The sequence below is a fragment of the Aythya marila genome (assembly GCF_965140915.1).
Source record: "Aythya marila genome assembly, chromosome: Z".
NCBI classification, from domain to species: Eukaryota; Metazoa; Chordata; class Aves; order Anseriformes; family Anatidae; genus Aythya; species Aythya marila.
Window position 1 is genome coordinate 27,459,859 of NC_139080.1, and position 144,179 is coordinate 27,604,037.

At 38.5% G+C, this 144,179-nt stretch overlaps 1 protein-coding gene across 2 annotated transcripts; it reads right to left on the reverse strand.

The window, feature by feature from the left end:
- Positions 1-821: 821 nt before the first annotated feature.
- Positions 822-61,361, reverse strand: TNPO1 (transportin 1). Of its 2 annotated transcripts, XM_082783238.1 has the most exons (25): positions 61,233-61,361; positions 60,849-60,963; positions 57,452-57,527; positions 42,917-43,066; positions 38,338-38,444; positions 37,168-37,301; positions 35,609-35,690; positions 34,806-34,928; positions 28,883-29,001; positions 27,406-27,466; positions 27,106-27,274; positions 24,032-24,184; positions 22,792-23,017; positions 20,152-20,323; positions 18,596-18,682; positions 17,750-17,857; positions 17,372-17,530; positions 17,190-17,277; positions 16,265-16,363; positions 15,963-16,058; positions 13,054-13,129; positions 12,152-12,251; positions 10,611-10,685; positions 7,805-7,947; positions 822-6,255 (listed from the first exon to the last, which is right to left on the reverse strand). In XM_082783238.1, exons 2-24 carry the CDS (start codon positions 60,951-60,953, stop codon positions 7,840-7,842), a joined length of 2,673 nt encoding a protein of 890 aa, XP_082639364.1. In that variant the 5' UTR covers positions 60,954-60,963; positions 61,233-61,361; the 3' UTR covers positions 822-6,255; positions 7,805-7,839. The 2 variants fall into 2 exon arrangements, with proteins under 2 accessions (XP_082639364.1, XP_082639363.1); XM_082783237.1 differs by lacking the exons at positions 822-6,255; positions 7,805-7,947; positions 10,611-10,685; positions 13,054-13,129; positions 61,233-61,361 and adding an exon at positions 12,905-12,977 and having other exon boundaries at positions 12,187-12,251; positions 60,849-61,087.
- Between the last annotated feature and the right edge of the window lie 82,818 nt (positions 61,362-144,179).

The window sequence follows — 144,179 nt, forward strand, 5'->3', positions numbered from 1 at the left end:
TAGGTTAAGCAGACTTTTATCTGAGTATGCAGCAATGGATTTCTACTGAAGTTTTATTTTGTATTTGCTCATGCATTTTATTGAAATTTACCACTACGCTATAGAAGTTACACCTGTCCAGCACAGGTAACTAAGTTGTCTGTATGTAATTGACCAACTGTTAAATGTTGAACATGAAATGTTCAAATTGATCCAGATGGATTTTGTCCCATGAGATACCACTCTTAGTATTATGCTTTCATTTTGCAGACTCCTGTATCAGGAAGTTAGAGAAGAGCAGATCTTTACATAGCTTGCATGATCCCAGTCCCATAAAAGCTAGACAAAAATTGGATAAAGACCTCTGCAAGGTCTCCTTTATTTTTCTTTTTCCTTTAAGGCCTTGATTAATTTTCAGTCATTTTTTAGTTTGCTCCTATTTTCCTTCGGATTATTGGTAACACAAGTAGTGAGGTCTGTTTTCTCCTATCTGGTGAGCCTTAGCAAACATCAGCTATTTCAAATGAAAATGAATTCACCATACCATTTCTCAGTAAAGCACTTAACAGTTATGACCCAACAAATACTGATATAAGTTCAGTTAAACCTTATATGTCTACATCAATCTGCCCCCAGGCAGCATGAAGCATTTAAATTGAATTGACCTGAACTAATCCAAAGATCACTTTCTTTGAGATAAATGCAAACCCTCCTTATTCTTGAAAAGACTTCAGAACTTGCATGTGGTAACCAGAAGAGTGCACTAGCGGCTGAGGAAAACCATAAATGAAGCTAGAATCTTTTTTTTTTTTCATTAAAAATTAGAATGCAACATCTATATTTAAACAACTTTATTAACATAGTCAAGCAGTGATTAACATTCACATCTATTATGTCACATCATACAAATGTAAATACAAAATTACTACAGTACAATATATATTCTCTGCATGATCCAAAATATTTGGTGGCCCCAAAAACTCTTTAAAATTCAGCAGCTTATCAAAAATTAAAACCATATTCTATTTAAAATGAAGTTCTGTTAGCACATAGGCAGACTTCAAGAAATAATCACTCAATTTAGTACAGTTTGAGAGGTTGCAGGAGGATATGTTTGAAGGAAACGTTCCAACATTGTGGCAGATACAGAAACATCAGATTTAAAGCTTTCAAGCAAAACTCATACAACCTAAGTTGTCAGCAGAAAGATCTAGTCATCTTTCACTTTAAACTGTTTTATATACTGCATTCAATTTAAAATTTTGGAAATGTTTAGTATTAGCAAGTCAGACAGCATACAACATATCTACCTATCTCTTCCCATGAAAAAAAGATACTACACTACAGACTTAACAGCCAAATAAACCTGCTCGTACTAATCTTTTTAAATAATAACGATCCCCATAAAGTTCATCCAGGCCTTCTCAGTTTTGTTTCTCACCCAAAGTAAGTAAACAGATACCTAAGGTGAAAGTAGCACAAAAGAACTTGCTTATCAAAAAATAATACTATAAGTGCTGAATTCTTAGAGATGTGGATTTGGCTTACTAAGACGTATACTGTTAACACCACACTGGGATACATCTTTTATAGAGCCATTTTAACTTCCCTCACATAAATACATTCAAGTGAGTAAAGTATCCTTATTATTTTAGCAGAATATATACCATAAGGCAAGCAACAAGAGTACTCACCTCAGAGTTTCCCCATTTAAAATAACCTAAAACTGGCTTGCTCCAACCATTAAGTGCAAAGAGCAAGCATCAGTGGCAGACAAAAAAAGAAAAAAGAAAAAAACAGCTTCTATTGGAGAAGAATAGCTAGTAGACTGATGGATGCAAGTCATCTGGAGAATGCATAGGTGAGTGAAATACACAGCTACTGATCAAGCTTCATTTACTCAAGATGAGGTTACTGGAAATTCTTATACTTATGTAATATATAACAAATATGTATGCAAACTACATCAGCATCTATGTGAGATAACTGCAAGTTTTATCTTTTTAACTTACAGCAGTCATTTCACTGTAGAGCTTAACCTTTATCTAAGATAAAAAGTTACTCTTTAGACCCTATATAGAAGCTTTTTGCATCTATCATCCCCATGAAAGTACTGAAGTAATTAGTGTTAAGTTGCAACTTCTTTCCATGACAAAATCTGAAACAGAAGGTTTCCAATACAATGTTGCATTTAAAGCATTTTTCAACAAATAGTTCAGTTGTTTGAATATGGATGCATTCTCCTCAAGGGAAGAATGTTTTTGCACCTTTATCTATTAATACATTCAATATGAATAAAATAGGTGAAGCAAAAGTCATTATTGTCCCACAGTAGAAGGTTAATTTAGATTAAGTTCAAGACAGAGGAGCTGCCTACCATGAAATACATGAACTGATATAATTAAGACACATTTTCATAAGCATGTGTTCTGAACAAAAAGGGTACAAGAGTATTCACCTGAGATAAAGCTAGTATTTGAATATTTCTAAGTAGCAATGAGTTTCACTTGAGGAAAGCCACTCCAAGTTTTAAAATATACATTTTACTATTATACAATATATGCAGTTTAAGTAAGGTTGATGTTAACATAAAAGTCCTAACAAAAAAAAAAATAATAATCACAGTGTGTATCAATATTGTTAGTTACAAAATGTATGCTACCTCATAACCTTTAAAAATTATAATGATTATAAATTTTAAACCCATTCTCCTAAAAGTGATCTTCTGAGTATAAGCATTAAGGAGCAATAAACTAAAGCATAAGAATTAGCTCATTACAATTTAAATATATACATATTCACTGATTTAGAAAATAATCAAGCTTTGGAAAAAAATTACAAAATTGATTATTTTTGCTTGCACTGGTTAAAGTAATGAACTATTATAATTTTTTTTTTCTTTTTCCTAAATGAAAAGAGCTGTTTCCTGAATGTGTAATGAAACATGTTTAGTATTGAACTTCACTTAAGACTAATTTAACAGCAATTTTGAACTGCCAAAAAAGATGCATTTTTAAGGATTTTAAATACACTTTCTGTTACCAACTTAGGTTGATCAGCAGCTTTTGTTCACTCTCAGAATCCTTCAAAAAAGGGAAACTCAAAACAGGAGAAAGGCATATATAAAAACAGTAAACACTGACCTCCTGAGGTTCCTACAACAAAAATATTCAAGTAGAAAATCTACACCATTACTTAGCAGCGGCTATTTCTGTAGTTTAGCACACTAACAGCACTTTATTCAGTGTGTAAGGAGCAAATGAAGTAAGCCGTGCTTTCAGCATGCCAAGAGGCAGAAACACTGGAATGTAACAAAGACAAACTCACAATTCTACCAGTATAAACATTCAGTCAACATTCAAAGACTGTCATGACCACACCACAAGAATCAAGATGCTTTTTTATATATCCCATGATGCAATAATTGAATTGTAACTGTTAATGTTGATTCACAACTTTTCTTACCTCACATTGTACCCTAAATGGCTTCTACAAATTTCTGCACTATATTATGCATTAGGAAAAGGGTTTATTCACTTTAAAATATACAATGAGAGAACTTACTGGTACAAAAAGACTACTTTGTCAGTAATGTTTATGTCTGCCTTATTTTAATTACTTCACTTGCTGTTATACCAGACCAATTCACATCTGTGTAAATACCTATTAAAATATGAATGTACAAAAGTGGCATCCTAAGCTAATCTGTGATGAGGTGGTGTGGTTTTATTTGGTTAAAGGGACTTTCTGAAATTTAAAAAGTCTAACTAAGCTTGGATTCTAGCCATAACGCTATGTTTTATTTAGGTAGGTATTCTATGTTACAAATTTTTTAATGTAATTTCTCTGAAATTCTTACCTAATGTTTGAACACACTCGAAATTAAAGCAAGTTTGGGTCTAAAAAAATATCCTACCTTGCTAAATTTTAATTTTTTGTTCTTTCTCCAGATTAAGTGTTTTTAGTGACTAAAACTAATTCTAATTTAGTTCAGTTATTAGTTCAGAAGGAATTTGTATTTGCTACCAAAGCAATGTAATTTGAAAGCAAGTTATCGCATGCAATTTTGACAAAATCATATAAATACTATGTACTAGCATTGCCGAGTGTACTTCATACAGCACGTCCAAACTATTTTTCAGGCATAATCCATTTAAATTTGCAAAGCCAAATTAAAAAAAGGACAGAGGGGGGAGTCGGGGACAACGTAAAATGTGCATGCTATCATGCATAAAAAAAATTATCTTTGAACATCATTTATAAATTCACACTCACACAGCTCAAACTTCAGTGCAATGGCTAAATCATCCAACACTCAAAGAACAGAACCATGCAAAGAAGAGCAAGTTCTTAAAAACGAACAAACAAAAGAAAAAAAAACAAAAAACAAAAAACTGTTATCCAGTATCCATTCTGCAATGCAAAGGTGAGAAACTAAATCTATAAAAAGGCTGTTATGGCTTAATTTTGTTTTGCGGATTAATTATGCAGCACTTGAAAAATGGAAAGGTGTGGCTTCACCTCTGGCCAGCAGAGTTAAAAATCTCTCCATTTTCCTTTATCATCATGGGATACTCTTTAGGCAATCTAAATTAATAAAGACTTGCCACTTTCAGATGGACACAAGATCAAGTGTACCAGTTAGGATTTCACATTCACAGTACATAAGAAAATACACATGGAAGGAAAAGTAAAGGGTTAACTTAACAAGGATTTATTCACAGGAATACATGTAAGTAGAGAAAAAAACACAACAGAAAAGCTAAACAAATGAAATGAAGAGGATCCAAACCAACTTTCACTCTGTAGCTTTAAACTTGCACCCTTGTGCATTTAACTACATCACAAAGGGCCACCAACATGCGCCGATACAGTGTAGATACCCTGCATTACATCCATTAACTTAAACATCTCTTTAAGATCATGCTTTGAACAAAAAGAAAGCATAGAAGGTAATATGTTGAGTGGGAATAAACACAAATATAGCAATCATGTCATCAACTTCTACAATTGTCTTTACGTGCCAACTAACATTTATGCAGCCTTTAACGGGTCTTACCATGTAACTCATTTTTAGAGATTCTGATAAAATCACTAGTATATAACCATGCAGAAAGCACATCACACTGACAGCACAGAGGCAAGTATTTTGCACAGCTATATCAGCTTTCCACATTGTGCAGGTTACACACAATACAATATCAATCTTATTCTTAACAGATCCTAAAAAGGTATTTCAAGGCCTAATTGTTAACTACAGTACTTTATATCTATATTCTTAATAAAAATAAAATCCACAGAATCTTAGAAAAGGAATTTTAAATGCAGGGCTATACTGAATTGGTAAACTGCAACACAAAACTGGCGCAACATAGGTAAATGTATACCAATTTCACTCTATGTGATGCAAGCATGCTACTTTCCCACTAATTTAAATTACTTCTGATCACTATGAGCCAGAACACATGCCTGAACCTTAAACTGCACGTTAAGAATAATGCCTTACTCTAGAAATTAAATCTAATGAAGTACAATAATCAAATCATATCCACTACTTTAAATTCTTTTTAACGTAAAAATTAGGATGTCAATCTCTACTTTGAATTGTCCCTCCCCTTACCCCAAAAATGAAAGGAGTGACTCATTTGGCAGCTTGCAGGTTGCTTCATTTTGTCCAAGCTATCCTTTATTAATTTATGATGGGGTTTCTGTATCATACACTGCAAGTGTCTGTTTCTAATACAGACACAAGCTGCATTTTAACTGTACTAACTTCATTTGTGTAGTTCTTCATTAACATGCAAATACCTAGGAATCCCATCAAGCAGGATGAAATAATGTAGAAAACCCTTACTTAAAAAAAAATAAAAAAAGAAAGCCTTTTACTGTTTGTGACCCCCATTCTTAGGTTTCCTTTATTGTGCGCAAAATAGTTTTCCTCTTTACGTATCCCCATGGTTCAATTATATGGTTCTTATTTTGGTACAATTCCCCACAATATTCCAGAATGTGCTGTTTTATGAATAGATTCTTTTTTTTCTTCTTCACATCCAGTGCAGAGTTGTAATAGGAGACAGATTTCCACCCACAAAGGCTCCAGATGTTAAAACATTTCCCAACATCGACTTAATACAGTGACGGCAACACCTCCCTCCCGCCCCTCCCAGTAGGGTTGGGATTGTACTGTATTCCCTACTGGTTCACCCTTCCCCCCAGTAAAGGGTAACATTTTCCCTGGGTGCAGAGGCTCCCTCATAGTCTCCCAGACTGAAGGACCTATAAAAGAAGAGATAGAGGTATAGTTAAACCTTACTTTTAAACTGAAGTGACAGACCTGTGCATAAACAGAGCATTTTTTTTTTTTAAAAGCAGTAGGTGCAAGCATAAACTTAAAGAGAATTTGTGCATAGATTTTCCTTTTATAAGTCTGTTTAAGAAAATAGACTATTTATAATAGTGAAGATTAGTATTCATGGCAACAATGTATGCTTTAAAGCTACACTGACAGTTCTATTATTGTAAGCCAAGCTTAGATTTAAGGTGAAAGCAGTCCTGTATATTCTATCAAGATTCTGCCCTTTTAGTACAAAATTATGAGGTAGTTACAGTGTCGAGAAAGATTATTAAACATATCTTTACTAATATAAGAATTTCACTTTTATGTGAATTAAACAAGATCATCATACTGTCTCTTCAACACAAACTAAGAACAATTTAGCTTTTTTTTCCTACTTTGGATTTTTCTTTAGAAGGAAAAAAAAAAAAAAAGACTATGTCTAAACTAAAATGCCCTTATTGATAAATACGTAAATTTTTGAAGCTGGTACATTTTAAATCCATTTTTCAAATGAAACATGCAATTTAAATGAATTATTATGCCACTGACTCTGAAAAACATTAGGCTGACTTTTAAATAGTTGTTAATTCAACAGTAAAACAGAATTGCACAATTCTCACCAGAATTTCAGTATTAAAATTCTCCAGCAAGTTATCAGATTTATATGTCTGATTGAATGAACTTAATCTGCCCTCCCTTCTTTTTTGTGCAGTATAATAAACTCTTGGCAATATCACACTCCTTTATACATGTGTACTTTGCTTTAATACAGTCTTCACAAAGAGCATACAAAGCAGGGTAGTATAACTGTAACTGTCGTAGAATGCACAGTCACTGTTCTTTGATGAAGCTGAGTATTCTGAGACAGAACTCCAACATTTCTGAATTGGTGCATAAAATGGAACATTGGAAAAACAAAACATATGAACTTCCCCCAAAAGTAAAGGTTTACAGACTGTACAGCTGCAGATTAGCATATCCTTAACTCAATGCAAAGACCGTATAGTATGTAGACAGGAATGTATTGGACTTCTCATAACTAAAGTGTCTTGAACTTGCTTTTCTATCTGAGAGAAATGTTCAGCTTAAACTACACCTGCTATCTACTAATTCTTAAACTACATCTGCTATCTACTAATTCATAAGATGCACAGCGAGCCTTATGTCTTTAGTATGATGCCTTTAGAATCACACTCATCACTTTATTAAACCTGAACAGGCACTTAGTTACACCTATGCCTCCAATCTTATCTTGATACACTACTGTGCATATTGTACATTTTCTCTCTGTACAAAATAAAGTGTAGAGTCAGAAAGTTTTTGTAACAGCTACACTACCAGCACTTAGGTACACCATCATTGCCTTTTTTCCCCGTCTTATAGGAAGGAAAACCTTTAATCTAGTCAATTAATCACGTTTCAAATAATGCAGGTATGGATGAAGTCTGCTATACAGCTCTATTTAGCAAGGAAGATTCGTATGCTTACCTCTAATTATGGGACTGCAGCTACAGTGCATGAGGTTAAACTCCATAGTAAGCTGCAAGGCGCTCTTTTAAGGGAAGAGGAAACTGGTCAGAGAAACGCCTCCAATTCTCATCCCCAACTTGATTTTTAAATCCATGAAGAATCTAGAAGTGATGGGGGGGAATTGAAAGTAAAAATAGTCACTAAACAATAGATACACGATTATTATTTATTAGCAATAACCTACAATCTGTTGAACGTTCATCTACCTAAATTCTCCGATTTAAGTGTTAAACAAAGGAAATTAATAAGGCTTTCTTAAAAGGAAAACAAATTCAGTGGAGACATACAGAATATAGCTACCCATAAAGACTGATATTAATATTTAACTATCAAGTAAGATGACTTACAAAGTCTGTCAATTGACAAAATATTTAGTATTCTGAAATGACCTAACTCTAGGTTGTACGTTGTGATTGCTGTATTCATATTTCATTTTTAAATGTGTTACGGGTTCTAGAAGAAAAGTTGAGCCAGCCAGTTTCTAGCACAATTTCAATGCCTGCCAATTTCTAGCACAATTACAAAAGCATCCTATTAAAGCTATGCTTTTTCCTCAGAACCTGTAGACAACTGCTACTAAGAATGAAGTTGTTAAAAGTGTTTTGGGCATTAAAACAACATGGACCCACAGCAGTTAAAAGCGAGCATAAGAATAAAAAAAGCTACTGGTTACAGTCTGGATCTTTCAATATAGTAAGTCAACTGAAAACTAAGTGATACTATCAAAAAGGTCTCTGTATTTTTAATGTGAAAACAGCAGGTTAAAAGGCATATGTAAGAAAAAACAGGATGAAATGGCTCCTCCTCACAAGAAAAATTGCAGAGAGTCTAAATGTTTCTGTTTTTCCTTTTTTTAAACTCAAGAATACTGAATTGCAGAACAGTTGGTCACAAAAATATCCTCATAGAAAAAATGTTAAAGCTCATAGTGCCGAGTTCACCCCCAACAACACATTCTCAGGGAAAGGTGCCCTTAAACAGGATGTAACAATAATTTTATCATAATTAATTTACTGCTTTTCTCTTAGAAAAAGACCTTCACCAAACAGGCTCACCTCTCTTTCCTAATCCAAGCAAGTCAGATCAGCCAGCTAACAAGAAGTGACAACGAAAAAAAAAAAACATCCAAGGATGTTCAGCTATGACACACAAAAAGACCGTGTCTTAGAGTGTTGTCTAAATGGTTCTTAACTCCAGCAGGCTCGGTGCTGTGACCACTGCCCTGGGGAGCTTGTCCCAGTGCCTGACCACTCTCTGGGTGAAGAACCTTTTCCTGATATTCAGTCTGAAAACCACACATTGTACAATCCACTAGCAAAAGACCTCAGGAGGCTACAAGAAAAGCTGTTTTTTTTCCCATTTTTCCTAAAAGATGTAGTAATTTTTTCAGATGGCAAAAGGACATACTCCAATGAGGAACTCATCTGAAAATTTGTATTCCATCACTTGATGAAAACTTGCCTCCTTTCTTGCATGAAAGAAGACAAAAGGATAACACTGAAAAAAAGCAAGTATCTTCTTATGTAAAATAGCCAGGAACTGCTGCATCTAGTTTGGAGGCATTAGATCCCACATGACTATCTTGGAAAGAATCCAGGACAGTTAAGCTTAACCTACTGAAGTGAGTATTCGGTGCTGAAGGAGCAGTGCAGAAACATGCACTGAAACTGCTTTGGACTATCATCACAGACAGCATCCTGGACTTCTTTTAAGCTTTTAAGTATTTGTTGTTTCCTCCTACTGACACTAGAACACTTACAACTATGCATTTCCTGAACCCAAACTTTCTTCAAAGGAGACTAGTTCTCTAGTACAGTAAGATTTCTGTCTTTGCTCCTCAAGATGGGATTCAAAAACTCTAGCTTCTGTTCTGATATTGACACTTAGCATTACTTGAAGAGAAAGTGCCAGTACTGACCCATGATCCTAATACATACTTAGAAATACATTCTATTTTAGCTTTAAAAGGAATATTGTGAACTTATGACACATATCCTTCCTAAAAACAGAGATAACACTTTACAATGTATGAAAAAAGGCTTATTACTGAACAGTAACAGCATATGTTCATGAATCTGAAATAGAAGGGGTTTTCTGTTGCTTTGCTTTTTAACCTAAGACACATAATAAATGTGTCTTTTCCCCCCACTTCTTATTTTATAAAAGGCAGGTAGTTTTTTTGCTTATATTCCTAAGCGAAGTGTCTATAGAATTTATTCTTGGATATCACTGCACATTTCTTGAAGGTTTGCTCATACAAGAAGGCTTCAGCAGAAGGAAGATAAACATATCAGGATAGCAATATAATATTTTCCATTTGCAATCTTCTAGATACTTCTGAAAAGAAAAAAACAGTTGTCCTTTTCATGGCAAAAAAAAAGTCTTGAACCAGACAGATCTCATTTTCTATAACAGAGAGATGACACGTGGGTATAGATAATCCTGTTCTTCAAAATGCAGTCAAATCATAGTAGTGTGGCATTATGAAAACCTCTTTGAGGGTGATTATCCTTTCAACTAAAATCCCAAGTGAACTTCTCAGCACCATTATAAAAAAGTTTGTAATACCCGGAATGCGTCTAAGAAAAAATAGGTCAAAAAACCTTCAGATTGTTTTGACATTTTGTCTGAAATTTATGACTTTGCAAAGAAGCCTCCATGACCACAAACATAGGAAGTGACGACAGTGGAAATAGAAACAAGAAAGAAACAGCAGACCCAAAACAACCATGATTAGGATATACTATTATACTAAGAACATTACCTTACAGAACATGTCTCGGAGATCATCTTTTGGGCTAACCCACGATGCAACAGCATCACAAAAAAAAATAAAGTCCTATAAGATTAAACAATTACATACGTTAGAAACCTCAATTTATAGGTCTGAAAACAATGCTTGATGTTCTTTCTATAAACTATGCAGGGGTCTTTGATCCTAACTCAAGAATTGATTCTGTTTTCGTGTACTTATTTTCCAGTTAATTCCGGTAAATTATTTTATTCCTAAGTGTACAGAAGTAGAAATGGCTGACTATGAAAAGTTTTGTTTCATCAGGTTTTTGATTAAATAAAGCCACAGTAACAAACAACAACAAACACAATTGGCTACTTTGAATTCTTTCAGTTCACATACGAAGTTTAAGAATCAGTCATCTTAAAAAACATGCAACACCAGATCACACACAACTTTCACTCAAATCTTCAAATGGAGAAAAGCTGTTCTATTTCTTTAAGCAGAGCCAGAAATTATTTCTGGGGCACGCAGAATGTTTATCATTCATGTTCAAAACTAAGACACCTCATAATCCCTGCACATAGTTCATCTGCTGTCATGCATTACATCTCTTACTACTGTATTAGAACACCAGTCTTTAATCATTAATTTGACAATGCTCATGTTTTTGGTTAGGAATCAAAGATAACAGCTACAGAGAAGAAGAGATAGGATAATGAGAAAAGTCCTTAATTTCCCCTGCAGTTGTTTGAAAGAACAAATGGACAGCAGAAGAGGGGAATAAGAACAGAATAAGGCGTAAGTGAAATCAACTGAAAAATTCAAATCAAGACAGAGGCTCAATTCTTGTATTTCAAGGAGAAGGATTCCAGGCAGTGGAGAGGAAAATTCACTTTGATTTTCCTCTCACAAAATATTACATTGGTATAGCTTTACTTTGGAGCTGTGGAGACTAAAAAGCAAGTCACTTCTATTCTTGACATGTACCATTTATTTTAAAGAATATCTTCCTTGTCACATTGACTATTTATGAAATATAATCCTAGTTTTGACAGAATCTTCCCTACCCTAGTTTTAAAAATGAAGAGGTGTTTATTATTTTTATTTCTTTCTCTCTTTAACTGTTTAGATTGCATCTGAAAAATAGGTTTTAATGCGTTGGATTTTGTCTTATATTTTCATACAGATCCTCACCACAAAATATATGACAGAAATATCACAATAGTTATTTTTAATCAAAGTGCATTATTTACAAATTAATTTTAGCCAAAAGATGAATTTAACATCTTTGCACTTCAACTCCTTTCCACAGATGATAATTACTGAAGTCCTGAAGTATTATCAGTGCTTATCACTGCAATGTAAACATTTTGGCCTCCATGACTTCAAAATAAAGCCACATCATGCTCTGCAGTGAATCAACATCAAAACTTTTTAATATTCCATATTCAGCTTTCACTAAATTTCACAAGGAAAAAAAAACAAAAAAAAACATAAACCAACCAACCAACCAAACAAACAAACAAAAAAACCCACAACAACAATAAAAATCTATTCATGCATCTTACTTGGACTACTCCACTGGGGTTGACTGAGATCATGGTACATATCCCACGGAATGCTGAATCCTTTTCCTCATTGTCTCTTATGTTTCGCAGAGAGGTGCACCTAGTAAGTTGGAGAGCAAATCTTAGCTAATTTTATTACTCCTTCATTCAGTCAAGTCAGAGCTAGATGACAGTATTTGATGGAATAAGTCACACTGATACAATGACCTAAAACACTGTTTTGAACAGTTAGAAAAATAGTTGCTGCAGTGTTTACTAGCATATTCCCATTATGCATCATATCCATAATTTTTTCTACCGTTTCACTATATACAAAGTATGACTTGTATTCCATTAAATACAAAAGGAACATGTAACTGAAATATTTATAGGAACTATCATTATTAGAAGCAGAACATATAATACCATCACAGTATGAATTATGTCAGATACCACTTACAGAACAGTTATTTAACTTTTACAGCAGCAAGCAAGCTATTTATACATAACAAGTCTATAAACATATATTCCTTACAGCATTTCAAGCCTCAGACTGATTTTTTTTTTTTTTTTTTAATTTTTAAATAAAGTAATGCACGGTTTAAATTTTACAGTATTTGCATGCATTGTATTATCATTCTGGTGGATTTTAAAATGCTCTTTCATAATCAAGCTTTAACACAGCAAGCATGTGACAATCTTATCCCATGCATAAATTAGTCGTTAGCCACAACATAAAAAAATACATGACGGTGCTACTAAAAACTCACAAACCTGATAGGACAAGATTAGTCACATGGTTGGCAATGATTAAGGATTGAGATTTTGTAACCAACTGAAAATATATCTAAAAGTGAGATAGAAAGAAGAAAGAAAGAGAGTGAAGAAAAATGAATTAAAAAAAAAGATTGAATAATACACACCAGGGTCTTATAAACTGCTGTAGCATGGGGGCCACCTCTTGAGGACAAACGTAACCAAGACGACCAATTGTTATTGCTAAGGTAACGCAATCACGGTTATACACCACCAAACGCCAACCAAGACATGAGCAAATGAGGGGGGAGGAGAAAAAATAAAGAAAAAACAACAAATAACTCAGAAACAGAAACCAACAGAATCTGTGTATGATAATAAACATAAGATTTCACCAGTGCTGTTTATTACCACCCCCTAAATAAGAGGCAGCAACATATATGGTATACTCTCCAGGGTAAAAGAAAAATTAAAGAAGTAAATGAGAGAACACCAAAAACACAATTTAAAATCCAAAGGCTTTCTGATGTAAATAATCATTCTGCCCTCTTCCAAGTTCTCTCACACGTTAAATTTACCTACCATGCACTTGAGTTTTTAATCAAATGTGGTATTAAAAATTCCCTTAATCAAAAGGAATCAACCGTTTTCAGTTTTAGTATTAAGTACTCTTAACATTTGTTTTTTCAGTATTTAGAATTCAAGATTTTAATACACCTGTGAGTAATGATGCATTTAGAAGTAAGGTTACATTAAATGTACTGTTGTCTACCTATAAACACTAAGTAGGTGATACAGTTCTTAAAGAGTACCAAATATATATATAATTTTTCTTCATAATCTTGTAGGGAATTTAAAGTGATTGCTAAGTCACAGCAACTAACTTTACAATGTTAATTTTTTAATCCCAATTTCTCTTTTTCACAACAGGCTTCCTCACAAAAGTCATGTAAGAATCTGATTTATGTTACAAAGGCATAGGGACACATGAAAATCAAAATCGCTTCTTGAGATGATTTGGTGGTTTGGTCTTTTTTTGAGGGTCAGACTGAATAAAATATCATTATGCAAATGTGTTTTAGTGGTGTTTGCTCAACTTACAAAAGATTAATCTTTAGAAAAAGAAGAGGGTGGGGAATAATGTATCAGGATTACTTGAAGCAAAATACATGAATAATACTAAAATCCAGCAGATTTATATGAAGCAGAGAAAGGAAACCTGTGTTCAAGGGACATACTATGCAACACTCTAATTAAACAGGCATTTGTGAACAGTTTCATGAAACATGCAATAAAGCAGATGATGCTTTCTCCAATAAAAGTTTGGTGTAGGATATAGTAGTAGTTTGAAATGTACTCATTCCATGAAAGCTGCAGCTCACTTGTTATGTACTATTCTTCCCTGATATTACTCAATTTCAGCATACAATGTCTACAATTTTCAGGAGATATAGCTTCCTAAATTTTATTTGAACTACTCGTTTCAAATGAAAATGTAAGTTTTACCTCTAAGTTCTCACACCTACAGTCTGTACAAGAAATAGCAATTTCTGACAAAGCTCAAGTTTTTCCACATGTACTTATTTTTAATGCTACTACTTTTACTTAATGTAGTCATACATTTCTATAGAAGTGTTCTCATAGATCATTACACAGCAACTTAACACAGAAAACAGTAATATTTTTGCACATACCAGTGGCATGCAGCACAATATCCCACAACAAACTTATAATAAGTACACCACACTCAACATTTATTTGCAGTTACGCATCCACATTTAAAGTAACTATTAAGAGAATAAAGAAAATGTCAGTGTTTGGATGCTTCCAAAAATTCTCTAAGAGTGACAGAAGCAAAAATTTAAGTATTGGATGCCTATCAGTTACAGGTATTACACATCCATCAGTGCAGAGAAAGGGGGACCAGGGGTTGGGTGAGAAGGAATATACTGCTACACTATTCCATGGTCTATTTCAAAACAACTAGGTATATGCTCAAAAATTATTTCAAAATGTTACCTATAATATGCTAGACAACTAGATAGTTTTCTTTCATGTTCACCTTCCATACTAAATTAGGGTTGGTGGGAGGGAGGGAGGGAGGTAAACTGCAGTTTTTACAGTTAGAGAATACTGAAGGAAAATACATTGAGAATCTCTCTCCAATTTACCTCATGCTTCACATCACATGAATTTGCATCATTTTCAATTGTGTCTTGTTATAATGACTAAACAATCATTTTCTTACAGGATAATTAGTTTTCAAACATGAAAAAAGATGAAAAGATTCTCAATTAGTAAATGAGAAACCTATCAAATTGTTAACAAATTTCTACTGAAGTATGGAAGGTGCTCTTCATACCAGAACGTGCCCTCTATAAATGCAAAAGAAACAAGCCTCAGAAATTCTTGTTCAGTTTGGTGACTGTTCCAATTTGGAAGGCAAAGCTGTTGGACAGAACACACGTGCCAATTTTAGTTGTTTTTTTTTTTTAAATTGTGACCAGGTATTAGAAATTGTACAAGATTTCTTTTATGTTGGTGGTAAAAGTGCCATCACAGATCTAGATCTTTGTGATCTCACGATTCAATAAAAGTACTTTTAAAAAAAGTACTTTTTTGAAAATTCTAAAAAATCTTTGTTATACATATGCCAATTGTATTTGTTTTAAACACTAGAGATATATACGCATGTCTTCATATGTATGTACTGTGTGTATATATTTAAATCACAGTAAAGTCTTTAGTGTCACCTATTAAATATGACAAACATACGCAGTAAATAAAATTGGAAGAATATTTCAAAATCAAACAGATGACAAATAAATATAGTAATTCTTAAAGAGGTGAACTTTCCAGAATCTAGATATATGATAGATGGTTTGCTGCAAGGCTGAGACTTGTAAGAGCTTCTGCAAAATAGAGTAAAAGCCAAATACATATCAATATAATCAGTTCTGGTGTGTTTCCTCTATGCAATTTTAAGAACTAAACAAACAAACAAACAAAAAAAAACCAACAAAAAAAAACCAAAACTGTAATTCCCTTCACCACAAATGGTTGAGTTTCTGGGTACCTGTGTTCTCTAACAACGTCTTTGGTGTGTTGGGTCTGTTAATTATTTCTACAAGCTGGTGCAACACCATCGGAATATAAGGCTGCATCTCTATACCTGAAATAGTCAAATACAAACATTCAGAAGAAAATGAACATTAATATATAATCTATATATATTTGACACATTTAATTTACAGTCAAGGACAAGGTTCCCAAAATAAAATTTAAGTTTTAACATGAAAGAATCATTAAAAATAAACAAAACAAAAACAGGCAAACAATGCTACATATGCAAAGATCCAAACTAAAAAAAAATCTTACCCATCTGGATGGAGATTTCCCCAATTGCCCAGGTGGCATTGTTACACACAGAAATGAATTCAGGGTTTAGGTTGGTTCCCAAGATGGGCATGAAATCAGCTAGAAAGAACAACATTTTTAAAGAAATCTCATCACACAACACAATCATCTTGTCCCAGAACTATAATACTACAGAAAAATAACATTCAAAAATAAAATAAAAATAATATGAGCCTACTTAAATACTTGGAAAGTGTAATGCATGAATTAATAAGAGCTGTATTTCTGCTACACATTGGATTAACATGGATTTTGGAACCTAAGTAGATCAATGTAAATCTTTTCAAACTATGATTCTAAAATGCTTCTAATAGGCTTTACATTTTATGCAACTCTGTAAAACTTTTTTCGTCCCTTCCTTTAGCTGGGTAAGAGGGCAGAAGACAAAAACAACCCAACAAGTACTTGTAGTTTAATAACATTGTTGAATAGTCCTTGAATCTCTTGGATAGCTATGCATATAGCTGTGTTAACAAAAAAATGCTTAGAAGTCAATCACATCTATAGAAATTCCCATTTCTATAATTCTAATGTAACTACAGATTCTAATAAAAAATATGAAAGCTACTAATTCAGTGATTTATCAAATATATCAATTGTTCTAATTAAAGTTTATTTATTTTTCTGTATTCTTGCAGAACAAGCAGCTTTTACATTACAAAAAAATCAAGCACCAAAATGAACTTCTACCCTGTCTACAAAAGAACACATCTTTTAAACACATAGTTTGAAGGAGAAAAGACTACAGCCCCTTGCTGATAAAAGGAAAATGAAAACTTACACCACCATAACAAGGCAAGCCACAAAAAAAGGAACTTAATAACAGATAAATGAGTTTCTTATCAGTTTGTAAACAAGCTAACTTTAATATGCAAAAGAAACATACCGATGCAAGGCTTAACATGCTGAAAACATGCCTTTGTCAGATCACCTAACAATGCAAAAGAACTCTGCCGTACCTCAGGCATTTTATCCTAAAGAGGAAAAGAAAAAAAAAGACATTAATTCTAGAAGTGTTTTTGATTCTCTTAAAGAAAATACTTAGATTAAACAGGTTTCTCATCTCACCTGCATGCATTGGTACATTAGTGTCAGGATATTGCTGCGGGCCACTAGCTGTTCAATGTTGCCTCCCAGTCCTTCAGCTAAACCACTAAGTAAATCAAGAGCCACAATCATGAAGTCTTTATCTGGAGCCTCATATTGGTCTGGTTGAGCATTGTGCAACTGCCACAAATAAATATGCATTTTCAGAATGAGTATTACATTTTCTCAAGAGTATGCATAAAAATAAAAGTAAGGTTTATTTAGACATTAATGACTGCAGCTTCATTTAGACATTCTATGGTTAAACTACAGATTTCCCTGCCAGTCAGAACTTTACATAATTCATACGTTGTTTTAATGAGATATTCTGAAAACATTGGAATAGCAACAGAAAAATACCATGGCTTGTGCAAGGGTCTTCTGCACCAGATTTACACAACGCTGGTACACAGGTTCACAGTATGGAAGAAAGCCAGATTGCAAGGCAGTAGCAACTGACGACAGGCACTGAAATGTCAAAAAAAGAGAAAGAAGTTACAAACTTTCCTAACCTCCCCCAAGAGCCTTTTACTTGGGAGAGGTAAATTAACACATTAGTATTTAAAGCATATCCAATGCAACTGATTAAGTAAACACAACCTAGAAAGGCAGTATCTATTAGCTGACCCAAAGCAACTGTCAGCTAACTGCTACACTCTCAAACACAACAGCTGACAGAATTTCTCAGAAGCAGTATCTTCCCTCTTGTTAATTTTTAAGTATATACAAAGACATACAGCACTTACACTAAGCTTCAATATCTTGATTGTGTACAAGCCTTAACACTACCTAACATTATTTCATTTTCTATGAGTGTTTTCCTGCTTCACACCTGGAAAGTAGAGAGAACAGACAACACGGTTTGATTTATACCTTCAGGTTGTCTAAAAGTAATTTTAATGGAGGTATAAAAATAAAGTGAGAAGACAAAAATAAAAAGGGGTATTTTTTTTTTTTTTTAAAAAAAAGAATCCCAAAGAAAACACTCAAGAGTGGCAGAAAATAATCTAAGCTTTGTACTAAATATAATGACATTTCTTCAGTCACAAGATTTTCTTTCTACAATCAGAATATTTTATCTATAATAGAAAATTCCTTATGCCATCAGATTTTGCAGTCTCACTTCCTAGTAGCAGCTTCTTTAAAAACTAAAACACTTTCTTCATAGAAGTAGTTGATAGATGATAGTCAAATTTTAACATTTACCTCTAATAAAGGGAAGAGATCTTTATCTTCATCCTTCAACATGTTCCACTTCTGGATTAATGGAGGCATAAGCATCTGAATATATTCCTGTTCAGGATGAAAATGCATCAGTTGCTGAAGCAGTTCATTGCATACTAATTTATTTCAAGGCCAGAAAAGTGATATATCAAGATCCACTTTATTTTTTTTCAGCAGAAAAAAAAAATGATTTGCTGTAAACCACTCTTTGTTGTAACATGTAGAAGCAGTTTAACATTAGAGTTTATAATTTATATTTTAAGATCATTTCAGTGAAGCATGTAAATACATTTGGAAAGTGAATCTTTTCTTCCAGGGCTGTTTTCAGCATAGCAACTGTCAATAGCTGCTTAGGTTTTTACACATCTATATGATTACCACAGAACCTACGAAATACTTTACTTTTTAAACTAGCAATGCAGTCTGCCACCTGCTTTTCTCAACCAATTGACATTGCCCTCATGTTACAAACCCAATCACCCCATATACCTCAAACTCTTCCTCATGCAGCTAACCATCTATAAATAAAGTTTTTTTTTGTTTTTTTTTTTAAATCTATCTATTAGGACAATCTTGCCCATTCTGAAACAAGCTGCTGCATCTTCACTGCCACTACTCAGTCATAAGGACATTGAGAAGGCATCCCTATTAGTGATGCTGCTCCCAGAAGGTATCCAAAAAGCCAGCTAATGCTGTGTCTAAAACTGCAATATTCTAAGTGACTGAAGAAAGTGTCAGCATCACCAGGAGTTCCCATTTAGCTTCCTCTAGGTGCTGTCAAATGTCAAATTGGCCAAGGCCAGAAGGAGGTTAAAAAAGAGGTCCTTAGATGGTATGGGATTTTGGATTGTAAGTAAAACACAATTACAAGAACCCAAGTTGATTTATTCTACTCTGTCTACGTCATGTGAAGTACTATACAGAAAAACAGAATTTAAATATGCTTAAGAAAATGCATACAACATGTGAAATATGCACATTCTATTAACAAATGTACACTAAACACCCCCTACAGTTTTTGCGTTATCTGTGCTTTGGCTAAAGAATTTGGTGTTTATATATACATGTATATATTGCATGTCTGTTCTACTCTCAAGGAATTTCTAGTGGCAATATACTTCACTACATAGGAAAAAGATGACACACACAGCAGCTTAGCTAAACTGAAAGTAGTTACAAAAAAAGATTGGTCAGAAGAAATCAGCACACATTCCACCAATTCCTCTGAAGTCCCACTTAATATTTATATTGACATGCATGTCTCCCCTAAGCTGAAAAAATCTGAAAATGAAGTACAAAGGCATGACAAGAAGCACATTTCACAAGCCAATACACAGAACCTTTTATTCAAAATCATGAATACCTACATTGTGGTCAAATTACATACACTATGTATTCTACATGTAAATACTCAGTATCACTGAAACCTACACAGAAAATTTAGCATTTCTTTTTCTTAACATGTAAGGCATGCTACAAAAAACAATGAACCAACAATTTTTCAGTAAGTGTGTTTACAGAACATAAGGTATACTCACTGGTTTATTTAGATGATGACCTACAGAATCCGCTAGAGTTCCTATGGCATCATAAAGAATGAGCAGGTTTTTGTGCTGGTATTTACTAAATGCGAAGACCAAAGTGTCAAGTATATACGCAAGATAAGGAACAAGCTCTGTACAAGCCTCCTCTTCTAGAGTAGCAAAGGCACTGAGAAAGAAAACAAACCAAGAAAGCATACAGGTCAGGCCAGAGGTAACCTCAATCTATTTTGATTGAACACATAAGGGTTTAGGTCTCGCATTATGACGAATAAAATTCAAAAATATTCATGTAAAAACTGTTACATACACACAGGAAGCCCCTTCTGCACCCCCCAAGCATTACTGTATAGAAGTTATAATGTATTAACTAAATTGTAGAAACCATAAAATTGTTTATTTCTGCTAAAACCAGCCCATTATATTTAATACATGCTGCAGTTGCACCCAGAAGCCCCAGTGCTGTTGTACCAGTACAACACCAACATCAGCCTGTACTTGCATCAGCTCGCTCACTGCATAGAAAAACAGGTACAGAATGACAAAGAAAACAAAATCAAACATGAGATGAATGACTTTAGCCACCCTCACTCAAAGCACACATCACAGCATCACTGAACCTTCTCAGCTCAAATTGTCAAGTGTGTGTGAACAATGGCATTAAAAAAAGCAGGACATGCTGCTTCAAGAAAACAATAAAAGGGAAAAAAAAAAAAAAGATACTAGCCTAGCTTGTGCCAACAAGATTATTAGCAGCCTGCCCCAGCTCTAAAAGAAGGCATGTATCACATTATGAAGTGAACAATTCCCTACTGGCCTGTTGCCAAATAGAGAAATGCCTTTTCTTAACAGAATACAACTGTGAACAGTTTAAGTGGCTAGCATCATTACTTTTTAAATAAGTTATTACATTATTCTGAAGTATTATTTCAGAAAGGCATAGACTGTGAGCAGGAAAATGTGTTTCAATAAAATCTTTTTGGGCGCCCTCAGCTATAGGAACAGTTTCTTAATATCACAGCAATGGAAATCAGACAGCTGCAATGATGTGTAAGTCAGTGATGAAAACATATAGTATCCTGTGAGCAATTTGAAATATAGCAGACAATGATCTGTGCAGCTCTCCCCTGTATGGGTACGGTTTTTAGCTCCTCTCCAAGAAAAATCATTGTATCGCTATTTGTAAAGCTACTAAGTACATTTTGACCCCTAACAACTCTACATTTTCCTTAAAGTGGAACATCCCGGACTATTTTTAGCTGCAACAATATTTTTATGAGTCATTGCTGTAGAGAGAGCATTTCAAAAGTATGCTACAAATCTGAGTGAACTTAAAAAAAATAAATTAGGTGTTCCATTATTTTTTAGTATTTCCATTTAATCTCTACCAACAGTAGAGATACTTTTCTCTTTTAATAGTTCCACCACCTATTGTGCATACTCCGTAAGCACTCGATGAGGGTTTTCCAACAATCGCAACACAGCTATGTTTAACTGTACGCATATTTCAGCCATGTTTTGGACAAGGAAAGCATGGACAGAAATCAGTTTTGCTGGTTTTGATTATTGTTTTAAACAGAATTTGTAAGCACATAATTCCTTGGATCCGCAAATTTGTGAAGTGAGAACTCAGATCACCATGCTCCTGTTCATTCTGGAAGGAACAGAAAGCTATTACTAAGAAAAGAGGGGCAAACATAAGCAGAAGTTAAAGCTGAAGAAATTTGCTAGCCAATTGTTTGAAAAAGTTTAGAGACAAAAAAGATACAGTGCTTAAATATGCAAAAACAGTGCATTTCATTAAATTACTTGATTCTGATCTTAGGCAAGAACACATTTACCCCTTTAGTGCAAAGCTTAGCACGAGAACTCTGACCTCTGCCTTGAGACACTACTGAAATTTGAAAAGTAACAATTTTTTCAGGCATTAAGTGTGCAATCAGATGCAGATCTAATTCAGCTTTATGAAGAAACCTTCTTGGCAGTCTGCTGTGTCCTGCCCTGTACAAACTGACATGCAAAGCTTTATTTGTTGAACTTCCTGCAAAAGAGGTATACCTATTCCCATTCCATTATCATTCCATCCATTAATGGAAACATTAATTTTATTTTGTTCATAAAATACCAGCAGACAGGTGGGAGAAGGGAATCCTATCTCTCAGGATTTCCTTGCAAGAAAAAAAGGAATATCCATTGCAATAATAATGGTAACCCAAACGTTTTGGTAATACTGGGTTAAGTATAAACAACATTATGATAGGATAGTTTTCTATTTTCATCCGTGTTGACCTTATTCATAATCATATAAAAGCCTGTTAATGAAACTCCAAATGTTTAATTTCAACATGTGTCACAAGATGGTTTCTTTTACTGCAATGTACTATTTAGTTTGATGATTCATATACTCTGATATCAAACTGGACAAGAGAAATACAAATTAACTTTTAAAATCTTATTAGAACTGTGAGTAATTTGTGTTTGTTCCACACAAAGCTGCACCTACTCCAGCCTGAAAGAAATAAAAACAACATCAAGTGCTAAAAATGGAGTCATGCATTCATCAATAAAAGCATTAACATGACTTCCAATGAAAAAGCAGTGTCACAGACAGTGCTTTTTGGTTAAGCTTTGGCTCACCTGCAGGCAGCTTCTTGTACTCTCTTGTTGCTATCCAGGATACGCTTTAGCAACTCAGTCATTAATGGCTTCAAGTATGTGTCTGGGGGTTGACTAACTACCCAGTGTGCATAGCGACTCAGAGTCCAGCATGTAATGGAACGCACAAGAGCCTTTTTGTCGGAGAGGCACTGAATAAGGTGAGGGATCAGCTCAGGAAGATATGGAATCATACCCTGCATGCAGCCTGCAAAATAAAAATATAGCTATTGCAGTACCAGAATTAACAAAGAATCCTATTTCCTAAAAGGGACATCTTTTCATTCTCTATCGCATAATAATACATTTTAATATACAAAGCAAGTCTACTTAGTTTATGTTAAGTCCCAGAAAGAAACATTACCATGAACAATTAAACCTCCCCAGTGAAATTTCTATTTAACTGCACTTCTATTTCAGTGCTTCCCCAATCTCCAGAAATTCTGCTTTGTTAGGTAAAGAAGGAACACACAAATAAAATGAGTTTATGAGGCTTCAAGGTCCTAAATCAGTCTGCTGACAGTGACCAAAGCAACAAGTAGAGAAAGATTTGGCCTTGATAACAGATCATCACATCCTTAAAAAGGATTACTTCAGAATTTCAATTTTCTTCATGTTTTCTCCTAATATCACACAAACACTGACCAGCAATAAAAGCTGATCTTTCAAGTCAGCAAGGGCAGTAATTTACTAAGATTTACCAGAGGTACTACCTTTTACTTTGCTTGACTTGAAATCAAAACCAACAAAAAAAATCCTTAGCAACAAAGAAAAATTATATACACTAGTCACTGTGGGGGAAAAGAAAAAAAAAAAAAAGATAAACCAGGCAGACATGGACCCAAAAGTATTCAATCTGCAAAAAGGACAGAGAAGATGGAAGTCTGGACAAAAGGCTAAGCCTTTAAGTACAAAGAAATGTAAGTTATTTTATTTGTTGTATTTAAACCAGAGAACTATCCAAAAAAAGTAGCTCAAAGAGAGCTAAGGAATGAATAAAAGTAATAATCTAAGTAAGTTAGTCTCCCAAACATGCATTAATTTGAAAATGAAAACTTTAAGAAATAACTACAGCCACCAAATAATAGATGTAGAAATTAATCACTGAAACCAAGATCAGTGGAAGACACATACTTGTTTGCACAGGTAAATATAAATAATCACAGACCTGCTTTAGAATCAGTCAAAAGTTTGGCAACCTGATATGCACTATTTGCCTTACCTTCAGCAATTGCTCCAAGAACAAGGATACCAGATTCTTTAACTACCCATTCAGGATGGAAGAGCAATTCCTTCAAAAGAGGCAAGATGTGTGGCAGAAGTTCATCACGAAATACATTGGCCAGGACATCTAGAGCAGCAGCAGAACATTTTCCTGAAGGAAATTAATAGCGTTAATCCCAGTTGCAGTTAGGCAGTATAATTCTCATTTTAACTTTCAGCTACCAGTGGGGTTTCAGGGCATTAGAAAGGACACCTCTATTTTGTTCCAGTCACTGATCCACTTTGCTCTGGTGTAAAGGTACAGCTCCTAAAAATCCAGTTTTGCAGCTCTTAAATACCAACTACAAATACATGCTCTGCAGATATTAACTAGCTGACAGGAACCATACCATTCTATTGCAACACTCTATACACTACGTAATTCCAGGATGGCGTAACACCAAGGAAGAGAAAAGGTCTGTGATATGAATGTAACATACTTGAGAAACTAAGGAGAAATGGCCTAAAAACAAACAAATAAAAATCAGTGTTTGATTCAAACAAATTCAGCCATGATCCATGTCTCAAAGAAAAATCATTGGCCTACAGACTGAAAAGAATTTCAGGCCCATGCTCTGAATGTATACCACACTCATATTTTTTGATGCACTAAACAGGAACAACTTGAAATTAGTTTGAAAGTTTTAACCCTACATTTGTAGAAATAAAAGCTCATAAAAGAAAAATCAGGAACACCTTCAAAGCACAATTCAGAAATCCTTACTCTATTTTTCTGCTGTAGTGTCGTCATGCCTAGAAAAATAACACTATGGCTGTTTTATGAAGAATGTGTGCATTACAGAACTTATGCTGTACTGTTTTGCTTATTATGATCTCAGTTCCTTCTTAATCTGTCAGAAAGGTTCTAACTGGAATATACTAGACAAGTATTAGGCAAAACATACATACCATATCTAACATGCAAAAATCCTAAGCTAGACCTAAACTGCTACTGGGCCCAGATAGGATACAAGTTTCAGCTGGGAGGTAGCAACTACTGAAACAGATAAAACCTTCTGCTCTGCTCTTAGATGAGGTCAAAATATTAGCATGAAACAAAGAAGAACCTTCAAGTTAGAGAAGATTTCAAGTGAAAATCAATACTAAACAGCACAAACTCCCAAAGATGAGCACTTGCACCTATCAGCTAAGACTGTTTCAGCTTTCTACTAGAGAAAAAAGGACTGCTCCTATGATTAATTAACAGGTATCATTAGTAAGCAATACTGCTAATAGCCAGGTTGCACTGATGATTCCTCTGTTTGAATACAAAGTCAAATATAGAACACTGGTAAGGAATAGGGGACACAATTCTGAACTTCAGATAACCCAAATTCTCTCAAAGTCCAGGTGACATATTTCAGTCACAGTTCCCCAGCTGTTCTGTTCTTCCTCTTTCAGGCCACCACTCCTGGTCAGCTTTAGCTTCCTCACCGTCTTAACTAAACCTCTTACCACAAAGTATTCTGTCAATTTCAGCTACGCTTTTCATAGCTGAAGAATAACAGAAAATATGTATTTAATACTGAAATCTCTACACACAACAGTGACAAGAACACCAGGAGTCTAGAACTATGTATTTTTTAAGATACTTTACAAAAATAAGCCGCTTATGTCAATATTTTCTTCATAATTCTAAAAAATTTGGTTAAGTCTCAATTTTTTATTTTGATCCCTAAGCTTCAAGGTACACTCATCTGTTATGAAAACTCAGGACTTTTTAAGAAAAAATGTTTATGTGGATGTGTCTCAATAATGAAAAAGTGGCTCATTAAGGAAAAAAAAGGTCTAATTTATATATCTCATTATACAGCAAGAAGAACAAAACTGGGAAAGAATAGGTTAGGGTGTATAGCTTGAGAAGTTTTTGAACCCAATCTGAGACAGCCAACAAAATCAGGTATTTTATTCCTATACCTTCTGAGAAGTTGACTGGAGTAGTTCAAAATCATGTTATGAAGTTGTCAAAAAAAAAAATCTACAGTGTGATTTCCTATTTATATAAGTAAATCTATTTGTAGACTGTCCAGATTCAAAAAGAACACATGTTTTAATCAAACCAATCCACGCCAAGAAACATAAGTTTCTAATGGTACCAAGAAATTATACTTCCTCATTTTGTTATCCAACATCTTCTGGATCATAACCGAGAAATCAGCTCTTGGATTCTTCTTCTTGGATTCACCTTTTAAGGTGGTGAGCAGCAGAACCAAGAAAACGACAAGAGTGGCAGCTACAGATTTATCTCATGTGGAAGCAGACAGAAGACAAATCCTTGCCTGTTCCAGAATGAGGCTACTTTTAAAAAGTATATTTAAGCCTCATTTGACAGAATTCTGCTTGCTATGAACGAACTAACAAATTATACACATATACACGCACATGTATATATGTTAAAAAATACGTAATTTGTGGCATTGCCTTTCCTTACCATATGACCAATTGGCTTAAAGATCCTACGACATACACATGCACAGACCACCAGAACAGTCATTTCCTCACAGCTATCTGCTCTCTTTGTAATTCTGGTGCTCTGCTCTGCTCAGAAGCAAGTTTCTCACATGTAAAAAGAAACACTGGTAACAGCTGTCAGTAGTAGCATGTTCAAATGGAGGAGGGAGGGGAGAACCACAAATACCAGTTTTGGAGTGGAGACTGAACTAAAAGAAAGCATTATTAAGCTTCTCCCAGTTATGATATCTACATTTTTTTTAAGCTAAATAGGTGATCCATGATTTGCATTTTGTAGAATTAAAGTCCAAAGCATCTATTAAACTGTACAGGTTTATAGCCCCATGTGCCATATTCACAACTAAAAATAAGCTTACTGATAATCTAAATATCATCTAAAAGAACTACCCCAGGAAAAAAAAAAAATTACAACATCCCTCCTGTCCAAACCACAGGAATTTTTTTTCCTATTCTGAAGTAAAGCCTCTGTATTTCTATACACAAAGTCTTCTTTTTACTGTGGTTCTGGTATTATGCAAGTAACTGTATTTTAAAAACATTTTACACATCACTTTGACGTACTTAAATTCCAGTCAGAAATAGTATCATCATCATCAAGTTCATCATCGTCATCATCATCATCTTCAATACCATCCTCTTCATGTTGCTGAGCCACAGTCCGTGAACGATGAAAACGAGGTCTAATGTCCTGTTCACTATCTGGAATAGCTTCATCTTCTTCAACATCCCCCTGTCATCAAGATGTTTTCATTAGTGCCATTATACTATTCAAGGAATTTAGGAATGTAGTGTGTATCATTCCAATTAACAGCTCAGAAACTAACCAGATATTCCTACAGAATAAAAGAAATTGGTGCTCACCTTCAGCAAAATAATATCTATCTCTGAATATTTCATACCATTCACCAGCACAGGTATCAACCTACAAAGAAGTATTGATACATGTCAAAATAACACATATTAAGAATGAAAAATTTCACTTAGTAAGGCCACAATTTTGTTTGTAATCCTTCCTCCCCAACAAAAAATCCGCAAAAAACAACAGCCTGATAACAAAAGCTAGGACAAATACAATACAAAGACAAATAGCATTTCATGATGCTAATCAGTACTTGTAATCTGAAATAGTGTTATTTTAAAATAACAGTCTTTTTAACTAGCGGTAGCCAGATGGCACAACTGAGTTTTACCTTTCTGTCATAAGATGAAACTTATTCTGAAGCACCTTTCACAAATTAAATCTAAAACTTTTCAGCAAGTACTTGATAAACAAGTACTAAGTTGGCTCTCACCAACAGCACATGAGCATTTATTTACTCGTGTCTGAAGTCCCTACCTCACTATTCCTAGAAGATACAAGTCTAACTGCATTAAGTTCTCCTAACATATGTGAAACCATGTATTACAAGACCAATCAAGCTATTAATGAAATCATCATGGACTGAGCCAGCACTAGTGACAGACTGAATCCATGTAAATTCTACAACTGAGAAGTATTCTTGTTCAGTGTTTTAATCTTATGTCTCTCCAATTGCTTATGAAAGTAAGTTTCACTGAACTTTATATATTTTAATTGCTTCACATCTAAAATGACAATTTCTACTGAAAAGAATGCATGTCTTCTCTCCACATCTTGTCTGGAAAAACAGACAGAACTACCATAGTACTTTCAAAAACTTTCCATGGGTGCATTAAGTGAAGATTTTTTTTTTTTTTTTTTTTTTTAATGTGAACACTAAAGATTTTGTTAATTATCACAGAACACTTTAAAATTAATCAGGAAAAAAGTTACAATCAATGTTATGGACATGTAGACATTTAAGTCTCAGATGTGGATATTCATTCCCTTCCAGCCTAAGTGTAAGTGATGGTGTAATTTTATCAATTTCTTTATAAAGACAATCATTGGCATGACTATACACACAGAAGGATTGCACTGTGACCCCCAGATTAGCAGTTGTCTAGGCTACTTGTTTGTGTATACCATGATACACCAGATATTAGACAATGTCACGTGGAAATGTTTGTTTCAGCTTAAATGCATTAACAGTGCATCTTAGCGTCCATCTGATGTTTAGCAGACAACTTTATAGTGACCACAGTACACAGATGCACCAAAGTGACAGATTGCATCTAAAACTAGCTGCGTCTGAAACATACAATTCTCTTCAATGAACTCTGTGCCACAAACATTTTTACTCCGCACAATAACTAAGCTAGGGAAAAATTCTTCTAAGCATGCTGTAGGATAGGTACAGTCTTTATAAAAGTCAAGGAAGAGTCAATTGAAGTTTCAAGATGACTATTTCAAAAACAAGTTGTAAATACTTATACTTACTTAGTAAGATGCCGACATAAGACATCCTTACAAATGGGTTGTTCAGCCAAAGTCAGCCAAAACTCACAAGCCTCCAAAGCAACATTTTCATCATGGTCCTGGGTCCTTAGAAGCATGTACTTCACCATACAGAAAGAAATTACTTGTATTAGTTCTAAGTGACAAGAAGAAGCTACTAATATTGCAAACTGTGTTCACAAAAACCGAGTATGTCACCACAGTAATATTGTTTCTTTGGGGGGAGGGGAAGAGAGTTAAAAGACTACATAAGGCTAGAGAATTTGAGAATAAACTCAGAATAAAATGAGACTTCTTTCTTAATCCTAGATGATATACACTCTATATTTCTTTATAGCTTAAGAAAGAACATTGAGAGAACAAGTCCTCTGGAGAACAAGTCCTACGAGGAGCAGCTGAGGGAGCTGGGCTTGTTCAGCCTGGAGAAGAGGAGGCTCAGGGGCGACCTTATTGCTCTCTACAGGTACCTTAAAGAAGGCTGTAGCGAGGTGGGGGTTGGCCTATTCTCCCACATGCCTGGTGACAGGACGAGGGGGAATGGGCTAAAGTTGTGCCAGGGGAGTTTTAGGTTAGATGTTAGGAAGAACTTCTTTACTGAAAGGGTTGTGAGGCACTGGAATAGGCTGCCCAGGGAAGTGGTGGAGTCACCATCCCTGGAAGTCTTCAAAAGACGTTTAGATGTAGAGCTTAGGGATATGGTTTAGTGGGGACTGCTAGTGTTAGGTCAGAGGTTGGACTCGATGACCTTGAGGTCTCTTCCAACCTAGAAATTCTGTGATTCTGTGATTATTACCAAGAAACTATGGACAGAGACTAAAGATAATAAAAAACAGTTTCCTTTGATTTTTTTTAACTGACCCCTCTTCACTTTTGAATAGAGTACAACTATACACTTTAAAATAACTTTTAATCCCAGTGCCATAACAAGCTTCCAAAAATTGATTATGAGACAATTTAAATAAGTAGAAGCCCTAATAGGAAAAGAAAAAAAAACAACTCACATTTTTCAAGCCTGAATAGTAATTCATAGATTACCAAATCTGTAAATCTTGCTATGAACCTTTAATCCCCCTTAAATAAAAAATAATCAAATACCTGCATAACTAGAAAATGTAAGTATACCATTGCTGCATCAGCTTCTTACAGACAGCTGCCAGAACAACGAAGGGAAGATGCACGCAACAACCAAAATAGTAATTTTTGTGCTCCTCCATGCTGGCATTGAGGCAAGTTTTGTTTAACATTTTTATTAATGATCTTGATGAGATGATCGAGTGTACCCTCTGATGACACCATGTTAGGCATGAGTATCGATCTGCTTGCATGTAGGAAGGCTCTGCAGCGGGATCTGGATAGGCTGGATCAATGGACCACACCCAAATGTAGGGCATTCAACAGGGCTAAATGCGGGGTGCTATAGTTGGGTCATAACAACCTCATGCAGGAGTCTAAGCTTGAGGAAGAGCAGGTGAAAAGTCTCCTGGCAGAAAAGGTCCTTGGGGTGCTGGCTGACAGCCCTCTGAACATGAGCCAACAGTGTGGCCAGGTGCCAAGAAAACCAACAGCATCCTGGCTTACATAAGAAACAGCGGGTCCAGCAGGGCCAGGGAAGCAATTGTCCGTCTGAACTTCGCTCTGGTGAGGCTGCACCTTGAGCACTGTGTTCAGTTTGGGCGCCTCACTACAAACAAGACACTGAGGTACTGGAACGTGTTCAGAGAAGAGCAACATGGCTGGTGAAGGAACTAGAAAACAAGACACATAAGGCATGGCTGAAGGAACTGGGGTTGTTTAGCCTGGAGAAGAGGAGGCTGACGGGAGACCACATTGCCCTCTGTAACTACATTAAGGAAGTTGTAGCAAGTTGGGCACCAGCCTCTTTTCTCAGGTGGAAAGTGACAGGACACAAGGCAATGGCCTCAGGTTGCACTAGGAAAGGTTTAGATTGACTATCAGGAAGGATTTCTTCATGGAAAGACAGGTTAAACATTGGAACAGGCCGCCCGGGGCAGTGGTGGAGTTCCTCCTCCTTAGAGGTATTTAAGAGTGGTATGTGTGGATGTGGTGTTTTGGGACATGTTTTAGTCGTGGCCTTGGTAGCTTTTAGGTGGATGGTTGGAATTGATGATCTTGAAGTTCTTTTCCAGCCTAAATGATTCTGTAACTCTACTAATTTTAGAAGCCTCACAGAAACTCTTGCAGCTACCTCTCCTCATACATGAATTTAAAACAAGCAAAAGAAATCCTTCAGTTACTTCCGAATACCATTTTCTCCCCCCTCAATACAGAAAACTCTTTTTTATCCTTATGCATTTCAAGGATGCAAGATTTTCCATGGACACACCCCTTTCTACAGAATTAAACAAAACTGCAAGCTTTTTCTAAGGGTTCGCTATTGTGACTAAGAACTAACAGAAATACCACTCTGTTCTGAGTTATCGTCAAATTATAGCTTGGAAAAGATGAAAAAACCCTACTACTACAAGCAAGGATTCATTAGTGCAACTGAAATTTGCACTAATTTAGGATTTTCCACTAGAGACCTTAAAAATCTGCTATTTTGTTCCATTCAGTCATTTGTCAAGAAAATGAAAAAAGTAACAAGTAGTAATCTGTTTGAAGGCACTCCTCACACTGCCATTTCACCTTTAAGTATACATTATATATATATATATATATATATATACTAGGATGCTGCTTACATGTATATGTAAATATTGTAACATGCTGCTTAAAGTTAAATAATTGTTGATTAAAAAAGCTACTTACACACTCAGTGGTATAAGGTAACTATATACACAGTCTAGAAATCATAGTAAGAACAGTGATTCTAGTAACAAAGCAAAATGTGGGAAGGGTAACTGAAGATTTTGTTTAATATTACCATGCTAAATTTCAACAAGTACTTTTAACGATAAGCTATAAAATTCTGACTTTAGGCAATGGAAATTGTTGCTTCATAACTGCAAATTACAAAACAGTGCAGGAAGATTATTCAATACAGTTCTGTGTACTTCATAATGTAAACAGCATTATGACAATCTTGTTAAGCCAAACCATCAAGAAAAGAATGGCAGAATACAAAAAGCGTTAAGAGCACATCCTTTGAGAAGTAACAGATGCATCTTTGTCTGAAGAAAGCAACAGGATGCACATCTTATGACTTATGACAAGCTGAGTTTCTGTGTTATCACTTCATATCATCCATACACTATTCATTCATCACAAGCAATCTCATTATGTATTGTATGATAAAAAAAATCAGGATTTCTACTGATAGAGAACTTATGATCCACATGTTTGGATAAATATTGGCTGTGAACATCAAAGTGTATTCTAATCATGGAAAACTGTTAGGTCTACTCTTGATATATCCTGTAACCAAGTTTTCAGACAAAAACAAAAAATGAAAAACCAAAACCCATGCATCTGCTTCTGCTCACCTCTAAGCACACATTCAGAAAGCCCACTGAAACACACACTCAGCTATTCCTTTATGCTTCAGTAATTTGGTATGCAAGTTATTACTAAACTTGTCAGCCTTAAAAGCACAATACTGCATAAGATGATGTGTCTTTGGATCATTAACATTCTTAATCATTTTAAAATTGCTTCTGCATTAGCATGAAAAACAGCACATGGATACATGTTTTATCTTTTTTTTAAGACTGCCTGGACTTACTCAGAATAGCCACCATCAGCAGCTTGGAGGTAGTCAAGCTTCAGAGGGCAAACACTACTCAATTAAATACTAAACAGTAGTCACAGTTTGGGGCGTATCAAGATGCAAACAGAACTGTGGAAATCAGTAACTATACATGGTAGTCTCAACACTGAAAAAAGTCTAGACTTCATTATAGAACAGAAATTCATGACAACTGCCTTTTGCAGAGAGGAATCTGTTAAGATTTCCCAATAACAAAATATGAAGTATAATGAGAATACAATCTTTGAACTTCTGGTCGGTGACACTATTGCTACCTGCAAAGGCCTGAATCTTTAGAGGGTGAAGAGCAAGACAATATTGCTCTCATCACCACATCTTTATTGTCAAAAAAAAATAAAAATCTAAAGAGCCAATAATCTTTGCTTGTCCTATACTACAAGAGAACACATCTTGTACTGGTGATGTGGAATTCCAGATAACAAACTAAATGACTAGACACCACACCAAGGCTGTCACCTGCTTCACTAATCCCTAGTGGAAGCTGGTGTCCAAGAAAAAAAAATTCCATGTTGTCTGGACCTAGCCCTGTTGGAATATGACACTGGGTTGTGAACCACTGTTCACATGAAATCTGGCTGACTGACCTTAGCTATATTTTAAGTCTGGCAAGCAGCATATGTGAAGGCTACCTGGAAACTGCCGATATTTCCCGGAAATGTGGAAATTACTCAATTCAAACAGCTGAGAGGGGGAGCGGATGGGAAGAAGCTTACTAGTGCAGACTTGCTTGCCAGTTGACTAATCTAGAATGGTAACGGAACTATCAAACAGCATTAACTTCTACAACCAAATGCAATGGGAGGCAACTTTGTTAGCAGCCCAAATAGCATCTCAGCTACACAGCAAAACATGCCTTATCCCATGATCAACACATGCAGACAAAAGAGTGACAGCTTCAATGTGTAAACTGTGGCAATATCAGTACTAAAACTAAGATTTGCAGCGTGATCTTGTAACATCAGTTGTTCCTGATGAGCAGACAGAACCTCTTGTGTTCCATTTTCTTTCCATTGCCTCTGGTCCTGTCACTGGGCATCACTAGAAAGAGCCTGGCTCTTGTCTCTTTTGCACCTTTCCTTCAGAAATTTATACACATTGAAGACATTCCCACTGAGCTTTCTCTTCCCTAGGCTGAACAGTCCCACATTTCTCAGCCTTCCCTCTTAAGTGAAGGGACTGCAGCACCTCTCCATCTCTGCGGCCTTTTGCTAGACTCTCTCAAGTATGTCCATGTCTCTCTTGTGCCTGAGGAGCCGAGAATGGGACACAGCACTTGAGGTGCAGCCTAATTGGTGCTGAGCAGAGGGGAAAGCTCACCTCCCTTGACCTGCTGAAAATAATTTTGGCTAATGCAGCTAAGAATACTGTTAGGCTTCATATCGGCAAGTGCACATTACTAGTTCATGTTCAAACCAGAGTAGACCAGGACTTCCAGGTCTTTTTCTGCAGAGCTACTTTCCCAGCTGGGTGGCCCCCAGCACATACTTGTGCATGGAGTTCTTCCTCCTCAGGTGCAGGACTTGTCACTTCTCCTTTATGAACTTCATGAGGTTCCTGCCAGCCTACCTCTTTAGCCTGCAGAAGTCCTTCTGTATGGCACCATGGCCCTACTGTGAGTCAGCCACTTCCCCCAGTCCTGTGTCATCAACAACTTTACTGAGGGTGCACTCTACCCCACTGTCTAGATCATTAATGAAGATGTTAGACAGGACTGGGCCCAGTATTGATGCCCCAGGTACCCCTCTCGTTACTGGACTCTGAGTAGACTTTGCACCACTGACCATTAACCTATGGGTCCAGCCTTTCAGCCTGCTTTTGATCCACCTCACTGTATGCTCAACCAGCCCATACTTCAACAGCTTGGCTATGAGGATCTTATGTTGGGACAGTTTCAAAGGCCTTACTGAAGTCCAGGAAGACTATCTACTGCTGCCTCATCCATCACATTGGTCATTTCACTATACAAGTTCATCAGGCTGGTAAAGCATGAATTCCCCTTGGAGAATTCATGCTGACTATCCTGGTGATTTTCTTGTCCTTCACAGGCCTGGAAATAGTTTCCAGGATTATCTGTTTTATCACCTCCCCAGTGAAAAGCATTCCCTGGAAATGCTTTCTATTTGTTATTTCTGCAACCCCAAATTGGTTTCATCATGCAGTGAAGGAAATGAGACTCACCTCAACTATACTAATCATATGAGGAAGAAGGCGATCCATTCGAACTTCCAGCAACATTACCAGAGCGCGACAAACATTTTTGCGTACTTCAGGCTCCTCATCAGTAGCCAGCGCAAAAAGATTCTGTTGGAAATTAATACCAGTTAAAGTCTTAATTTGCCTAGTTCATGTTGCATTTAAATTTATATTAATAGCAAACTGAAGTAGCCAAATATGCAATTCTGTTACCTTTCCCACGCCTCAGAATACCCTGTTACTTCTTAGAGATACTTGCTTTTAGCAAATAGCATTTTCAGATTCTCAGTGTGCATAGTACACATGACGAAAACACTTGGCAATATTAGACCCTGGCACAAGAACATTATTCCCTGGCTTTTTAATTTTTCCATAAACACAAATGAATTTCTAAAGCAATGCTTCTGTATGTAACAGCAGCAAATGAAATACTACAGATAACCTAAAGCACCACCCTTCTTGCTCATGTTCAATAGTCGTCTTAAAAAGACACTCATCACTCAGACAGATTAAATGACATGATGATCCCTGTACTGAGCTCTCTCCATCACAGTTAAGTAACAGACTTGTCTCATTACTTTTTATACCTTTATGCAAAAAAAGTAATGCAAAAAAAAAATCCTCTAATTATGAAAAGGAAACACCTTTAAAACTACTACTTTTTATATCAGAAACTAAGAACAGTAAGCCAGAGGTAAGTGGCAGTTGTAAAACATTATTCAAAGCTCTTGAAAGAACAGGCATTCAATTTGACTTAATCCCCCCCACCACCAAGAATGCATACCCACCTCAATAAAAGAATCTATGTGCATCATAAGAGCTTGCGTTCTGCTGATGATAAATTGATTGACGCATGCAACAGCGTGAGATCTAGAACAATCAAAATTTACATTTTTGTGATTTAAAACCTTTTTCGAAACCATACGTAGGCATCAAAAAAAATCAGAATCAAATCACATTGACCAAAGATCACCTAGAAGCAAGACTGAAAAAAATCTGTCCATCTACAGTATTACCAAGGAAAACTAAGTACCACCTTATACTCCAATACACCTAATAAATATGTAAAAATCAGAATGTAAAGTAAATAAAAACCAGAGCAGGATGACTATGTCTGGCACACTTGTTCCTAGCAGCATGGAAGGATGTTCTTTCTGAGCGTATTATGATTATTGATCTCCTCCACTACCAACAATTACATAAAAGTCAACATGGTGAAATTTTAATATGCCCTTCTTCACTTTTAAGTATCATTTATTTTTTTTTCCTGATGAGCAGATAAAACCTCCTGTGTTCCAGTTTCTGTCCATTACCTTTTGTTGTGTCACTGGGCACCACTAGAAAGAGCCTGGCTCTGTCTTCTTTGCACTTTCTCTTCACGTATTTAGACACACTGGTGATATTCCCACTGAGCCTTCTCTTCCCTAGGCTAAACAGACCCAGATCTCTCAGCATTTCCTCACGGGAGAGGTGCTCTAGCCCCTTCACTATCTTTGTGGTCCTTTGCTGTCTCTTTCCAGTATGTGAGCATCTCTCTTGTATGTGATCTGTGATAACACAGATCAAACCCACAGCTGGGCACAGTACTTGAGCTGTGGCCTCACCAGCGAGGAGTAGAGGGAAAGGCTCACCTCCCTTGACCTGATGGTGATACTTTGGCTAATGCAGCTCAGGATACCATTAACCTTCTTTGAGCAAGGGCACATTGCTGGCTTATTTCAGGGTAAAAGCTACCACTCTTGTTCATAAATACTAGCTGTAACAAGTTAATTCTTGATTTTTTTTTTTCTGACGTACTTATGTTACTTAAAAGAGATTAATATAGTATTCAAGTGAAAAAAATGAACCCATTTAATTTGACCCAGTTGAAAGATAAAAAGCTTTATAAGTTTCACGGCAGTTAGAAGAAAAAAGCAGAAGCATTCTCCTGAAAGAACTCAGAAATTATCAGCAAATGATTTCTTGACTCTCTCATTGCTGTAGTCATTTCAAAATGAATGAGGCATGCAAGATAGTTTTTTCAAATGATCCTGAACAAGCAAATGGCACAGAGATTCCATGCATCAACAATTTTCATGCTTGTCTGTTGGGTTAATAGATCAACCTCTTCTTTTATACATCTTCCAAATCTACAGTCTATGATTTTGCATATCAAAGTGTTCCTTTTGTCACGTTGACTATTATGAAAAAATTAATGTAGTGGTTAGAACTTAATATACTGTGTTTTGTTTTCTTTTTTTTTTTTTTTCAAATTAGACTGTTTTAAACAAATCTACAAGGCATCAACCTTGCTGCTCATTTAAATAATATTTTTAATATAGATCTGTAGTATAAGATATAAACCTACCTTATTTTTGGACTGCTGTGCTTGAAGAACTGCAAGAATTTAGGGATCATGATATTGAGTGGTCGGTCCAATACATCACTATCTAATATTTCAGCAGAATCTTCACATATCTTCTGAAGAGCACCAAATGCACCCTGTTTAAAACACAAACAAACCATACAACTGCTCTTTCACATTCTGAAGAAAGCTACATGTCAGGACAGGCAATTTCAGCACAATACCACAATAAATGTAGTAAGTTAAATGCGTAGTAAAATTGAAACATCCTTGAAGGCTTTCATCCTGTAATACTTTCATATGTAAGCTCTCAAGCTGGGCAAATAGCTGACAAGTGCTTATTTTAATTTTAGTATGCAATATTAATTTATTTAATTTTATTTTAGAAAATGCTTAAAAGCTGTTTCTTATTTGAAAAACAACCTGGTGCAGGAGTATCTAATTTTGTTTATATATGATTTTATTACAGGGTAAGACAGAACTGTAGATATGATGGTCTATTTGAGTCTCACTTTTAAGTGCTTTTTTCTGTTTGTTGGGAAAACAGCACTAAAACATTATGTAACAGCATGATACCTTGGACCATCGTTCTATCTCTAAGGATTATTTTATACAAAATGCTGCACATACTTATGGAGACAGTATCAAATAACTGAAGTTGTGATCACAGAATTTTATTTTTTATTCTTAAATCAGACAAGACTTTTTTCTTCCTTGGTTTATAACACTTAATTATTTTTCTTTGCATACACTGAAGAAAGAGTTCACTTCACAATAGCCTGACACAGCAATGACAGATCACATTTCTGGATGAAGTCGTATGAAAAATGAACAACTAAAGCATTTAAGTAAGAAGATTCAAGGTCAACTTGATAATGCCTAAATGATTAGGCACCACAGAGCGGTAACTTAAGGACACTTTCCACCTGAGATGCTACAACTATCCATCTGCAGCCTTATTCTGCTTTTATGTAAAGAAAACATTCATTTGAATGAACATTGAGAACAAAGAATGAAGGTAGAAAAAGAAGTACCAAATTTGAGCCACTGCTATCTGAAGAGATTTTATATGTATGTACATACAAACAGAAAATACTATACATATAAGCAGTATCTATGAAGAGACAAAAATAATCAATTTCAGATAATCTATTTCAAAATAAGTCTCCTTACCTCACAAGTATTGTAATCCTCAGAATCCAACAAGCTGCAAAGCTTTGGTAAGAGTTCAGGCCAATTCTGCAATTCCCCTTTTGAGGCAATGGTTGTTATCAGAATGCCTAAGTGAATCAGAGGAATGAAGGAAATGAGATTTCGTTTTCACACATTTCATACTTTTCTCCTCTCTCCCTGTCAACCATCCCCCGTCTTCTCAAAGAACAAAGGAATTAAGAAATGGCAAACATAGAGACAGGAAATACATTTAATTATGAATGGTATTTGGAGGGCTTCGAAATGCAAACATTGGTTGTTTCTTCCTCCTACCATGAAGGGCTCAGACATGAGAACTAAGGCAGAGAGTAATTCCAGTTAAGGAAATAATCATGTCCAAACACTAAGACAGGTTTGACTGCAAAATTACAAAGCACTGTAAAAATCCTGACCTCCAGTAAACAGAGAATCCACTTTAAATTGCCTCTTATGATACAAAAGCATGAACAAAGGAAGTGCTTTATAATGGTTGTCATTATTCAGTAAACTCACAACCTAGTAGTCAAGTTGTGAACACACAACTTAACCATGTTTATATAACCATTCTGGAAACATGTTAAGAGCGAAAAACCTATTAAGAGCTTTCATACTATGGCAGGTCATCCAGTGACCATCTGTGGAGATTGGCTGATTCAGGTCCAGCAAACAGATAGCACAGGCCAATGAGTCACTAATTCCATTTCCAGTATACACAGAAATTCCAAGAAAAACAAATCAGAGGACCAGAACAGGGAAGGCTGCTGTCCTGCTTTCAGTTGGGACATAGTTAATTTTCCTCCTAGTAGCTGGTAGGGTGCTATGTTTTGGCTTAGGATGAGAAGAGTGCTGATAACACGCTGATGGTTTAATTGTTGCAGAGCAGTGCTTACACCAAACCAAGGACGTTTCAGCTTCTCGCTCTGTCCTGCCAGCGGGCAGGCTGTGGTGCAGCAGGAGCTGGGAGGGGACAGACCCGGGACAGCTGACCCCAACTGCCCAAAGGGGCATCCCGTACCGTATGGGGTCATGCTGAGCAATAGATAGGGGTGGCTAGCGGGGTGGGGGGCCAGCTGCTCAGGGTTAGGCTGGGCATCGGTCAGTGGGTGGTGAGCAATTGCACTGTGCATCACTTGTTTCGTACACATTATCATTAGTAGTAGTATTATCATCATTACTGTTATCATAATTATTATTTTCCTGTCTTAATAAACTGTCTCTATCTCAACTCACAGGCTTCGCTTTCCCATTTCTCTCCCCCATCCCAGAGAGGGAGGAAGGAGGGTGAGCAAACGGCTGTCTGGTGGTTAGCTGCCGGTCGGGTTGAACCACAACAGCTGCTTAAGAACTATTACTGACTTTATACAAGTCAAAATTTAAAAGTTTGCGTAATTCACTACTAATACTGGTAGTTACGCCTCATCCCATCACTGGGGACCACTGGAAACAACCTGGCTCTGCCTTCCTTGCACACTTCTTGCAGATGCTTACAGACATGGAGATCCCTGGAGCCTTCTCTTCCTAGGCTGACCAGTCAGTCCCAGCTCTCTCAGCCTTTCCTCAGAGGAGGGGTGCTCCAGTCCCTTCACTATCTTTGTGGCCCTTTGCTGGACTCTCCAGCATGCTAATCCCTCTCCTGGACGTGAGGAATCCAGTACTTGAGGTGTGGCCTCACCAGTGCTGAACAGAGGGAAAAGCTCACCTCCCTTGACCTGCTGGCAATACGCTGGGTAATGCAGCTCAGGATACCATTAGTCTTTGCAGCAAGGGCACACTGCTGGCTCGTGCAATTAAGCCGAACTTCACAAAGTAGTTTCTGACTTTTGACAGGTTTGAGTAAGACCTGAGAGTTAAAGCGGGCCTCTCCTTCTGACCAACATTCTAAGCTCCGAGTTTATCAATTGAAACTGAAAATCTTCAAAAGATGGTCTTTGATGTGTAATGAACTTCAAATCACCATTATGAATCTGTTGCTATTTCACTTGACAATGGGAAATATAACATTAGCATCAGCTTGGTGCTCTATTAGCCCAACACATGAGAAAGTCCAGAGGGATGTCAGAATTTGTTAAAATAGAAGTGCAGTTGTCATGACAGCATCATTTCCTCATTATTTCAATTATACACAACCCTAATTTATTGCACCATCACTACCATAAAAAATTTGAGAATGAAGAAAAAGCAGCTATGCTTCACTACTTTCATGCCAATAACAGAACAGGGGAAGACTTTTTTTTTTTTTCTTCCAGGTGGTGTTTTGCCTCTGTATTTCCTAAAAATCTGATTTCTGAACTCCTTAATTCTAAAACGCCAAACTTCATGACATAACTGCCCCACACAGAATAATCATTAACTTTCCTTTCCTTTCTACAGTGAAGCTCTTCCATCCTGCCACTACTCTTAGTCAAACCATTTTACTTGCTTGCTTTTTGCTTTTAAGCAGGACCTGACCAAGGTACAGTCCTGACCAAACCAGAATTCCTGGAAAGTTCTAATAGTCAAACACCTTCTAAATAGATGCATTTATTTACTGGTTAACTTGGTGGGTCCTCAACACATGCAGCAGTCCTTTTTAAATTTGAATCCACATTTTAACATTGTCTTTAGGGTTTTTAAGATCTGTACTAAACTAAACATAGAAGTTTTGCACAGTTACTCATGTTGGGGTTAAAAAAAGCATAACACTAAGTGAGGAAAAAATAACACATTTACTATTCAATCTTAAGTCGCTGACTCTATTGCTGTATTCATTCTCTTCTGTGAGATGACTTCTGACAAGAGAATTTATCAGCTTGCCTCCATCTTGATCAAAAGGTATTAGCTTTTGTCTGGTTAGCACCAGATACCAGAGACCACAAAGGAGCAAAGGCTGCATTACTTCTCTGGCGGTATTTTGATGCTGCTGTATTTGCTTGTTTTCCTCTCAGAATTACAGAGATCTTAATTATGGTTGTCCCATTAAATTGATTGTGCTTGAACAGCAAAGAACTACTCATCTCAAAGAGCAGCTCTGACTTGTAAATGCCAGCTCATATGCTAATAAGCTGTGTAGGTAGGTAGTAACACATTTACACCTTGCTGATATCAAGTCACTGGTGGGTATTGGACCAAGCTCACTATTAAGACAGAAGTCTTTGATGACTTCACACAGGAAGGTGCAAAGCATGTGCTAAATAGGAATCCTTATGTACGTATGCTCACAGTTGATCACTTGGTATGCATCTTCAGAGTTTGTATGTGACTGAATAATCCTGCAATCACTTACAACTCAATAGTAATTTAACTATTAATCCACACACTACTTTTACTAGCAGAAATCAAAGAACTGATTGAAAGCATATAAACGACCCCTACAGAAAAGCAACCACCACCAAACCATGAAACAGCCCTAAGACAGCACTCCAAATGGAGCTGGAATATCTCCTTTAGACAGTTCCATTGTAGGCCACTGACAAGTCCTATGAACAAATAGTAAGCACAATTTCTAGCCTGAAAGTTTCTACTGTTGTTAAGGAAACGGGACATTAATAAAAATCAGCCTCAAAAGTGATGAGACCGAAAAAAACCAAACAAACGAACAAACAAACAAAAATACAAAGAGAGTAAAACCTAAGAGTAAATAATATAGTGTATAGTGGTCTGGGGAAGCAATCCTATAGAGAAGATAAAAACAAAACCAAGTGACTCTAATGGAGCAGTAACTGGTAGATTATTTTATATGCTTGCTGAGCCAACAGGAATCAGTTGATATGAGCTGAATTTCTTCTGAATTGGCACATAGCTCTCTTTCTTCCTTTTATAATCAACTATATCATTAATGCTTTTTTACCTTTTTTCTATTTTTTTGGAGTGGACAAGGAGAATTACTGCAGTGACTGTAGTAATTAAGGGAAATCATATTCTCAAAGAGCAGGCAGAAAAAAACCTCTGCTTATAAAAATAACAATAATGCACACTTGCAACATTTTATGGAAGAGGTGCACTAAAACATAGTTAGGAAATCAGAACTTCATGTGGCAAAGAAAAATAATAAAAACACTTACAGCTGATGTTCTAATCACCACAAATTATCTACTGTTTTTTAGAAGAGGTGTTTAACAGCAGAAGCTCACTATGTGAATGTATGTCACGCATGGTACAGTAATTATGATTCCCTGAATGTACGTGCATACATGGGTGGAGAGGGAAGGAAAGAAAGCAGCTACAAAAGTATTAAATTGAAACAAATGGAGTGCTGAAATAGTTCTGAAGTCAGACCTTTGTTCCTATTTTCAGGTAAAAAAAACAGCAACAAGCTGAATTTTTATAGATTCAAGTAAACTTATTTTAGTTTTTTTGAATTCCTAAATCAACTAAGAAAACAGGAAGCAAAAATAAGTCCAACTTGCACATATTCATGTATTCATACTGAACATGACTATCCGCATTGAAACATTCTGAAGTTGCAACAATTATCAGAAGCAGACAGTTTCAGGAGTTTACTAACTCTAGCCTCCTAGTGAGGCTCCAACCCGTATACTCCGCATCCTGAAAATGTTACCAATACCAGTAAGACCAAACTCACCTACAGTAGCTCTGATCAAGGGAGAGGAATCACCAATGTTGTTCAGACATTCACTTTTAATGAAGTCAGTTACCCCATTTGGGAAGTTGTGAAAGTGTGCTTTTACATTATTCTTCAAGATAAGACCACTCAAAGAACGTGTTGGTTCATCTGCAACAGAAAATAAGTTACATTCAACCTTCAATCAGCTCTTAGGATAAGGCAGATTTCCAAACAATGCAACAAGAACAAAGCTTATAGTGAGATATTAATCTTATCTCTTCCTCAAATGACACCCACCAATTTATGTAGCAAAGCTTTCTAGTTTCAGAATTCAGTATTTCCATTTATTCAAAATTAGACTATTAGCATTGCCTATTCAACATTTTGAGATAGTTTTATAGAGATATAGGCAGGGAATAGAACTGAATTACAGAGTAAGAGAAAAACCTCTACTCCCTGAGAAATAGCATTTTATTTTTCTACAGAATATTGAACTCCCTTCAGATACCAGCTGTTCTATTAAATTAATAGCTAAGAGGGGAAAAAAAAAAAAAAAAAAAAAAAAAAAAAAAGGCTTTAACCACTGGTAACAGGTGTTATATAGTGAAAACCGTAAGAAAACAAGTTACCAGAATGGACCTAAACAGAGTAAAAATTCAAGATAAGGCCACCTTGAGTTTCAGTTCAAGTTTGCTGAGCTATTTTTTCCTGTGTATTCCTCTAAATTACTGCAACAGGAAGAACGGAAAAAGAACAGCTGAGACCTTTCAGTTATATTGGAGTAGGCTTGTGCTTGGTTCTTCATGAGAATGAGTACCTTAGTGTTACTTCTAAAACACGCTGAAAGTGAGATCTGGATGTTCTATATAGGAAGTTTATACTGTAAGAACCTTTACATTTGCAGTAACTCTAGAGAGCATGTAAAGGTAATTTTAATTAGTATTTTAGTCACGTTTGAATTTCTTGTGCTGTTGTTCATAGCCCTGACCTGGGCAAGAAATAAGGATATTCAAATTTCCTTTGCAACAAGAATTACAGTTTTCACACCTATTGTAGGTTTTCAAGAGGATTAATATCCAAATAGAATAAAGATAAGTAAAGTAAGATATGCACCTTTCAAAGATAAAGTAGTTTAACATTAAAGCTACTGCATCATAACATAGTACTCTCAGTACATCCCAATGTCTTCAACATCTGGCAGTCAGACACTTTCGTTATGATCATGGCTAATTAAAACAGAAGCAGCCCTTCTCAGGACAGGGTTTTTTGCTTTGTTGATTAGAAATTAAAGTTCATTTTAATCAACCTATCTTATTTGAGCTCCAAAACCAGAAAGCCATCAGGCAGTCTTTAATCTAGTTTCTATGTTCATATTTCATTTTTCCTGAAGAAGCATTATTTGTCATGCTCCATACCTATAAATGTATTGATTCAAAAACATAGCTTTTGTATAGAACTCATTTTTATAAACCAGAAAGCCACACTCTAAATAAGTATTTGAGACAATTATGCAACTTTACCTACACCATAGATTTTAAGTACCATCAAACTTTAACCAGTGGAAAAAAACAAAACAAAACAAAACAACAACAACAAGCAAACAAACAAAAAAACCACATTGTTTCATTTGTATAGTGCAGCAGCATTTCAAGGGCCAACAAGTTTTCTGGGAGAATGAAAAAGGAGGGGCAAAAAGTGTTTGCTATTTTAAATAGAGAATAGATGCATGGAGCAGCTTTTCACAACCACAGAGCTTGGTTATGACTTGTGACAAACCATATAACTACTACTTGGCAAGTCAAATCAAATCCATCAAATTCCATCTTTTTTTTTTTTTTCCCAAAAATTTGAAGATATCATCAACAAAATTCTGGTGGAGAGTGACCTACAGAAAGAAGTTCCCATTTGAATGTACTATCAGCTACAGTTTTGACTGAAATACTTACTGAATTAAAGTAAAATCTCTACATCTACTATTAAACCAATTTTATCTGCCAAACTCTGACTGTTTTACATAACTGCAATCCATTGACAGCACATCTTCAAGAAATCCAGTGCTCTGTAAGCAATTAAGATTGTGCCTATGTATTTGGCCAGGATAGAAGCCAGGAAAGTCCTTCTTTAATTCCTATGTGATTTAAAGTCCTTGAAAGCCACAACTTACACATCATCTTAGTGACCAGTTAGATACAATACAATAACTGCTCATTTTTCATCTGTCAGCAGTATCTTCTTAGGGGTGCAGGAGGTCAGAGTTACATCCAAGGTCTCATTAGACATGATATGTTAGCTGCTATTAGTATAAACCAATATTAGCCAGAAAATACTAAACACTACTTTAAGGAAAACAGTTGTCCTTTAGAATGCCTTGACATGATTGCGAAAGTGACAAAACAACAGCTTCAATTTAACCAAGCAAAGATACAGGTACTAAGAAATTTCTCAGATTAGCCAGCTGGTTTAAATAAATATCAAGGCTGTCTTTAAGAAAAATGCTGCTGTAGTACTGCCTTATGGAGCATCCTATGGAGTGCAGCAGTATCAAGTATCTCAGATCCATTCTTCTAGCCAAGATAAAGATAGCCAATAGAAAGGCTCTTTTTCATAGTAAACATTTATCACAGAATTGCAAAGATTCCAAGGGATTCATACCATAAGTCACATCTCTGTCAAATGGCAAAGAACTAGAAGCAAAAAAAGGAGAAAGATTAAAGACAAAAAACAAAGCCAATTATCACCATGCTGAGAGGTGGCAAACAGATCACAAAGGTGGGCCAAAGAGACTGCTAAACAGACCCTGACTATTTAAGCTACAGAAGCAACATAGAATCTGATAATCAGGTATTTTAAAAACCACACCACAGTCAGAATCTCAGTTAGAGAAAAAAAAAGTCTGATACTGCATGAAGATATTTATGGAATTCAGGGCATTCAACAACTTAACAGCTACACCGTCAGAAAACAGTAATATAGGTCTCAATGGAGTTTTTGCTGTAATGCCAAGATTACAAGCAGATGGCCTAAGAGCTGAGTAAGACACTCTTTGGTCTTCATAGATTTTGTACTAAGTTCTGTCAGCCATATGCTTCAGCCATCAAAAGAGATCGCAGTCTTGCCTTCTATCTCAGTCAGCCCTAAGTACAGAGTGGACAAGAACATACAAAAAACAGGGAAGTGAAGCAGACCTCTAACATTTGATGTCATCTTCACTGCCAAATTAATCAGCAGAAGATTCCCCACTCACCTTACCTCACTTCACATTAAAGCTATTCAAATATTATGTGGTTTTGAGTAAGTTTTCAACTCCCTTGCAAGGCTGTAATACTAGTTTAATGCTTTAATGGCTCACAGAGTAAGTACTTAAAAAATAGTACTTAAAAGCACTGCTGTACTTAAAGAATGAGGTTGTGCCCTTCAAATAAACACATTTCCTCTAATCAGAGCTTGTATGATATTGGGTATATATGGGAAAGCAGTGCGTCTTCTGTAGTTCATCTGGAAGTCCAAGCGAGCTAAGAAAAAGGCTACCATACAGAAAAATGAATGAAATATGCGACCACGTAAAGTGATTTATAGACTCTTACTCTGACCAGTAAAATATTGATAGAAGTAGACATGGGTGCCATGATGTCAGTGTAGTGTTCTACCTTAGTGGACAAGATGTCACGCAGATACATATTAAAGAGTGTTATTATTCTTTATAAAATTATTCTTCATAGAGTTACAGATGAAAAAAGGTTTCTCCTGCTCATGAGGCTAGGTGTTGGTGTCTGACCTAGGCTGTGATGGCTCCTAGGAAGCAACACCATCGCCTCTTTGTAGAGTGTCAGAAAGCAGACTTGCTGTGAAATGTTATGATGACATTGGAACAGTTTCAGTGGCTTATCTTGCAGTGCTGAGGCAGGTGCAACTGATTAACTCACCACTCTTTGTGAAGCCAAATCTAGCCCTATAAAAGGAATGCCAGTTATCAATTCCCACACTGTTCACGCGCAAGTAACAATCCCATCCCTTTAACGCTAATTGGAGGGGAACACAGAAAAAAATGCCAGCAATAATAGTACACACTGTATTTTTCCTACCCTCAGAGCTGAATATCTTTCCTGCAAGCAATCTGAAAAGCCATGTAAAAGTACATCTTGATCCCACAGTCAAGATGTCTGATGGTAATAAAAACTGACTTCAATAACTGGCCAAGAATTACTCCTGCTTTTGCAAAGCATTCTGAAATCCTTTCTCCTCCTTTTAAATGGCAATTCTTACACTTCAGAACCCAATGAAGATTTGACTCAGCTGTGCCTTCTGCTTTCGCAAGTTATTCAGGTACAAGAGTGTCATGACGGAGTCATAAGTACCAATAATGACTGCAGTCTGCATTCAGCTCAGTACAGGCAGCTTATGACAGCTTAGCCCTATAGCACCTGACTGAGCAATGCTATTCCTTCTTAGTGAAATTGGTTGCTTCATCTGAAACAGCACACATCGACCATTCAAGCAGGTATAGATTCAACAGAGCATATTTTTATTTCAGTATCTCCAAGGAAAAAGCATTCACCTAACTCCAGGTGATCAGAAGGATGTTCTCTTAACCAGAGGATCTACTACTGCACGGGCAATTCTGACTGGGAAGCTGTAAGACTCAGAGAATTTTTAAGCATTCCACAACGGTCGAGAGCAATCTCAACATGAGCCAGCAGTGTGCCACAGAAGTTGAGAGGGCAAACTCCATTTTAGGTGCATTAAACATAGCATAGCCAGCCAGTCAAGAGAGGCAAATTCTCCTACTATATTTAGCATTGGTGTGGTCTCACCTTAAATGCTGTGTGCAGTTCTAGGTTCAAGAATAAGGAAAGAATGTTAAGATACCTGAATGTGTCCAGAGGAGGGCAACAAAAACGGTAAAAGCTGGAAGATGGTAATGGCTAGAAGGCATATCTCATGGCACATGGGTTGTCTAGTTTGGAGAAAAGGAGGCTGAGAGGTAACCTCACTATTTTCTGCAGCTTCCTGAGGAGCGGAAGTGCGGAGGGAGGTGTTAGCCTCTGCTCCCTGGTCACCAGTGACAGGACTTGTGGGAACAGCACAAACCCAGGGGAGGGTCGGACTGGACATGAGGAAAAATTTCTTTACTGTGAGGGTGGTCAAGCCCTGGAACAGGCTTCTTAGAGAGGTGGTTGATGCTCCATGCCTGTCAGCATTCAAGAGGCATTTGGATAACGCCCTCAGCAACATGCTTTAACTTTTGGTTAGCCCTAAAGTGGTCAGGCAGTTAGGCTAGATGATCTTTGTAGGTCCCTTCCAACTGAACTGCTCTAAATGACTCGATGATCCTTGTGGGTCCCTTCCAACTCGGGATATTCTGATTCTAAATGGTAGACACTCCAAGCTCTTCCTCATTTTCCTCCCTCCACAAGGAAAGGTGACTGTGGAAGTCTGAAGTACAATCTGGAGAATAAGGAGGCTGAATATAGATTTCAAATGACTTGGAAGAAGAGAATCAGCACAACCACATATTGATGCTTCTTAGATAGCGTCTCATTTTAATTAGTATTCCAAATAGCAGATCAGTCACTTTGCTCATAGTAAGAACTCTTGTGAAGGTAAAACAAAAAAGTTAATTTTCTCAAGTAATAACAGTAACAAAAGAAACTATATAATGGAGTACTGAATTAAAAGCATGTATCTGCTCCCTAATTTCTTACTGCAGGTTGATGCACATCTATTTAGGAAGAACACTCCCACTAGTGCAAAAACCCTATGCTGCCATTTAGCAGAATGTAACCTAAAATAGAAAACTGAAAATATGAGTTCAAGTGTACAGAAAAGTCAAACAGAAGAGGAAAAAATATGCCAAGTGCAGGTTCAAGAAATAAAAGTGACAGAAGATTGCCTTAATGAACTAGTCACTAATTACAGGGGAAGAAGACTTCCTGGCAAGGAAGTCTCAGGGAAACAAAGTAGTTTGTTTATATAACAGAACCCTGTATGTGCCTGCAAACACAATTTTTTGTTAAGCTATACCTACAGAATTCAGACAGCAAAAGTGGCCAAAACTTCCAATGCACGGCATGGCATACTATACACCAGTGTTGGTGAGTATCTTTTATTTTGTACTTCCCAATATTCACTTCACAGTCTGAACAGTATTCTGAATTACCCAAATTGATAACAAGGCCTTATTTCATTCATCCAATTAATCCTTGTGTTCCAACAGCTATTCATATAATAGATGTCATGTTCACCTTCAATACATTCAGAGAGTGAATAAACTTCAATTCATCTCACCAAGCAATTTCTTCAGAGAGATTAATTACTCTAATTCCTAATTCATTCATTGCCAAAGACTGGCTAGGTCACTTCCATCACAAAGCTCATCACTTCTTTTTTCCAATGCACTTGAATTAATGCTAAGGTACAGACAAACAGAAGAGACAGAGGATTGTAGTCTTTTTTTCTCCAACTGCAACAATATCCTGTATTTGTTACAGAGTTTGGGATATTGTAGCAAATCTTATTCTCCTTACACTTAATTTCCATTTGGCATTAATGATTCTTCTGTTCTTTGGTAGAATTCTAGCACCAATTCAATTGCTGGATCAGGAGGTGATGCATAAAATGGCAATAAAGAGCTGAGACAACCAGTTTCTGGGGATACAATAGAGAAGCTGAAAAGAGCAGTGAAACCAGAGAATTAGTTCTTTAAAACTTTTGTGGTTTTGTAAGCCTATAGAGATGCACAAATTTTTGCACTGTTTGACCTGTGGCCATTATTAGTTAGAATGAATAAAACTTGTACGACTAACCAATAAATTAATTTTTGGTCAGCAGTTCAACACTCTTCCCATGTTCTTAACAGCTCAGCTTTATTTACAACACTATCTTCAGAAGCATGGCTGTTGCCACTTAAGCAATAAATATGCAACACTCAGCATCAGCAGAACACTTCCAGCCTTGTTTTGGTATCTTACAGGCGTTCCTATACTTAGGCAATTGTGTCAATTTTTTTTTCCATGACTCACATGAGTCAACTGAGCACCGATTAATTTCAGACCAGCCACTGCATTTCAAGGTTGTTAACATACTCAAATACATTGAATGTTTTGAAACATCTCCAGTCTTGTTTCTGACTGGATAGTGTACCTTAATCTTAAAGTATTATACTTAAGGTTACTTAAAATCCCAGGGGAGGAAAAAAAAAAGATACATTTTTTTCCTGCTGTAAAGCTCATAAAGGTATTTCTGTAGCTGTCACTCTGAAGACAACGTTTATCTTGTCTCATGACACTGCTCTGTCAGGATCTTTATTTTTCGGTTTTAGCTCTTATGAGACAGCCTATTTCTCAAAAATGGATCAGAAATCTTCAGGAACAAGAGTGACACTTGCGATGATTTTATCACATTTTGCATTTGCACATATTAAATCCACACCAGTAGTTAAAACACACAGCATGAGCTTATTTCTAAAAAAGCCTCAACAGCTTTGAGAGCAAAGTGAGCACACTGAACAGTTTTCCTTTTAAATAGAAGTTACACCATAACAGTTAAAGTTGCCAATACTACAGGAGTAAGAGGGCAAAACATAAGCGATGCTTATAGTCACTGTATCACCATCTACAAGTGAATAACACTACTCTCATCTCAGTCACTTGTTTTTTTTTTTTTTTAAAGCAATCCACACATGTATATTCTAACAAAGAGAAGATGAAAACCACAGCAAAAGACACGCTAGTCTCAAGCACCTCAGAACTGCACTGAAGCAAACTCTACTACTTGGTGGACAGAAGTACACTGAGAAATCACACCAGCAATGTCTTCCCTCTTCTCTAGGGAAACACCACACAGGGACAGTGGGTACTGGCTTTTTAAGTACACTTCAATATGAGAAGCAACAAAGCAAATGTCACTGGGTAAGAAAGTATGACTCAAGAAAAGTATACAAATATATGCCCCTTGTTGTAGCAGACTACATTTAGCTTTTGAGATATATACTAAGGTAAGACTTCAAAGAGATGGCTGAATACCTCCCACTTACCCCAGAAATAAAGCCACGCTTTCTTTGGAGCCAGAACAGACCATACACTAAAGACCACCTAAACTTCAGAAAAAAAGTTTGATAGCCTTAATAATCAAGGGCAAGTCCGAGAACTTCTGTCCTTTCCTTTCAGAACGCTATTCAGAGAAAACAGAAATTCTAAGATTTCTGCCCCAAAATGACTTTGCTTGCAGTGAACAGAGCTTTTGAAGAGCCTACACCAATGTAAGCAGATCAGGGTACTGGGTTAGAAAACAGGTACTTGCACTCAATAGACTTGTTACTGTAGCTGCTCTTTCTCAATATTTACCTTACTCCTAAAACCCATAGAAGGAAAGAGATAATAATAGAGATCCCACACTCTGATTCTGGATGCTCACGATAAGGATTTCTGAGAAAGCATTCCTGAACCATAACACAATCCACTGGTAACTTCAAAGTTTCTTTCAAGACTCTTAAAAGAAAAAAATATTTAGATTCGTCATTTCTCACCTATGGTATATATGCCATGAAACTGCTTAGGAGAAACATTTTACTGAAGTCTGTATTACAATACAGACTTCAGGGGGCACAGAAAGGAGGAGTTAGCTGCCATACAGGTGAAAAAGCATGCAGTTTTCAGTGCTCTGATCTTACAAAATTAATCATCTCATGAGTTGGTTGACCTTAATAAATGTATGCACCTCAATTACTTTTTGCATTGATTCTAATACCGAGGTGTTTTTTTGTTTTTTGTTTTTAATTCTCAATACATCAGAATTTAAGGGGAAAATATTTCAGTTGTTTTACTAGGACACTATACATTCTGTGCAGCACTTTAAATTCTAAGTAAGGGTATATTAATCTGAGTTTAATTCTTAATTTTAATCCCATCAGATATCAGATTCACTCTTTGACAGCTATTTTAGTATATTTAAGTGACATCATGATGGATGACGGGTTTTGTGAGTGATTTTTTGGGGGTGGAGGTGTTGTTTTAATTTAAAAAACACCTTTTTCTGGTTTAATCCTGCTCATCAAAAATACGTTCCTGAAACTGAAAGCTAGTTAATCAATACATGATCTCACAAGATCCTTTTTTTGCTCAGCTTCAAAGATCTTTCAACACCAACTTGCCAAGTCAATCTGTAATGGAATGAAAACTACTGGCCAGACCATATTTAATTTCCAGCACTTATCAGAAAATATTCACTTTAAACCTACAGAACCACTCTGGATCCCAGTAACAGTTTAAGAAAAGCCATTTCAAATTTCACCTGCAGACCTAGGTGAATCGTTCGTGTCATTATGAATAGAAAATAAGCTACCATGTGTGTCAGCTTCTATTGAAACAGAAACTTTGGCTGGGGAGGGAGGATGGATAGGAAAAATACTAACAAACCTTCCCACAGTAATGCTCCATGAGCAAGTAAGGCACTCTGAATAACAAAGTGACATATGAAAATAAGAGTGGTTGAGACACTGTTCTATTTTCAACTATTTATCCTGTTGTACCTATACAAAGCCTGCTGGATTCTGATCTTGGATCATGTTTTAGTGACTGACTCTTCAGCCCATCCTGAAGTGGGTTTGGTGTCACTAGCGTTACCTCTGTGGACAGATTATACCCTAGTGCAAGGCAACCAGATAAATAACTATGGCTACATGGGCCAGCTGAATGACGTCAGGACCATTATGTGTTTTTCTCAAGGTACGTTGCCATTACCCTAGGTCCTGGCAAAAAGCGCAGTAGTGAATCTAAAGGACGAAGTAGCTGGAACCCAACTCAAGGCTTTAGATCCATAAACTAACGATGACTTCTATTGCTTGTCTAAGCACGATAAAAGACAGATCTGAGAAAGGACTTATTTTTTTAAAAAATAATTATTTGTTTGTTTGTTTTTAACTAGAACTTTTATTAGTAGCCATGTTCTTTTTTCACAATATAAAGAGGTATCAGGTACGTCAAATCTTACCTAAGAAGCGGTAAGCTTTGACACAACTTCAGTTCCTGCAATTCTTATATAAAACATCCACTGTCTTGAAGGCCACATCAGGCCTTCAAGAAGAATAGAAGACCACTTTAGTTCTGACACATTATAAAGACAGCTTTCTTTTTGCTGTCTCGGAGTTGTGAAGACCTTATTCTGGCATGGACATAGTGGGCATCCTCCACAGAGATTACAAAGTTGCAATGTAGTTTCTCTACATAGTTGAACAGACAACTGTTGCCAGGAAGCAACAGAGTAGTCTTTGCTGATGCAAGCACACCCTGTCATCTCAGAATATGCTGATACAACACTGTATCCACCAAGTATCATGCCACAATTATGACAGTTGTCACATCCAATACTCCCTAATAGACAAGTTGAATTTACGAAAATTAGTCGAGTATTATTGGTGAATGACAACGGTCATCAGCTTCTGATAATTTAGTGTAAGCCTGATCATCTTCTTATTCACAAAGTTCAGAAGGCTGTAGAAGATAAAGATGTAATTATAGGTTAAAAATAATAATAATAAAAAAAAAAACAAACAGGGTATTGTAAGGATTGTTCTACAAAAGCCAAGACAGACGAATTAAGAAGGATGCTATTTTTGCCACTGTGTTTTTGATGGGAGGAGGGGGGTAAGGTATCTATCAAATATTTACTTACAGAAGGTATAAAACAATTAAGGTTTTGATACAGACAAACTTGGGGAATTCCATCATTTGGGTCAGTAAGGTCTGAAACAAAACTCAGAAATTCTGCTTACAGATTGAGCCACCTGTATTATGATACCTAGAAATCCTTCCTCTGATCTGCCTCATGCTTCAGATGTCTTGAACAGGTGCCTCAAAGCACCATAACTAGAGACTGGAACTGCCTGCAGCAAGAGAGTGAGAAGGCTCAATTTTCAGATGTTTTCTTGTCCTTTCCTTCAAGGGAACAGAGTTGGGACTACAAAAGCAAAAATGTAAATAAGGAGGATTTAGATATGTGACTCGGAACAAAGAATGAAATCTCCAGAAAGCTAAGAAGAAAAGAACAGAAGCAGACGTGACACTCTTAACTATTTTGCTCAACCAAAAAAAAAAAAAAAAAAAAAAAAAAAGACAAGGATCTGGGAAGCAGTAGTAATAACACACACACATTCTAGAAAGCCAGAAAGTTACTTATTTACAGAAGACAGGCTTACAGGGTTCTGAGCTCAGTTCAGGGGACACCTTAAAAAAAAAAAAAAAAAAAGAAGATAGATGCCAGGGCAGCACAGCACCACTACATTATCTGCCAGGCTTTATACCTGTCAAACCAAGAAGGAACAGCTACAATAACAGAAAATCTGAATGATACTTTCATTTACAAATAAAGACAAACTTCTTTCAAACACTTTTCAATTAATATAGGCTTCATCTTGCCCAACTGAGGATGACCTCTGAGCACCATACTTCTTTGGAATTACCTTCTGGAGATCTATACCTCAGCCTTCAATGATTTGGGACACTTTATTCCATCAGCTTGCCTACTGTCTGACTTTCAGGACAGCATGCTGTTTCCTGGATATTTGTTTATTTTTATGTTTTTACATTCTATGATAGATATTTATAATGTCAGGATTTGCATTTCTGAAGATAGCATTGTAAGTCTGGACAAACCATTACAAGAAAAAAAAGCTCGGGCATGCGTTAGCTATAAGACTGACCTTGTATTTCCACTGATAAATTGTAGCAGGGCAACACCTGCATTCAGGAAGATCCAAGCCTTTATCAGCTTAAAGAGACTCACAAAAGTCTAAAACCAAAACCAAATCAAAGCCTACATTATGTGCAGTAGTACCACAAGAGACCTAAAACCTACATGTTATAAGCATTCAGATACAGGAACTTTATTCGGACAAAGCTAAGGCTGGAAGGGAAAATAAAGTTAGACTTCTTCAGAAGGAAAGTAAAATTTCTGGTACTAAAAAATGGCGACAGTTTGGTACAAACTTTGTTGCGGTAAAATAAAGGTGCTTAAAATATGCTTAGATGACAGCTCCTGAATGTGGGAATTCTGTAATGGTGGATTAAAATGCATGCTATTTCCCTTCTCTAGCCAATAGACTTGTAGGACAGATTGCCAAGAGAAAACTCCTCAGGAGAGAGACAGTGAAAGAATACTTCCCAGTTGTAATGAAGACAGGGTCCATCATATTTCCCCTGCTGTTCCAAGAGGATGCAAGAGTATTTTAACTACGTAACAGCAGTTCTAAAGACTAATAAGGGATGGAGAGCTGCTGGCTCTCCATCAAAAGCAAAACTTCCATAAATAAAACCAAAATAAAACCTCCATTCAAAGCAAAACCAGCCAACAGTCCTCTGTTATCTGTCATTAGTCCTATCTAAGCAAGGTAACAAGATATTTGGAACTTGGCAAACACCATGAAAAATACCAACACTGGACTCTATTATGACACAGAATCACAGAAAGGATGAGATTAGAAGGCACCTCTGAAGATCATCTGATCCTACTCCCTTGCTCAAGCATGGGCACCTGAAGTGGGATGCCAAGGACCATGCCCCACCTTCAGTAATCTGAAAGTTTCCTGACCTTGAAATACAAAGCTGAAGAAGACCAGCAGCCTTGGACAAAAGATTATGACTGAAAACATGATTGATGCAGGACAAGATCTTCTCTGAAGCAACAGATACTTCTCAGTAGTCTCACAGAAGACTACATGATGTACTTGAGAGACATTGGTGCAGGATGATCCCAGACAGCTCTTCTTAGAAGTTAACTTGCTACTTCTCAGTTTGGTTGCCTTCCTCAACCCACCAAATCCTAAATGTTTCCTCCCTGCAATGTAACAGCTTTAAAACAATCATAATGATTAGCATCTCCTACCTTTCATTCCATTCCAAATAAATTAATGTGTGTAAACATTAAGAAGGGGTAAAAAGATTATTGGATAAATTGGATTGGAGAAGCTGAGAAGTCCTTGGCTTGGTGTAAGCACTGCTCTGCAACAACTAAAACATCAGCGTGTTATCAGCACTCTTCTCATCCTAATCCAAAATGTAGCACCCTACCAGCTACTAGGAGGAAAATTAACTCTGTCCTAACTGAAACCAGGACACCTAAGCAGATTCATTAGAAAGAGAGATCCTAACATCATTAAACATACATCAGTACCTAGAACCTCAAGCACAAGTGGTGAGCAGAACAATAAAGGGGAAATTAGCAGGTTAATTGGTGTTAGAGAACATACTGAGAGAAAAGATGTGAAGCAACCTCCTCACCATATCATTTGTCCAAATTCCAGATCCCAGTACCAGACTTGATTTGTGTTTTTATTTTTCTGTTACTGGTTTAAAGCACACAAGCAATTAAGGTATGATACCACATTCATTAACATGTAAGTGTTGGGTACTTTATATCTACGCTACCAACTTGCTCAATAATTTATTAACTTGGCCGATTCAGGTCTTGAAAGCACTCTCTCAAATTTCAGAGATTTCTCCAAGACCTTAAAGATTATCAGAATACTTCCTATGTGGGCAATCCAAAAGCACTGTGGCATATCCCAGCCTTCAAATGTGAAAACATGCTATCCTTCTCTCTTCTTCCTACTTTGGTATGCTGACAAAACACAAACAAAACACTAGTTCAAACAGAATGTAAATGATCTCTCGCCAAGGCCACAAGTAAGTAAAACATAATTCCAAGTGGAAAAAGCAAGCACACCTAAAGCTCAGAGGTAATACACTAAAAGACAGAAAAAGCATTGTCAGCACGACACTAGGGAAAAAAATCCCAAACAGCCCAATGTATTAACGACAAACATAAAAAGGCCACGTGTGCTAAAACAGGTCCTGAAATAAATCTCTCTCACTAGTGAAGACCTCACAGATCAGTAGCTGTAGTACACTGGAAAGAAAATCTTTCATATGAATTTACCAGCAGGTAGAGGTTATGCAGTATGCCATACAGAGCATGTACTAAGATCCATAAGAATAAGCCCTCAGTAAATACTGAGTGGATTTCTAACTCCATTTTACTAGAATGACAGGGAGATGAGGGGGGGAAGGAGGTGTTAACTAGAATGCCATTTTACTAGAAAGACTTCAGGATAAAGGTTCTGACAGGCAGCCTTTTCAGACAACTCTAGTATGTGATCTTTAAAATGTTTAGCAGGCTGACTACTAGTGATATGATCGTAACTAGATCTAGCAGCATGTTTTTATGTTGTCTACAGTCACAATTCATCACCATGAAGCAAGTCTATTCCATTTTCACTACAGTCTCAGAGAAGTATGATGCTCCAACACTTCTGATAAGATTTCATAGGAATTTAGAATGGAATCTATTCTAAAACTTTGAAACTACAAGCAGCAGTAAATTAGCAAATATTTTACCACAAAGTTTCCTGAGGGGATGAGTTCTCAAATGACTATCGAGATCCACACACCAGCAAACTGACTGCAGGAATCAGCTTCTTATTTCTCTCAAGGTAAAGAAAACAAAAACCAAACAAGTGAAAAATAAAACCAGAATAAAACAATTTGTATCTCAAGAACTCACCTTCAGACTTTAACTTCGTAAGAACGAAGATCAGGTAGTTGTTGAAATCTGGATACTGATTGAGTTGTTCTAGTTTCTGAGGAGAAAGACTGTTAAGGAAAAGTGAAATCTTCCATATGCAGCTTTTATAGCTTTCCAGACACAATTACTATTAAATTTATTGTGTGCTACTGTGTCATTTTAAATGGTTGTATATAAAAATTAAAATATTCTGAGTAAGAACAATCTGAAAACAGTCTGCAGTCTTCATAATGAAGCAATACCTTTTACTTGTGGTGAAATCTGAAAAAAAAAACCAACATCCAGGGACATAAACAGAAGTTAAAATATTCTTAAAGAAATATTTCTAAAAACACTATAAATCTGTTTCTGTATAGTTTTGAATTTCAGTATTTACAATCAGAGAAGCCCGCCAAACTAAGGAATCCACTGAGACACAATCCCACAATACATTTCTTGTTTTTCTCCGCCATAAATAAAAGCACTTTGGCCTATCAAAATCATAAATAGCTATTTGATTTTAATGCTATTCACTTTCTTAATACCAGACAAACTTTTTTTAAAAAATGACTCTAACTAGCTGCAGCCTGCGCTCTCAGCAATGAGAATTAATTTAATTGTAAATGCCTGGATATTTGTAACAAGTTTATGACTTGTTTGAGATGGTGGATAAGTATAGAGAACTGTTCTTCCTTATACAACCCATTTTCTAGAGTGCCAGCTTTCTGAATGTCTTACTAGCAATATCAACCTCTTCAGTATGTCCTTGGGGAAACTACAAGAAGAATTATTATGTTTCTGAAGAGCTGCAAAAGTATGTAGCTGTTTTTCTAAAATCTACCGCTTCTTCCGCCTCAAACTTCTAAGTATTCTGTGCTGTTTGTCTGGAAAAGCAATCTGGCATTCTCCTTATATCCTGTTCTTGCACCCTGTTATGAATTGATATGCTGCTCAACAATAGTATTGTAAGTCATAAATACGCAGCATCATCTTCAAGTTACTGACATACTGATGATACCTAGTAGGTTCACACCATCAAGAAGTTCAGCAAAAAAATAGTTTCTGAAGAACACTGCTTGATTCACATGCATTGCATTGATTTCACTTGCAATTTAGCTGAACCTTTAAGCAATCAAAATAGGGAAAACCTTAACCAAATTCATCTGTTTAGTCTCCATGTCCCACTAGGTACCTCACAGTTCTGAAGGATCCTTTTCCTTCTAATGACCAACAACTAATTTATCTAGTCTCAAACACAAACTTAAGAAACTTTTTAGATATTTAGGTTGTTTGCATTGAGTATTAACTTTGCTAGAGAAGCCAGTCCTCTCACCACTCAGTAACAGAGCAATGCACACTTATCACAGCTACAAGATATTTTGTCGTGAAACACAAGAGATGAGTGTAAATGGAAGGATGGCCATGCCACGTGAAAGTAATACTGACTGTTCCACGTGGTGCCTAGAAATGATAAAGCACATATCTCAAGATTGTTGTTATAGCTGCCATGCCAAACAGCTCTTTCAGGAGTCAAAAAAAGTAGGGTACTTTGTCTTGTAATTTTTTTTCCCTTCTCCACAATTCAGAAACATGACCACCAAAGCAGTGGGTTGAGAATTACTAACGAATGCAGGTCACAATGCCTCAAACATGAAGCAGCAGCAAAAGCAGGCAGAAAGAACTCAAAGAGCAGTATTAAATTAGAATACACCTCACCAGTCTAGGAATCAAAGAATAGCTAATAGGCCAGATTTTCCGCAACATCCTCTTCACCTACATTTTTCTTGGAAGAAAAAAAGAGTTAATTTTTTCATCTGACAAATGTTTGAAAGCCTTACTGATTCATAACCTAAATTAACAAAGGATTTTGGCTGACCTGTGCTCCCCCACTTTATTATATTTGAGTTCTGAGCACCTAAATGTCAGAACTGTGTCATAATGAAAAAGCACAAGTGAGTACACTGATAATCTTACATTAAATTATGGACTGAAAAGTCCTTCAAATTTGAAACCATTAATCGCCATCTTGCTTGGACGTGTTAATAAGTAGCACCCTACAATACAACAGCTATCATAAACGGACTGAAAGGCTATTTATTTATTTAAAATTACAGATCGTGACCTGTCAAGAGGTATTAAAACATTTTTCCAAATTATCAAGTGCACTTTTGTTAAAAAATAAATAAATAAATCTGCTCATCTTCAAGACAGACAACATCTACTATGTTGCCCATCCAACATTTACACTGATACTTTTCAAAAAAAAAAAAAAAAAAGAGCAGGTTTTTTGAAGATGAGCTGTGAAATGTCTTTCTACACTGTAACATCAGTAGCTTTAAACAGTTTCACATTTGAAATACTAAGGAACGCTTGCTCAAGCTTGAGGCATTATCAGAGCGCTTCAGCTAGCCATGCCGTATGGTATTTTCCAAAGGAAGAAACAGCGTTTTACAAGTCTAAGGCACAGCTCTGAGAGCAGGGTGATTGATATCAAAACTCACTCTGCTTTTCAGATAATAGCAGAAGCTGTTCTGTGCTTGGCCGTATGGGTTAGCAAAGTGCAGAAGTTGAGTAAATTTGTCTTTAAGCTAAACTCTTAAAATAACCTTACCTACAACGGTTCTTACCTACGCGGATCAATTCTGGTGCCATCTGCTAAGACCTTCGAGCACACGCCTTAAATAAAAAGGGAGCGAGATAATAACCCCGAAGGGGTGGGAGATGACAAATTCGCACCGCCGGGCGAATCTCAGGAGGGCTTCTGGGCATTTCGCAGCACGGATGCGGTTGCCCCGAAGGCCCGCGCGGGCTGGAATATTTTTCGAGGGCGAGCTACGCCTCCACCGCTCCCAATCCAAAAAAAAAAAAAAATTTAAAAAATTCCCTTTACATTTTTATTCCGCCATTTCATCGTTTCAAGACTGGGGGGAGGGGGAGGGGAAGGGGGGAGGAAGACGGGCGCGCTCCGCTGACAAAAACCCGCCCGGCAGAGCCGCCCTGAGGCGCACCCCCCCCACCCCCCCTCCCCGCCGCCGCCTCCTCACGGGGACCGCGGGCGGCGGGAGCGGGGCCGGGGGCTCCCCCACGGCCCCCCCACGGCCCGGGAGGCCTCGCTGCGGGCCTGGGCCCCGCCGCGGCCGTGCGCTGGCGTTGTCCCAGCGCGGGGTAACCCGGTAACGCGGCCGGCCCCGCCGCCAGCCAGGGGCCTGAAAGGGGAGCCGCGGCCCTTGGCGGCGGGCTCGCAACAGGTGCCCGGGGCCGCGGCTGGGGCTGGGGCCGGGGCCGGGGCCGGGGCCGGGCGGCCCCCGGGGCCCGCAGGCCGCGCTTCTCCTCCCCCCCTTCTCCCCCCCATCGCCCGGCCTCCCCCGTCCCCGTGGCGGCCTCGCCCCAAGGATACTTGTTGCACGGCTCGCTGCGTGGTGGTGTCCGGCGACTGCGACTCCTTCAGCAGCTGCAGGATCTGCTGCAGCCCCTGCTCGTCGGGCTTCCACTCGTACTCCATCTTGGCTGAGCTGCGAACACACCGCCGACAACGGCGCGGGCCGCCCCTCAGCGGCGCGGCGGGGCCCAGGCCGCGGGGAGGGAGGGAGGGAGGGAGGGGAGAGGAGAAAGGAAGGAAGGGAGGAGGGAGGGAGGGAGGAGGGAGTAAGGAGGGAGTAGGGAGGGAGTAGGGAGGGAGGAAGGGAGGGAGGGCGCAGCGCGACGCCCAGCCCGCTCCCCGGCCCCACCAACCGCCCCCGGGGGTGAGGAGGGACGGACGGACGGACAGACCGACACCGACCTGCTGCTGCCTCCTCCGCCCGGCCGAGCGCACTGAGTCACGGCGGGGCTGGCGGCCCGGCCCCGGGAGCCGCCTCCTCCTCCTCCTCCTCCTCCTCCTCCTCCTGCTGCTGCTGCTGCTGCTGCTGGTGGCGCCGCCGCCGCTGGGTCCTAGCGCCCGGCCGGGCCGCCCTCAGCCGTCCCCTGCCGGCGACAAAGCGCCGCGAGCCGTCAGCGCCTCCCCCTGCGCCGCCGGGGGAAGGGAAGGGAAGGGCAGGACCGCACGGGGGGGGGGGGGGGAGGTTTTTGGGAGAGAAAGCAGCCCCGGGGGGGGAGGGAACAGCGCTGCGAAAAGGCAGCTGGGAACTAACTGCCCTGAGCGCCCGGCGCATCCTACCCCAAAATGCAGCGCCACGCGTCTCAGCTCTACATTATCAACCCTCTTTTATCCGCCCCGTATCCACACATTCCTGCTTGTATATATTATACACGCGCCAGCGGCCAAAATATAAACACATACTGCGTGAGACTCCCGCAAAATATGAACGTGAAAGCCTGCAATGCCCTGATCTCAGTCGCTGTGTTTGTAAGCAGCCTGCTCGCCGAACAGAAAACTAGTTTCGCTTTCTGCCGCCTCTGCTGCAGCACAGCGCTGGGGTTGAGCCGCACGTGCGCTGCACATCGCAACCCTAAGGACTGAGGCAATGCCGAGCGTGAGAAACTAAGCTGTGTTTTTGCCGTAGAGAACTAATTTTCTGTATTCCAAGGTAGTTGTGTAGTCGTAAGAAGAAGAAATGCTAAGCAGGTAAGTGGACAGTAGAAGGCCTCACTGTTCCAAAATAAGGCAGAAGCTTGAGAAAAGCAGGATGAGCAGCGTGAGAACAGCAAAACAAAGATCACAGGTTCTCAAAGCATAAGAAAGGAGAAATTAAAGGGTTGAAAAAAAAAAAAGAAAAACTGTACATGTATGGTACAGAGAAGCGTCGAGTAGCTTGCGAACCTGTAGTACTCAGGCAATGAGGAAACAGGGGAGGTGATCAGGCATCGGGTAATAGGAAATAAGAGGCTATGATTTGTTTACTAAAATGCACTCCTGATTGACAGGACGCCTGCCACTGCAATTGTGAATAAAATAGCTTCACAGAAGATCCTGTCTGAAAAAAATTATTTGAGATTTTTCTCACACCAAGGCATCAAGGACAGGGAACAATAGTGATTTCCAGGTAATTTGCTGTGTAACTCTTTTGTCTCACCTCCCCAAAGCTCTCAATTAAATCAGTATTTAAGTTACAGTCAGCTGGTACTAAGAAGTGTACCTAGCCAACTTGCCTTCTGTTAAGGTGAGCCACCAGCCTTGCAGAAGGAGCCAAAACCAGTACCCACAGCAAAACAGCAGAGCAAACTGGAACAGGCAACAAGTATGACAGCCCATGTACCTATAATATCCACACTCCTGGATAATGAGGACAGTCAGTCAGGAAAGCATGCACACTGGAATAAGAAGCAGGAAACAGATAAACAGCAGAGAAGTATGCAGCACAGCAAGCAAGAGAACAAAACCAACGGACAGAAAAATACTGTCTTTTAAAATAAACAAGCAAACAAATAAATGGGATGTTTGATGCTACCTGCTGTTTAAGCAATTGCCACGGTTATCCCAGGGCTGTTTGGGAGAGATTGCTAAAGCAGTGCACCTCTTCAGAGCTTTTCCCACTGAAATGCCTACAAATTGGAGTCACTAAGGCAGGAGAGTAAAGACTCGCCACCAGTTACAAGGAAAGGAAGGGCACGAAGTTTTATCCAAGAGTTTTATGAGCAGTGGGAATTGCCACTCATTTCCCTCGGGCACGGAAAAGTCTCAAGCAAAGAATCACGGCTAACCAGATTCAGACCATCAGAAACTATGCTTGTGGTTCACAACATATGTGCAGCAGAGCTTTCCGTAATGATGCTTACACAGCTGAAGCAGATGAAAGGTGAGGTCCAACAAGCCAAGGAAGTGCTCATTTGGATCTCACTTCTCCAACTGCTGCCTTACCAGGAAGGTTTTAGAAACTTCATTATCACTGAGACTTCTGGCTCACTGTCAAATTTGGTTGAAATTGTTTAGAGCTTCAAAAGTTACTGTCCAGAATTTATGACACAAGGATTGCATCTGCTTAATTTGATCAGGAAACCAAGGGCCAAACCTAGACAAAAATAAGATTAGACATGGGAAACAAGGGACGAGACTAGAAAGGAAGGTTGAGAGGAAGAACAGGAAGAAGCAGGAAGAGAAACAGGCCATGGATCTGGAACTAAGAAAGACTGACGTAGGTTTCCTTTCCATGAACATGACCAGAATTAATTCCCTGTCTTTCTGCTGTGGAAAAGAGAGAAAAAGGCATACAAAGCAGAGTGGGAATGAATGGGAACTGCTATAGTTAGTAGAACATGTAAAAGCTTTATATGTTTGTCCTACGGGGCAGGTTCCTCCTGAGGTTCTATATAGGATCCTTTACCACTGGAAACTACTCAGCATACACAGAAATCAAAGCAGGTAACTAATTAGCTGGATACCTTCTTTTCTTGACCATTACCTTGAATTTATTTTTACCCATCTTTTATCCTTTAAATTGAGAGGGGAAAATACTTTGAGTGAAAAAAACAAATACGATTGAAAGTAAAGAATATTGTAGAAGAAATGAGACAATTGCTTCTTTCCAAATCCTTTGCCTCCTTGTTTTCTAGTACCGTTTCTCTCTAGCAAGAATCTTCTTGTGTAGAGAGAAATTCAGAATCAATGTTAAACTAAGCAGTGGTTAGAAGCCTGGAAGCTACCCATCAAAACAGATGATGGCCTGGCTCATCCCACTCAATCAGTAGAATGCACCAGAAATGAATATGGAGCACTGCATCAACATATGTAAAGACAAAAGTTCACTGAAGACAGGAGACTGGAACACATAGTGAAGCCAATCTTTGATGCCTCTATTATCCAAGCTTCAGATGTCCACTGGTATCACAGAAATGTGTATTAAAAAAAAAAAAAAAAAAGAGAAACATGCAAACAAACAAAAACTCCTGAACTAGTCTGCATCTTTATTTCTCTCTCAACAAACCTTGTCATGTTATATTTGAACATCCACAAAGAGCACAAAGATAATTTTTATTAATTTTTGTTTGGGAACTCTTTGCTTTCTCTCTCAGAGTGTCACATTAGATCAGGATTAAATTACACTTTTCAGGCATATCTCATACAAGGTGAAAGGGGCTGGGGCAACAATGGGACTGCAGGGGCTGTGTGGGGTGTCACGCTGGGGATCAGACGTAAGGCACCACAGGTTTTAACTGAGGCTGGGGGGGCTCTCCCTCCCATCTCCCTAATGGAGGAGGGCTCCCACAATCACAGCTAAGCTATAGTAACAATTGTGCAAGCCTGCCCTGTTTCCTTCTTCTCATGAAACATCCCAAGTCACTTCTGTGCCAGAATTTGGTAACCCAGGTTAGACCCTGACTGCTCGGCTTCAGAGCTTCCCGGGACAGGCTGGGCCACAAACTGTGTGAATTTACTCATTTTCTGTCTCTCACCAGGGGTGCTGGAGACAGCTGTAAGGAGGTGAGGTGGTGATCTGTGAAAACTGTAAATCCACATAAATGCTGCATGGTGGTGGTGTGTTAAAAACTGTAAATCCACATAAATCCTGCAAATTGGACGTGGGACAAGGTGCTTGTGAGAGGTGCTCTGCTAGCATAAGTTTCAAAAAATCTGAATAAAAGTGGTGGTACCTGTAATTATCTATGAAAAAGGCAGTGGAATTTTATGGAAAAGCTTGGTCTGCTATGATTGCATTTGGTACTGCAGACCAAAGGCAGCCAGAAGTTGGCAGTTTCAGTGTTGATCTGCTAAAGTTTTTTGTGATTGTTACTGGGGAACCAATTCCCTGCCTAACTGGCCTACTGGAACATCTGGGCAGATTGCAGAACAGAGCAGACGAACCAAAATGATCAATTAAAGTCAAACGGTGATAGGAAAAAGGTGTCGCCTTACGCTCTTTTGTCTACGCAAGCTCAAGCAATTGCTGCTAGCGCCGCCGACACTGCTCCGCTGTGCTGCCTACGCCTCTGGGCTGCTCCTCTCTCTCCCCTTCTGCACCCCCGGCTGCTGATCCCGATCGTGCTCCGCGAGCTCCGTTAAAGGAGTTGGTCCTCCCTCCGCGTGCGTGTGCCTTTTAGCGCGGCAGGCTCGGCGGCGTGACAGCAGCAAGCGCCGCAGCTACAGGAGGGCCCTGGAAAAGCATTACAGATGATTAGAAGTATATTTAGAGCGTATGATCTGACGTGGACAGACGCTTCTCAGCCGCCAGAGGCTTTGTTGACGGGGGACGGATGAAACGATCGAGTTTGGCCCAAGACGAGCGAGCGGCCGCAGCCCTGCGCGGCGCAGCCACGTGTCTGGGCCAGGAGCCAGGCTGCAGGCCCCAGGCGCGGCAGGGCTGGCACGAGTGGGCTAGTAACTGCAGCGAGGGGGCTACTAACTGCGGCGGGGGCAGCGGGACAAAGAACAGCACGTTGGACACGGGCAACAGGCTGTCAGCAAGAAACGGGAACACCCCTCTGCTTTTCTAACTAGGCTAGGGAAACAGCCGCCGATGTCTGGGGGAACAGATCCTGAAGCAGAACAAAACCAGCCCCAGGTTGTCTCATTATTTGTAGATCAAGCAGCCCCAGGTACCAGTAATTATTCTGCAGAACATTTCCCAGGATGACAAGGTATATCAATGGAAGAAGTAACAAGCATAGCCACGTTTGCATATAATTAAAGGAGGAAAAAGCAACTCGGCAGAGGAAACAGAATGAAAAAGCAAGCCCCCTGGCAGCAGCCTTACTTGGGAGGGACACTAAGGGGAGGCAAGTAAGAAATCAGAGAAGCAGAGATCAGGGCAGAGGTCAAGGAACACCAGAGAATTGCTGCTGATACTGCAAGCAACCAGGACACTGGAGACGAGAATGCCCCGTTACGCTGGGCAGGGGACCTAAGACCATAGTTTAGGGAAGCCCTGCAGGGCAGGGGATGGAGAGAGGACGATAAGGAGTTTCCAGACCCCCAAGCCCCAGCAGTGGACACCAAAACAGAAATACACCTCCCAGGCAGATCCTGGGAATCTATATTAGATATAAAAATTGGAAATAAGGTTTATGCATGTTTAGCTGATACTGGGACAACTTACTCCACCCTAACCAATCTCCCAGAGAACTCAAAGGTGACAGGAAAAGTAAACATAGTAGTTCCAGAAGGAAAACAAGTAAGTGTTTGAAAGATAGGCCCATTTGTACCATTACACCTATCAGTAGACCTTTATTGTTGTTGCTGTTGTTATTGGAATCAGCATCTCCAGATTTGTTAGGGTGGGACTTATTGGACGTAGTGCATAAATTACAAACAAGATTGGTATGCATTCCTGAAGGTATAACTTTCAAACTTCTGATAGAAAAATGTTCCAAAAAAAATGATGGTTACAGGCCAGGAGAAAATAAACTACATCCCTCAGGAGCTGAAAGGCATACTGACATCTTTGTCTGCAAGAAGTTCAATGGATGTGGGTCTACTAAAGTCATCAACCCCACTTATGTTGGAAACAAAGGGAGGGAAACCTCCGTTCTTGAAGGAGCATCTGTTGTCACGAGGCTAAAGAGGAAATAAGGCCAGTGACTGAGAGTTTTTGAAGAAGGGAATTTTAACTCCCTCGTGAACCTCCCTGTAACACACCATCATTACCAGTGAAGAAGCCCAATCCTGGCCCAGAAGGAAAGCCGGTTTTCAGATTTGTGCAAAACCTAAGGGCAAGTAACAATGGGTAGAATACCCCACCCAGTAGTCCATAATCCATCAATTATACTAACCTTCTCCATGGCAGATGCTAAACATTTTTCTATAAGTAATTTGTGTGCACTTCCTTTAGCATTTCAATACACATATCAATATATATTTGCCTTTAACATGGGAGGGGCAACAAATGATATAGATGAGATTACCGCAGGGGATTGAAGGATCACCTCCAATATTTCCAAAGACATTAGTTACAGACTTGCCGAATGTTGAATTACCAAATAATTCTGCACTGATTCAATATGTTGATCATCTGCAAGTTGCTAGTTCTAATCAGGAAAACTGTAACATTAGAAAGGCTTTACTGGTTTCTTCAGTTAAAAAAGGCCACCATGTTTTTCCCAGCTAAATCTCACAGGGAAGAAGTAGAATATATAGGATATGTATTATCTGGAAAAGGTGGTGGTGTGGTTTAACCCAGCCAGCAGCTAAACACCACACAGCCGTTTGCTCACCCTCCTTCCTCCCTCTCTGGGATGGGGGAGAGAAATGGGAAAGTGAAGCCTGTGAGTTGAGATAGAGACAGTTTATTAAGACAGGAAAATAATAATTATGATAACAGTAATGATGATAATACTACTACTAATGATAATGTGTACGAAACAAGTGATGCACAGTGCAATTGCTCACCACCCACTGACCGATGCCCAGCCTAACCCCGAGCAGCCGGCCCCCCACCCTGCTAGCCACCCCTATCTATTGCTCAGCATGACCCCATACGGTACGGGATGCCCCTTTGGGCAGTTGGGGTCAGCTGTCCTGGGTCTGTCCCCTCCCAGCTCCTGCTGCACCACAGCCTGCCCGCTGGCAGGACAGAGCGAGAAGCTGAAACGTCCTTGGTTTGGTGTAAGCACTGCTCTGCAACAATTAAAACATCGGGGTGTTATCAGCACTCTTCTCATCCTAAGCCAAAACATAGCACCCTACCAGCTACTAGGAGGAAAATTAACTATGTCCCAACTGAAACCAGGACAGGTGGAAAAATATCCAATTAGTGAATAAAAACCATTCAGGATATGCTTAGGCCTCTAACAAAGAAACAGGTTAGAACATTTTTAGGAGTCGTAGGATTTTTGCAGATCCATATCTTTGAAGAAACAGCCACACCATTGGTAGCGTCCACACAAGCAGATGCTGAAGAACCACTGAAATGGACTTCAGATCTGAAGAAAGCATTTGATGACAGCACGTGCACTTAGGATGCCAAATTATAGTAAGCTGTTCCTTCACACACTTGTGTGTGAAAGGAAAGGAGTGTCCTCTGGTGCTAAGACTCTGGGCAGCCAGATGTGCCCCCAGTGGCTTACCACCCAGCCCAGTTGCACCCAGTTATTAAAGTGACAAAGGAATGTATTAAAACAATAGCCTTGGAAGACTGATGGCAGAAAAATAGGGGAAGATTGTGTTAGGACACCCACTGACTGTAAACACCCCACATGATGTCGAACTGAGGATCACTAAATTGTCACATGTTGAGTTTTCAGAGACTCCAGCAGTACGAATTGCTGTTGCTGACAGCAGAGAAGCAACACCTTGAACCTGGGTGATGGGGAACCACATTGTGACTGCACAGAGGTCACCCAAAATTGAGAAGAGGTAAGAGCAGACCTTACAGACATGCCCTGCCAACTCCAGGCTTTTGTAGGCCGATCACCTTGGGATCAGAAGTAACAGGGTATGCCGCCCTCCTGACTCAGCACAAGGTGCTTATTAATGGCAGAGCCTGTTTCTCCCAGACACGATGCTCCAGCAGCCGAGTTGGTAGCCCTGGCAGAAGCCTGCAGGGAAGCACAAGGGAACAAAGTGAATAGCTACAGGGACCTGAAGTATGCTCTTGTACCCATCCGCCACGCTACAGGACAGGACAGTTGTGGAAACAAGGGCAGTTTGTGACCTCCAGAGCTCCAGCAGTGGCTGGAGAGCAAATGCTGAGCAGATCAAGGATTTGTTAGAAGCTATCAGCCTCCCAGAAAAGACCTCCCAAAAAAGCGTGATGCATCCAGCAGCGCACAGTGAAGAGCAGACTCTTCCAGCTGGCAGTGCAGATGGCAGGCAGTCAAGCTCCCATTAAAAGATGTGGTGACCGGGTCTGGAGCTCCAGACAACATCGACTCCGAGCAGGGCAGCCATTTCACAGCCCAGGTTTCAAAAAGCTTACACGAAACATCAGCTATCACCCAACAACTGCATAACCCTACCACACGTAATTGTTAGGAAAAACTGAAAGAATGAAACAGGGCCTGAACCGTTCCGTGTCTAAAATTTGTGCAGAACCCAATCTGATATGGCCAGATGCCTCACCAGTCACTTCAATGCACAGAAGACAGAGGCCAAACCAGAGAGTGTTAACACCAGCTGAGGTATCATTTGGGAGAGATCTGCAGGTTCTGAATGCTTACACTGCCACAAAGACCAGCTTGTTGGATGGGGATGAAAGGTTAGCTCAGTGCGGTGGAGCTCCAGAAGAAGATAAAACCCTCCCAACACCAAGCTCAGCTACAGCAACCAGTGCTGTCAGGAGGGAAAATGCACCTCTGTGAACCAGCAGATTACATGCAGGTGAAAGCACATGAAAGGAAAAGCCAGTTAAGCCCAAGGTGGGAAAGGCTCTTTTTGGTGTTGTTAACTTTCTTTTCTGCAGTATTTGTAATAGGGCAAAACACTTGGATACATCACTCTCATGTGAAACTTGTTACGACAGGAGAAATCAAGAATCTGTTAAAAATTAGACTGAAAAAAAAAACAAAAACAAAAAATGTGTGGTTCAAGATAAGTAAAATATACTTAACAATATTACGATGAATGTCAAGACTGTATTTACTGCTAGCAGTATTACTGTTAATTCTTAGTCATCGTTGAGAATAAAGGCAAAGGGAAAGATTAATGCTACTGATTTATGGAAGCAGACAAAAACAAAAGCAACTTTCCAGTTAGGGGTGAGCTGAGACAGACTGTAAGAACAAATACAGAATAATGATTGGATTAGGTTAGGAAAACAAAAAACACCCTCCTATTATTCCATAATCAAGAGCTGACAAAGCACTGTGAAAAATGCTGTTTGAAGATGGGATATTCAATTCCAAATTGCTCATTAATCAAGCCATTTTTATAAAGCACCACTATGATATCTTTAAGAAATATTCACCCAAAGCTATAGTATCAACACATCCTATTGTAACTGTTAATTTTGTTGTAGTTCTGTTGAATTTAATGACCCTGCTGTTTCTGTGTGCTGCTTGCTCACATGTGAATATGCAGGACCCATTTTCGAAGTGCTCATGCATCAGTATTGAAGAAGATACAGGCCTGGAGCTTCCCCCACAAAGAAGTGGGGACTGCAGGGAGGAGGTGAACTGCTCTGTTCTGCCCTGCTCTGTGTGAATTGCTCTGCAGGGAAGAGCGGCCTGTTTCACCTGGAGTTTGGCACCGCTTGCTTTGTCTCTGCCAGTGCCACAATCACTGGTCCAAGCATGTTGGTGGATGCTGGAGGAGCAAACCCACAGTGTGATGAGACACCCAAAGTCCCGTTTGAGCAAACTTTGGATAAACTTTAGTATCAACTTTGCAAACCTGCCTGTTTCCTCCTTGTTACGGAATGTCCCAAGTCACTTCTGTAACGCACCTCATTCAAAATCCAGTACTTAAGAGCGTTAGCTCCAAACACGAGGCAGGTTTCAACTCTTTCTTCTTCCTAGGGCAATGAAGCCAAAATTTTCTGAAAGTGTCCTTACTATCATATCACAGTGTACTTAGTGCTAAATCTTTTAACCTCTTTTGTTTTCTGTTATAAACAGATATTAAGAGGAACTTGGATTAAAAATTACTTCGTAATTGAGAAATAATACTCCAAATACAAATATAGGCAGCAAAAATAGTCAGGAGATTTTTAACAGAACACCCTCCCCACCCTTCCAGCCATCTCAGTGCACTGAAAAGAGAAAGAGGAGAGACTGGTGACACCCTGCTGACACCCTGCCAAAATAGTTTTGAACTAGTAGGCAGATATCCCATCCCTCAAATGTCTTAGCCTCCAAGCCGTAACACTGGGAAGTACTTCTCGCTGCTAGCAGTTTTGAAACTAGTTTCAAATAACTATTCTCTAATCAAAATTAATTATCAAATTTGCCCCAATTTCAGTCCCTTTAACATTTATAAAATCATTCCCTGTCTTTAGTTTTACCACATTGGAAAAGTTGCATTTTTTTTTCTGTTAGACAGCAAATTCTAATAGCTACCTTCCTTCTTTGTACAAAGTACAGGCACTGCTATCTGTAAAATAACATGTTTAATAACGAGAATCAATCATCCAATCCACTGCTACAATCCAGGCTTCCAAGTTTCCACACAGACTGCTTACAGTGTGTCTCTGTATAGGTTTGTATGCACAGGGGGAAGAGTAGATAACTGATATTCCATAATAGATCTCTACATAAACCCTCTTATTTCAGGCTAAGAGTGATGTGGATTAAGCTAAGCAGAAAAAAAGCTCTCAAAACACAGAATAAGCGTGTCTTAGCAAAGGAGCTCATGCAGAATAGATATCACTACACCATTTTGCAATACCTTCTGCCTGGAGGCATTTCCTAAGCTTTCAGTTAAAAAAAAATAATAAAATGCTGGTAGTCCTCCCATCAAAGGTATCAAAGGAGAATACATTATAAAACATTTAGGGTGGTGTGACACATATGACAGAAGTGGTACTTTTTCTGGTAACTAAGGGCACAGGAAACATTTGTGTGTGTTCTTGGGTGCCAGAGGATGACAAAAAGCAAAGACGGCACCTACAGGAAATCCACCCAGTGGAATGTAAGAAAAGTCCAACACGATCCCAAGTACAATGGCATGCCTTGGGCTCAACTAAAAATGTTATGGAATGTACTGAACTATCTGCTTCTTTCATTGGTTTAAGACCCTTAACGGTACACTACCAGCAATATTCAAACCAGCAAATACACAGGTTCTCACATAATACAATTTCAGAGTTGAGTACAGTTATTTGACTTTAATTTGCTATTGTCATTCATTCCTTGCTGCTGGTAGGTCCAGGAGTAGAATAAGAACCTGAAGAAGCGAAGGGAAATTATGTTAGCCTCCCATCCTATTGAGACAATTACAGCTATAATCAATTTTGTCTTATGCTGCACAACATATTAGAAATTGTGTACATGTGCTATTGATCCCATAATAAAACACCTTGTAATGAAGCCAAACTCTTAATTTTCTGGAAGACTGGACATTTCAATATGGGTGGCAACTAAGTCTGTAACACGATTTGCTCTCCATGGAATACCAACTTGAAGATGAACTTATTTTGACAGTACCTCCAGTTGTGATAATGCACCTGCTCAGGCAATCTGCTCGACTGTTGCTTTTGGCAAATGGAGAGTTCTGGCTTATCCTGTGGCATCACTGTCCACGACTGTGTTTTATTTTCCCAAAGGTGACAAGCAGTATTTATTTTTGCAGATAGTGTCCACAAAAAAGCCTGTACTGTGGGATCCCACTGATCAGATAAAATAGTATGTATAATAACCTGCTACCGTAATTACACTCTTTGGACAGAAGTGTGTTCCTTATTTAATGGATACCTCTGACTGCTCCTCACCTATTCAGCAAGCATATAATAAAGTGCAGAGAAATGCAGCTTCTGTATATCTGAAGGGCCAAACCACCACATCACTGCAGACAAGATGGATGATAGGCCACAGCTTGCATGAACACTTGAAACCTTGTAGAATAGTTAATTAAGACTTAACCCAAATTAGGCTTACAAACATAAACACACAGCACAGGCTGACATACAAGTGAAAGCTAAAAAACGAAGCCTGTTGCAATTGTTGGGTTTTATTACATGCACGACATCATCAACTGCAGAGACAGAAACCTGTTAAGCTGTCACCAGTTTGGAAATCATCAGGGAAGTTTTGAATTCTACTTTGACAGAGTAAAACATTGCTCTTATAATTCAGTAAAAAGTCCAACCGACTGGACAAGAGGTAGGCAAAACTGCAAAGATCTCTTGATTTGAAATGCCTTTGATTAACTAATCTTCTGGACAAGGATACCCCCATTGTAATCACACATACTACACAGTAAAATGGTAGCACATGTTCTTAATACTGACAGTCAAAAATCTGAAATTGAATCAATGACTGACAAAATCATCACCTCCTGAATTTGTGAGGGATGATGCCAGATCTATTAGCTGCAGTATGATATAGTGCAACCTCCTCTCCCCATATTTTTCCCCCCTTTCCCCTCCCCCGGACACAAGCTTCTTTCTCTAACTTCAAGAGTACCTAGATTTCATATAACCACACAAGAACCATACAAGCCTCTTTAATTGCCTAACATGAAAGGGATTTTTGAAGGTATGGAAAATGATAACTGAGAATAAGGAAGTCAAAGTGGAACGCTCTGTCCTGGGTAACAAGCTCCACTCATTATTGTTAACAGGCAAAATCTACTTCAAGAATTACTCCAGCCTTTGAATACCACCCCCACCTTGAAGTTCCAGGGTCTTATCTGCATTTCACCTGCCACACTGCACATCTGTAGTTCAGGGCATGCTTTTTACCAGATTAAAATCTTTCAGGCATACCGAGATTAGTGTCAGGTACATATGAACCCTGTTCAACCTCCTATTTAAGTTAAGTTTATTTCTCATAGCTGTAGGAAACAGAGCAGCTGGTGTCTGCTGTAAGATTTTGGTTGAACATGAAACTAATCATCTGTAACTGATGATTCAGACTGTCCCAAGGCAGATAAAAATAAAGTTATACATAGCTTTTGAAGTTGTTTTTCATTAATAGATCAGAACTGAGACCTTTGAAAATATTTGAGGAAAGTAGCAGAAATAATTAAAAAATGAAGTTACAGCTGAAAAAAATCACATTCATGGATGAGAATGATAGAAGACAGAAGAGATGCGGTCCCTGAAATTTTAGCATTTACTTTTATTCAATTTTGTGCTCATCCTCATCAAATGAGGGGGATTAGTAAAACAAACAAACATGAGATACTTATCTCCTCCTGATGCCTGTTTGACAAAGTGGTCCTAACCCCTGAAAGCCTAAGAAGGAAAGTCAGAGAGACTTCTGCATTGCTCCTCTAGGAGCAACAACGTTCAGCCAAGCCAGATGGGGCCTTCGTGTGAGGTCCCGTGGCCTAGCCCTGTGGTAAAGGTCTCTGTGCTCTTTCAAAAACTTATAGAAAGGAAGTCCTCTCCTGCCCAGACAGTACAGAAAAAGCACTCCACAGCAAATGCTAAAGGTAACAGACCTCATTGTGGTGTAACGCCAGGTCTGGGGAGGTTTTTGGATCTGAAAAAGAGTGCGTTGCTTCTTTAAAACTACTTCATTCAAAATAATTGTAAATAAATAAAACTTACAAACTTGATGATCCAAGTAACTGGCTCTCTGTTTTTAAGCTTTATATTATGATGAACGGAAATACACCAGTTTTCTAACTACAGTTAAAACATAACTCTAAAAAACAGTCAATATTAATGCAAAATATGTATAAATAACTATCATAAACCAGTTTAACCGAAATTGTTTAAGACTTTTTGTACAACTACACCATAAGTCATTCAGTAGAAATATCTTTAATATTTCTTGTATAAAAACACAATGATTAGGAATCTAATCAGGTATTAACAAACATGTAAAGGTACAAAGGCCCTCCTGCTAGCTGAAAGAGGTAACAGACGAGACAAATGGTGCATTTATTTTTAAGTCTGTTTTGATGCATAAAGGAGATGAGAATGATTTATTGAGGAAAAGAAAAACTACAAATGTAATACAAGATTAAAACTGTCTTCTCGCACTAACCACTGGCACCAGCTACAAAGGCATGAGTACAAAGGATGTCTTCAAGAAGCAAGGAGTCTCCTCCAGTCAAAACCCAGGCACTATTAGGAAATCAGTAAGGGGGCTGAAGAAACATGTTATTAGGCACAAAGATGTGGTTTGTCAGATTTTTATTTTTACTTCTTGACAAAGTATCTTGCAGCCAGGGATGCAGAGAATCCAGCTGTTTAATTACTTAATGTTTATTAAAGCATTTACACACAGCTCATGCATCAAGACATACAACTATCAGCAATACTACCACCACTGTGAGGTCTGTCAGTGACGGTAATGGAGGTGCTTTGATGGCATTTGCAACACTGACAGCAATGCCATACGCTAAACCAGCGTCACCAACCGTTTTACTAATATTTTGTTCCCCATGTGGCTGATGAATTTCCTTACTGCGGTAAGTGATTTATCTTAGGTCTTTATGATGCTGTTGACTCAAGGAAATGACATGATTAGGGTTTATATTAATCTCTGTGTTACTCTAGCAAGCTTGTATCTGTCCTACACAGTGACTAATTGGAGTCATATTCAAATGTGCAGAACGAAAACAGAACTTAAAGACTTAAAAGGCATCAGCTCAAAGCAAGAATTCAATCTTCTGCCCTGTGAGCCTGAGTACAGTTGTCTGGCCTTCCCTAATCTCTGAAGTCAGATAAATATTCTGAAATTCCATCCTCCTGGATGAATGAGCAAATAATTACTGATTTGGAATGGATCTCCTTCCAAAAGGAGACAAAGCCATGCATGTGATCATGAGTGAGAAGAATAAGCTAATACAATCATACATATAAGCAAAAGAAACTAAAAAAGATGCCCTAACCAGTTTAATCAAGGAAGTGAAACTCTGAAGACAAGTAAGCAATTAAAACGATCTCACCGAGAGACGTAAGAAATGACTGCAGGCATTCCTTGTATTTTAAGGCTTGAAGGAGAGGGTAAAAATGCAGGGTAAAGGTGGAAGTACAGGCACAAACACATAGCCCACCCAAATTGTTCCTGTATATACATACAGAGTGAAATTTACAAATACATTATTTTTTCCTTCTCCAAGTATCAGTATTTTAAGATGGTAAATAAGACAGAGTTGAAATTATTACTGTTTAATATAAGAAAACAGTACTATCCAAGCACTTCAACATTAACTCTACAGGAATTTTGTAAACCAGATATAAAATATATTTAGAAATTAAAATGTTATTAAAAATTCCTTTAGAAAATTTTTAAGTTTCATCTGACCAGAACAATAAAACTCACGAGATAATCCGGTAAGGAAAAGAATACCATCTATATAGTAAAGACTATTCCAGTTAAGAGAGGCACACTGTATATGTAATACAAATTGATATTTCAATAGAAGAATGCTTCACCTTTTTCCATTCAACTTTACCCAGTCATATTTTAAATGCCCTTGAATGTGAAATATGAAGCTAAGGTTTAAGAGAAGTCTTGCAATTTCAATTAAATAACATATTCAAGTTGCTATATCTTGAAGCAAACAGATACCACAGAGGAAAGCCTAGATACTTCTACACAGATCTTCATGGCCCTTTTCGGCAACAGGTGTTAAGAGATCACTGAATAACTCCACGTGAACAGTGTCTGATTCAAGAAGAGGCACTAATGTGGGAAGCTATGAAAAGGTTGCATATAACAGTATAATTCTTATTCCTAATTTTTACTTTATTTACTTGTATTTTTGAAAAAAAAATCATTTTCATGACTGCATCTGTAAGACCACTAATCTTTGAAGCAATACTGAACCAGCATTAAGCATATTACAAATAAAAACACAACACTGCAAATAATTTCACCGCCCTCCCAAAAATAAATTTGCAGGCATCCCATCTTTGTCTTACAATAACAGTGTAACCACCACATGAAATATAAAACTACAGAGAGCTGAAACCAAAGTCAGTTTAAATTGTTAACAGAAGTTAACATCTCCATCCTATGTAACAGTTCTTATATACCATCGGGATGCAGAATCCAGGCTTCTTTTTTCCTGCTAGCGATACTAATGCTCTCCACCTCACGGAAAATTTACTGTCAGGAAGCATCTTTTCTGTTGTAATGCCCTTAACAAAATACACAAAAGGCATTACAAGCTATTTACCATCCTTTCTCAGATTCTACATAGAAATTTGGGTTTCAAAAACAAAATTGCTCTCCTTTGGTGCAATGTTTATAGATGCTTTGAGTCTGTTGCACAGTTCTCATTCTCCTTGTATCTTCCCATTACAGAACATTTGTCTTTTGTATTGTAATTCAGTTGTAAACCATAAGCAGAAGAGACTTATTTTGTTACTTCTGCCTAACATGTTAGAGCCTTAATTCATATGTGGAGCTCCTACTGTAATTTAAATATAAAATACTGTAGCCTAAATCTTTTTGCAATTTAGTATTTTCTGCATGGCATGACATGTCTGACAAATTCCTACTTCTATTTATTTTTCTTTCAGATTATGTTATCAAATACACATTTCTGTTGTGGAACATACTCATTTTAATATTAATAGTATTATTAATATATATTAATAATTCCTTTGTAAAACTTGGTGCTACTGTCATAGTATACCATCATTAACAGCATCAAAATTGCTCACCACGGACAGGACCAACACTGACTTTAAAGAATTTCCTCAGAATTTCAAATTTGAGCTTAAAAAGCCCAACTATGGAACACAGAGTTCAATCACCTGCATACTTACCACTAAATTAGCATAATCTTAAGGATACCTGCATAATAACAAGCTTTCCCTAATATACATTTTCCCCAAGGTGTAGACAGGATAGCTGAACTTCTCTCAAGTAAAAGGATACATTTCTCTTCATTTAGGTCTAACTAGATGCAAGGCTGAAGTAATCCTTTCTATATAATACTGTCACAACAATGTTGTTTCATTATTGAACATCTTCTGGAAGACCCAAGATTTCAATTGTGATGAGGACATTATACCAGATATGACCACTGTCATGAATTTCCTCTGAATTTGGGATATGTCTTACAATCTACGTAGAAGATGCTCTAATGGATGATAGAGAGTTCAAAAGCACACACTATAGCATCTTTTCTAGAATTTCTACTGGCACGTAATATTTTATTCACAGATACCAAGTTCTTCTATAATGGGTAACTCCTGAAAGGAACATCTCATCTTCTTATTTACCACTTTATATCAAAATCTCTTTATTATTTACTTGTGGCTTCTACTATTACTGCTGATAAAGCAAGAGGATTAAGCGATCTGTATGAAAAATATAAAATCAGACATGCAGGGAAAACAATTTATATTAGAACTAAATATTTCTAACTATCATCTGAGAGTTGTGAAAATAGCTACTCTGATTATATGAATAACATGGGCCAGTTTTTAAGATCTCTGTTATAACATAAGCCCAACCTCTTTGGCCTCAGATATTGTACTTGTTTTCACAGGCATTGTTTTTCTTCAAACCTTCACAATGTATACATATGTGTTAAAGAAACTTTAAGTCATCCTTATGCCCAATTAAATCTGCATTATTCTGAATTCAGAAACATTCTGAAATGTGTTTATTGGACAATCCTCAGAAGGCAGCCTCTAATATCTTAACTTTTTTTTTTTTTTTTTTTTGCTTTATTTAAAACAAGGAGAGACTTACCCCGGCAGAGATGAGATTATCAAAGACTCATTGTACTCCATTAGACCTGTTATCTACCGTAAAGAAAACAAAAAGCAAGGGCAACAACCTCAGTATATGCTCATTCTTACTGCCAATATTAAAAAAATATATATACAAATAAGGAAGACGTTAAAGCATATAGTTTCATATATTCTCTTTTTTCTTACCTAAAAGAAACCTGTCTTTCAAACACATTGTACAACTATTAAGGAGAAAGAGACAGAACTCAGAAGTGAGTCTTGCATGAAACTGCCACTGTCTCATGAAATTCCCTAATCAGTATTGACTTATCCAACCCACAGCTTGAAAGATTGCTAATGGAAGTAATAAACAAAACAAAACATAACTTGAAATCTACACTACAAGTGAGGGAAGCTGTGAAAATACTGCCAATTATCAAACAATAAATATAGCACAATTTGTGCAGTCACTGACAGAATCAAAATAAGACAATCACTAGAACAGACAGTGTCTAGCCTAAAATATGCTTTCCTGGTAAATTAAAGATATATCACAGTCATAAGCTGTAAAGTATATTACAGATACCCATTGGTTCAGAAAACAACTGTAATAGGGTATTAACCAGAAGCAAAATACTGCATGAAATCACAGTGTGTTACCCAGTTTTTAGTCAAGAAATACTTTCTACACTCTTCTACGGAGATGAGGTGGAAGAAGACATCAGAAAGGAAGCTGCCTCAAGTGGTTCAGTAATGTAACCAAATGCCTGTCTGGATTTTTGCATATTAGAGGTGGAGAGATTTAACTAAGCAGGTATCTGAAGATGTGATACGGAAACGACACATATCTGCACCACTGTATATACTTCTGTGTTAGAGAGAAATGAGAAACAATCACTCATTTATTTATTTTTAAACCAATCATTTCCTCTCATTAGTTTGCCTACTTTAACCTGTTCTCCCAGGGGCTCCAAAAGCATATCTGCTCCAGATTCCAGTGCTTGAAGCCTTCTGCTGCCTGGCTTCTCACACGTAAGTCAAGAATGTAATTACATGACTCTAACGTTCTTGTCAACACAACTGGTTCCCATTTGTTCAAAAGCTCCATTCAAACCTCACCTTGTTTGTTTTTAACTACTTGTTATGAGACTGAGTCAACAACTAAAGCTTTCACTTCTGATGCCAACTCCCTACTTACTTGGAGAGCACTGAAGTCAATCCTGGCTTGGAACCATGTAGCTCAGGGTTTGTCTATAGAAAATCGCAACAATTCAGCTTAAACTTGTCTATGCACCAGCTTGCAAACCCCTGTGCAAAACACTTCATTTTAATTCAATGTTGGCTTAAGCTTTTTCTTTTCTTCTCTTCCACCCCCACCATTTTTTTTTTTTTTTTTAAAAGGAATTACATCAGTTGAACCTGAGTCAAAAAACAGACTGAAATACAGGTATCTATTTGGACTTTTGCACTTAAGTTTCCTTAGTTAAAAAAGCAGACTTCTGTTTTTAGCCCCTGATAATAGACTTGCCTCTTGTCACCACCTGCATCCAACACCAATGAACAGCCCCACTGTCCCCAGGCAGGTCCACACTTCTGGCTCAGCACACAGGAAAAAGAGGAAGACATGGTGAAGTAGGATGAATGGGATAAGTTAGATAATAAGCACACAGGGGAAGCTGAAGTTCCACTTTGTGTTTGATGGACGTGAAGATTTGCAATTTGGGTGTGTGGTGGAGAAAGTATATGGCTTAAGTTTAAAATGAACATAAACATCTGCAGGTGCATGTTTGGATGGGACAGGTAAGTATAAGCACTGGACTGCTTACACTAGTTTGGAACACAGGAATATGCAGCAGAAAAGCTCTGGTTTTGTGTGGTTAGGAAAAACATGATCCTGGATGCCAGAAGTTACATCTGACGACCACATACCCGTGAACTAGGTTAGGAATGCCCTGGCCATCATTTCTGCAAGGATTTCCTTTCCATGTTTTAATACACTAGCAGTTTTCTTGAATCTTTGTACCTACTCAGCTGCTATTTTCCATTCTCTGCCAAATACGTTGTCTTGCCTTTCCCTCTGCTTTTATGTTTAGCATTAGTCAATTATCTAATTTAAAGCATTTCATGGCAAGCCTCTTCATAAGCATCGTATTTTGAAGGTTTAAGGATATTTTGCAAAAGCTTGTAGAAAACGCTATACAAAATAAAATTAAATTACTTAAATTATTTAATAATGGAATAATTTAACAGTAACGTGTCAGATTTGATTTATTTAAAAAAATACAAAACCAGTTTATTTTAAAAACATTCAATATATAGGAAAAATACATAGGAAATAGACTTTTTGATTGTTTAAAATCAAACTCTGAAGGCTAGAAGTGACATGTAGAAGTTTATTTCTGTATCACTATAAGAAGCTACCTTCCATTGTATCCATGTTCATGCACAAACAAATGTTTACGTACAAGTTATACATATGCATATGTATGTGAAATCTATCAATAGGTATAGAAAGCCAATCCAAATTATCTAAATCAATACTATGAAATAGTGGAAAGAAGTGGAATAGGTGAACAAAACATACATAACACACACACACGTATCATTTCATGTGTATGTTAGATTATAGATCCAACAACATTGGGTCTACACAAGTAGATCTATCAATGAAAGATTTAAAAGATAAAATCTTAGTATGAACTGCAGTCTTGACCTCGGGCCCCTATAGCATTTGCATACTATACATATATGAATACCCATTTTTATATATTTTTTTTTTCTGTCACATGTAAAATCTATCAACAGATGCAGAAAAACAATCCAAACTACCTAACTCAACGCTGTGAGACTGTGGTAAGAAGTGGAATAGGCGAACAAAACATATTGTTACATGTATTTCAATGTTCATAGAATCTGAAACTAAGTCAACTGACAGAATTGATTTCTGTGGTTAAAACTAATAAATCAAAGTCACAATGTAGTTAAGACATAAAAATAAAGGACAAGCAGTTTTATTCCTTTCAAAAACTAAGAAAGTCCTGCCCTGTTGCATGCTGGCAGAAGCTCTACTGATAATAACATACTGACTTCATCTGAACATCTTTCACAGATGCATGGTCTAAATTTTTATATGACGATGAAAACACAAGTTCTACAAAAGGATCTCTTTACCAATGAGATATTTTAAAAATGAAATGTCAGAAGTGATTATCAGCTGCAATGAAGGAGGATTACCCTTGCCTTTTTGCTACTTTCCTTTATAGCCATGGCATCTTGGTGTGCTCAGAGCAGGGGCTAGAAGGAAAACTGACTGAATTACACTCTACCGTAGCTCTGCCGCTCTGCTGGACAGCTCTATACATACCTGTCACCTAATCATACAGTAATTCAGTCCCTGAGTTTGCTGATTTACCCCATGAACCTGAAATTTAACCACATGTATAAGTTCTGGTTTAGGGACTCTTGTACGTGGATGTTCAAGAGAACATGAATACAGATATCCCAGAAAAAAATGCATGTTGGATGATCTAAGCCTACATTCGTAAACACACCATTGTTATTTTCACCTTCTCGTCACGAGGCATGCTGAGCTCAGTTCAGCAGCTGTTGTTACATCTATATCAATTTCTGAAGTCACTGAAATGCGTGTCACAGCCTGCATGCAATAGTAAACACGGTCCTTTATCAATATTAATTCTAATGAGAGACTTCCTACTTCAAGGCAGAGTAAACTGCTTTTTTAACCATATTTTCCCCCCAGAATTATAATGTTTGCTTTGCACTATGCTGCTCGGAGTACAGGCTAGCTATTTTGAAGAAACGCACTTTAAAGTAATCCTGATCAAACAGAAACTCTTCCCAATTGCGGGCACCTTCCCTCCATCCTCCCACATACCACCCAAAAATAACCGAAATTCACACAGCAGATGCAAGACGAGGACTTTTAGAAACAGACCATCCACTGCCATTCTGGAGCATAGCTGAGACTCTAGGTTAGCTACACGGGCTCCAGTCCCTACCAAGGGGCCCTTGTATGGTCAGGGGCATGTGATTATTTTCCCCCTGCTCATTTGCTCGTGTCCTGCAGCGACACAGCTCAACCTTTTGTTGGGTGAGCGCTGTGAGCACTGGGCTGCACCGGCGGAGTGCCGAAATACCACGTTAGGGACTGCTGGCGCATGCAGGACAGCAAACAAACCCCTTACGAACCTGCACCACTCGCAGCAGAGCAAGCAGGAGGATCTCGCGGGTCCCGGGCATAGCTTCGCGTGAACGGACTGACTGTCTATAGAGGGAGAAAGCAGGGAGCCTGCAGAAAACCACCCCAAAACCACTCGGGCCAGCTCACCCCGCGGTGGCCCCGCAAGCTGCAGCGGCTACTTCCCGAGAGAGCCCGAACCGGCCGCCCTGCGTGCCGGAGGGGAGGCACCCGTGTCCCTCCCGCACTTCGCAGCGGGACCCCACCGAGCCCTGCCCGCTCGGCACGACCCCGGAGCCGGCGCCAGGAACCGCGGCCACGTCGCTACCACCCGGGGCTGCTTTCACTTCCTCGGCCAGGAGATGGCCGTGTGCCGCCACCCCAGCCCACCCCATCCCGCCCCTGGCAGCGCGGACACCTACCCACAGCATCCCACAGCCCGGCGGCAGGGGCGGGGAGCGGCCCGTGGCGGCGCGGCTCAGCGCGGCGCGTCCCTGTCCCAGTCCCGGTCCCGGTCCCGGTCCCAGCCCGGTCCTCTCCCCCCGGCGGCTGCGCGCCCCGAGGTGCCGCGGCCCCGAAATGGCCGAACAAAGGCGGCCCCGCTCCGCCGCCGCCGCCGCCCCTCCGATTGGCCGCGGGGCGGGGCGAGCCCAGGCGGGCGGGGGCGGGCGGGGGCGCCGCTCGCCGGTAACCGTGGCGACGGCGGCCTCGCCTCGCCCGCGGCTGGGGGCGGCTGCAAGATGGCCGCCCGGCAGCGCCCGGACACGGGTGGGTCTGTGTTGAGGTGTTCTTGCCCTCACGCTAGGCTCTGGCGGGCGTGTGCCCCCCTCAGAGGCCAACACGCGGTGTGGGGTCTCCCGAGCCGTTGCCTCCTTCGATGAGGTGCCCACCCCTCGTGCCCACATGGCCATGAAGGGGCTCTGCTCATTGAGTTGAGGAACATGGGCCCCGCTGCAAAGATGCAGCGCGATGGGTTTCATCTCAAGTCGGTGACACAGAGCCGGGGTCTTCTGGGCTTGCTCACCGGGTGAGGTGGCCACTCCACATGTGTTTGTGGCCATGTGTAGCCCAGGGACAGTGGCCGTCTCACACAGCAATCCTGTCTCTTTGGCTGTAGGCACCGTTGAACTGTTGTCTATTAAACGTTCCCACACAATTCCAAAGGTTTGGAGAGCTTTTAGAAAAGTGAATAGTATTGCGAGCCTTGACACAAAGTGCCACTTTGTTTATGGTCCTCTCGTGTATCTCCTGCCCCAACAGTCCATGGGGCACAGTCCTCTCTTTGACACTCTCCTCATCAAGATGACGCTCCCTGCATGCACATACCCGTCTTGCACACCGTCATCACTTCACAGCTACCAAAATCACTCACCGGTGTCATCCATAAAGACAGCTGCTTCTCCAGACAGCTGTGTAAGGCAGCACCCCAGTATGGCTTCATTACAGCAACCCTAGCTACTTCCAATATTTTAAAACTTCGTATTAATTACTTTTAAGGGTCATTTTCTAATACTCATTATTGCAGAGAAAAACTTGAAAACATGACTGGGCTGAACACCAGAAGTTTATACACATAAACAAGTTCATCATCTGTTATTCCAACACCAGCTCCATTACTTTCATGAGATGTGTCTAGTAATCATGCGAGTATTAATATTTCAGCACTATGTCTAGATCTCCTTGTACTTAAAGATCTGTTTGTGTACATTTAAAAGTCTGCTTCCCCCTATAAAAAGCCCTGCCCACACAGTCCAATTAAATACCTAATATTTTTCACAGGTATTATTTTAACGCATAATAATCAGATCCGATTGTCTTGTCCTTATAGACTACTTAGTTGCTCTACCCTGAATTATAGCTCAACACTTATACCCTCAATGACCTCAGTATAGATCCATGATCACACAATGAAACCCAACCTCTCAGCTAACATGAAGGTGGGTACATTGGTCAGTGTCTTCCAGTTCAGCCTTTCCGAATGCAGAGCCACGAGCCAGCTATGTGCCAGCCATAGCTACAGCAGGCAAGTGCTAGGATAATAGTGCTAGGATGCAGATGTCTTAGTTGCAGATGCCATGAAAAAAAATGAAATAAGAGCTAAATTCTTCAGCCTCATATTGAGACTTGACAGGTCCTGAGACTTGATCGCTCAGAGTAAAAGCTACTGATAGAAATTGTTAAAAATGTTTAATAATTCTTTATTATATAAAAGAAACAAAGCAAATATTCCAGTCAAAAGGAGGCTAAACAGTAATAAAAATGCATTTACCATACATTTGCACAGTATAAACTGTATACTTTATATTGTGATATGTGATGCACATTTACACGATGTATATATATGTAAGTGAAATGGGCCCATTAGCTTTTTTACTTCTTACATTTAACGCACAAAACACAAGAAATAAAGTGTAAATAGACACTGCAAATATAGCAGCTGATTCAAGTCCAGAGAACCACAGCTTTCACTCTTCAGTAGTCCATTCACAAAAGACCTGAATTTCATGTGGCATCAGTCAAATGAAGGCCTGTTTTCCTCATGACACAATGCTATGTGATTCCATTATCTGCCTGGATGTCCCATTCTCTATTATTTTTTTTCTGAAAAGTTTTCAGTCTGTTGGTCAGCTGCAATCAAATCTGACTCACAGGTGTAGGTCTTGAAAACATAACTGAACTCAAGTCTTGTGACAGACAGCAAAGAGCCAGGTAGATGAGAAGGGCTGTACTAACAAGATGATGTTGGAAGGTGTGGGAGGAAGGGATATTTTCCATCTGTCTGATATGCTGCCAGTTCATCAGTACCAACACAGTGGATAGTCCATCCCACACATGTAATTTAAAATCAGACTCATAATACTGTTTTTTGCCCTGCTGTCACTGCAAAGATGTGGGAAGAAGCTTGTGATAACTCAGAGGGTTTAGTGGATATGAGAGGGAACTAGAAATACTCGTTACAGTGTTATGTTCTGGTTCCTACTACAAGTATTTTAAACCAGTCCATAGTATAAGAAAGCTACAAAACTGGCATAATCTACTACTCAGGTATTTCTGCTAAAAGTGACTGGGAAGCCAGTGTGGCCACACTGCCCTTGTACTTCAAATTCCCAATTGTCAGCACAGCCTTTTTCAAGGCTGTTGCGTTTAGGGGCCTTTCACTGGGTAGAGACTAAAGGAGGGAGGAATGAAAGATGAGGGTAACCTTTGCCAGATTTTAGTCAGACTTGAGGTAAATACAGAGTACTACCTTTCTGTTGGCTTTCCCAAGATTTTTCTGTTATAATACAATACAATAGTTTTTAAGCAAGCAGTACATTTTGCAAAGCATCTAGCTAGTCTTCATTGAAATACACTTTCAGACTTCAGGCTGCTGCTACCTAAACAAGGCCAGCAAAACTGTATTTTATATTCTCTTTTGCTCTAATGGTAAACGGCAACAAAATATATTTAAATGGCTTCTGTTTTCCATGCACACTTGACATTATCTAAAGAGGTCCAATGAAGATGTCTTGCATACACAGGAAAATTCTGCCCTTATCATCCATTTAAGATGTTGCTGACTTCTGACATCCTGTCAAGAATGCGTGATGGAAGTGGCTTACTGAAAAAATGATCCTTGTCTGCATGTTCATTTGCAATATACAGGCACTGTAGTGTATCATGGTAGGGAGTTAACTGGGTATCGAAACCAGCCAAGGCATGACATCATGATGCAAAACATTTGATTTACCTGCCAGCAGGAAAAGGTAGCCTGAGAAAACAAGTCTTAATGTTTTATGTTAGACAATTTCCAAATTTATTTGGAACCAGCTTATTCATCTCTACATTGCTCTAAAGTGTACATTATACAGACATACATCACTCTCCACAACTACCTTAAAGGAGGTTGTAGCAAGGTGTGTGCTGGTCTCTTCTCTCAGATAAGAAGTCACAGGAGATGAGGAAACAGTTTCAGATTGTACCAGGGGAGCTTTAGATCAGACATTAGGAACAATTTCTTCACAGAGAGGGTGGTCAAGCATTGGAATAGGCTGCCCAGTGGTGGAGTCCATCTCCCTAGAGGTATTTAAGAGATGTGTGGATGTGGAGCTTAGGGACATGGCTTAGTGGTGGCCTTGGTAGGGTTAGGTGGTTGGTTGGACTTGATCTTGAAAGTCTTTTCCAACCTAAATGATTCTGTTTCTTAATTTTTCTTTTAATTAGAGGCTGAACTTCTATATGACTGCAGATCTCTCTTTTTAGGAACAGCTTTGGTTATTTTTCACTGTCATTTGTTATCCTAGTCAATTGCCTTTAGAACATCTGTTTTCCCTTGGCAGGATCAGGCAGTGTAGATAAGTCATCTGGATGCAAGAGCAGTTTTCTTAGTCATAAGGGAAGCTATGCAGTTCCCATGCAAATTTGTTCTCTGGCTCACTTAACTGAATTTCTGCCCAGTTCAACAGAGAAATAGGTATCAAGCTGAGGTGCTCGATAAATGGTGATAAAGTGTCCCAAGATAGCTCCAAGTTTTCTATTTATAATTACATTTAAAGTTATGATCGAAGAAAACCTTAAAATTAGATGTGAAGATGTTGTAAAGTTTGCCTGAGTTTGCAAATTCCAAATCAACAGGTTGAAGATGTGTTACTCTCAAACTGATTGAGGTATCTGATTGAGGTATCACTCAAACTGAGTGAGGTATCAACTCAAATGTATATGAGCCACATTTAAATGTTAATATCATCTCTTTGTTGGCCATCAAATAAGGGGGCAAAACAAAATTGCATTGTGTAATTTTCCAACATCTATTATCTGGGATGCTTTTTCTTGGTTAGTGTTGGTGGATCTGTCAGAGTACTAGCAGTTACTCTGTCCCCTAGAGAAGAAATAACTGAGATAAAGAAATCTAACAAAAATGAGTGCAATGCAAGGGAAGGGAAGGGAAGGGAAGGGAAGGGAAGGGAAGGGAAGGGAAGGGAAGGGAAGGGAAGGGAAGGGAAGGGAAGGGAAGGGAAGGGAAGGGAAGGGAAGGGAAGGGAAGGGAAGGGAAGGGAAGGGTTTAAGGATGCTAATAAAATACAGCAAGGTTTGTTCAACAATATGCAGTTTACGCCTTTTGGAAGCACTATGCACAAGAACATGATACATGAGAAAGTAACCTGGCAAAGGCCTGGTCACTAATTATGAGGATCATATGATTAATTGGGAGTGCTGCTCAGACAGAAAGTATCATAGTTTAATTAATTTCATAGACAAAATTTTCCATTGACCTTCAATATGTGTAAAATGACTGACTTAATTAGTTCCTTGTCTACAAGAATATGAAAATGTCATTGCTATTTTTCCTGTCTAAAGGGTATTACATTTTAGTTAAATTCATAGACTATCTCTGTTAGGTTAGGGTTTTAATGAACTCGCTGTTAACAGAAATGACACATGAACTTTCAACATTTAGGTAGCTGCTTGTAGAGAATTTCATCCTTCCTTTTCTTAACTAAAAATGTTTTTTCAACTATGTATAGGCAAGGTGGTGTTTAGTGTTAGCTGTTGGAGATCTGTCTCAAGTTACTTTCTGTTTTGTATCACTACAAAGAATAAGCTGCCTTCCTAAAGGTTTTGATTTACAATTGAAGATAAATTTAACAGTAGCAACTAAAGTTGTTATTGCCTCAAGCGATCTGCACCAGCCATCTCTCCAAGATTAGTCATAGCATGCCAAGTACATTTTAAGTGGAATTTAAAATATAAATGTTCTGTAGTAAAGGTAAAAGTGTATTGACATTAGTGTGTTTAAAACAAACTATTCACTGTTCAGGATATATTTTTGCTGGGCAGGTTGAACACTGCAAAGGCAAAAAGCTGGTACATTAAATAAACAGATAGGGAAAAGGTGTGAAGCAGGCCATCAACATGTAAACCAAGACTGGTAGGAGTTAAAACTCCCATAAACAAACTAGTCACAGAACGGCTTGGGTTGGAAGGGACCTTAAAGATTATCTAGTACCAACCCTCAACCCCCTTTCATCTGCCCAGGTATCATTTTTAACAGAAAATTCTCAAGAACTTTTTATGTCTGTCATGTTCATATTTTTCTTTGTTGGCCAGACAAGTTTTTTGAATAGAACACTGTATCCTGTTGGGTTCCTCTTTCATAAAACCTATGGCTGCCCATCTGGAAACAGTAGGGATTCATAGAGAGAAGAAATCTTTGGAGATCACCTGAAGGAGCTGAATGAGTTCCAGTGAGAAGGTTGCCTGTTGCCACTAGCACTGCATTTTATAAGAGTTTTCATCTCCTTTGTTTTGAGTGCAGAAGTGACAGTAGGGGAAACAGCAGAAAAGATGTAAATGATGACAAAGAAAATATTTTTCTTTTTTTGTTCTTGTTAATAGATGGGAATGACAAAATTAGGAAGACTTTGGAGGGTATTGGTCAGTAGCCAGCTGAATATGAGCCAGCAGTGTGCTCAGGTGGCCAAGAAGGCAAACAGCATCCTGGCTTGTATCAGAAACAGTGTGGCCAGCAGGAGCAGGGAAGTGATTACCCTTCTATTCAGCTCTGGTGAAGCCAAATCTCGAATATTGTGTTCAATTTTGGGCCCCTCAAAACAAAAAAGACATTGAGGTGGTAGAGCATGTCAAAAGAAGGGCAACGAAGCTGGTGAAGGGTCTAGGAAACAAGTCTTATGAGGAAAGGCTGACGGAACTGGGACAGTTTAGTCTGGAGAAAAGAAGGCTCAAGGGAAACTTTATTGTACTTTACAATTACCTTAAAGGAGGTTGTAGCGAGGTAGAGATCGGGCCCTTCTCCCAAGTACCAAGTGATAAGTTGAGGGGAAGTGGCCTCAGGTTGTACTAGGGAAGGTTTAGGTTGGATATTAGGAGAAATTTGTTTACTGAAAGGGTTGTGCAGCATTGGCCCAGGGAAGTGGTTGAGTCACCATCCCTGGAGGTCTTCCAGAAAAGTGTAGACATAGAACTTAGTGACATGGTTTAGTGGTGGATTTGTCAGTGCTAGGTTATATGTTGGACTAATTGATCTTAGATGTTTTTTTCCAACCCGAATGATTCTATGACTTCAGTAGAGACACAGATTGAGACCCCTTACTTCTGTCTTTACTGTGATTGAAAGGTTTATCTGCCAGATAGAACTGGTGGAAGAGATTGAAAGAACAGAAGTACTGAGAAATCAGAGATTGGTTTACTTGAGAATAATGAAAAATCTTGGTAAGAAGGTGATAAAAAGTACTAGGAAAGAACTAAAAGAAGTTTGATAAAATAGAGAAGAAGATAGTGGGGGTGCCAGGTAGATGCGGGTTACAGGGATGGTGGAATGGCGAGTAAAAAGGACCCAGAGAGAGGCAAGATGTTGCAAGTTGCAGCAGAAAGCATAAGAAAGGTTGTGCAATAAATGCCTTTAGTAATCTCTGGGATGATTCTGGCTTCTCTTCCTCCTGTTAATTTATCTATTTTGTAGAATAAAGTATTGTATAAGTTTCTTTGTTGCTCCTTGATTTCTACAATTATAAATTGCTATGTCATAAAGCAACAACTTTCAAACAGTGAGGTATAAACCAGGGCAGGGTTTGCAGCAGTGCTGCACCAGGTGAGCCTGTCTGGGTGTGAGTTCTGCCAGAAACTGCAGCACAGCTGCAAAAGAGAGGTGTTGATGGGTCTGGGAGGCTGAACACAACAATCTATGGAAGACTTCTAATTTTTCAGGGTGTCTTTGCCTAAAAAGCGTTTGCTGTAGGCTGGACTAGTACTTGAGGAGGTTATTTATTGGATTGTGTAATATCTGTAGGTCCCCCAAACAAAGAATGCACTGTCTGTTGTGTCTGGTGTGGTTACTGAATCCTTCAGAAAGGTTGTTTCAAGGGTATGCACACCAGGGAGTCCCAAGGGCATACCTGTATGTGCCCCAAAATGTTCTGATAAAAATGCATATTGCGGTATTTTGCCCTAGATAAAGAATTATTTTTCTTTCTCAGAACTCTTCTCAAAGACAAGTCAACAAATCTCCATTTAGGGAATGAAAAAACACCAAATTTCACCTATAATTGAGTTGGCTAGATTGTGCCAGTTTTTACAAATCTGTAATTTCTATGTGTCCTCTAATACTGTATGCTTAAGAAGAAATACAATTACTGATCCATTAGAATGCACAGTCCAAAAGCATTCAGCCATGGTATAAAAATAGAACAATTGATTTCTTGCATTTGAGCAAGTTATATTTATAAGTAACTTAATACCAAAAGCCAAAATGATAACACAACAAGTGTAAATTACATGAAGTATAAAAAATATATTGTTAAACATTCCAGTATTATGAACAGGAGGTGAGGTTCCTTCTTTCTTTTGTTTTGAATATTTATGTTATACTTACAGATTCAAATAAGTTGTTGTATGTGTTTTACAGTTACAGCTTCAAAAGTATTACAATATCCAAGTCATATCCAGGTGTGGAGAGCCAGGAAAGATGTATGGTAAAAATAAAATTATGACATCATCCCTAATTTAACTCTGACTTTATTGAAAACATAGGTAACATTTTACATAGTGTTAGGATTTCACTCATTGCCCTGTGGAGACTAAAAGGCCAAAGAGTTAGGTTTCGCAAAGGCACAGAGATACTTAACAGGTATCCACTTAGATAAAACAATGAGGTCAAATATTTAGTAAAATACGTATGTCTAGCTTAGAAAAAATATTGCAAAGGAATTCAGTGTGATTAAAATACAGCTATAACAGCCACTTTTGAAAAATATAATAGCTTTTTTTGAACGGGGAATTATCAGTACAATTTAAAAAGCATCACTCTATTTAATCCCTAATAAAAACAGCTGTTGAACTCAGAGAATTCAGCGCTGATTTCAAAACAGAAGATAGAACAGTGAACATTTTAGGTATGACAGAAAAAATTACTCTTTCTCAAAAAAAAAAAGAAAAAAAAAGAAAAAGAAAGAATGAGTAATTGGACTTGCATTTCCTTAGATACTGGAAATTTATCAAAGGACTGGAAACACTGGAAAGTGTTTCAGTACAGCTTGTAAACATTCTTGCTAAGGAAACGTGTTTGGAAAGGCATTAACGGACCTTTCCTGGACAACATATCCCCCTAAATTTCTCTAAAAAGTGTAAGTAGAGGTGGTTCAGAAAAATACTCACAGTTCTAAGCTGTTGTTAAAACAAACTAAGCTAATTTACAGTATTTGAGGTATTTAGTTTGGTTGAATGGCAAAAAGATCTCTTTCTTTGGCGTGTATTTCTTGATGATCCCCAGAGGCATTCTGACTGCTGGCCAGAATCATCCCAGAGATTACTAAAGGCATTTATTGCACAACCTTTCTTATGCTTTCTGCTGCAGCTTGCAAGCAATAAAATTTTCTCCGTTCGGGACCAAATTGTGCCTGATCCTACTGCAGACGCAAAAGGAGGGGTGGACGCTACATGGTGCCCTCTTAGTCCTTTTGCTTATCTTTAGTCATGGAAGTTTGCTAGGTTACTCCTCCATCTGGAAGGTGGAAGAGTGGGGAGGAAAGACATGGTGACCGTGGTCCTCTCCCTGCTATCTCTGCAAGCTTGGACGTAAGAAAGGATACTTCCAGAAAGGCTCACAGGAGTTCTGAAAGAGGTATTTTGTACTGCACAAAGCAGACTTCCCTCAGAGATGTGGGAGTTGAGAAAAGGAATGTGCCCCATAAGGGATGAAAGTCAGCTGTTTGTATCTTTCAATCTTAGTGGCACTGTTTTATTAGCTAATGTTTTCATTTACAAAGAGAAAGTCTATACTCTTAATCTATTTTTATACAAGGCCTGTGGCTCTCTTTCACTGGCCTTCAATAAAACACTACCATGATCTTTATACAGTAGTATTTTGTAGTGTTTATTGTTGAAAGGAAAAACAAACAGCCACAGTTAGCAGAATTTTATAATTCAGGTTTATTTTTTGTTAAAGCCAATCAATATTAGCAAGAAAAATGTAAGTACCAACAATTCTAGTTTGAATTTGAACTTTCTTTCATGGTTGTGAAACCCTATTTCTCTTCTCTGTTTTTAATAGTTCCAGGACATTCTACATGGAGAATTTCCCATGTTGTCATATTCAGATCGTACATTTAGTTTATATTGATGTCCTTTTGTCATAAATGGATATCAAATTACTGTTGAGCTTATTACTAATTTTGCAGACCTTAGGCTCTGTTTCAATTCCTGGCATTAGTGCAAGTTCTTTTTACCACAGCCTTTTCAATTAGTAGGTTTCTGCCAGCCTTCAAATTTTCCTGTAACTTGTTTTGCACAGTTTAGTATTACTTTTTAAAATCATTTTTTCCCTGTTTTATATTGCTCCCTATATGTCTATACCCAATTATCATGCCCACATGGATCATCAGTTGTTTCAGTTTGGAAATTGTTTCCCTAGCAGCAGCTGGTAACAGAGCTTGATGAGCAGCAACTCAATTTCATAAAAAAAATGCTTGCTTACAAGTGAAATATTTTTTCTTAACTCTGCACGGGCAGGTTAGTGTCCTTTCTGCCTGTCATCTTTAAATAACATTTATATTCATCAAGCATCTTCACTTCTCTAGCAGGGAAAAAAAAATAAAATTACCAGTCTCTTTCCACAAAGAAAGTTATGTTTATATTATGTTTTATATTACTGCCCAGCTACAGAAATATTTCTCTTTGTTTCTTTAAGAGCTATACTAATGATTCCTTTCTAGATATAATTCTTCAAGACTGACTTATGATATTTGCCACTGTGCTATACCCCTGAAAGATAATTAAAAAAAAAAAAAAAAAAGAAAAGATATATATATATAAGAGAAAATGTGTGTAAGTAAAATAAACCATGTTATATTTATTTCATTCATTCATTTATTATGCTGAGTTTTAAAGCCGATGGACAGATCAATTACTGTGAAGGAAACAAACATGACAGTCAGTTCTAGGTGAGAAAAATCTCTTTTCTGAATAGGTGATAGAATATAATTCCATTTTAGCTTCAAAAATTACTTATTTTCTTTTGCAGATCTTTTTCAACTCGTGTACACAGAACGACTGGTATTGGAAGAGCCCTCTGGAGGCCATCTGGTCCAAGCCTCTGCTCAAGCAGGGACACACAGAGCAGGTTGCTCAGGACCATGTATACATGTCTTTTGAAGATCTCCAAGGAGGGAGACACTACGGTCTAGCACATGTGCCAGTGCTCATGCAGTAAAAAGCGCCAGTTGCCCATGCAGTAAAAAGCGTTTCTTGATATTCAGAGGGAAACTCCTGTATTCCAGTCTGTGCCTATTGCTTCTCATCCTGTCACTGGGCACCACTGGAAAGAGCCTGGATCTGTCTTTTTTGTACCCTCCCTTCAGGTATTTATAGACACTGATGGTATTTCCATGGAGCCTTCTCTTCTCCAGGCTGAACAGTGCCAGCTCTCTCAGCCTTTCCTCAAAGGAGAGGTGTTCCAGCCCCTCCACTATCTTTGTGACCGTTTGCTGGACTCTCTCCAGTATGCCCATGTTTCTCTTGTACCTGAGGAGTCCAGAGCTGGACAAAGTGCTGAGTAGAGGGAAAAAACTCACCTCCTTTGACCTGCTGGCAATACAGTCAAGGATAATACTAGCCTTCTTTGTGTCAAGATCATGTTGCTGGCTTTGTACAACAAACTGTTTTCTTGCATTATTTTTATTATAAGCATTTTTGTAATAAATACAAAATAAAACAAAACAAAATAAAATAAAACAACATTGTGCTGGGAAATATTATTATTATTATTATATATTAATATATTATTAATAATGATGATGATTATTAATAATTATTAATATATAATTTATAATAATAATTAATATAATAATAATAATAATAATAATAATAATAATAATAATAATAATAATAATAATAATAATAATAATAACCACCTTTCTAAAATCATCCATAACAAGATTTACTTAATTGTTTAACCTTAAGTATATAACCTGAAGTATATAACTTGAGGTAATTTCCCACCTCTAGTGCCGCTGTACACAAACATTCTAACATTGTCTTTAAGTTCATATGGTGTTTTGACATTGTAATTGGGAAAGTTTTGCCACAGTACACAGTGTTACATCACCCATGAAACGGGGTGGAAGAAAACAGAAATGGAGCTCACGGAACAGCATGCTCTTGGGTGTTCTAGCAGGTAGTGGATTTTTTCATATTTTCACTTCTGTGCGTGAGTTTTACAGATACAAGTTGTTCTTTTACTTACAATTCTTTCAGTTAGGACTGCCTGTGTCAGTAAAGAGGTCACGGTCAGACTGCAAGTTGGCACAGAAAGTGAATCATAGTATCACAGAATCACAGAATGGTTTGGTTTGGAAGGGACCTTAAGGACCATCTAGTCCAACCCCCTGCCATGGGCAGGAACACCTTCCACAAGGCCAGGTTGCTCAAAACCCCATCCAGCCTGGCCTTGAACACTTTCAGGGGTGGGGCATCCACAGCTTCTCTGGCCAGCCTCTTGCAGTGCCTTACCACCCTCAAGAGGTTAAACGATCATAGTGGAACAAGCTGAGCATTACCTCCCTGTGCATATTAGACATCAGCCTCTACAGTGATGTTGCAGACAGAGAGGTGTTTACAAGGTAAGAATGGCTACCAAAGCCTGTCTGTTTGGGATTTCAATAAATATTTCTAAGAAAAGCCTGCAATACGAGGTGTTATAATATGGCTCAAGAAGAATGATGCTACAGTATTAGAAGGTGAAGATGGTTCTGAAGCTGCATCCAATTTGCAGGTGGGAAACCTCAGGTAACAGATATTCTACTGAGTGTCCATTAACTTTTAATGCATTACAGACCACCTGTTTGTGGGGCTTTATCTGAGAGAATTAAAACAAGGTATTCTGAGCTGCCAGTCACTTCTATCTTCTACTTCTTTCAAACTTACCTAAATAAAGAATTTTGAAAAGAGATGCCTAGGTGACTTGGTAACATCATCTAGTCTTTGGGTGAGCCACCAACATCACTTAAAGCTATCTGTTCTGAGACCTGTGTTATAAAACCACAGAATTCTTCATTCTTATTAGTCACCAGATTTCATCCATTGTCTTTTCTTCTTCCAGTGTTGCCCATTTTAACAATCAAAATATTATACCTGGCAGATGTTATTTGTGTTTACATTTTTGTTCTTCCCTTTCATTGCTGAGAACCATGACATTTCTATACTACTTGTCCTTCAAACAAGGCAGCTTGATGCACACTCTTCCCCCACATAGATAAGGAGCAGTTTAATGAGATTTGAGAGCTGTTTTTGGTAAGAGGCCAGTGCCCTATTAGTGAACTAGTAGTATGTTGGCCCTATCCTATACACTGACCCTCTTTTCACTGCATGTTGAGATACCCATTTAAAACTTACATCCAAAAACTTGATGATGTTTTTGTAATTCCACACCCAACTTTTCACACACAGAGAGAATGAAATCATCTCATATTTTCATGCATGCAGCAAGCTTACTAAATGCTATTCAATTTCCATGTTTCATCACCGAAACTGAATATGCAGACATGGATGCACAGCTGTGTACATGTCCCATGCTTCACCTTCTAGAAATGATTTTTGATCTTACTTGTTTTAAAGTATCTTTAAAAATATTTTGACAGTTAGGATTAAATTGTTTACTATTTTCCTCTAAACAGCTAAGCATGACTTAAAAAATGTGTTTCTATTTTTCTTCATAGGACAGTCCATACCTGTGCTGATACTTAACATATCTGCAAGATAAAATTCCAGAGGAATACCAGAGGCTTTTGAACTCCATGAAACTGATTTTTAGGCCTAGCATAAATTAAGTAATGGATAAGAAAGGGTTACAGCAGAATACATCTATAAAGATTCTGCACTAAATCAAACTATGCTGGAATGTAACAGTTGCTGCTGTGGTGAGTGTCAATGCTATTTGCTGATGCAACTCAGTGCAGTTGAACTACCACAAGGGAGACATTTCAAGAGCTCTGTGCTCAAGCATCTCTTGGATGAAATCCATGAGAGAGAAGCCATGAACTGAGTTATAAATCCTGGAGACGTATGTGCTGGTGCCATGAAATGGTATCAGTAATCCTATCCACAGTCACAAAGTATCACAGAGGAAGTCTACCAATATTTTTTCCTTTACATAATAATGATAATAAAAATCAAGAAACAACAAAGTAACATATGATACATATATATTTATTTAACAATGATGTTTTATTTGCAGTTATTAATATTTCATAACGGTAAAATATACAACTGTCTTTCTTCCCATAAAAGCTAAAAAAAAAAAAAAAAAAGCTATTGTGGCAATAAAGGCCAGGTCCTTGGATTTTTTTAAGGACAAAGAGGCAATCCTGAAAGATTCTGTGTACATCCACTAATATACATGCATTCCTAAACTCTTTGGGTATATCTGAGAACTGGCTGTATATACTGAACATCTCAAGGCAGCTTACCACACTGCAGATTAAAGGCTCCTAATTCATTACAATTTACAGAAGACTTCCAAGCTTAAATAACTAGGAAGTTCTGTGCTTTTTGCAAGGCTGTGAGTCAAAAAGAGTTGAGGATGTTCTTTCCAGGACCAGAGAAAATAACAAACAAAAAAGAATTTTATTACTGTGCTACCATAATGACCAGGCTATTATAGGAACAAATCCATCCTGAATCACTTGTGACACTCTCAGTCTCTCCCAGGACTTCTGAGGTTGCTCTTACAGCCATCACCTTTGACAGAGTACTTCCTAATGATCGTGTCTGGGAATGTGAATATTATTTTCCAAAGTCATAGGTATTGTGCAGATTAAAACAAATAACAGAGAGAATATTCGGGGTGAATACGTAAACATTAATCAGAGTGCATTAGAAGTAATGAAATCCCAAATCATCCATAGGTAAGTAACAAATAGCAAGTAGTTATTAGCCGTGCCTGGAGGAGCTTTCAAATCATCTCCATCATTATCCATTAATGTGCTTCTGTATTAGCCTTGCTAACCTACATATTATGAGAGGCCATTATTTGGGCAGGAGAAATACAATTCCTTTCACGTCAACTATTTAATGATTAAAAACAGGAAGACATCATTTTCATCTATTTTATGTTACATTCCACTTTCTTTGCTTTTTTGACTGGTTCTATTGGTTTCACACTTGTTTTAATGTGAATTTGTTATTTTCTTTCTCAGTCCGCATTTAAACTTAGTTCCTCTAGTGGGCATGGGTTCCACAACGTGGATTCAGAGCAACAGTGGCCACTTATGTGCTTACATATCCCTGTACATATCCTTGTTAGATTAGTGGACTACTAATCAGGACTACCATCATAATATGGAGTGTGTTCCCGGTGAAGAATGAAAACAAATTTCAAGCTTAATTTTGAATGAGTGTTTTGTTTAATTTTCAAGTCCCCCAGTCAAAGACTCACTTCTGTCTTGTGATAGATGCAGGAAAGATTTCAATGTTTGAGAGTATGGATTTTGAGATATCTGCACATTGCAGAACTGTCTTCCCTACAATTTCCTGAAGTTATTTCTTCCCAAGAAATCCGGTGGGTTTTGCAGTTGCCTGCTGGTGAGCAGAGCTATTTTATGCATCAGACTTTCTCTGAGAATCCTGTGGATTAGGCTTACTTCCTCTGGTCAGAGCATGAGGTCTTACAGAAGGGGCATCTTGGTTCACAAGAGGGTATCCAGAGAAGACAATTCTCCTTGCTGCAATTTTGACCCATTGTGCTGAATTTCATATAGCTGGGAAAATGTGTATATTTCTGCACTATCTTCCAGGAAAAAACAGGACTTTCAGCTTCCAAATGCAAATGAAGTTGGCTTTGTTAAAGCTGTTGGTGGAATGTTGGAGGAGGGGAAAGCGGTCAAGATAAAGACATATTTGAAATTCATTTGGAGTTGAACTGGGTAACAACAAAACTCCTTCATCAAGAATATTTGCTACAGTTAGTGTAAGGTCTTTTCAAATGAATTTAAGAATTGGAGTTTTACTAGCCTTTTCCCACTTTTCTGTATTAATTACGAAATCCACACTAAAGAGCACCACAACTTAAATACAGTACACCAACTGTTGCTATCTTGATTTAATAATAGTTTTTGTAAAATCTGATTAATATTTAATTTGTAACACAGCTACATTTCACAGTGGTAATCACATAATCTGGATAATCTGGCAGTAATCTGTTGATGACCCTCACTCAGAGTGCACTGTGTTATATTCTGTACTCCTTGTCCATTCATGAAGCTATTTTTAACAGTGTGATTAAGAAAACAGTATTTACTATAAATAAAAAGGCAAAGCTTCCTTTCCTTCTCCAATCATAAAAATAGATTTACAGTGACAATAAATTAATTAAATAAATCCTAAAAGTAGGCTGTCATGAAGGCCGGATGACAATAGCACAACTGAACTCCATTTTTTGAACATCGGTAGAAGAATGACATATTTACTTCTACAAAACATTTTATCCTACTTACTGGTTCTTTCACTTTTTGAGTGTGTGAAAAGAATGTTTGCCACAGTATAAGAAATATATATATATATATATATATTTTTTTTTTTAAAGCACACTCATTTCAGATAAACACACAGAAACACATTGGCCTAATTGCTTTGATAGTATCTATCCTCTAAAAATTGAATATCTGTCATTTATTAAAACTAACTTTTTATACAATGTTTAGAAACATAATATACTCAATACCAACAACAAAACATAGGGGAAGAGAAGAAACACCATTTTGTTAATAGAGATTTGCATTATTTTATTTGCTAAAATATATAGACATTTCAATTTATTTTATTAGTATCTTTTATTTTTTTAAAGGAATTTGTTGTTTTCCCGCTAGTTGCAATAATATTTAAGTTATATCATTAATTTTACTGATCACTTCTGTGTTTTGTTTCCTGGATAAACAGTTCATTTACTTTTTCAAAAACATTCTTTCAACAGGCATTTGAGACGTTTAAAACAATGTTTATATAGTCTGTAAATGCATAGATTTATTATGAAAACTAATATTGTGATAAATAAAATAAAATAAAATAAAATAAAATTTTAAAAAACAGGATTCAATTTACCTGAATTCTATGATACTTTTGTGACTTAAGATGATAAAGAATTCCTATTGCTAATCTGGGTGTAGAAAATTGCAGTGTATCATAAAGTGCTTGCGGTAATTCCAAATGCTAGCATTTTATGCCTAGTTTATAGCTCTCTGGCAATTAATATGGCAACCAAAGCAAGTCTGTACACTAGAGTGACTGGTTAATTATTAAAATGGTAATGTACCATCATCTGTGAAAGTTTCTCTTGAGCATACGAATGAAAAAGCTGTTTTAGACAAATTGCCTTGACTTTATTTTCAGTTCATTCATTCAAAAATTTGCACTGGCCCTGTACTGAATGATTAATGTGAGTCATTGGGGCAATGAAAGATGAGTTGATGAGGTTTTGAATGGAAACAGAGTGAAAATTTTAAAGTTATAAACCATTCAACTATGGAAAGTTCCATCTGAAAGGAAATTGTTGGGAATAAATTAGATAGACCATAAAGCAGGAGTACATAATTGCATAGACTTAATAGAACAAAAATATGTATATTTGCTTTACTGGGAGAATGAGGTACCAGAGGCTGATAAATGTGACAGGTATAGTTAATTACCTAAAACATTATTTCACATTATTTTCTTTTGTCTTGTACTCACACTCATCCACTCACTTTCTAACTTTATCCCTATCTTCTTTCTATCTTTTGAAACTTCATGGTGCCAATTTCGAACCATCCTGCATGCAGCAAAACTCCAAGGAAAACATCTTCCTAAAGACTTCCCAAAGTTTCTGATCCCTGTGATGTTCAAAGAATTCATAAACAAGAATGCTGAAGAACATTAAAAGCTCTGGTTTGTGAAAGAAAAGGTGGTACCAGTTCAGGTACTGGCTATTTGGGAGGCTGTCTTCTGATAGCATAGACCATTCTATGTAATAACCAGAGTAGTAAATTCAATTTTATTTCCTCACCACTGACACACCTAAGATTGCACAATTCTTTTTATGGGCATATCAGCAAACACACATTGGTGATTTGGTGGATTGCCAGACTGGATTTTTTTCTTCTTTTTCATGAACATATGCATGTATTACACAGGACTAGCAGAAACGGAAAACTTTTGCTTTAAAATCTTCACTTCATCCCCATCACTAAATTGCTTGGTAAGACTGTTAATAAATCATAGGATCTCTTTGAGTTTATGAGCCTTCTCCTCTGCCAGGGCTCCTTGAGGGTTTATAAGACTCCTTATCTGTTCCAAAGAAGAAAGCAAAATTTGGCTTAACCTTTGCTCTAGCTGTTCTTATTAGTCAGGTGCCAGGTTCACCGAGGGTCAATGTGATTTTGCGCCCAGAAATTGTGCTGGCATGGACTTGCTGTGCTCTTTTGAGCACTCAGTGAAGTCCAAATGTGTAAGTCTCCAGACAATTACTCTCACTGTAATGAAATGCTGCAGAAGGTATCTTCATTGTACCTCCTCACACCAGCTAGACCTGTGCTTTAAAAACCCACTGCTTGATGGACAAACGTATGTGCAACTGAGTATGGGAGAGCTGGGAGGCAGAAAAATGAGAAGACTGATCACTTGGTATACAAGGTTGACTTCAGAAACTTCTCAGAAGCTGCTTCTGTTCTACAGACTGGGGGAGTGATGTTTTTGCTCATAGCACCATAACAACCTATTTGTTCTGTTTGTTTCAGAATTACCATACCCTGTTCAATTCTTTTCTCTGTCATTTTCTTTCCCACCAAAAATATCTGAAAGAGCAGAAAAGCCAATGAAGGGTAATAAAGCTGCTGCAAAGAAAAAGGTCTGTTCTGACTGTCATTTTAGGACTTTCACAGTGATGAAAGGCATCTCAACTCCCACTCTGACTTGAAGAGTATGGAGGTGTGTTAAAAAACTGTTCAGACAATTTCCTGGCCTGTCAACACTTGCATTTCATTCCACATCATATCAGGTGCTCTAGCAACTGACTCCGTTAGCTACCTTGAGCTGGATGGAAATTTACATAAGAAAAGGGAAGAAGTGGAAGCATTAACCACAGTATTTTCAACATGGCACACGTAACACCATAATGTGTTTCCTGTTGCAAGACAATATTTATTTAAATAGCACCGGAAAAAAATCATCAGGAAGTGGTCATAGAATTGCATTTTATGATACTTGTGGGTCATTTCTAACTCAAGATATTCTGTAATTCTATGATTCTAGATATGGCCAATGATGGCCAATTAATAGGGCCATTCTAGGAAAAGACAGATCTCCCAAAGCCAAAAGATAAGTCAAAGTGAGACCTGGTAAGGAAGCAGAGAAACTTGCTTCCTTAATTAAGGAAATCCATGTACAGAACTGATACATCGTGATACAACTTTGATATGGTAGGTAGAGTCTGAAAAACACGTATTCTTTTTTTTTTTTTTTTTTTTATCAAAGTTTTTCCATGGACATTCAAAATGTAGTTATGAGGATGTGAGTGAGGAAACTCACTCAAGACTCATACACAGATGTGCATGAATATCTGTCTAAAACATGAATGGTATTGCTGAATTTTGGGGATGGAGACATTGAAGAAACTCCCTGCCATAGCCATAAAACAATATCAGAAGAGTTTTTCAGTCCCTTTGCAGTGGCTTGAATGTGTTGAGCAGAGATGCTTCCTTGGAGTAACTGTGATCTGTTTCCCTGGGATTGCTAGGTGGAAGGTGGGCACTGACAAGAGGATGACACAGCAACTGCCCCCACACAGGTGTTTTTCTCTGCTGAGACAGAAGCACTTGTACATAGTTGTGAGAGTGGCTTCTGTCATAACCATGTTTAACTAATTTTCCTCAAAGAATTAATGTCTTATGTTTACCTTAGGGTTAGACCTGCCACTACAGTCCTCAATCACTATGCATGTTGGAACGCAAAGCCTGCAACATGTTTTCACTGTACCTGTTCCATTTTCTTGAAATATAAATTGACTTATTTCCACTCAATGCATTGAAAAATATATGTGATGCCTGAAACCAGCAAATATGATCTTTTTGGATTTCAGCAATGCTTTTAATACTGTTTTTTACAGTATCCTCCTGGACAAAATGTCCACCATACAGCTAGACAAACATGTAATATGATGGGTGAGCAACCGGTTGATGTGTTGGGCTCAAAGGGTTATGGTAAATGGGGTTGCATCAGGCTGGTGTGAAGTCACTAATGGGGTTCCCCGGAGCTTCATTTCAATATCTCTTTGATATTTTCATTAATGACTTGGATATAGGACTTGAAGGTGTACTAAGTAAATTTATCAATGACACTAAACTGAGAGGACATTGTTTACTACCTTGAGGGCACAGACCTTGCATCAATATCTTGACTAGTTAGAGGGTTGGGCAATCACCAACTGCATGAAGTTCAACAAGAACAAGTGACAGATTCTGTACCTGGGATGGGGCCACCCTGGCTATGTGTACAGGTGAGGGATGAGAGGCTGGAGTTCAGCCCCACAGAAAGGGGTCTGGGGTTTCTGGTCAACAGCAAATTGACCAAAAACAGGAGCCAGCAGTGTGCCCTGGCAGCCAGGAGGGGCAACCCTACCCTGGGGTGCACCAGGCCCAGCACTGCCAGCTGGTGGGGGAAGGGATTGTCCTGCTCTGCTCTGCGCTGGGCGGCCTCACCGCGAGCACTGTGCCCAGTTTGGGGTGCCACAGTATAAGAAGGACATAAAACTATTACAGAGGGCAACAAAGGTGGTGAAGGGTCTAGAGGACAAGATGTATGAGGAGCAGCTGAGGCCCCTTGGTTTGCTCAGCCCCGAGCAGAGCAGGCTGAGGGGAGGCCTCATAGCGGCCTGCAGCTCCCTCACGAGGGGAGCGGAGGGGCAGGCGCTGAGCTCTGCTCTCTGGGGACAGCGACAGGACCCGAGGGAACGGCATGGAGCTGGGACAGGGGAGGGTCAGGCTGGGGGTTAGGGAAAGGGTCTGCACCCAGAGGGTGGTTGGGCACTGGGACAGGCTCCCCAGGGCAGTGGTCATGGCACTGAGCCCGCTAGAGCTTGAGAAGCATTTGGACAAAGCTCTGAGACACATGATCTGATTTCTGGGTGGTCCTGTGTGGAGCCAGGACTTGGAATCAAGGATCCTTTTGGTTCCTTTCCAGCTTGGGATATTATATGATTCTATGAATAATAATAATAAAAAAGTACAATTTTTATCATCTTATGGAAAAGCACTGAATATCATATGCTAACTTGAGGAAAATATCTGTATTTCTCTCTCTCTCTCTCTCTCTCTATATATATATATTTTGTAGGAAGTTGGGGGCAAGTGCATAACTCCTTAAGTTTTTTTGTTTGTTTGTTTGTTTTAAACCATTGCTTAAATTGGTCATACTTTGCAGAATTTCTATCAGTGTACCTGATTTGTCATTTCTCTTATTAGATTTCACAGAAATAAATAAATAAAATGTAGTCATCTGTAATCCTTACAGACCATGAATTCAGCACCTTCCAAAGTACAAATACATAATAGCACATGAATATTCACAGCTACCGTCAAAGCCGCAGTACACCAGTATGACATTAATATCAAACAGAAGGGACTTCCCACTGGAAAGCTGGTGCAAGTAGGCTCAGGCAGGCGGTTCATCTATCCAATCATTTGCTGTCATGTGTGTCACACAAAACTGGCACAACAACTTGTTAACAGGCATAATGTCACTGCAACATATCACTGCAACCGTAACTACAAAAGCACATATGTATACCAGATTGTCAGAAATACAGAAGACAGACATGTTAGGAACAAAATTCTTGGCCAACACAGTTTATCCTAAGCTTGCATGTTTAAGTATCAAATAATAATTATAAATACTTTCCTTAATATAACTCTTACATCTTTAAATATCAAACACTTGCACAAATAATATAAAATAAAATAAAAAAATTCTAACACTACAGAAGGGAGACTGGCAGAAGGGAGATTTAGGCTAGCATGTGATGAACTCTAAAGACAGTGTCACCACTAATAAAAATAGTCTTGTTCTTCCTACACTTCAGGAAGTTTGTGTTACAGCTGTGACAGCTGCAGCTACGCTGGGGAGGTTACACCATGTGAATGGGTAGAAGCAAAGGGAGAAAAGCCCTACTAGTCTCTTCTGACTGTTGGCAAAGCCACAGTTAAATAACCTTGGAGAAGAGCTGCTTTTAGTATTTTTGAAGGTTTCTTCCCACACCTTCAAAATCTAACTCTGAATTAATTAGGTAAAGCAGAATAGTAAAATGGTGTTAAATACAGCACACCAGAAAGGAAAGCATTTAAATTCTGTGCAATTAGTTCCCATAGCAGGCTGAGGAATATCGTTGATACCTGTTTCTGTACAATGTGGAAATAACACTTCGTATGTTAAACCTGCCAGTGCCAAACGTCACAGTCTTATAAGGTGTATTGAACTGCTGCTGCTGGATTCCAGCATTAGGGAATGTAGCAATAAATGACTGAGAGCCCATTCTGCACTTGATAACCTGGCCCTGTTCCTGGACAGGCTTGATCCTGTTCTTCTCCAGTCTGCCTTTCAAGCCCTGCTATTTTAACAAAGGCTATTTTCTGACGATATTGATTCAGTGCCCTACACAGAGTTAAAACTCTGTTGTCCTTGTTGTTGTTGTTGTTGTTGTTCTTCTTCTTCTTTTTCTCTCTCTCTTTTTTTTTTTTCTTTTTCTTGCCTTTCTTCAGGTGAAAATGTGTTGCAACCAACTCGCTTATCTGTATACCGTATTGTTGGTTTTTTTTTTTAATCATTATTTTTATTTTTATTTTTTAACCAAAACTAACTTTTGGTTACTCAATTGGCCCTAGCTTTTAAACAAACAAAACGCATTGTTCTATGTTTAGATGACTAAAATGATGTTTCAGTATTTATTAATAAAAGACAGTGAAAGCCAGCCCAACCAGATTCCTCTTGACAAGAAAAGCTTTCTTGTTCTGGATGAATAATGCAAATTGGAGAAATAACACCGCTCCTGCATTTTATGCGTAGGCAGATAATGTCCTATCCTTCAGCAAGTGCATTAGACAAACAAGAACACTTTGGAGAAACAGTCATCTCCCAGAATAGAACATTGCATCCTTGCCGTAGTAGAAAGAACTTTCCAAGTAAGTTACAGTATTTTCAACTTTGTGATTTAAGATTTTGATGTGCAGCTGTTTTGGGTTCCTTGCCTTTGCAGTCATTCCTGGAGTTGCTGCAGCAGGAGATGCTACAAAGGAATGGTCCTCCTTACTGTCAGCAGAAACACATGGTTTCAAAGGACGCACGCAATCCCCAACAAGTCAGAAAACAGGGAGATGGTTTATCCTGAAATTAAACTGCTTTATTTACTGGTAGTATTCTTCCCAGCAGTTGTTGAGAAATTGTGATAATGTTTGCTGGAAAGAGTCACATTTTACCCTCTTCTGCTGGAGTGAGAGTTACTCTGATTTGTAGGCTTTGAGTGCTCAGAGGTTCCCAGACTCTCCAAGGAATTAGATGATGAAGTCCCTGCTGCCTCAGCCAGTACAACACGTCCCATTTTCCAGAAAAAAAAAAAAAAAAAAAATCACCACTTGTTAGGTTGGTGTTAAAGCCACAGATTTTTATTCCTATCAATAATTTACATAAATAAATAAAGAAATAAGTATATACACAAGGCTTACACTATAAGCTCTCTGAGGCAGGGAGTTTCATAACAAACATTCCTTCATATTTTCACAGCATGCAACATACATATATATCAATACAACATGCATGTTGTTTACAACACCAAACACACCTTCAGACTATTCTGAATTAGGTAGCAATTCAATTTTTACTGATGATCTTTGTTAATTTATTGTTGTATAGCAAAAACAGAGATCCAAGTCTCTCTGTCTGAACTACTTAGGAAACAAATGCAGAAAAGGTAGGATGTTCTGACACTCCCATAGAAAATGTCACCATTCTTATTTTCACTTGCTTCATCTTAAATATGTGGGTGGTGAAGACGGCTGATTAATGTGTCTGTTAGATTACAGATAAACTGGGTCTCTGGAAAAGATCTAAATAGAGGGAGGACAAGAAGGCACCATGGCCAAACAGAGATAGAAAACTGCAGAGTAAGAGTCAGATATACTGGTGTCTCTGTTAGCACCATGTGAGAGTAGGGAAGACCAAATGAGATCTGAGGTGGGGCTGCCTAGAAGACTGAAAGTTCAAATGTAGATTAAAAAAACCCTCAATGCATTAGAAAGTAAATTCAGAGCTAAGGTTTCTCTCTGAAGTACTATGAAACACGTGACACATATGACATAAACAAAGCAGAAATCATTCAGTTATTTATAACTTTTTTTTCCATTCAGGTATAATTATTTATATATATTATTTTTTTCCCCATAGGAGTATAATGAGAAGTATTTGAGTGGAGAAAACACCAGAAGTTATTAATGCACCCAGGAAATCTGTGTCCCAGACTGTGGTTCAGTCATGTCCTGGGAATTTTGTGTATACATTCTCAAAGGTACCATGTCTCTTCTTCCTCCTGGCTTCCAGCCATATGCTTAGTGCCCTGGTCCACACTGTGTCTACACACACAAACATCCTATCACATCCTATCACAGTACAGTCCAGGGACATACTGAAATGATGTTTGAGGTCTAGGACTGGACTGCAGTGTTGCCAGGTGATAATTTTTTTGGCTCCCTGCCTAGATGGAAAATTTACCAGAAATTTTAAGATAATTTAAATGAAACTCTTAAAAAAAAAAAAAAAGCCCCAGAAACTCCAGCAGTTATTTATGATTTTGATACTCATGTCAGAATGAAGCAACAGAGGTTGAGAATACATCAGGGCAAGTTCCTCCTTATTGTTTCTCACTCCAACTGGTAGGAAAATAAAATTGACCCTCTATTGCCACAATTTGATTATTTTCTCTGACTTTCTGATAAATATGTTTTTCTCCCTGACTCTAGGCACAATAAGGTATCTGGCTAGCACATAAAAGCATTCTGAATGTCATATTTATTCCCAAAGAACACAAGGCAAACAGACAGTGCCAGCTGCTAGTCTTGTCTATTTGTATTGTTGTCATCTTAGGGGCTCAACCAACCAACTTCTGCTCACATCCAGCAAGTCAATGGTCAGCACTATAAGTCCTGATCTCCTGTTGTTATGGCAATGGCAGGCCAGTTTATAGTATCCCGTAGGCCAAATTAATTAATTAATTTTAAAAGGTATAACATTTTACTTTGAAGACATAAAATTATGTGAAATTAATCATCTGTTAAAGTGCTGTTTGGAAGCTGTAAGGAAGTTCTTCAACTCTGCTTATAGTTCAACAGCAAAACAAATTCCTTCCTGCCAGAACTCATGTGTTTTCTTTTACTGGCAGCTCTTAAATACCACAGAATTTACAGTGGTAACATTTTATATGGAGCTACAAAGAACTGTCCAGCAACATGACAGCAAGACTCAATGACACAAATTTTGAGCGGAAAGAAAAACATGAAATGCCCTCTAACAGTAGAACACATCTTGACGCAGACCAATATTGCAATTATAATTGTTCAAGACCTTTCTTAACATATATGACAGATATGTGTGGAAGTTATAGTATAATACTGTAACGGCAGTTATGAAGAGAAAATAGTTTAAGGAGTCACAGAAAGCCAGTCTAAGAACTGGGACTTATTTTGCATTCTGGGCAGAAATACAAATTTCATCATATGTCTGTCAAAACTTGTGCAAGAAACAGCTGAAAAAAAAAAAACAAAACCAACAAAAAACTCACAAAACATACGTGGTAAGACTGTCTAAATATGGAATTTTCAAACATCCTTGGGGAATAGTCTTTTAAAATTTTCTAGCTTTATAATGTGAGATGAACAGAGTTCTCAGATAGTCAAAGTGTTATTGCAGAATTTTGGATGTTGTTGCCTTAATTTTGAATTCTTTAATACCCACACAGTGAAGTTGTGCTAAAACCAGCTACAGAGTGTCTGCATAATTTTCATGTAAGAAATTCCTTTATTAAGACTAAAGCTGCAAAATATCACTCTGTATATAAAGCCAAACTGGTGTTACTCATCCTGAGTAGTACTTACGCCATGACTAGCCTCTTGAAAACATTAGGAACACTTGCAGAATAAACTGCTGCTTAATTTGAGTAGCATGTGATTGAATGGAATGAACAGTTTGTCTAGTCAATCCCAAGCCTTATAGTGTGTACAATACTTGCAGAGACACAGTTTCTCTGGCAGCCATTCAACAGTTCCAACACCACAATCAGCCTGCAGACTGACATTTTGCAATGGGCTATGCTGTTGTGAAGACCAAGCCTGTTCCAGTTTCAACAGTAACAAATCAAGAAAACAGACAACCCAGGAGAGCTCTGAGGCTGGAAATATCCCACATTTCATCAGCTCAGAGACAAAATGTGCAGCTGTACCCAGTTCTTATTTTTTTCTCTTTGTCTCAATATGTAGTTTGTGCCTACTGAAAGAGCCTTATACCAAACAAGGTGTCATAAATAAGCAACCTCCTCTGGTTGCACATTAAAATTTAATGAAAAGTAATCTGTAATTGGGGCTCATTTAAAAAAGAGTGTGCTCATCATATTCCAGATATAAGCTCAAAGAGTGGCGTGCTGATCTAGGAGTTAGAGTCTACAGCATGCCTGTCAAAGCATCTGACTTTCTGCCAATATGAATGAATGGATCAAAAAGCTAGTTACCCTTAGCCTAAATGACGAATCAGTTATTGGGTATTGCAGTGTCACTGATGCTATCATAATTACAACTAGTGACAACTTAACTTGAAAAAAACACTTCACCTCTGTTTAGTTCTATTACTAGTACAGACAGCAGCCAAGTTGATAAAGAAACCTTGGCCATGCTCCCCAGGTCTAAATTTGCCTTAATTCCTTGCTCCACTAGCCTAAATTAAATGCCAATGGATTAATTAAATTTAATGCCCACTGCCTACCTGTATACTTTCTTAAGACCTCTGAGCTTCTGAGGCCAGCAGAGCAATTCTCTGCACTGAAGATGTATAAATCAGTTAGCCTAATTCTTGGCCTGAGCTTTACTTTGTTACTCAGCAGGTAACAACTGCTTAGAGCAATTCCATTGCATATAATTTAGTGGATATCTGTGATAGCCACTCAGAGAAAGAGAGGTGGAAACAAGCTATATGTAAAGGGTCCCTTTCATGTGTTTGAGCTCCTTGTGCTCCTAGTCCCCTGGGAAAGGCACAGCTTGCAGCGCAGCACTTCTTGGGAATAACCCTTGAAGAATTAAAACAGAGCAGCACTGTGGTGGGAAGCTGTGCTCCAATGAATTGTGCAAAAATATAAAAATATAGGACCCTTCCCTCCCCCCACGCTTCAGGCAGTGGCACATGCAGAGTGTCCTGGTTGGAGGCTAGAATGCTGGGTGTGCTGGCGAGATCCCAGCTTATGCTGACAGAGCACCAAGGGAACCCTGGGGCTCTGCAGACAGTCTGGACAGTCTGCTCTCAACCTTGTGTTGGTATTCATGTGAAGATACACTGGTGTACTGAATTAGTTCAAAGTGCAAATTAAACAAATGTATCTTACTAAGCACATTAGAGGTGATAATGTACAATGGATTGTGGCAAGTTAGATGTCACCCAATGTCTACAGTCAGGTATGGCACTACCCACAATAATGGAGAAAGAATAGGGTGTCAAGCTGTAAGGTGCAGTGAAGATAATCATTGTTTTTGACCAATAATTTTAAAGAAGTGATGTGAGAGAGGCTCACATTAGAGATAGCATATGGGACAATTTCCTCCAGTATCTCATCCTCTTTCTTCTGAAAATGTAATCATTGGCCTTGCCTGTGAAAATGCGTTTCATTCTGAGGAAGTCTGGAGTTTTTAGGTTTCCAAGCACTCACCCAAATCATAAAACCACAAACTGAATCTGTCTTGAACATTTTGTGAAGTATGTTCTTTGTTCACAGAGAAAGTCCATGCAAAGAGATGATGCAAATGCAAACTGTTTATACCCTGTCTGACTTGGACATTACATGTTAAATCTGATTTATGTCATGACATCAGTGGCAAAGATACCTTCACTGATGCCTAAAAATATTTTTCAAACATTCAGTGGCTGCTAAGTCTTTTGAAAGGTTATGGTAAATTTCAGTGCATCTGAGAAACAAGACAATTAGTTTCTAGAGATAGTAAGTTACACATGTGGGTTTTGTTTTTATACAGTCTGTATCTGAAAGTATTGAATATCTCCTTTACAGAGCTTTTCACCAGCTACTCAGTAGTTCCAGGTTGCTACCCATTAGCAATTAAGGATTTATCACCTTTGTTATAAGATCCAAACAAAGAATATTTTTTCTTATTGTCTTTATTTTCCCCAGATTTCATTGATTAATTTTATTTGGTTCAAATTTACTGAATGTTCATTTTAATTTCATTGTCTTGTTTAGCCCAGCAAGCATCTTTTTAAAGGACAACAAACACTTCAAAAGACAATTATTCTTCATTAGTAGTTCAGAGAATGAAATGCCTCAGTCACAGAAGCTTGTTCAGGCTACCAGTTTTATCACTACACTTATTAACCTCAGTGGTAGAAACACCATTGATATGTAAGTTATGCTTTGTTAAATCTTTCTCCTGATATGAAGGCCTCTGTTCTGCTTCCCATTGTTGCTCCAAGGGATACATCACTCCGTACAACTTGTTGGTCTTGTTGGTTCCAGTGAAAATTTTGTAAAATGAATTAGCAAAAGTTAGATCAAAAGGCAATGGATCAAATTATTTGTCCTACAATGCTGCTGAAATCTGTCACTTGAGGGATGAGCTTGGCAAGCTGGTTCAATCTTTCCTGTCACCTACTGCATATTGTGCAGAGTTTTCTTTGATAAGCATCAGAGAAGTCTTGCAAAGATCTGTAATTTAACATAAGTGTAAATTTGGGTAGTATACCACAGCTCATCTGCAAAGCACCTGGGAAACTGTGACATTTAGTTCTTGCAAATATACTTGCATTTATGAAAATTATAGGGTGGGTTTATCTGCTATTGTTATTACATCAAAGGAAAGAGATTTCAACTAATTTGGGAACCCACAGAGTAAAACATTCTGCAAATATGCAGCAAGTTCTTTCAAGAGCTTACAATTTACATTATTACCTAAATAGAAAACAAAGAGTAAGAAGAAAACAGAATGATGTTGAAATGCATTGTAGCAGGGCCAGGAATGAAAAGCCAAAATCTCTTTTACAATCCTGTCTACCTCATCACATTATCCCATCAAGATAAGCAGATTAAATTGCATCTTGTCACATGAAAATGTTTCTATGTGTAAGTTATATGCATGTATGTCTATGTGCCCATGCAGGTACATATCTACTTACTTCCCTACTTTTAAAGCTTTCTTGGATAGGTCAGATTGTTTGTCCTTGAACATTGACTTTCACATGAGACAAGAATATATTTGCTATCTCCTTTCAGAATAAACTGTACTGCTTTTTTACTTTTTCTATCTCTTATTTTCTGTTCCACTAAATTCACTTCTCTTTATGTTGTCTGCAAAATAATAAAGGTAAACAAACAAACAAACAAAAATACTTTAAACAGTACCACTTTAAGAGCAAGATTTTTTTTCTTGGTGCCACTCCATAGAAACCCGATCTTTGCATTTTATTTTTTTTTTTTCAACAATGATATATAGGCTTAAATCCCTATACTTACAGTTATTTACATGCACAGTTTTTATCACTGCACTTGCAAAGATACATAGGCATGTACAGAAACTGCCATCCTGGTACTTTTGAAAGTGATAAAGAAATTAGGTATCTATATGCATGTTTGGACAATCTTCATGCAGAAAAGTTCTGAAATCCTCAACTCTAGCAGTTCAACCCATCACCTGAGATCTGTTTGATACGTGATGACCAAGAAACTAGTTTAAACTTTTTTTTAAACACAGAGATGAATTAAAATTGTCAGTTGATACACTAAAGGCATCTAAAACGTGCCTACAAAAGTAGTAACAACATTTCTACTCCCCCCATGACCTGCGCTCATCCCAACCTCTCCCTCTCCCCTTCACACCTCTCTGAGCTTGAGCAAAAGTGAATGCACACATACCTGTTTTGAAGGGCCTACATAGACACCAATGAACTGGCATTTGTTATTGGTGCACAGGCTCTCTTAGGATGTGCATTTTACATTTGAATATCTTGCTTTCTTGAGTATTTATTTAACTCCTAATTGTTAATGTAGCCACTGTAACACAAAACCTTTTGGTCTTTGATGTCTTTCGCAGTAGCAATCCCTGAGATGGATACAAGGACCTGTATTTTTAGAGATAGTTGGGCATTATTCTGCTCTGTAAAATTTAGACTACATTTGTTCTTTTCCAGATGGACATTGACCAGTGGGATTCTGGCAGAGGTAGTCCACATGAATGAGCTGCAGAAAACACTCAGGTGTTTCTGTCCCAGCTGCTTAAGCTGGTCTCCGTGCCAGAGGCTTGCCATCCCCATGCAGGCAGTGGGGTTGTGTGTTTGGGAGGTTCATTGTCACTTGTAACCCCCATGCCTGCATCTTCCTCCACACAGAGGTGGTAAGCTCTGGGCAAAAGAGAGGATATAGCTGGGGAAGGGTCAGTTCATGTGTCCCTACAGTCGAGATTGACACTGTGATCCATGTCCAGGTCTCTGCTGAAACCTAGGGGAGCAGACTTGTGCTATTGGGACCTCAAGTTCCTTGCATGCACATGTACATGCACAGACACACAGAAAGCATCATGAATTCCTGGTACTGCTGTGGCCCTCTGCCAGATGCAGCTCTGAAGTGCCAAAATTCGGATGAAAGCCCTAAAAATGCCTACACAATAGAGTTGCGAACACCTGCCAAGATCGTTTATTGAAGTTTACATGTAATTGGCAACATGAGGTCATGCACAACTCAAGTTCTTTCATTCTGATGGGACTTTTAACTTTTGATAAATTTTGTAAGTAATTGTTGTAAAACACAACTACCAGCATAAAACACAATGATGACTGTGAAACTCTGTAGTACTCTGTCCTGCTGAAGCACTACATTTTGCATTTCTCAGAAACATTTGCCACCTGTTTGCAGAAGAGACTATCCCCTACAGCACTTTGTACATTTTGATGTTGGAAATAGCATCATGATTCAGTCCGATAGCTCTTCTAACTGCAAACTACTGGCATGCAGGAACGGTGAGAAAAATTAGGTTTAACACCTCAACATACTCTGAAGCTGACAAAAAAAAAAAAAAAAAAGAGAGAGAGAGAGAGAGAGAAAAAAATAATAATAAAAACCAGAAGAAAAAAAAGGACCTGCAAGGCTGCTTAGAGCAATAGCAATTGGCCTATAAATTATTACATTGGACATGAGCACTGAAACTTCAGGTTTAAAAGCTGAGTTCAATGACTGTGCCACCATAAAGACATGCTCCAAAACTTTGGATTTCCCCCTTGATGGCTGAAAATTTGTATTGAAATACAGTTGTACTGAAACTCCTGCTATCAGGATTTAGCAAGCGTGACTTATGCCACTGTGATTGCTTCTGCTTTTGGTGTCTTGCTGCTCTCTGCTCCCGAGAGCTCAGCTCTGCAGACATCAGCAGCCATTTTACAGGGGGCTAGAATAACTGAGCAGAAGACAAAGTGTTGATCCTATTTTTAGTAAAATTGAAAATGTTTCACATGGAAGTTGTTTTCTTATTGTAGAGTCATTTTTACTGTGAACAGCGGTCTAGATATGGGTATAAATATACAGGTATATCTCCAGCTGGAATGGATGTAGATACCATTTTCATGTCTTGTCACTAAAAAGGAAAGTCACTCTCTCTTTTGCTGTAATTTTCTTTTCAAATTTAGAAAACATTAGCAGGAGTTTTCAGCCAGCTTATCCATCTTAGAATTTTATATATATATATATAAAAATATAATTTTTATATATAATAATTTTATATATAATATATATATATTTTTCCCATTGGGAAATGTCATCTCTCACACACAATTTTGCATGAAAAAATGCAATGAGTTATCCCTTTTTTCTGATTCACACACACACAAAAAGTCCATTTCATTCAAAATAGGTCATTTTGTTGGTCATTTGTAGTTGTGTTGGGTCTGTCTGAGCTGGAGTCACCTTTCCCCTGCAGCAGCCCACACAGTGCTGTGCCCTGCACTCGTAGCTGGAACAGCACTTGTATCACTCCAGTGTTGTGTCTATTGCTGCGTAGTGCTGGCACAGCATCAGGACTCCTTCCAAGCCCCCAAGAGCCAGCAGGATGGGGGTGGGCAAGTGATGGGGAGGGGACATCGCCGGGGCAGCTGACCTAAACCAACCAAAGGGATATTCCGTAACACCTGATGTCACACTCAGCAATAAGAGGGGGGGCTCTCATGGGGGAGGGGGCTGTTCCTCCTGAACAACCACTACATGTTTTGAGGCCCTACTTCCCAGGACATGGCCGAACATCGCTCATTGATGGGAGGTAGAGAATAATATTTTTTCCCTCTCTCTGTGCTTCCACGTGGACTTATTGTTTCTTTTGTTTCTTTTTCTCCCCATTCCCTTTCCCTTTAATTAAACTTTTCTCATCTCAAACCTCGAGTTCCCTGTGTTGTATTTTCTTCCCCTTCCTCTTTGAGGAAAGGGGGAGTGAGAGAGCGGTTGTGGTGGAGCTCGGCTGCCCACCCGAGTAAAACCACCAGAGTAGTGTGTAATGTCTTGTTTTAATTTAATTTTAAAAGAGCTTTATTAAAAGTTGCTGGCTGTACCTGGAGCTGACTGTAACAAGTGACAACATAAGAAATTGGCATTAAAAGCTGAAACAAAAGACAGAATCTTGATCTTATTGACTTTTCAAAATTGCTACATTTTAAATCAATAAGCCCTATGTATCTAGAAGGAAAGCAGGTATTTTCTACCAAGCTGCTGTTATCATGAGTCTAGTGATGGGCTATGAAGCTTTCATGTATAGGGCTGAGATATATGGGTAGAGTTTTCTTGCTGTTGTTGCAAAACACTGTCAAATTCCAGGACCATGATAACGGAAAAAAATGGTTTTAAAAAGCTTTAAAGACATTGTGTTTTACAACATTTCTGTTCGTCCCATCCAGAAAATTGCCCTGATAACCATAAAAGCTGAAGTAGCTGAAGATTTAGAATCAGACTAAATGTTGAGATAGCGTATTATATACTTCTTAGTAGAAAACATTTGTAGTTTTGTCTTGTCTATCTCTAACCAAGAACCAGCTGGACTGGGGATGAAACAGTTTTGAAAAGACACAGAAGATCAGAAATTAAAGGGTTAAAGCTTGTGATATAGATGAAAAATAATGTAACTCTCAGCAGAATGCAGCAATAGCAAAAGTGTAGTTTGCATTTATATATTATAAAAGAATCTTCCCAGCCAGCATCTAAAAATACCTTTTTAATTTTAAGTATTTAATGTTGCAAATTGGTTCCCCTGTTTTGATATTAATATGCATGGCTGGGGACTATTCAATTTTTCCTAGCTGGCTGTTCGTCATCTCAGATGACTTTTGCTGTCTTAGGTCCATTGGGACTACAAGAAAATGTACTATTGACATCAGTGAAATCTCTACTCCGGAAAAAGCCTATAGGTACACATAGATCAGTGAGCAGGTTGCTCAGAGGGGATCTGGGGTCTCCGTTTTGTAGATGTGACTGTGCATGGCCCTGAGCAGTCAGTCTGCTGTAGGTGACCCTCTCCTGAGCAGGAGGTTGGACCAGATTATCTCCAGAAGCTCCCTCCAGCTTCTACCAGTTTGTGACTCAGCAGAGGCGCCCTGCCTTTCACATCTCTGAAGTGAATCACATGGCTTTGAAAATAAATGTCAGCATCCCTATGCTCACTCACTGCACAGAGTAAACCTGCAAAGACTCTTGCAGCCTACAAGTGTAGATCTTACATAATGGAGCCCAGTTTTTGAAATAGCCCAGCATGTGATTGTTGCCATTTAGGGAACTAGAACAGGAAGCTGCTTGATATTTTAGCAAATCCCTTCCATTTCAATAGTCTGTCTTAACTTTAATGCGTAACCCTTATCAAGCTTTAATGGTTTCTTACCAAGAAAATAGCAAGGTGACATTTCTTGTTTGAAACTATAAATACATGCACACACACACACACATATATATATGTAAATATACATGTAACTATAAGTAACATTGCTGAAGTTTGTTATAATGTGATAGGCCCCTCTATCACAACCTGTGTCACATCTGCATAGCTCTCAATATGTGACTCCAATATACCACACAGGTTTCTTCTTAAATGAGACTTGCAAATCTCTCTAAGTGGACAATCTTCAGCTGTGCAGAAAAAAGAATGATGAGATGCTCATGTTGTATTTTTGTTGACTGTTTAGATAAATAGTTATATCTGAATTAATATTTAAATGCTTTAGTTCACAACCACATTAGTCCACAGCAGAGTCATCTGCTCCTGTCTTCACAAATACAAAGATGTCACGGAGCCCTTGGATCAGCTGGGATACAAAAGCTCTTAGTTTATAATGATTTGACTAAAATTATGTCTTTTTCTATTTTAAAATAATCTAATGCACAGAGCTGGTTTGAAACTTACAGTGCTTTTGACATTGAATCAGAGACTGCACTGCAAGGACTATAAGACACAAAAATAATAAAAAACCCCTTCTCACTAATAGGAAATGAAGAACAGGTTTTGAACAGCTACCGTGAGTACTCCTGCCGAGCAAGTGGTGTATATCACAGCCTCAGACCTCTCTGTAGTTGCAAGAGAAAAGCATTGCACAATATACATCTTGTGCTTCTAACCTAAGAAAATTGTCAGGAAATCAATTAATTAAAAGTTTAGGTTTTATCTAAAATGAAGTTCTAATGAAAATATTTTTGTGTCGGCAGCAATAACATATATATGTTATATATGTTAAATATGCATATATATATCTAAGTTAAGAAAACAGTGAAACAAGGGCAGAGAATCTGTCTTATTCCAAACATAATAAATAGCACTTTAAAACTTAAAAACAACAGGCTATTCTCAGACTATAGGCAAGTTAGATCTTCACAACCCAAGGAAAAATATAGATGGTGTTGAAAGGTATCGTGTGAACAGAGCCTTATCTGCTGCCTACCCCAGGCTGTAGTGGTTCTGCGTCTGGAACTGAATATATTTCAAGCTCTGCCAAAACTTTGCAACAAATTAAAATGGAATAACTGAATATATTTGTCGGTATCGGAACACTCAAGTTAAGCACTTGGATGATCACTATGTTGTGTGAATTTTCTAAGTGGTATGTGGAATTTGGCTGTGGTTTACACTGGGTGGTTTAAGAGCTGGTTACTGGATTTAGTCCAGTTGTAGTCATAGCTGCTGCTGCTGCTGTAAATCATTTGAGTGTTATGAAAGAATCTCTGCTAGGCTGGCTGTGCTAGCCAGGCAAAACGATGTGCTTTAATCGTGGAAGCTCCTCCCCAGCTGAAGAGCAGAAGCAGTGATACAAATCACTAAAGCAACCCCGACAAAGATGGTACTGGATCATCTTCATATTCCCACTAATCCTGGGACCTCCAGACACTCCATTCTTCCACTGAGCCCATCTCCATAAAGTTTCCTTGATTGCAATATTTTTAACAGTATAAGTACACTGGGTGAAATGTGAAAGACAGTGAGAATTTTTGCCTTGCTTTACAAAAATGCCACAATGGCAATTATGTCAAGTTCAGGTTGGGCTGTAGGGTTACATGAGTTTGGCACAAAAGCAGCTGCACAACCTATGGTCCAGTCTCTTGTATCTTGGGGCCTTACCAGTGCAACATGTTAGACAAGAGATCCTAACAGGAATCACACAATGTCATAGCATTACAAAAATAAGCAGTCTGGAACATGAGCCACCAGCAGTAAGGTCGCAGCTCTTTCAAATGTGTTCACAGGTGGCCAGGATTGTAAATCCCTTGCCTCACCTAGCAGATTACGACTCTCATCTCATCAGCTGGGAATGCTTTTGGCTCAGGGAAAAAAATAAAAAATAATATAAAAAAAATTACAGAACTCTGCTCATCTCTTTTTGGTCACCCTCATCATGCAAAAATGCATTGTAGCTTCTGCATTTTCTTACAGCACTGTATGTCTCAGTCTGGCACATTACTAAAGAAAATTGTCCAGAGTGGGTGTAATGCAACAGTTTTTGTGCTCTGGCTCCTCTTGTGGTCACATTTATGTTACATCAACAGTGTCACTGTGCAGTTTAATTTATTCTGCCAAGGACAACTGTGAGAAGGACTTGTACTATGCCAAAGACTATGCCAAAGAGGAGTATGGGAAGCATTCATATTGTGGAAAGGCTTCAATGACTGCTCAAGACTAGTAAGTCTTATGGGCAAACTCTGTACAGAGCTCAGAAGATGGGGAGTGTGGATGCTAATGGGGAGTGGGGAACCCACTAATTTCACCAGGTAAAAAATACCACGTTGTAGCAGGAGCAAGCATTTCTTCTGCAGGTTAGTAGTTAATCAGTCAGCCAGACTGTGGGTTTTATTAATAGCCTTTATAATCTAAAAGAAAATTCACTAATAAAATAATTTTTCATTTTAAGTAGAGTTGTACAGACAATGCAAATCAATTACACAAAAATTTGTTATGAGCTCCTTGATAATGGATATGTAAGTCTAAACTCTAAAAAAAGAAGGAAAAAAAAAAATCACAATTATAGATGCTAGAATTCAAAACTGCTTTAGATCATGCTATGCATCAGTCTCTTAAGAACAATTCCCCTAGCTAGATTTTCTGGACTATCACATTAGCAACGACTTTCACCTTGTAAACTATTTTCTAATCTCAGCCAGTGTAACTATTCTTTAAAGAATCTGTCCTTTAAAGAAACTCATCATCAGCTTCTAATCAAACATTTTGATTTTGCAAGCATAATTTTTCATGAGATGATAAACTTCCTTCAAAATATTGCATTTTTTCACTGCACATATATACAGTGAATGAAGTTTTCCCTCTTCTAGTCATAGAATCATAGAATCATAGAATATCCTAAGTTGGAAAGGACCCATAAGGATCATCAAGTCCAACTTGTAGTCAAAACACTTTATTTTTCAAACAAACAAAAATTAAAGTTTTCTGTGAAAAAAAAAAATAAAAATCCTCAGATTACTAATCCACTCCTTTTGCATAATTGGAGTTCAGTAATCTCTATGACATGATCTAATGGATATTACATAATTTCAGGAACATTCTTATGTACAGATAACATGCACATGTGCAATGAAATAGTTATCAGCCTCACATATATTTGGGAGGATTAAATATTTCTTAAAGGACCTATACTATTAAATTATCTCCCATTAGATTGGATTAGATTATGAACATTCTTCAGATGTAGTCATGCGAGGTAATATGCCAGGACAAACCTAATCAGTACTTCCAGGCACTGGAATGAATACAAGGAACTAATGCTATTGTTTCTATGTCATTCAGTTATCATGCATCTAATTATATATATAACAAAATGTTATTGTAAATGCTACTATTTCAAATATTCCATAATTAAATTATTTCTGGGACTGTTATGAATAAAAATACTGTGGACAAATGCTGCTCCAAACACATAACTGCAAATTCCGATTGACCATAAAGTACGAAAAAAAAAAAAAAAAAAAAAAGGAAAAGAAAAATAAAATTACCAGAACAACAGGACTTATGTTTCAAAGAAGTATTCTAGGAACAGATATTAATTATTCTTGTCTGTCTAACTCTTCCTGAACTTAATTCTTAGCTGGGTTCAAATATCTGAACACTCACTTAAATTAAAAAGTTATAGCCAACTAAGTAAACATAAGCTGAAAAAAAAACATTATTAATGACAATGCTTCAGTAACATAAGACAGCTGGAGTTCAGCTTAGGTCATAATTTTAAAAATAAATGGTGGACTGTGCATTCCACAATCTTTTTGGTATGGGCAGTGTGTAAAAAAACTACCCAGGGAGGAGGTTAGTGCCAGATGCATGGTTCCCACGAAGCAGCTCAGCACACAAAAGCCTTGTTTTTCTCAAGAGAAGATAAAGATGTGATAGGAAGGGAGGTGATGCACCCTTTAATGAACTCAGTTTTACCCTGCTTCATGGGGGAGACGTTCCACACAGCTCAGGGTCTGAGCTGGTGTTATATTCTACACCACCATCCTCTGCAGAAACTGAGGTTTACCATGAAAAAGCTAATTTAGTTCCATTACTTTTCTCAGCCAATGTATGTTTTCTCAGTCTCTATTTAGTGTATAAATACCAATACACTAAAAATGAGCAACATAGAAAACAAGACTTCTGTGAACAGCTTAATATTTCTCTGGGTCAGAATGTGAGTAGCATGGGTTTCTCTTCCAATGTTAAGGAATACTAATAGAATATAACAAGCAAGTAATTAAAAAAATGTTATCCGTGAAGTCACATTTCCAGTGTATAAGCATTGCATGGATCCTGCTGTGCACAACAGTACGTTCTCTTTCCGTGTTAGAAATGATGACTCTGAAGGCATCATGTTTTCAAGACATCCCATCCCTTGACACTGTGAAAATTCTCCATGTTTTGGGAAAGTGTGCAAAATGTAATAATGTTCTTTTCTTAGATATCTGATGACATGCATAAAGAGGCTTGAAAAAAAAACTAATGATAATGCATGGTCAACAGCAGTGTAAAGGGGAAGTTAAAGCCATTCATTGCTCTTTATTAAAAAAAAAAAAGAAAAAAAAAAGAAAAAAAAAAAAAAGAAAAGGAAGAACAGCAGAAGAAACAACCCCCCAAGCCTCCCCAGATATCTAGCCACCACAACCCAGTCATACGTGTACAGAGCAAATACAAACACAGCTGTTGCAGCTCTTCCTTACAAGAGGAAAAATAATTTTCTCTACATTTATTTACACACTGACTCTGCTCTGACATTTGGCTGGGCCACACAGCTCCAGGCTGCAGGGAATACAGAAATCATATGCTGCAGACACATGTAGTACAAGAGGGTTTCTCCTCCTTAGCTGGCAACCCTGTGCCACGTAAATAAGCAGAGCGGAAATCACATCCTGATTAACCTGCTGCCTTCTTAGCATGCGAATTATGTGGTGTAATTGCCTAAAGTAACTAGGAAAATAAAACTAATTTTCACATTTTAAAGAAAATGTATAGCATTGAAGAGGCTTTCAGGGTAGGGCATAGCTGCATTACGTGAGCGTTCCCTAGATGCTTTCGCACTAGAGGAACCTGGTGTGCTGGCTCTAAGGAACAGCACGTAGTGTAGAGTGGATTGGAGACACCACAGCTAGGCTCTGTGACCAGGTGGGGACTCAGTTTTTCTTGTTCACACCAAGACCAATAAGCTGCACATTTACTACCCTGAGCCAATGACCCGTCATTTTTTGACAAATGCTGTACTCAAATGTACTTTTGCTCATTATAATATCATTATAATACCAAAACACACCTCCATCCCAAAAGCTACCCGCCTCCAACGTGCGACCACCCCTCACTGAGCATGCACTATGAACTTCTCAGAGCCTATTCCTTTAAACAGAGATGGGAAAACTTTTCAGCAGTCGTAACTAAGATATGCTTGACTAGAGTCACTCAAGTTCCACCTAAAAGATAGAAAATACTATACATTGGCCTAAGAGAAAAGGGAAGTTAGGGAAGATAGCATCATCAGGGGAGATACCATCTTGAGGGAATATACCTTCATGAAGGCCTCCTGACTCCTGGGATCAGTCGATGGGCTGAGCCTCTCTTCCCCCCACTATGGGATGCCTTTGGGTGAGTTTTGAACACTTGGTTATACTGTGTGTCTCTGTGGAAACTTAGAAATCTCTCTGGAGTCTTTGTGCCTTTTAATGTGTTAATTTTCAGGCTGTGCACCTGTGTATTTCGTGCATGCTAGCTTGCTTTTGCAGACAGTAATTATCGCCGGCAATCCAAGGAACTTTTGTACCTGTTGCTGTAATAAATTGCACTAAACTGCATTGTTCCTTGCTGTGATAGCTCTCATTGAATGTGACTAGAGTAAGGATGCAATGTGTTATTGGTGAATCTGTGACCGTGGTAGTTCAGTGCTCTGAAACCAACCAGGCCCATATCGGTTAATGCATTATTGGTGATATGCTGTGGTTGTGATAGTTCAGTATCCCGAATCTGACCGGACCCATAATGGTTAATCAGCTACACCCCTTAATGTGACAGAGAAATTGGTGCAGTTGGCAGGACTGCTACGGATAAACTGCTGCAGAAATGCAAATGTGTCCTTTCCCAAGTGGGGAAGGTGTGGGTCAAAAAATTTTGGAAAAATCAAGAGGAAGTGGTAGAATGCATAGAATGTCAGACTTCACGAAAGATCGGACAACAAAAGGATAAAGTTGTGATTTGTGTTGTGTTAGAAGCCTGTTTGTCTTGTGCTCAGCAAGAAGCTAAGGAAACTCCTCCTCCCAAACTAATTTCTGATGTGGAATATACAGCTTTGAAATCAGAGATTGAGGTGCTGAAATCATCATTGGCCTTTGAAAGGGAGACAGGAAAAATATTAGGAATCAGAGTGATAAACTTCTGAATAAAAATGATAAACTTTTGAATGAGAATAACGAACTTGTGACTGAAACCGATAAACTTGTGAATGAGAATATTTATCTTGAACAATTACTGAATAGGTTTAATCACCTGTTAAATAAAATACAGCCTTCTGCTCCAGGTAAACAGGTTCGTAGACTGATACATAGTGCAGACCCTGAAAGCTGGGATGGTGATTTTTGGTTTGACAGTGATGATGATGTCAAAGAGATTGCTGACTCTGAACCTCAGTCAATGTCCTTGAGACCTTTGGTTAAAACTGAGACTACTGTTGATGATGATGATGATGAAATCCACACTACTGTGTGAGTGATTCCATGATCACCAGCAGAGTTGGTTAAAATACAGGAGAAGTTCTCAAGGCGGTCAGGGGAATTGGAAGTTGAGTATGTGTGGCAAGTTTCTCTTGAAGGAGGAGATTGAATTATGTTGAGTGAGGAAGAGGCAGGAGACTTTTGGGGACTTGTATTATTTTTAACTATCATAGCAGGAGACCATAATTACTCTATAACTGCACGGGCTGCATACTGGGCAGGTGGTATAGATCTCCAGGAGAGAGGGGAACCCCTGAAAATCAGAGCCACAAAGTATTCTGATCTGGCTGTAGCAGTACAGAAAGCAGCTTGTATTCAGTTGATATATGAAAGAGAGGAATTCAGGAAATCCCTGATGTTGGCTCCTATCGACCCAACTCAAGTAACCCCTCTCATCAGTGGACTCTGATTGTCTTAAGATGTTTGTAGCAAATACCCAGGAACGTATACAAGCTGCTTGTAGGGATGGTGATCGTGGTCATAGGCAAAATCTGAACTCCCTCATTCCCACCTGGAGTGAATTTATACAAGACATAGATAAGTATGAATGCTGAATGGGCTGGTTTAGTTCATCCAGTATTAAGTCCCAAGACCACCCTCAGCAAGTCTGCCAAATCCACACTCAAAATCCCAGATACTCCAACTTCAAAGAGAGGTTCAAACCAATAGGGAACAGGGTGAGTTGTGGCATAAGGCCCTAGCTTTGGGTGCACCCCGACCATTCTTGCATGGTGCCTCTTTGGAGGGCCTCCATATATTAGTCCGATCTCTGGGGAAGAAAAATATTCCAGCTGGGGACAATTGCCTAACTGAAAAACAACCAATCCATAAGGAAAGTACCCCTTCTGCACCCAGCCTAATTGGCAATACAGAATCTCATCAAAAAAAATCCTATCCCCGGGGAAGGCTGTGAGCCACCCTGCTCAGTGGGTATTAACAATTCAATGGCTCGTTAATGAACACTCTGACCCTATCATTGCCATTCCCATTGGACCCTGAAAAATATTAGTAAATTTTCTTATTGACACCAGGGCCCAAATATCAGTAATTACAGATGAGACAGCACAAACCCTGGGCATAACACCTGGTCGACACAGGGTTAAATTCATGGGAATCACTGGTGTGGAAAAACAATGCCCCACTGCAAAAATTTCACTCTGGCTGCTAGGGGAAAAACAAAAAAAACAAAAAACTAGAGCAGAAGTATTAATTGGTGCTGCATATACTAATATTTTAGGATTTGAAATACTGTATGGGTGTGTGTGGAAACTCCTGATGGAACAGTATGGAGTTTTGCAACACATAAAAGGGATTCGGACACAGTGAGACTAAATCTGTTACAAACACCGATACCCTTACCCCTCGCTAAAATCACTAATGTTCGGCAATATCTGTTGCCAGCAGCAGCACTTATGAGGATTTAGGGGGTGGTAACAGAATTGGAAGAAAGAGGCATTATTAAAAGGACTCATTCACCTTACAATTCACTGGTGTGGCTGGTAAAGAAACAAACCAGGCAATGGCATTTTACAGTGGATTACAGACAGCTAAATGCTAACACCACACCTTTGACTGCCGCAGTTCCGAATGTGGCAGAGATAGTGAAAGCCTTCTGTGCATCTAACAGTAGCAATGGTGATAACTGCTCCCAAATATCTCTACCCATGGGAAGTCAAAGATCACTCTTTCACCCTCTTTCTAACCCTGCTCATTGAATACAACCGAGCATATTTTATTTTCTTTTGTGTTCACAGGAATCCTGAGTGAACCGCGTATGAACAGCTGGAGGATGATGAATCAACAGTTTGGGTTAATAAAACTATTCTTTACCCTGACCTTGATGCAATCCCTTCTGATTTATAGCCAAGGAGACCCAGCATGGCTGTGGTCTGAAGGCTATGTCAAATACACTGGAATTTTGGAAACACAGGCCTTGAAGGAAAAATTAAGCTTAGCTACTGTGGTTGTGCATGGAGCTGAGGTGTTTCACCGTGACATCTAACCATGCACTGTCACACCGGCTGGTTTGAGCAGCATCCAAGCACAGTTATGGATACAATCTGTAGGACCAGCTATTATTAGAGAGGGAGAAGGAGGAACTTTACCCACTAACATTTGTAAATTGATTTGGGATAATGCGTCAGATTTGAAAAGGAGTTTCAAACGTGGTGGCAATTAGTCAACTTTACCTATTATGCAGAAAGTGATAAAATTATTGCCTTTATACTTACCATAAGTAATACCACAATATACAATGTATATCCAAACATTGCATTAGGACTCAGTCATGATGGAACTATACTTTATCCTAAGGAGAATAAAGTATGAGCCCATCAAAAGAGAGGAAAGTGGCAAACAGTTGATGTAAATACATGTATTGTGTGTGAACAAAAAGGCTTTATGTGTGAGAGTAGCACACCTGAAGCCCAAGACTTGACACTGGACAAAATATTTGCCACTTTGACATATATCCTAATGAAACCCCTGAAACTGTACTTGTATATATCGGTAAAGACTGTGTTTGTATGAGAACCTATTGTGATTCTACAGTCATAAATAATACTATTGTAGATTCCAGTAATCACTATAAAGTTTGTGTTTGTAATTTTACCAAAATTCTAGGATGTGATTTTAGTTACTCAGCTCCTGCCACCTCTTATCAGCTTATTGCGTCTAATTATATTCTGCTTCCTGATCTGCTGCCTACTCCTATTGGAATAAACCTTACCTTGGTGAAGAAATTACTGTTACGTGAAGATTTGAAGCAGCTGATGAAACAAGTTAGAGATCATGGATGAAAGACTGATTACTGTCCACCACAATATAGAAGAAATACATCAAAGTGATGGAGAGAGTAAAGAGAGATGAAAAACACTGTTGGTGGGACACTGGATGGTCGCCAGTTGCCACAAGAATCCTCAACAAGATTCTTACAATTAGTTTGTATGTTAAACTTCGGATTATGGTGAAACATTTAGCATCCCTGCACAATGTACATACACTCAATAAACCTCATCCTGGGAATGTATGTGATATCCCTGACATATTCCAAATGTCGTGAAGCTTGTGTGACTATAGAATCATAGAATTATAGAATATCCCGAGTTGGAAGGGACCCATAAAGATCATTTAGTCCAGCTCCTGGCACCACACAGGTCTAACCAAAAGTTCAGACCATGTGACTAAGTGCACAGTCATGGGGTGGATTATGTGGTGTAATTGCCTAAAGTAACTAGGAAAATAAAACTAATATTTACATTTTAAAGAGAATTTACAACATTGAAGAGGCTTTCAGGGTAGGGCACAGCTGCATTACCTGAGTGTTCCTTAGGCTTCCAACCTTAGATGATATCAATTTGGGGAACATGGTGTGCTGACTGTAAGAAATAGCATGGAGCGTAGAGCAGTGTGGAGACACTTCACTGAATCTGACCAGACCCATATCAGTTAATGCGTTATTGGCGAATTTGTGATTGTGATATTTCAGTACCCCAAATGCGACCAGACCCATAATGGTTAATTTGCTACACCCCTTAATGTGACATTTGATCTCAACATCCTGCAGGCTGAAACCTTCTGCTCTCCAGTGGGCTGGAAGGGGAAGGACACCAGAGGTCAGGGGATACTGGGCTTAGGAGAAAACCTCAGTGGCATTAGCTGCAGCAGGACTTTGAGGGTCTGAGACAGGAACCAGGGACCTTGAAAGTCCCTGGGCTGCACCCTGGCTTTGCAGAGGAGCTGTGACACATGCAGCAGGAGTATGCACCGCACTGCTGGCAAGTAAGAAGACAGCATGCAAGGGTTGCATGGGGACTTGGGTATTTTATACTGCTGTACAAACCTGCCCTAGGGCTGAGCGTGTTGATTTGAGTGCTGTTCCTTAGGAAAAGGAAACATGGAAACACTCCCAGCACTCCAAAACTCAAACTATGGCCGATTTTGATGTTTATTTGTGGTGTCTTTTCTGAGATATATTCATTCAGGGATATAGAGAATTAGGGTTCTACTGGGTGCAGCTTCAGGATTGCTAAGAATTTCCCCAGGGATATCAATAGAAAATAAACCTAATTGACTGTAGAGTGACCAAACTAAACTAAACTCCTTATCTCAGAAATGCTAGAAATAGCTGGCTGGTCCCCCAGGTCCACAGACCATGAATTGCAAGCATTGCTAGAAAAAAAAACAAACACACCACAAACCTATTTCTGTGAACAACTGCATTTACTCATTCATTTTAATTTCTAACTGCAGGTTAGAAAATGCATGGAAACAAAGATGATTGTATCTAGCTCTAAGGAGTTCCAGCTACTTGCTATAATATCATGGTTCAGTTATTTAATTCCTGGACACAGTTCAGAGAGAGGTAAAATCAACATCCACTTGGTGGAATTTGTTTGCTTTTCTGATCATCCCTCCATTGTTTTTCCAGTCCATCAAGATTTCTGCAGGAAAACTGTATTTGTTTTCTTTTGGAGTTAACAGAAAGTACAACATGTTATTCATAAAATAAAAGGAAAGGCCTTACGTTTTGCTGTTTTCCTGAGACTTGTGAGCCAGATTCTACCCATAATTAGCTATAAATTGGACCTATACATTGTTTGTGTATTCATACCACATCTCCCCATCTCTTCAAATGAACCGACTGTAGAAATAATAATGGAAAAATCTTCAGAAAATCAGCCCAACTTTTCTATATTGTTTCATTTTTATTTTTTTTTCCTGATCCTTCAGGCTTTGATCTAATTTGCAGGAAAAGAGATGTATAGATCAAAGCAAAACCTGAAATAAGATTCTAATTGCATACTGTATCTACCAGCCACATTAAGAATGCAAACAGGAGAATTGAATTCCAATATGATTTAAACACTTGTTCATCAAAATATGCATAAACATTCTTCCATACACATGCTTTTGCTCAGTTGTAAGCCTCTTTGAGCCCATTTAGATTTACTCTGGAGACATGATGGTGCAATAGATGAGATTCTAGCCTAAATGATATCATGCTGGCCAAATGCTGGCGGAGATTAATCTCTAAATTCAGCATTCAAAAACAGAACAACAACAAAAAACCTCCCCCCAAACAAAACAAAACAAAACAACAACAAACAAAAAATATTTCTAGCTGCTGGGATGCCAAGTATGTTAAACCCTTGAAGAGAAATGATCTAAAAACTTGTGTGGAATGTGATGATTTCACCAGCACATGGGACAGAGTTTGTGCTCAGTTGCAGATGTAGAAATCTGTGCTTTATTATGACAAAACCCTAATCTGACCACTGGCCAAGTTCATGCTGGCGTGAGGGAGTCTGGGACTGGCTTAAGCAGATGGCGTTGCACTGAGGGGAATTGCACCCAGGAGACAGAGAAAGGTCCTTCGTCTGCTCATTCAGAGCCAGGTTTTGCTGGTCTTGCCCATACTGAGTAACAACCACTTAGGACTTCAAACTATGTTCAATGGGTGGATAACATGTGTGAGACATGCGACATGCCACAAGCTCTGCACGCCCAGAGACTGTGAGAAGGCACACCTCCCAGCACAGCGCAGCTCTGCTGGGAGGTAGTGCTGCCTGCCTGCCTGCCTGCCTGCTGGGCAACACAGCTGCCACTCACACAGCCCTCCAGATTCTGGGAGTATTTCCACCAGCACTAGGCTCAGAAATCATGTGGTTTAAGTCTCCAATAGTAACAGCTGGCAGAATGTAAATGTGCATGGTAGATCCCAGGACAATAGATTTATGCTCTTTCTAATTAGAAAAAAAAATCACAAAAAATCATTGATAATTGTGCTTTTAATTTAATTTAGCATATTTTTCAGCATTATGTAATTAGTTTTATATTTTCATGCTCAGTAAAAAAAAAAAAAAAAAAAAAGTAATAAAAACCACAGGGGTGGGAATGACTGAAGAATCTGATAGAACTTGGGGATTACATTTGTCACTCTTGATTTAATATATGACTACTTAAGAAAGGACTCAAAAAAGACTTGGTATAATTTTTATTTTTATTTTTATTTTTTTCCCCATAGGAATAGTGACAGTCTGAAAAATAGCTGCAAATGCTACATGGTATAAGAAAGATTAAATTTGTCTTTGTAGTTCAGAATTCTATGGTGAAACCCCTATGACTTGAACTCATATTACCAGGGAAGATTTCACCATTGATTCCACTGTTGCTCTACAACAAAACTATTCTAAATGCACTAAATATAAGAAAGTGAGATGTAAGTAAGACTCCTTCTCTTTGTTCAGAGCTGCTCGCCACTGAAGTGACTTCCTGTGGCACTGTCTCCAGCCAGTGCAGCCACATGCTCCAGCTGGGTTTTCTGTTGGGTGGACTGAGAATCAGAACCACCTTATCCCCTGCAGAGAAAAAAATGGTGAAGAGATGGGGAAACAGCTTTGTTCTGCGAAATACCATTTACAGTGTCCTCTAGGATCTCCTCTCTACTCCACTTTGAGGCATCTGACATTACTAAGCAGTGATAAGCACTGCTCTTGCTGTCTGGGCCTTTACCATGTCTCCCCACTGGGACTTTTGTCTGTGGGGTTTGGGGACAGTTTGGCACCAGCACAGCTGCAGGACTCTGGTCTGAGGGCTCCTGGTGGCCTCAGGGAGCTCTTTGTAGTGGGGAGATGCTCTTGCCCTGCTGCGCTGTCTTTACCCAGCCATGGCCTCAAACCAGGCCCCCACCCCGTCCTAGGCTCAGCACACCCCTGGGCCCATGGCCCTGCCTAGACATCCCAGGACAGCATCTGAGCCAGGGTTCATAAAAACATAGAATCGCTTGGGTTGGAAAGGACCTCAAAGATCATCTAGTTCCAGCTGTCTGTGTCATAACAGCTCTGTTGTGTTCCTTCACTGCACCTGATTTCCCAAATACCTCTTTGGACAGCCAAAGTCACTGCAGTACCATGAAGTAGATGGTGATGTATCTTCTTAAATGCTTGCTCCATAGCTTGGCTTAAACCTGGCTTAGACCAACCTTTATATCACTGTTTATAAATGCAGCACAAAATCTGACGCAAAAATAAAAATAAACTCTGCTATCAAGGAAAAAGTGAACACTAAACGAACCAAACTGTAACTGTCCAAAACTATCAAACAGTGAAGACTTGATCTGAAAAATACATGTTCTTCATTCTACTGTTTCCCACATATAGACAGTTGTCCTGAAAGTTATGGTTATGTATTTCCACCACAAGTAAGAAATACCTAAAATCTATTGTTTTTCAGTGGTGTGGATACTGAGAAGAGATTCATTTCCACAGATGTCTACACATTTCAAAGTTTAATGCTTATGCTTGCAATACTAAGTGTGTAGTGACAACAGAAGGAATATAAGGAATGAAACCTTTTTTACATCTGTCAGGTTAATGGCAGAAGGATATGCTGAAAGGTGGGTCAAGGTGGTTGGTGCCATTCAAGAAAAATGACTGGTCTAAATCATCACACAGTATGCTCTGGTTCACATACTCACCTGAAGACATAGATTACACCATTTCAACTTCACTTTGTTTTACCTTTTACATTTCTGACCCCCACTTTCCAAATTAAAGAAGAAAATAGTATGAATAATCTGATTTTTATGTTACATGCCCATCCTGAAGCAAGTATCTAATTGCTTGGGTTTTTAGATCATTGTTGTTACTCCATTCAAGCAGGCAAGGACACTTGCAAAGCAAAGCAATCTTTTCTTCTTGCTATAAAATCACTTAATCAAATTGACTACATCAAAACTGTTTCAGTACCAACATCTGATTTTGCAAACACAAGATTAAGCTTTTGCTGCTTGAATATGCAAGCACAACTCAGCTGAACTCGGTGAAGCTCTGCCTGCCTGTGTCAGCAATGGATTTGGCCCCAGGGCTTCATTATTTAAATTGTGAATTCCTGATGTGAGCAGCTATGTCTTTGTTTGTTTGAGAGATGATTCAGATATTTTAACCACTTTGTAAATAATAAATAAAATAACAACTAGAGGGCTCAGGGAAGAGGAACACTGATGGTGAGGGAAAGGAGGTTTGTAAAAACACAGAAAAGCTTTGCTCCAGCTACCTTCCTGGTAGATGTTGGTCTTTAATTAAAAATTTTGTCTACTGTGTACTTGGGTCTCTGGGGATGCTTCAACATAGGTACACCAGATAGAGAGTTATTTATACATGTGAGTCCTGCTGCAGATCTCATTGCGTTCATCAGGTTTTGTGGAAATAAACAGAAGGAAATGGAGTACTGGAGGAAGTTTCATGGCCACCTTTTCAGATGTCCTGGGTAGAAAGTTTACTGAGAAGGGTCTGCGAAGGTAGGCACCTTTACTGCCAGCCTCTGAGCTGTGAGCCTCACCATCTTGTGATGACAAAGCCATCAACCACACAGGCACTGTGGCCATCCTGGTACCCTCCCAGTTGGAGGCATCTGGCCTACATGCAAGTTCACCTTACATAGCCGAAAACTTGCTTTGACAAAACAAGAAGACAAAAGAATAAAAAACACCCAGACAGTGCAGCTATTGGATACCAAGTACAAGCAGTCACATTTGCAAGTAACTGGGAGAAATTTTACTTTAAATTTAAATGGAATTGAACATGGAAGATAACTATTTTTATCAAGAAATTAAAGTTCGGATTTGTTGAGCACAACATAAACATTTCATGAATAACCTAGCCTAACAGCTTTTGTGCCATTTTTTAGTACCAGCTTCGAGACATTAGTGGTCTTGGCAAACATCACCATGTCTTTGAGCATCCTGAGGATATGGATAAATAGGAGTTGCAGTAGCATGATCCCAGGGCAACGACAGATCCTAGGGCAACAACATGAGAGGACTGCATTCATTTGCATGCACATTAGATAATAGTAGAGATTGCTGTGCAGTCAGACTGTTGGCAGAAATTTGTGAAAGCTCTCTTGCTATAGATTTATTGGAACATGACAATCACAGTGTCAATTTTTCAGCACAGACCGTCACTATGCTAAGATTTGTATGCAGGGGAAAATCCTCAGTGCCAAATGTAATTGAAACTTATTCCCACAGAAAATATTAACAGGAAATGTGTTAACTATATGGTCCTCTGGAACAATGAGTACAGTAATAGTGTTGGGAACAGATATAAAACTAGATGCATTAGTAGCTGCAGAGACAAAGAGTACTGTGGGATTTTCAGGTCCTTCTGCTAGCTGAATCTTTGAAATGACAGGTTCTTTTCAGAAAACATAATAATTTCTTATTTCAATTTATCTAATCTTGAGAAACCTTTGAAAGCCACAGAGATTTCATGACAGTACATTTCTACTGCCAAAAGCAGTAATTTGAGTGCTCAGAGCTCTCTATGCATTGATGCATTGTAGAACTGTGTTAGAGAGATGTGTGTCTCGTTTCAGGTTGTCAGACCTGACACTATTTTTATGCATGTCTATTTTATAAATTCAACTTTAAAAAACACAAAGAAAGATGATCTGTATTTCGGGGATACAAATGTTCATAAAGACTAGATGAGTCAGCAACAGGCACTGTGTGCTCAGATGTTCAATAATTAATGATTCTCCATTATTATTTAGAAGGATTTTTTTTTCAATGACTACCAGTATTAATGGTGATTTTGCTAGAAAGTTGATTCAATTGTATATTGCTAGGTATATGATAAATATAACTTGTTTGCAAAATAATACAAAATTGGATGCTGTAGATTAAGGTAAAATGAGAGACTGCTGATGAAAGAAAATGCTTTCCCATAACTTATCACTTCATTACTGATCTTCAGATCAAATCTGACAACCAAATTGTTTGTAGCATTTCTGGAGACAAAGTAGCCTTTTCAATCACACTGCATCACAGACAGGGTTTAGAAAAGGGTTTAGATTTAAAAAATCCTTAAAAAAAATGACATTTTAATAGGGCAAGTATTTTCTCTATATATAATTTAAGAGAAGAATGGAATGTACCTGACTGTGAGTGGAATAAGAATTGTGTGCTTTACCACAAATAGGAGGATTGTCCAGAATGCATTATTAGTAAAGGACCAATAAAACTAATTTAATCTGAGAAATTAGTTCCTGTTTCTGAAATGTCCAAGAACAGATCTTTCTCAAACTTTCTCAAAAAGCCTGTTTCAGTTTGTGCCATTTACTTTAGGGATCACACAGAAGTAAGTTCAATTTTAGCCATTTTATTTAGTTGTGAATTGGTGAAGTCATGGCAGTAATATAGTTTCTGTTCTCCATTGTAGAAGACTTTCGTAGAGTCATAGAATCACAGAATGGTTTGGGATGGAAGGGACCTTAATGAACATCTGATTCCAACCCTCTGCCATCATCAGGGATACCTTCCACTAGACCAGGTTGCTCCAAGCCCCATCCAACCTAGCCTTGAACACTTACAGGGATGAGGCATCCACAATGGATACCAATTATGAGATTCAATTTTTGGTTAAGCATCCAGAAAGCAATCTCATGTATAAAGTATAAAAGTATAAAGGGAATAACATATATAAAGAGAAATCCCTCCATGGGTAAGCACTGACAGGTTTTAGGTTTGAAATGAAATCAGAATATATCTATCTATCTATCTATCTATATACGTGTATATAAATATATATATATAAGTATATATATATTTGGTAAGAGTTTTTTTTTTTTTTTTATTTATCTATTTATTTTTAGGTGGGGAGAGTGTTACAGAGATGAGAGCAAACTAGTTTTGTAATAGCTGTAACAGTGTTTTGGAACACAGTTTTGCAAAAAACAGATACATTATCTAATCAGCAAAAGCACACTACTTTATGTGTTAGTGCTTTCAATCATCTCTACAGAAATTAGCTCTAGAATCAAGTGTTTTAAACTGAAGTAGCTGCTGTCTCCTATTCTATTTCTTGAAACTTCTCTCTTCTTCCTTTTGGTAAAAAAATGAAAAATAAGAAAAATAAAAAAAATAAAAACAAACAATGCCTTTATGCCTCCAAGACTGCACTGCTCTAGCAATAAATAAATAAATAAAGCGGAGAGAAGCAAAAGAGTGTGTTCATTTCCCCAGGGCACAGCACTTGTAGTTGATTTTGCAGTTGCATTGCCAGGCAATAAGAGATTCACATAGCGCGCCTCCTGACCTATGAAGTTCACTGCCTGCCAGACTCAAAGGAAGTTGGTCAGGACCACAAGATACAGTCACTGCAGTCTTTGTGTCTGTGATACTCAGAAGAGGAAATTTAGGAGTGAGGGGTTGACACAGAACTGGTTACAGCAACAGTAAAAGACTGTTCTGTGGTTTTGTGGTGTGGATGCAAGCAGAGTACTTTCTATGAACTTCATAACCTCCCTCCTTCATTTTCCCTGTATATGAAATGGGAATAATATCTCTTTGCTCAAAAGAGAATGGAAGAATTAACAGGGTGTTTATAAAGCACTGCAGAAGTGCTAAAACACAGACAGTCATTAGAAAGCCAAGTTAAATAATTGTACAGAAAATGAAACAGAAAACTTTAGGAGGAAGTCCAAGAATAAACATCTGGCAAAAGAGAGAAGCATAGGAGGCCTGACAGAAGGAACAGCAAAGCAGCATTATTGGTTTGTTTTTCCCTTTGTAGATCAAACCAACATGTCAGATGCAATGCAATCTGTTGTTTGCACAGAAAAAAAAATGGGGGAAGAAAGAATGGGAACATCTGAACTAAAAAGACTCTTGAAGATTAACTGTGCAGTGCCAAGAAGTAGATGGAAAGTGTAGATAGACACACAGTAGTACATCAAAGGGGCTGGCTCTGAGCAACAGCAGTCACCCAGGACAGGATACTATCAACTCTGAGATCCAGGTTGGGCTGATATGATAGCAGAAATGCTCTTGTATGAATAGATTTTTTTTTTTTTTTTTTTTTTAATCTCTAAAAGAGAGAAAAAAAGAGACAAGAGGTCTAATTTATGCATGAGCTCAACCTAATCCAGTGGTTGGCATACTGGTATAGTATATCAGTGAAATCAGCACTCAGAGGTCCAAGAAACTGGTATTATTCCTGTTGTCTTCTCCCCAGACTTCCTCTAGTTCTTAATTTTCTGTTCTCCACTTTCCCTCTAAATTTTCCTCTCTGTTTTCTTCACTTCTCCTATACTCTTCCTTATTCACTTCTGTCCTGTTCCTCCCTCTTCTCCCTCTTTTCTTCCATTTCTGTGTACTTTATTTTCTTACATTTCTCAGTGTACCTATGTACTTTTGTAAAGTCTAACCACATGTTCTTCCAGTAAATAATACCCATGGTACCTGATATACCTTGGCACTCCAGTTCTCATGCCTGTAGGTAATGTTCCTGTACCTAATGTTCCTGTTTAGGGAACTAAAACTAAACTGATGATCCAAAACCTCCAGCTAGATGCAGTACAAACAGCACAGAGAGACTTCATTATCCAAAGAGCGATGCTTAGTACAAAACAAAACAAAAAAATGGGTATTGTCAGAGAGAGAACTACAAGGGAAAAGAAGCAGCTTGATGAGGAAGGCTGAGGGTTTTGTAGGTACCAGAATGAAGAAGACAGGTTATGAGGCTGAGCAGAGGAGCACCTGGGAAGTATAGCTACAAATAGAGCAACAAAACATAAAGGAGAAAGCAGCTTGTGTGAAGATCCAGCATTGGAGCAAGGTAAGATAGCATCATGAGATATCAGGTGTGGGAACCGGTCTTGTCATGCTGAATGGGCGAGAGGAAGGCTATGGAAGACAAGTGAAGAAGAAGATGGGCAATGTAAGTCCTATGTGGGTACAGAAAGAAAAGCCAGCAGAGTGACATAGCTGAAGTGTTTTGTTTAGGTGTATCCAGCTGTTATCCATGCACTTACAATTCCCATTTCAAGCCTTTTTTTTTTTTTTTTTTTTTTTTTTCCTGTATCTTATAGTTCAAGCAACTTCAGAAAATAATGTTGAGGTTCATACCACAATATGATTTTGAAAGCACAGAATATTGTGAAACTCATAACAGAAAAAACAAAGTCAGAAATCCTAAGTGAAGATGTGAACTATTCCTTAGTTTCACTGTAGAGTTGCAGGCAGATATGAGATTCTCCCTAAAGGGGAAGACAAGGAGATGCAAAACATCCACCTTCATTTCAAGCTATCCCATAGGAAAAAGTGCAAGAAAAACACCTTTGGGCCACTTCTCTAGAAAAGATCCTAATATAATAGCATATCTGTTTCTGTCCCACGTGTCCTAAGGGTGTTCACCAAGAAAATTACTTTTTTTTTTTTTCTTTTTTTTTCTTTTTTTTTTTTTTCCAGCTCAGTTGGAACAAAGAATGTAAGGTATCTCATTTCAAATGCTATCTCATCAAAAGGTCCCTTCTCAGTCCTCAGTCTCAGCCTCCTTACCTAAACCACCCAGCTTCAGGGCATGTACTTTTTAATATATTATTATTATTATTATTTTTCCTAACAACAATCACTAATGTTACTATTTAAGAAGCATCACATCAACATGCGAAGAAATATTGTAGGCACCAGAACTCATTTCATTATCTTCATGTCTGTCCCTTCCTCCAAAGCATAATAGCTCTAATGAAATTTGTATTCCACTTCTGTCATATACAGACAACTTTTCAGAGCAAAGATATATTTAATTTGCACATGGTAGCAATTTCTCAATATGTACATCATATTATTTAATGTCAAGCCCTGCATGATTCTAGCGTCACCTCCTCATCAAAATCACAGAATAGAAATGGTTGGCAATTGGTGAATTTTTATTTGAAAATCAATAAGATGTTCTTGTATAAAGAGTCTGGTCAGATTAAACATATAATATACTGCTCTTTCAGTGGAAATCATACTGAAGCGAAGCATCAGAATCAAAGACAAGAGACTGTAGTAGCTTCAAGGTGTGAGCTCTTAAGTCTCAAGTATACATTAATCGTATATACATGTATGCCTCAAAGAGATAATACAGCCTGGGACACATTTAAATTAAAGTAATTTATTGAAAAACAAATGCTACTGCAGGCAACTACAAGTAAAAATATTAAGGTTCGGATTCCGCAGCCCTTTTCTCATATAGCTATCTATCCAATCACACTGAATTTACCTACATGTGGGAGGACTGACTCAGTCAGGCCCTGATTTTCTAAATCAAATCTTTTCTTCACGCTGAAAGAAGATAGCTAACCTTGGAACGATGGTTTCAGAAAGACATTCCTTGGTTATTTTTAACAACTCAACTGAAACTTAACATTGTAATGTTCAGGAAACTTGTTTGGCTTCCCTTCCATCCTCATTTAAGATGAATACTAAGTAAGAAAAATATCAATAATACACCACACTTACATAATGACCTTTATTTCATGATCTTTAAGGGCTTCATGGACATGAATAAATTAAGCATTACAAGCACAGCCTAGAAGTAAGTAATGTTATTCTATAAGGAAGAAATTAAGTGTGAATAGTGACATGAATTAAAAAACTTGAGGCAGTGGCTGATCGAGAAACAAAACCTGGATGTCCTGGCTCTTGGTTTTCTCTTTTAACCACTAAGGAAATTTTCTATAGTTGAAGACTGGGAGCAAAATGGAAACAAAACTCTTGTCAATATAGTTCAGTAAGAAAATCAGATAATGAACCAGAAAGTGGCTGGTTCACGAGAGTTTTTGAGGACATTGCTTCTGATAGCCTTTTCACACACTGTTCCCAGGCAACCAAAGAAAAAATCAGGAGTAGATACCCTTTAGAAAATGTGGTAAGATTCCCCCTGCAGCTTCCTACCTTGGTCCTCTGCAGGCATTTTCAAAGCAAGTTCCATGCAAAGTTCAGGGATGTGTTTGTAAGTGGAGGGAAGGAAGACAAGATGTGCACTCACCCACTCGCTGCGCTACTTGTCTGTGCCTCCAGCCATTCTCCTCACCTCAGTCCCAAGATGAATGAAAAATAATCCAGCAGGTCTACTTTCTTGTTGCTGTTGTTGCTGTTGTTTTCAACTCAGGTCTGACTAAATCTGAACTTAACACAAAGTCCATCCACCAAAGGATTGACTTTCAGACGGGGCCTGCTGCAGCACTCAATGGAGTTAATAAAGGACTTTCTCTTACCTGCAAGGCCTATGGCTATGCACAGGTGCTGGAAGGTGATGGTAATGTTTGATAATCAAGAAGAAAGAAATGAAGCATTTACCTTAGACATTTATTGCTGGTCTTGTAAGAAATAATATTGAAAATGAGAAAATAAGAGGAAAATAAGATACAAAAATGACAGTGCAGCTAGAGTATATAAAAATGTCTTTGTGAGTACATCAGTGATTTCTGTGACTTCAACTTGTGATGCAGTGTTTTCCTTAGAGCAATAAGAAACAAGGAAACTGGTTTAATAATCAACAGCAAAATGATCCTTAAATCTAGCAATACAACATTAATAGAAAATGTATGCACACATATCCAGGTACATATGTGTATTTGCTCAAATGGCTAATTTGATAATGCTCACAATTAAGTTTTTTAGTGGATGGTTTCAGGCCTGTTACATTTTGTACTTACAGCTAAAATGAGCCAAAAAATGAGGGGATGCTTCACTCATCAGTGCTCTCTCTGCCCAATAATGGGTGCTCGCAGACTTGAAGAGAGATCTCAGTCTTTGTGCTTGGAGAACCCTTAAAATGGGCGTGAAGAGGCTCAAAGGAATCATGTTAGGCCAGACAGTGCTGAAGAAAAGAGCATGTAGAGAAGTAAAGAAGAGGGAAAAAAAAAAAGCAAAAAAGCAAAAGAGCAAGCACAATTATTTCCTCCCTCAAAATAAAAATTGTTGACTTAAATGGGCTTATGCTGAACATGCTCCAGCGCAACAGAATGTATGATCCAAGGTGTTCTCAACAAACTGTATGCATTATTATTATTATTATTATTATTATTATTATTATTATTATTATTATTATTATTATTATTATTATTATTATTATTATTATTATTATTATTATTATTATTATTATTATTTTGTTGCTTTTGTTTTTCTGATGACTGATACTATTTCTTTAGTAAGGAAGACATTGACATAGCCTTGGTTTTCTAACATGCTTCTTTTCATTTTGATCTGATTTGGAAGGCGTTCATCCTCCACTACATGCATTGTACAGTGTCTCTGCATTTCTGCTCAGAGAGCCTTTGACCAAAGTGTCATCCAGGTGAGAAAGGGGAGCTTTGTGGTGGCATTCATGATAATGTTAATGATTGTTATAACCACTGCTGGGGCAGGGATAGCAGTAGTCAGACACAGCAGTAGCCTCTCATTTCTCCAGGTGAAGAGGTCAAGTTTCTGCCACCACTGCTCATATCATGCTGGGACCTTCTGAGACACATGGCTGCTTGGAGTTTCACTAGCCACCAGGGCTCCTTTCTTGTATTTTCCCATTTTTTTCCTTGCCTTTAACACATTGCCAAGTTTGTGCTATGGAAGAGAGGGATATTAGTATCAAGGTGACATGTTTGATTCATATACAAATAGCAAAGAACTATGGCGTGGATCAAAATCTCCATTTGAATTCCTGATGCGTGGTCTCCATTTTCTGCAGTCTCTCCATGGAGCTATGTTACATTAGTCTACAGCACTTTCACCTGTCAAAATACCAGGTGGGCTCAGAGTCTGATTTGACAACATCTCAGAAGATGTCTTTACCACTAAGTCCTCAGATCTGCATTTGGCCTGTTTCCAGTGTGTACATTATACAAAGACATGGGGGTAATGTGTGCCAACGGAATCTGACATTGTTTGTGAAATGTACAGGCTTGGGACAATACAACTTCTGGTCTCATTTAATGGAAAACATTACACTGAACTTGACCTTCTGACTGAATGCAATGCAGTGCTAATAACATGTCTTTCACATTTGTATCGCTCAAGGAAATCCTGCTCTCTGTGACATTAAGTTTTATCTGTACCATCAATCTCTAGCAGAAAGACATACAGAAGCTCTGCTTAGGGGACTGTACAAATCTTTTTTATTATTATTAATGGGAAGCATAACCACTTTGGCTTTGTAGTCATTATTTTCTGAATTCATCTGTTCATTTTTCTGGAACTTGAGAAAAATGTAGGTTTTATGTCTTATTTAACGAACTGTGGTTCACACTGTAATGGAATTGCAAGCTACTGTCAAATCACAGATAATATGCCATCTGTGATGTTATACTAAATTTCTGGGCCAAAATTCTGCTGGTATAAGTCAGCACAGCCTAATTTACATCAGTGGAACCTTTTGATCAAATTTGAAATAACAAATTAATCCAGCCAAATGATCTTTCCCTTCTAGTTCCAGAGCCAAAGTGCAGATTTTAGAAGTTATATTCCTCTGAGCGTGAAAGCAAACAAGCAAACAAACAAGAAAGGCAAAATAGTTCTTTTAGTTCACATATATCTTATATACAGAATATTGTGTTCTTCATGCCTCTAAACAGTGAATTGTCTTTACCACAATATAAATATCTAGGCCTTCTCAAAACTCGTTCATGAACTGAGCATTTCCATTTGTTGGTGTTTAAGGTCACTGCTTTTGATTTGTGGATGTTTGTGGATATTACACCAGATCCAAAGCACAGACATGTCCTGGCTCTTTCACCAGTACATTAACAGTCCTTCTCATTTTGTTGTGTTATTCCTGCACAAATACCTGAGGTAGTTCAAGCATTCTGTCTATAGCAATCAGCTTTGCTTTCCAGTGAGGGGAGAATGATACAACAAAATGTCTATTCTGCCTTCTGCCTCCATTCTACTTCTAATGGGCAAAGCACAAGTCTCAAAAAAAAAAAAAAAAAAAAAAAAAATCACCACCACCAAACAAACAAACAAACAAAACCCACACATAAAAGACTTACATCTCAAGACAGATACAGTGACTGGGGCTAGCTGTCAATACCCCTTCTGTACTCTGCAACCTGCCCCTCGCTGCCCTCTTTGCTGGGGATGCTCAGGCACAGGCATGGAGGTTGCTGTGTGCAGATGTATTGTTCAGGCAGCCCACAGACAGCATCACATCCCCTCTGATGACACAGATGCTATGCCAGTTTTGCACCAGACACATGGTGAGGGAGCCAAAATTTTGGGTAAATGCTAGATGCACTTATAGACATTTGTCAAGAAAGAGACAACATGGGTTTTTGGAGACTACATAGATGTTACATGATCTGTCTTTGTTGTAGCATTTTTCACTCTGCCTTAAAGTTCTGTGGAGTCACAGCTATGGTCATTACCAGGCATTACCAGACATCCACCATGTCCTTACCATGGCAGCGGGGTTGAACTAGGTGGTATTTAAAGGTCCCTTCCAAGCCAAACCATTCTGTGATTCTGTGATAACAAGGGTGAGCACAGTATAGAAGCTATGACAGTATGGTCCATGACACTCATTGGCAATAACCGTTCAGGACTCAGAGAAGTTGAAAGTTGGAGCACTGGAATTAAGATAGCTTTCCTTTCACCTTGCAAAGCTGCAGCACAAATGGGATTGTGCACACTCCAGCAGTCAGAACTGTGTCACCAACATGTGATCACTGTTTGGAAAGAAAACACCTTTGGGGGAAAAAAAAAAAAAAAAAAAGATAGGAAGATTTTTCCACAGTGTTTGGGAGTGTTCAGCATGCAGAAAACCCCTGCTGTCTGGCTGCCAGCCTGCCCCAGAGCCAGTGCACAGAGCTACAGATTCTGCTGTTATCTTCCAAATGCATTAATCTTAGTGCTCTTTGCGTGTTTTCCATCATCCTTGTCCAAAGAAAGAGATAGACAGGAGGGGCCTTTTCCTGCTCCCTTTGAAGCCAGGTTTCCCTTCAACAGCCAGCCTCCAGGATCTGTACCTGACCAAACCATTTTATGTTTCTGCAGCTGACCAAACTTCCTCTAAAGTCACATTTACTAGCCAGAATCCAGTAGCTCCATAAGGATGTTTTTTGGCCCTGGAGTTCGTATTGGTGTAGATGGTGCTCCTTCACTCGGTGTCGCTCTCCACGGTGAAACCTGTGTGCACTATTGGTGGCAATGCCCTCTGTATTGTCTGTGGGACCATACCTTCCCCTGAAGCCATGTCTTCTCTCCTCCCCTTCTGACTCAGTCTCACACTGGGGCACCAACACTGTCTGTAGTAGCATTTAGTCAGGTCAGGAGAAATAAACAGGGTGGATTACCTTCCTTGCAGTCTGCTCAGTATGGGCCTTGCAGCACAGTGTGGCCTTGCAGGGGAAGCTACCAAAAATGCTGTCCTTGGTGACAGGTCTCTGCTCTGGAGCCATCAATTGCAGCATGAGAGACACGCTCCTTCAGCTGCACACCCTAAAGAGGAAAAGAATCCCCACAGCAGGTACTCCTGTAGTGATTTTTATCCTCAGACAGAAAGGACATTGGCTATACTTCAGCCCTGAATGCTGTACCTGGCAGGGTGGTAAGCACGAGCATGTTTACCCTGGTATGCAAGCCATGTGCATGCTCCTGTGTTTCCTTCCTGCTTGTTGCAGGAGTGATCCAGGAAAAGGTTGTAAAGGTGAGAAAAGAATTCCTCTACAACACCTACCAGCTTATGGGGGTGGTCTGTTTTCAAAGCAGCAAGCTGGACCTCGTTTCTGTCTCACTGCCAAAGACAATTAAGATGGAAGCAATGGAAAGTTGCAGCACTCCATTGTGAGGCATTAAGAGGAACATTGAAAGGAACATGGCACTGAAATGAAAAGTAGTATCTGACTTCTGCCTCCTGGAAATGCATCTTTTCCTACCAGGGAGGCCAAATATGAATGGGCACAAAGAAACATTTACATAACAGGCGAGTAAGAAGCAGCACACTGCAAAAGAGATCTGTAGTCCAGAGCTGAAGTGGCAGTGATTTTTTCTGGTGATAGCACTACTCAAGCTAATAAACCACAGAGCATTGAGAGCACATCAGAGATACATGTTAATGCTTAAGGCATTAAGATGAGAGAAGAAATGAGTCTATTTGAGTTATTCCATATCTGAACAAGATGTAAAGTACTCAAGTTTGCAAGATGCTTGTGCGCACAGAGCTAACAAATGCAATCAGGAAGCAGTGGGCCCTTTATTATGTGTTTACATGACACATGTCATACATTCTGCTTTACACTGTGATGTAATAAATCATTAGTTTATGTCCACAGTCTGACATATTTTAAACAATCAGCAAAAGACTGCATTGCAAACCGGTTTGTCACTGCTGACTCCCTAAGCTTCCAGTGACCATTGTTTTGGTCCATACTATTAGTTGTCCTTTTGAAAAACACATAGCAATATAGCAAGGATGAAAACAAGAAGATAGGAACACAGTCAAGGCATTAGTTTAACTGTGTGTGTCCTTTCTCAAAGCAGAACACTTAGACATCTACACTTTATGTGCAGATGCTAAAGCATCACACTTTTCCCCTTTCTCCCTTAACATCATGAAACTGGCAGTGGTACCTAATGACCTTGCACACTTC

What these genes read in the sequence shown, in the direction of transcription:
- TNPO1 (XM_082783238.1), bottom strand. Translation starts at nt 60,953, where the DNA reads ATGGAGTACGAGTGGAAGCCCGACGAGCAGGGGCTGCAGCAGATCCTG. An exon ending in ATATGATTAGTATAGTTGAG is followed by an intron (nt 29,002 to 34,805) that starts GTGAGTCTCATT and finishes TGTATGGTGAAG; the next exon opens with TACATGCTTCTAAGGACCCA. An exon ending in CAGCAGTTTATAAGACCCTG is followed by an intron (nt 12,252 to 13,053) that starts GTGTGTATTATT and finishes CCAACTTACTAG; the next exon opens with GTGCACCTCTCTGCGAAACA.